The sequence below is a fragment of the Manis javanica genome, chromosome 9 (genome assembly GCF_040802235.1).
Source record: "Manis javanica isolate MJ-LG chromosome 9, MJ_LKY, whole genome shotgun sequence".
NCBI lineage: Eukaryota > Metazoa > Chordata > Mammalia > Pholidota > Manidae > Manis > Manis javanica.
Window position 1 is genome coordinate 7,263,731 of NC_133164.1, and position 144,179 is coordinate 7,407,909.

General features: G+C 37.4%; 1 long non-coding RNA gene and 1 pseudogene across 1 annotated transcript; both read right to left on the minus strand.

Annotated features, from left to right (window-relative positions):
* Positions 1–9,233: 9,233 nt before the first annotated feature.
* On the minus strand, positions 9,234–99,450 carry LOC140843490 (uncharacterized). Its single transcript, XR_012121317.1, has 5 exons — positions 99,375–99,450; positions 95,467–95,676; positions 33,794–33,909; positions 29,555–29,595; positions 9,234–9,469 (listed from the first exon to the last, which is right to left on the minus strand). It is a non-coding gene; the product is annotated as an uncharacterized lncRNA (long non-coding RNA).
* Positions 40,779–43,595, minus strand: LOC108396568 (toll-like receptor 1; annotated as a pseudogene).
* Positions 99,451–144,179: the final 44,729 nt, after the last annotated feature.

Genomic DNA, 144,179 nt, shown 5'->3' on the forward strand with positions numbered 1-144,179 from the left:
AAAGTATTTTACTTACATGTAGCACTTAAAATACCACTTGTCATATAGTAAGCAATCAGTTAAATATTAAGAGCTTGGGAAACATCATCACTAGCTCATCATCTAAACAGTCTGATGAGGTAATATTTTTACAGTTCATTTTAGGAAATATTCTGAGAAATTTAGTATGACTTGAACTTCTCAAGTAAGAATAAAAATTAAAAAATATGATGGACCAGAAATACACCTCTTGGCTGCTCTCAATCTGAGATACTTTAATAGGTTGTCCCTTCATTCCCAATGTGGGTCAGCAGCTGCTACTCATCTGACATTTTGTATTCTTGTAAGAGCCACAACAGAGATCCTGCTCTCATTAGCTTTCGCCTACAGTTCGAAAGAGTGAATGGACAAGTAAATGCAAAGTCATGTAGCAATGTGATTTTCGCCCCATAGGTGTGAGCTCAGGGGCTGCAGGAGCATATGGTTTCATGGCAGGAAAGCCCCAGTCCCGGGGCAGAGGCCAGGACAAGGGTGTCCGAGAGGGGTCCTTGAAGAAGCGGGCCTTCTGTGAGAAGCGGAGGACAGGCAGAAGTGAGCCTGCTGACCGGTGGGACCAGGACTTCCAAGCAAAGTCCCAGGTAAGGAAGAGCAGATGCACTTGACTGCGACAAGAGCAGAGTGTGCAAGATGGGGAAAATAGAAAGGTGGGGATGAAAACCTAGACAGCGCAGGTCACGAAGAGTCCTGCGAGTCCTGCTACTAGGTGTATAGTTTAAATAATTAAAATAATTAGTTATGGCATTTCAACCTGAGAAAGTTCTATAATCTACAAAATATGAAGAGATTATCATACCACCAAAACTAATAAGGAAATGATGGTAAGTGAAGGACACGGGCTTGGAGATCACACATGACTAAGTTTAGTCCAGACTCTGTCGCTTTCAAGTTACGTGATTTTGTTAGTTCATTAGAAACTGTACTGAGTACCTACTGCATGCGAAGCACTGTGCTAGGTGCTGAAGAACACCATTCTAAAGAGCAGGAGGGCAAGGAAGAGGTGCAGGAGGAAGGAGGCTTCAAGAAGAGAAAAAGAAAGAAAAAACAAACTCTGCTCTCATCGAGTTTAGGGCTGAATGGTAAATGTCATCATTACCTCACAAAACTATTACCTAAATGAATTTTTAATCACAATTGATTTGGGTAGTAGGAAGAAGAAAAATGAGTAGCCAAGAAATTAGGAAAATCCTTCAAGATGAAAGCAAAATTGGGCAGAAAGCTGAAGGAGGACTGAAAGTCGACTTCGCTAAAGCGAGCAGGGTATGACATTGAGCTACACAACGAATAATTCACAACAAATGAAAATGCTTTCCAGCTGAATCTGTAAACATTTTTATTACAAAACTAATAGCTGTTCATTGCTTTAGTCTAACACAATACAAAAGAATAAAGAAGGAATTATAAATCACAGAACACTGCAACTCTGCAGAGGTCATATTTTAAAGATAAGTGTACTTTCTTTCATATATTTCTTGACTGAATTACCAATAACCATGAAAGGTCTAGGATTTTACTCTATGTACAAGCCCATAAGTTAACCTGTTACTGTTTCAAGAAAACATGAGGCTCCCGGGTCGGACACAAAGGACTTACTACTCATGGCACAGCACGTAGCATGAGCACGATGCTGGTGGTGCCAGGCCGCAAGCCCAAAGTGCCTTGGGGATAATGCAGTGGGGCCTGCATTGGAGGCCTGTATCTGCAGTGAGGTGCATTGCACAAGGACACTGAGCTTGGGGAATTCACCACTTTCAGGGCAAGCAGAAGGAGGTTCATTGTTTGTTCAGAAAGAAAATATTACTGCATATTTCAATACTATCTCAAGATTGCTCACTGCAAAGATGGCCTTACAAAATAGTCGTTTGCAACAGCATGGGTGGACCTTAAAATCATTATGCTAAGTGAAATAATCAGTCAAGCTGATAGAAACATAGGGTAGAAAAGTGGTTGCCAGGGTCTGGGGCTGGAGGAAATAGGGAGAGGTTGGTAAAAGGATACAAACTTTCAGGTGTAAGATGAATAGGGTCGGAGAAAAAAGAAACAGAAATAGCCTGGTGAAGAACAGGCAAGGCTCTACTTTTCGCATCCCTACTAAAACCACACCAGGTGTCAGGGTCCCAGGGTCCACGGCAGATTGCCTCAGTCAATATGAGTCTCGTGGGGAAAAGGGTAGATGCTTAAGGATCATATACATATTTACTTACTTAGATTCTAGAAGACAAGAATGGCAATAGAAAATCTGCAATGTTTAGTCATTAAATTGTTAATATATAAAGATATTTAGCTAGTAGTAACAGGAAGACACTTCTAACCTTTATTCTGAAGCTAGAACATGGTCTGTATTTTAAGGCTACATAGACTGCAATCAGTCTAAGAGCAGTGGGTTGCTCATCTAATATGATATGGAAAGTAATAAATATTTTAATGATAAAAAATACCTAACATAGTGTTGTAGGTTAAGCTATGCCTTTCAAAAAGCAACATGAAGTCCGAACCCCCATGAAACACTCTATGAATGTACCTTATTTGGAAATACTTGTTTTCCATATGTAATTAGTTATGATGAGGTCAGATAGGATTTGAATGGACTCCTAAATCCAATGACTAGGCTCTTTGCAAAAAGCCATGTAGATATACAGAGACACAGACACAGGGGGGACACGTGTGACAATGGAGACAGACTGGAGTGCTGCATCTGCAGACCAGTGAGGGCCAGTGTCTGCCTGCAGCCACCACAAGCTGGGATGAGGCAGGAAAGAATCCTCCAGGCCTGCAGAAATGCTGGCCCCGGCGATGCCTTCTCAGACTTCTGGCCTCCAGAATGTGAGAGAACAAATTTCTGGTCTTTTAAAGCCACCAGGTTTGCGGTTGTCTGTTATAGCAGCCCTGGGAAATGAATACACACGCAAACATGAACCTTCCTTCCGCTGCAGTCATCAAATATATATAAATGAAATGTATCAGCGCAGATATACATACACAAACGTGTACAATCAACATCTGTCTTCAAATGGGTTCCCCCCGAAGCTGACACTGAGACAAAGATCTTGGTGCAGCGGTTTATCTGGGCGATGACTGGGGAAGCTTGGTGGAGGAAGGGGGAGGTGGGCAGGAGATCACAGGTCTGTGCGGAGGCTGAGGTAAGAGCAGGTGGTTGTTGGCGGTGATCCTTAGAAACCCTAAATAACACAGAATCTCTACAATGGGCCCCCAAAAGGTGAGAAGAGTGGATATTTACCTACCCATTCCTGCCCCTCATTAGTTGATGGTTGATACTGGAGCCATGAACTTATTAGCACTTCAGTTCTAGAACGATGTTCTTGGGCAGAGAAAGGAAGCCAGGACACCTAAGGGAGCTGCATAATGACACTGCAGGTGGCCTCCAGAAAGGGCGGAGAGGATAAGCAGGGCACGAAGAACATCTTCTACACTGTTCATTAAAAAAAAAAATCACTCTTTGTTCTACTGGCAGCCGAAGCAATGGTATGCAGTGAGATCAAACCTACTCATCGTTGGTAACGACCCATTGTACTGAAACTTGCTAATAGAGTGGCTAACTTTCAAATAGTACTTCTTATGACCATTCCATGTTGGAGAGTACATATAGGTCTTCACAACAAACACTATTTTATTTAGAAGAAACATGCTATTAAATTATCATGTGAAGACACTAAATGTTATATATTATAGCACATATTTCTGTGTTGTAAGGAGAGGGACAAAATCAAGTCTATTGATTGGTGATTCCATAAGGAAATCTCACCCTTTCTGTACTTAATAACTAAATATGCAGGGAAATGTGCCATTTTTTCCTTCTGGGAACTTTTTAGTGCAGTTGTCTGTGTAATCTAGTGAGGAGTTGGGCTGTGTTTGTGATGTACTGTTGCCATGGTTACCCTCAGTGCTACAAAGGCTTCAAATGCCAGGGCTCACTGCTTGCATCCAGGAGGGGAGTGGTTTGACTGACAACGCCTTTCAGATTCTGAGGTTTTAAGGCTTCCCTTTGCTCTCGGCCACAGAGCAGCCTCTTTGCAAGCATGTGTCCCTCCCCGGCTCTCTCCCAGCAGCAGTCTCTTACTGGTTGTTTGACAAGTCTTACCCTGAGGATGCGTGTAAGGGTGCGCAGCCTCTGTTCTGATGAAGGCTCTGTTTGGCTCATCCTTGTTCCTGGTCTGGGGGGTGCGGCCTTCTTCATCCTCTTGCTCTTCTCCACGCTGCCTTTATGGGCTCAGGACTTAGTTCTGCCCCTCCTCTTTCCCTTTTCCAGCTACAGAGACTGTTCACCACTGCCCCAGGGTACGCAGCTGTGCCCTGCTACTACCTGCAAACGGAGATTTACAAGATTTACATCTGCAGTGGATTTACAAAAGGGAGAAAAGGGGAGGCTCTGGGAGGATGGGGTGTCCTGGACCTCACAGGTAGCACACTTCCCTGCCCCAGGGCTGCAGCATAACAAACGCTTCAAAACTTCTCTGGTCTTTTCTGTGCCAGCCAGGCAGTTGGTGGAGAGGGGGTCTGCACAAGTGTGTAGGCTCCCCAGCCTCCTCTTTCCTTACGGGTTTTGCCCTCACTGTCCCACCAGCCCATACTCAGCTTTGGCTGCCTGTCACCTCTTGCAGCTGAACTCTTGTGGCGGGCTTCCTCTTTCATCTACAATAGCTTCTGCTCTCTCCATACAGGATCCACACCTCTTAGATTTCCTTCCTGCTGCTTTCTCTGCAGTCTCAGCTCTCTGATAGGTTTGAACAATGAAAACTGTTAGTCTGGGTTGTTTCCATTGTAAGGACAGGGATTTGTTCCTTTCAGCTTTCTGTATCCCAAATGCAGATGCCAGAAATCCTGGACTCTGTCTAATGTATTCTAAATTGCCATTTGTTTCTATTAATTTTAGTCATAACAAAACAGTAATTCATACAATAACAAATAAACTCCAAATAGCAGTATTGATAGATAATATTGTGCATATTTTAAGTAGCAATTTGCTCTCGGAAAAATAAAAATAGACACAAATCAAGAAAAGGATTAGTTCTCCCCACTTGAGAAATAGAAGATCTCCAAGGAAATTCAGCTTTACCCTAAATCATGAGCCACGGTTTAACGTAGGCCCTACAACTCTCTTTGATCCATAATGCTCATGTCAGCTTTATTTGGAAAAGTGGTCAAGGTAGTTAGCTACTGTCCAAATTCCCTTTTATTTGTGACTGTCATTTTATGTAAGAAAACAATCAGGAACCCTCTGTCTCAGACTCAAGTTCAGCCACTACTTTAGAGCACAAATTCCCAGTTCCCTCCCCCTGGCTCCGTTTGCAAGAACTAGCTGCCTACCAGTCCCTCAGGGACTTAATGCTCAACTTTCAAAGAGCAGGAAAGAAAGTATAGAAACTTTTATTGTTTTTAATTTTAGAAAGCTCTCCTTGTGCTTGTATCTATTAAAACGATTGGTATCATGCAGTTCAGATTTCTAGATACTACTAGTTGCCATAATTTCTACATACCATTATTCTAAAGGTCTTTGAAAAAAATATCACGTAGTAAATAATTTGCTTAATTTCCTGATCTGTTATTTCTGTCCATTTAAACGGTAGAGCTTCAAACTGTACGAATTAATTAATTTAATGGTATTAGCAAAGTCCTTACATATGTTATCCCCGTATTATTCGTTTTGGGATAAATGTAAACATACAGTGAAGTATGTGCTGCTCTTCCATAAGTTTAAAAGGGAAAATAAATAGGACGATTCCTAGGTAATCACATATGTCAGAACGCACATGTAGTAAACGAGGTACAAATCGCAACGATGGTCTATAAAAGCGAGCAATCCCCTCCGCTTTGGGGATCAGAGAGAGCACCTGAATTGTGCTTTCACATGTGTGTAGAATTTGACAAGTAGAATGAGTAGGACGTACATTACAGGAAGAAGAAACGAGAGGAGTGGAGCCAGTTTCACTAGACCGAACAAACAGAAGAACAATGTGGCTCAGAGCTCAGCTGGGTTTGGTTGGAGCAAACAAACATTTGGAACAAATTAGTGGGAAATAAAGCTGATTGAGGAAAGAGAGGATTGAGAATCCTGTCACTGCTACTACCCAAATCAGGCCACTAGCATCTTCAATTTGCAGTATGATAAAAAAAAAAGCCCTAATTTCCCTCTTTTCAATGTGATTTCTTTATCCTCTCCTTTGTATTTTCACCCAAAAGGATAATTCTAAATTACAAACATAACCATGTCTTTGGTTATCATTCGGTCTATACGCCTTATGGATGAGTCTAGCGCTATAGCACAGTTTGCAAGACTCTACATAAACCGATAAACTAAAATCTGCTTGCTTATTGTTTCCTAACCAAAAGTCATCCTGACAGTCTACTCTCTAAATTACATACCTCAACGCTACTTATGATTTCCCTCAATTAGATGAGCCACATTTCACAGGCTTGAGAGTGACAGCGGCGCAGTGCTGGTCTAGGAAAGGAGGTGAGGTGTTGTTTCTGTATCTGTGCTGGAAATGTACCAGGTGTAGAAATGTTCAGCTTTTAAAGAAATCAGTTGGCCCCAAATCTTCAATGACTATGTTTAGTTTTGGATGAACATTTTTAAAATATTACATTCTGTGGTTTAACGTACATAGGCAGTATTACTGAGCCCCTAACAGCATGACCTATTTCTGTAAAATATCACTACTTCAGGGATCTTGGCTCAGACAAGGTGGCTGATGACATGTGGACAGAGATCGCTCAATATTTAATCTCCTACCAGCAACTCCTAACACTTCCCTGGGTGCTTATGGAATATTTTTTAGAAGTAGATGGATTTCAAAAGCACTGCTTTCTACCTCAGGAATTCCGTCCTCAGCCGGCCTGACACAGTATGTAATTAGTTTGAAGATCGCCTTATGGGAGAGCATTAAAAGGAATTTAGAACAGCTCAAGGTTTGCAATCCCATTCCTCTTTCACCTGAAGTGTGAAAATACGGAACCTCTCATTGAAAGTGATCCCTGAAATATGCAGCTTTGTCATGGTGCTGGAAGGAAGGGAGTTATGCTCAGACTCATTTGTGTTCAAAATTGCCTCCTCACTGGTTTACTGCTGAAACTAAACTTATTATTCATCACTCGAGAGCCTTCATTCTCTACAAGCCTTCTGAACGCAAGCTTTGCAACAGGATTTCTGGTTTCAGTAACGGGTTTCACCGGCTTTCCTAGGCCAGTTAGAAGAGGTCTTCAAATTCACTAGGTTTAATTATCCCTTTTCTAATCGATGTAAGTAATTTACAAAATGGTAATGTGGCTGTTATGTTGCATTCTTGCATATATAGGAGTTCCACATGCATTTTCTTACTGAACTATAACAACAGACTGACAGGATAGGTGTTATAGCCTCTTTTTACTTCCATGTGGCTCTCCAACATCAGCTGACCACAACAGCTAAATCCGTTTGAATAACAGAGTGTAACTGCAGCCTTCCTAGTACATCTTCGGAAACATAGTCCTCTTGCGAAATACTCCCAGCTGGAGCAACATATCTGAAAAAAATCAGTGAAGAATGAATTTTATTGTTTCTTCCCAAATCAAATGCAGGAAATCAAGCATATGAAAATCACATTCCTCTCTCATGTTCTGAATATAGATTAAGAAATGTTTATAGAAATAATTATGTAGAGAATGAACAAAGAGTTTTAAATTAATTTAATATAATCAGGTTGGCTCTCAGCTACCGTAGGTAGACAGGAAGGAGATAATTTGAACAGATTAATGCATGGTACTTGGAAAACTCTAAAAAGGTTTCTTCAGGATTGATTAGCACCTACGTTGAAAATAGAGAAATATATTCAATGTTGAATCATAAATCCCATCCATGTTTTACACGACTATGTAGGAAAACTATTCTAGAGAATAAGAATCATTAGGTATCAGTTCAATAAAGATAGGAGCTCAAGAACTATGGACTTCAACATATTAGTTGATTGCATAGTTGAGATTATTTCATGTGTGTGAAATCTAATCTGAATGGAATGTATCAACCTTTGAGAAATAAACTACTTCATAAATTCCATCTTATGTAAAAGAGAGTTTTTCAAAAATATGGAAATAAAAAGCTGTGGTTTAATATATAATCAGTGGCTTGATGCCTGAGCAGGTGATCATTTGAACAGCTCATCAGCACATCATCACATTTTCAGGCAAATTGTTTCATTTAGCAAATCTGTCTTATTTTGTGCATACAAAACTGGTATATACGAACATTTTGGTGGAATAAATACTTGATAAATTTTGATAGAAAAATACTTGGAACATTTAGTTCATAAAAGAAGAGAATCCATTTCTCAGAATATGAGAAATGTCATTTTTCCTAAAAGAGACACAGGTCAGATTTCCCTTCTGTTCAGTTAGTTGCCTAATAATGTGGAAACCAGGGAAGTTTCTGAAGCATATTCACCAATTAAGGATAAGGAGAGGTTAGGTTGTATCCTGAAGTATAAAACAGATCTGCGAAAACTACAAAACCAGCCAGAAAGAAAATCACACTATGAAAAATTTGAGACTGAATCATGCAAAGCATATCATGTAAGTCAGTGACAACAGCATTTGACATCCATGATCCAAGCACAAAAGTGTGGTTTGAGAGATTATAAGTGGCTAAATTTCTCAAAAGACTTGATTTTAAACATACATTAGGGTATAAAAATTTACAAATATTCTAAGGAAATTTGCCATTGATAGTTCAAGTGAATTTGAAAAAAATGTGTATAAAAACATTTAAATAAATGCTAGGATCAATAAGTAATTCTATGTTAGAAAAAAAAAAGTACATTACGGCATTAAAAAGAAAAGGACAAATCGACTATAAAGAATTCATAACAATTCTCTCAGCTTATGGCCTGAAGGGAAAATATAATCTATACTGCAAATCAGAACAAATTATTCAATAATACTAGAAAAAGACATTCATATATACTACAGGAAGAGAGGAAAGAAATCATAAACTTTTAAGTACTGGCTTATATTCTAAAATATAGCTATATCTCAAGCCATTTCCACAGGTTCTCTATGAAGAGAGGGCCTGAGGGTCACACCCAGAATCTTCCCAGGTGCGAGTTAGAAGTTGACCCTTTGTTCCATTGTTCCCAAATGACATGGATGGAGTTCTACACATGTCAGGCCCTGGACTAGGTGGTTTCACGCTGTCTCATTTTATTCTGAGAACAATTTTAGGAAGGGTACATCATGTGGCCATTGGATAAACAAGGAAAACTGAGTTCTATAGCACTGGATTGCTTTGTTTAAACCTGTATTTTGGTCAGTAAGGAATCCAGGATGAAATCTGTGATGACTTCATTCTTAACACAGCGCTCTTCTCAACATTCAGGTTTGTCCTCCAGGAACAGTGAAGACTGAAAACAGCATCCCCGCGTGTTTTACTATAGATTTCAAGCTCCTGGAGAAATAGAACACAAGAGCCCATGCTTGATCCGAGGATGGCCAGCAAACATACCCCACCACGGATGTCTGGGAGCTCACGCATCTACACAGTCACTGAGTTTATCTTCGTAGAAAATGTTTGATTCTTGGTAAACAGTTTGAATGCCATTACAATTTTCTTCTCCCTTCTGCCCCAACCCAAATAAAATCTGGTTGTTTATTTTACTTTGTACCCCACCTGAATGTGGAAGGCCTGGGATGGGTCATCCATCTCATCAAGTGAAGAAATTTTAATTTAGGATCTACTGTATATAAGATACTGTGGCAAGTACTAATGGAGAAGAAAATGTGCATATGACACCTTCTTTATCCAGAGATCTTAATAGTCCAAAGGGAGAAAGAGGTATACGAATAAATTATATGTACACATGTGTATGTGCGTGTATATGTGTGTGTGTAGTTTTCTTTTGAGATTAAATTATATTGATATCATATATAAAAGCAATTTGTCAAAATGGTCATTTTTACTAATATATATTCATAGAAATGGAAGAGACCTTAAATATTAATATTCTTTATTAAGAGCACCATGTTATAAAAGAGTAAATAGAATTGAGATGCAGAAAGTTTAAATAATTTACTCAAAGGTTTAGTTTATTAAATCAGAATCAACAGTGGAACTCACATCTCTGAATCTTCAGCTTGTATATTTCATTAGCACATATATGGAGACATTCAGATATAGAAGTAATTCTAAAATGTTTTTTGTGGAGAATAATGCATGTCTTAGAGTCTTGCAGAGAGGCAGAAAATACTTTTAAAGGAATTTTATCTAGTGTAACTTCCTATGCAGGAATTTTTCTATTGCACACTATATTACTGATTGATATTCATATGCCTCTTCATGAAATATTCCTGTCATAATAACTCATAAATGAACCCATTCAATATGGGAGTGGTACTATTGCTAGAAGCTTCATCTTTATGCTTAAATCTGAATCAACATAATTTCCATCCATTGGTTCGCATCTTTTCTTTGGGGCTATAGGAATACATCTAATCAAGCATATGTGCTATTAGTTCATTATCTAAAAATAACTGATTTTTCCCATACACCTTCTGACTTCTGAACACAAAAGTTCTGGCATTTTCTCATCATTACTGCCACTCTTATTTGGACATATCCTGATCAGCTAGCATCGCATTTCACAATGTGATGTTTAGAAACGAGTATGAAATTCTGACATGGTTTTGCTAAGTCAGAGAACTCGGCCGTTCTTACCCAAAGACTTAACCCCTGCTGGTGTAGGCTAATATAGCACTCATTCTTGGCAGCCATCTCGTGTGTTTGAACTTCATGTCAGTTCAAAGATGAAGACTTTTCACAAACTACATTTCCAGGAACCCAGGTGGAGAAGCAGCCACCGAGGAGAAGCTTTGTCCAGATGGCATGAAGTTGAATCTTCCTGGGACTGCGTGAGCATTAGAAGTTCAGTCCAAAGCTTCAGATTACCTAGTCCTCTCAGTCCTAATCATCTTGTCACTGTTATTTGAGGTTCCCATTACACACAGTTACATCTAATCCTGGTACACCTGTTCTGCCCTGAACAATCCTGTCATTCATTTTCTCTCTTTTTAAACTCAAATTATCAGGTGCTTCCCACAACTCAGACACTGGTGAGGGAATGAGATTTTCATCCCCAGCCTCAGGAGACACTATTGTCATCTGGCAATCCTTTCATTTTTCATTTTTTTGTGACATTTCTTTTTTCCTGTGACATTTCCATTTATCCTCAGTGACTGCTTCAGTGTTTTCCTCACAGCCCTTATCTACACAGATGAAAGCACCCCTCCTCTATAGAGAGAACTGAAGTGCCCTGGCACGACCGTCTTGGCAGCCCACCCTCAGCCCAGAAATAATCCTCCCTCCATGTCCATGAGCAAGTCACCCCCACTGAGTCACTCATCAATCCTTTATCAACTTTTCCACATCCACATTTATTTCTCTTCTGTGGAATGAGCTTCTTCTCTACCTATTTTATGTCTTTTTCCTATAGATTATTTCACATCAGTCTATTTAAGTCTTTCCCATGATAGGAGGAAGAAAAGGGGGGAAAAACACCTTGATCCTGCTTCTCCCCATTAATACCACTCTCTCTCTCCTTTCTCAGACACAATTTTTGACAAAATCAGCTGCACTCACTGTAAGAATTTCCTCAGTTTTGAGTCCATGTCCAGACCTTTGCCTCTCGACTTTTACCCACATGAAGCCACTGAAAACCATCATGAGCAACATCACCCACGTCCTCAGGATCTGTGCATTTAAACAGACTTCCGCTTACTCCCTCACTGACATCATTAGGGGGCTTCAGTATCCTTTACACAGTGAGTCTCAAAACCTTTCATTGCCATTACATTCATTTTCTCTGAAATTTGCTACCTCCCTGGTTCTGTTTTCTCCTCACAATAAATGTTGGAATCTTTAGTTGCCTTTCCTTCTCCCGCCCCGTCTCCCACCTTGTCCATATGCATTTTGATTTAGGCAATTGTATCCATTCTCTGATTTCACTTCAAAATTTCCCGTTGTGACTTAGTGCTGTCTCCACAGACATCCAGATGCACGTTTCAATCTGCTCACCAAACACGGCACTTGGATATCCGGTGGGCAGCTAAAATCTTACGTCATAAGATGAATTAATCATATTTCTCTCAGAATATGAATTCATCGTATTACTCATCTTCTCAACTATTTCCGAATTCATTTATGATTTGTTCGCCAGCTACCCAAGCTGCATCGCTGAGAGTTGTCCTATAACCTCGCCTTCCACAGCCAGTTAGTCTCCAGTTTCCACAGTTTTACCTGATTATTCTCAAAGCTGTCCCTCTCCCATGGTGTCACCTCAGTGGCTTTATGGTAGGGCCTCTGCATTCCTTTCTCGCACAATCGCTAAAGCCTTCAGACCAGTTTCCTCAACCCCAGTCATCCCCCTCCAGTTGGAGTGGCCTCTCTAGTATTTAAATCAGACTTCTATTTCCTCCCTCTTAGAAAACCTTTGGTCACTTACATCATCTGTGACGTGGGCTGGACTAACAGGCAAACACCTCTGTCATCATCAGCCTCATTTATTCTGCTCACAGAATAACTGATGCTCAGTGATGACACAGCATATTTTCTTTAGCTACTTAGAGATGTCTCGTGCCTTGGTCCCTTTACCCACACACGGTATGCATCGGTAGCCTGAAGAACCCTTCCTGTCCAGCCACCTGGGACGTGGTGGCTGTCCCTGACCTGGTAACCCCTACACTTACCATATTACATGTAAATGCTAATTGTTAGCAGATACTTGAGGGCAGATGTTCTCCCTAATTTATCTCTGTATCCTCAAGGTCAAACACTAAGAATAATATGGCCACTAAATATTCATTGGATTTGGAGGTTTTTCATATGAACTGCCTCAGCACTGACCCACTTAGGGCTCATTCATTTGCTCTGGATTATTTCCTATTGCTGATGTGACACCTAACACAAACCTACTGTCCCTACAGCAACACAAATTTATTCTGTGATGGTTCTGAAGGTCAGGAATCTAAACTGGGTCTACTGTGCTGAGCTCTTCCTGGAGGCTCCAGGGAGAATCGATCTGCCTCCGTGACTTTTCCTGCTTCTAGAGGCCATATTAGCTCCTTGACTCATGCCCCCTTTTTCCTTCTTAAAAGCCAACAGTGTGGCATCTTCTCTCCACTCTAACCACTCCTTCCATCCTCAAATCTCTCTGTAACTCTGTTCTTCCGAATGCCCTCCTATTAAGGACCCTTGAGATTACATTGTATGCACCCAGGTAATCCAAGATAGTCTCCCCACGTCAGGATCTTCAATTTATCATATCTGCAAAGTTCCTTTCCCAGGTAAACTATTATATTCACAGCTCCAGGCACCTATTGGAGAGGGGTTATTATTCAGCCTATCATGGCAATCTAACCACAATAATTTACATTTTTTTCTTAAATTATATCCTACTAATATTGGCTTATTTCTTTCCCAAATATTTATGACAAAATGTATATTAAGATTCTCTGGTGTTTATAGCATTTGCTAATTTAAAATTGTGTGTTCCTTTTTTTTTTTTTTCATGATTCAAAGACTGATTCTATTTATTTAGTTTTTCAACCAACAGTGACTTTATCTGACTCCACTGTTCTCAGGTCCACATTTGCCCTTCTTTTCAGTAAGAATATCATGAAATTCTTTGTGCAAATCTTATCTAATATAGTACATAATCACTCTATTATCTAACTATATTGAAACTATTTTAGTTTATCCTACTTTTTGCTTAATGAGCTCTGCTATAAAAATGAAATGTTTAATATAGCATAGGTTATAAAGAATCTTTTTATGTAGAAATTATAAAATGAAATAGTCACACCTGTCTCTATTTTCTAAAATATTACTTTCTCCCTTTTTGGAAATCAGGACATTTCTTCATAGCCAATCTTTTGGTATCTCTCTGATTTCTTATTAGGCCAAATATAACAGTAGTTTGGTGATCAAATATAAAAATCCATAATCTCATTAAAGTGTTTTAAGTCTCTTGGATACACCCACTCTTTGCATGTTCAAATTTAAAAATTTCAATAATAAAATATATTTCATATTTATGTATTATATACAGATGTAATATATATAATACTTGATTTATAAATACATATTAAACATATAAATGTATTATATCTACCTGTACACACATTTACATATTTGGTATTACTGGTATCTCTAAGTAAAAACAAAAACAAGTATTTTGTAAGGAGAATTTTGTCACAAGATTGTTAAAATGGGAATCTAAGACATCATGCAAATGTAGGGGAATGTACATATGCCAATGATTTTGCAAGCTATTTTTTAAATAATATTTTAACATGCAGAATAAATCTACTCCAACTTGGAGATTATCCATAGCTGTCTGCTTTATTTCCATATTATACCTCAAATTTCTCCTTAGAGATGCTATAAACTGTTTTTACCCTATAAAGAAACATTATTTTTAAATTTCATTTACTGAAATATATTAGACAACTTAAAATTTCCAAAAAATTCCATCATCTTTACTATAAAAATATTTGGGTTTTCTAGTTCCTTTCTGAGGGCTGGTGTCAGCGCTACCTGTGAAACGTGTGCGGCGCTAAGGACACTGGGGAGGTGAGAGGCTGGCATCACCACCACCCACCGCGGTGGAAATGCACCCTGTGGGGCCTGGACGGCGCTGCACCCGGGAAGGCTTTGAGGTCATCATTAAAACACCATTTTCTCTCCGTTTTAAAGGTTAAATATAAAACAACTGAAGTTTGGGATTCCAAATAATCTTTTTAAGGGTTTTGAAATAACTGCAAGTCATGTTCAGGAGAAATGTATTCAAATCTTCTAAACCTCTCTTAAGACACTGTGAATGACAGAAATTAAGCTGAAATTCAATGTGAAACCCCCTCAAAAGAGGTTTAAAGTGAAAACTCTTCACAAAAGAAAATCATTGTCAATTCCTAATGCCTGCTGCTCTTTATTTTATAGGTGATGTATGATGTAAAACAACCACACAAATAATAATAACAATAAAACTGATAATCTTTCATCGTTACCTAATTGTTTATGTTGAAGAACTTAAAAGGTCTTTCTATAGGTTGGCCAAAATATACTGTCGTCAATGAATTGAGCTAGTAACCAGGAATGTCATCCCTTCCCTTATTTAAAAATTTTTAGACATTTCAAATAAGGCAAAAAGAACTCAGCTTATGTGTCTCTGAATACTGTTTTGATTACGTGACACATGCTCTTCTTCTTATACTATTTATTTACTCTTACTAATATTTTTCAATTTAAAATTTTCACTTTAAAGATAAGACAGTTGTTGGGATACAACAGTTGGGTATATGCAGAAAGTGTACATATACTGAGGGTGATATGTTCCTATAAAATCATAAACAGTGGGAAAGAAAAATCATTTATGGAATAACCTCAATTTACCCATTAAAATCCCATTAAACAGGAGCATAAAGAAACCTGGTTGATCAAAATGAAATTTAGTTAAGTTAGTTAGACACAACACCTCATCACATAAAAAACAAAGCATTTGTGTAGGTAGAATGTCCTTGTGGCACAGATATTGTCAGACATTCAAAGTCTTTGCCCTTGACTGTATGACTAAATGTACTTTTTTTAAGCTTAAAATAAATTTTGGATCATTGTAAACCAATTTATAGAATATACTGCTAGATCATAGGCGTACAACCTAATTTTATAACAAAAAAGAATTTGGAGGTGACTGAGTTCTGTCTTTTTATTTTGTATTTCAAAATTCAAATACTGTATTAAACAAATATCAATGAGCTTTCGGTTCTTCTGCTGGCCCCTATTATGCCCATGACTAAACTAAATTGCAAAACATACAACATTGCAAAACTACTTAAGATACTACTGCTTATAAATTGCACGGAATGAAAAAAATAAAGAAGAAATGTGTTTTTACTTTGGGTCTTTTTAAGAACTGGAGCATTTATTGTAGCATATACTGAATATTACTTAAAAAGACCATTGAGAATGTAATAGAAAATAGGATGGCACCTTGGAATTTGAGTAAAATACCTTAAAGTTCCCAGGCTTATGCCCTGAATTATCACTTCCTGTAGTCACAGTTGCTGATCTGTTCTGAAAGCCAGGACTTTACAGTGTTAAAAACCTCTAGACAGAAAGTAAGGGCCTAACACATGTTTTAATTTACCTTCTGTAAGTGTTCATCTAAACTGCTTCCTTAAAAACATGCTTTAAATATGTGTAAGACATTGCCGCCAAACTCATCAAGTTTTAAGTAGAAATGTTTTGTTAGATGTACTCTCACTCTCAAATATGTATACAGCAATAATTATTTATAGTAATAACATAATAAAAATAAAAGAAGATGTCATAAATCACATTTGATTAGTCATATGTAATTGTGCATGTTTGTGTATATGTTTCAAGAATTGAGTTTAGCAGAAATAGTTTTGGTCTCCTTATCATAAGTTTTCTAAATTAACAGGTGTGCTACAATGGTAATTTCATTCTTAACAAAAATTTTATTAATACTGCTTTTACCTTAGTGAAATTGAAGTGAGAAGACTAGTCTAATTCACCAATTAACTGAAACTAATGATCCTTAACTACCTTATACTAAGATTGCAAGAGTAAATCAATTTAAGGTTTCTGAAAGAGTTCCATAAGCAGGAAGCCACAAGATTTTATTAATCTTAATAAATTCAGGTTGCCTGTGTAAACAGTACAGGCTCCCTTTAAACAGTAATCCTGGTTATCTTCAATGACTGACTTCAATAAGCAAATCAATCAAATACATATTGAAAGCTTATTAAGCTTGAGACTCAGTATAAAGTATTTTGGGTGATATAAAGATGAATAATGGGTATTCTAGCACTTAAGGAGTGTTTAATCTAGTTGAAGACACTTTGGCTGTAATGAACAATTCACAAGTCACTTATGTCTCAATACTTGATTCCAAAACAATCAATACTCCTTGTTGAGAGATATAATAACCCAAATCTGCTTATCTGGAACAGAAGTCACTACAGCCATAAACTACTAGGAGCATTAAATGCTATTTTGACAAATTGTTGGAGGCTGAGTATGGACTAGCCTGAGAGTCAAAGATCTTGCTGCTCAGTCTTAGGAGGCAACTATACTTTCTTTATCTGAAGAACTCCACCAGGTTCTCATGGCGAAGATCAAAGACAGAGCCTTACTTGACTCTGCCAAGGGAAGGGAAGGGTCAATAAAACCAGAGACTTGACCCTATCAAAGGCCTCACGTCCAGGGGAGGGACTTCACTGGAGCACGATCCTGAAATCTTATCTCAGCTAGAGGAAGGGAATTTCCCCCATTCCAGCCCCCGTCAGCCTTCCTGTATCAAGTGAGACATTCTTAAGAAATAAAATCATAGTCAAGAGGGGACAGGGCTTCATAGAAATAAATTGGGAAGACTTCTGCAAGAGAAAGGCTAAAGAGAGAGAAGTACACAAACGGGAAAGAAACAGAAGTACTTGTAAAGGCCAGAGTCCTAAAACACAGGCCCACTAAAGGATTGAGACTTAATCAGAAGATTATAGAATGTTCCTCAGCTCATAACCGCCACCGCCCACAAGATCCAGGTTAGTAACAGTGGATTTCAGCTGAAGGACCTGCAGTGCACACACTCTGCGGAAGGAGCAGAACACAGAAAAGAATCAAAGCCATGAGGCCAGGCAAAATCGGGAACACTAGATGAATTGAAAGCCTCTGGCACTAGGTCATGGCAAAACAGCCCAACTTCAAGCCACATTAACCTAAATTCTCACACCAAGTGCCAATTACTTCCATATCTGTTATCCCAAACAATGTGGCTGGCTTTCAACAAAGAAATCTCAAGACATGCCAACGCAATAAATAAGTAAATATCAACCAGTCTGTAAAAGACAAAGCAACCATCAAAATGAGATTCAGCTGTGATTCAGATATTGGAACCATCAGCCAGAGAATTAAAAATAGTAATCATTTACATGTTAAGTGCTCTAATGAAAAAAGACGACATACAAATGTAAGCAAAGAAATGGAAACTAAGGAAGACTCTAAAAGAAATGTTAAACATGAAAAAACACACAGCAAGAGAAACGAAGGTCGCCTTGAATGAGATGATCAGTAGTTTTAGCATGGCTAAGGAAAGAACTAGTAAACTTGCAAATAAGTTAATAAACTTCCCAAACTGAAATAAATTTATCACATATGTGTAATCGGAAGACCCGAGGGGAAGAAAGGGAGAGTGAAATGGAGGAAGTACTTCAAGTCATAATGACTAAGAACTTTCCTAAATTAAGGGCAGCACCAGATCCAGAAGTTCAGAAAACTCCAAACAAGACAAATTACAAAAAAAAAAATTCTATACTCAGGTATGTTATATTCAAATTGCAGTTAACCAAAGACACAGAGAAACTGTTAATGGAAAGTAGAGAGAAAAAAAAACCTTTCTGTAGAAGAACAAGAGCAATAATTACAGTAGATTTCTCCTTAGAAACCATGTAAACATGAAATGAGTAGAGTGAAATTTTTGAAGAAAAAAGCCCACCAATATAGAATTCTATACCTAGTGAACTTATCCTTCAAAAGTAAAGAAGCATAAAAATTTCTTAAACAAACATTGACAGTAGTTGTTAGCAGACCTGCTATGTGGTCAGGAAACTTAAAGGAAGAAGAAAATATTATAGATCAGAAACCTGGATCTGCATAAAGAACACAAGAAAAGGAAGACATGAAAGTCAAATAAAACCCTTTATTTTCCATACTTTAACTGATTTGAGATAATTCCTATATAAAGCAAAAATACTGATAATGTATGAGGTAATTATACTTGTTGGATAAATGAAATTAATAATAGCAATCTTGGGGGAAGAAATGGGTAGATACTATTATAAGATACAAGCAACATAGGTGAGGCACCATAATGCTATTTAAAAGTAGACTTGTTTTTAAATTTATGTTGCAAACTCTAAAGACACCTCTAAATATGTTTTAAAAGAAGTATAAATGATATGATACAATTACAAAGATGGTAGATATTGATACAACTACTTCAATATTTACTATATCTATAAATGGCCTAAGTACATGAATTAAAAGACAGAGATTGGCAGAGAGGATAAAAACCAAGAGCAGTGTTAAAGACAGTCTTACAGGATCTGCTTTTCCCTCTTGTCCATGTCAGCAACTTGAAGAACATGTGCTCTGTCCTTCCCAGTGTTCTTTTCGAAAAATGATGACACATTCCAAAGTCTTTCCTTTAACAAAATGACCAGCTGTGAACACTGTATTGCCCTTTGCCCTAAGCAATCTATCCACTGATTCATTGAGCTTATGCCATCTGTAAATACGATACATACTCTCTGTAATATTCAAGTAATTTGATAAAAATCTCTGGATTTTTGGAAACCCCAAAGATTGTTTCTCATCAACATTTTTGTGAATGACCATTCTGTATTACAAATCAACCCAAGTGTGCTATAATCTAGTCCACTATAGAATTCTATTGCCAATATGGACTATAACTCTTAGTCCATATTTTTTCCTTTTGCCCACAAAAATATCAGGGAACATTCAATCAAGTAACTTATTGAAATCTAAACAAACTGGCTTACTGATTACCTCCTAATACATCATCCACATAATCATGAGACGCAATGAAAGGGGCATGAATTGGTTTTCCTTAAATAGCGCTGCCTCAAAAATACTCTTTTCTGTTCTAAGCCCTCAAACACAATTACTTTAACCATTACAGTTTTTTAATTGAAGTGTTAACAAACACACCTGGCCATGGTGATGTGATTCTATTTTCCTTTTATGGATATTGCAACACATTCTCTATGATCCCTCAAGAACTAACAACTAAAGCTAGATAATTACATCTGTCCATTTTCTGCAAGAGGTGGGATAGTGTTCGCCTGCCAGGAAATAAACTTACTTAAATTTAGGCAAATCCTTCCGATCTAATCTTCTTCTGCTCCACACATTCAATCTTACACATTTACTCAGCCAATTATTTATCTAGTGCATTTTAAGTGCTAGATACTGACCTAAAAGAAGCAAATGATGGCCTAGGGTTCATTTCATTCTCTTTGTCATCTCTTGACAACTTGCAACCCTGCTCTTCTCTTATTCCCTTTCTACAAATAGTTGTTAATTAGCACACAAACTTAATAGATGGGAGAAAGAAAGAGAGATTGTACAAATAGATAACAGATGAAAGAGACAGAGATAAAGACATCCATTATTTAAATATGTAAACTGTATTTAATAAACAGTGAGCAGAGTTTACTTATTTATTTGAGAACAATTTTGTCATAAAAGATAAGAAAACAAGTGGGATGGACGAAATTCATACAAAGTATTAAGCCTAATGAGTAAATAACTTCCAAGTTTTTCAGATATGGGTAAGGCTGATAGGACTTGTTAAATGTATGCAATGAGTTAGCATGTTCCTTGACATAATTCATAAGTAATACATGTTAACAGTAAGATAGGAACCTGTAAGTCATGCTAAAAATAGAATTAGTGGAAGGCAAGATCTAATAAATAAGAATTACTTAAAGATAGAAAAGAAGGGAAAGAGTAAGTCATTGCTTTGCCACCTGTGGGCCGATTGCTCTGCCCTTTTTAGGTCCAACACTCTTTAGAAACATCACATATGATTTCTTTTAACCTTACATGTACTTCCCCAAGATACACAAATAAAACCTGTAGCCTTTCAGGAGCTAATTAAAAAGGTGCAGCTTTGGTGAGGCACAGCCCCCACCTCGCCACTGCAGAGCACGTGTCTCAGTAGCCCGAGGCACATCGCATCTATGTGGGCCTCTGGGCTCAAGCATCCGGTCTAGTCCTCCTGACAGGACCATAATTAGAGAGGCTGGTGTGTACGTAAAACCTAATCGCGTAACCCAGACTCGCTGGCGTGGATACTCTGCCTACTTGTGCCCTATCCTGAGAGTCTTACTCACTCATCTCTTTTACTTTGCTTTTGACTCCATTTGAAATTTACTTAATAAGTCACGTGACTTCAGCATATTCATTTGGTGCAGGAGATTTTGGTTTCAGTATCTGGGATAATTTAGTTGGCAGAGTAGTGAGAAGAGATCACTACATCGAAGGATGCTCCACACAATAGGAAAACTACATCTTAATGTGTGTCCTGTCCTTTGCAATTTACTCGAATGACTGTGAAGTCCAGAAAAGAGAGAAATGGTTGCTCAAAATGCTAGAAAAGAGGGCAATTACCTTATAGCTTAAGGCCATTTTTCACTCTATAATACATTATTCTATTTATCTATATAAGAAGTCAAAATTAATGAGAGATTAGTAGAGAATGATTACAGTAGAGTATATAATGGAAATTTTAAAAATTAGATTATATTATTATACATAGTTGATACTCATTTTTATTCTTTATAAAATTGTAAGACAGTTTTAAAATATTCAATGAAGAACATTCCAAATATAAAATATTACTCTACTTCCACATGTGCATCTACGTCTGCCATATTTCTGCTTTATATATTTACTTACTTTACCAAAAAATTATTCAAAATGAATTTGCTTCATAGTAGATATCAGCATAGATAAATGGTATGCCCTAATTGCTACATTAACAGCTCTATCATTCAATACAAATATCTTGGATCAGTTTTAACTTTGACGGTCTAATAAAAATGTATTAATTAGCATCTTTCATCATAACAGTAGTATAATTTGAAAGAGTGAACACATAAGCTCAGGAATCTAATATATATATTACAGTGAACGTTCATTTAGGTGGAAACAGTTGAAACAGCCGTATTGGATGAGATCAGCCACTCCTGTAACATTTGCTTACTTAATGAAATCATCTAGATGGAAAAATTTCATAATGTCCTTGAAACATTCAGAAGAGTAAAATAATAAAGCAAGTTTCTTCAAAGCATAAATAACAAAACTATTCATTTTAATGTTAAAAGATTACTCAATTCATATGAGTTCATTTATATGATAGCAGGTAATAGAGAAGCACTGAGCAAATTCCTAATATTTAATATTATAGAATTTTATTGTTTCCTGGAAAGAAAAAAATGCAGGGAATTTCATCTACATTTTTCTGAAGAACTGAAAGAGATGGTTTCTTACTTCCTTAAAACAATGTGAAACATTAAAATAATATTTACTTAATATATTTGCATATTTTAAAATGGAAATTGGGCACATTTTATCTCCTCAATTATTTTAATTATAAAAATAAATAAACGAAAGGATCACTAAGGGCAGAAAAGCAGTTGTCTTGAGAAACTGGGGCCAAGCAGGAGTCAAAAGCAGTTTGTAAACTACAAAAGATTTAATTTGAGAGCACAGTAACTTGGTTGGCTTAATTTTTCTTCCTTGCTAAATTTTTCAGTATCTGAAAAAGTGCGTGTTTTGTTAAATAACTGATTTTGTAAATAAAAATGTGCACCTTCTAAGTGAGAGATATTTTCTCAACACATTTAATACAATAGAAATTTTAAAGGTATGCTCTATGGAAGGAAGAGTAGAATTTGACCTTTTGAATGTATGGTGACATTTAAAATGCCAGCTCCAAAATTCCTAGGTGAAGGATGGGATTTGGGCTTCTGGCGGATCTCTAGAAAAATATGAATGTTGACAACAACGATCAGCAGTTAACAATGATTGTTTTCCCACATAATGTTACTATATTCAAAGTTCATTTTTCTGTAGCCATATGAATTGATTCTGTCTTTGCCATATGAAAACACTTCTTTATAGACACATGGAGTCATAAGGAGAATGACTCTGGGACCCTGTGCTAATTGTATGATTAGGATACCTCTGTGCTTAGCCTAGAAATACTGCACGTGATGCCACTGATGAAATAGAGGGTTTTCATGTGTCCCAGGGGTGGTTCAAATGCTCATTTTTATACTTTTGCTTCTCTAGTAGAGTAGGGCTTCCCAGCAGATAACAGTAGCTACTACAGTAGGGACTCTCCATGCCCATCGCTGAAGATAACAGGCACCATTACTCCAGCAGCACAACTATGATTATATATCTGTTCTTATGTTATAATTCATTTTTTGATAAAATATTGAAAACAATAAATGGATTGTGGAAATCAGTGTCCTCACAAGCTAAGCTGAAGAACCACAGAATAAAGAAACCTGGAAACAACATCTCATGATAATTTTAAACTGACATTTCATGATAAAGCGAAAATATAGGAATAAATGATTTAACTATGTTGCAAGACATTTGCATGATCCAGTAGCAGGTGAATTACACTGACATATTATATCTTAGGGCTTATATAAGAAATTCTGCCAGTCCCAATTCATCTACACACAAATTCTCTCTGAATTCCCGTTTTTGAGGACATTTCTAAGTAAGTTTGGATGCATGCATCTTACATGGGCCACAGTGTTTAGCAAGCTGCCGATCCTGTCGATGTAAAGTTGTGCTGTATAGAACAGTGGTGTACCTAATGATTAGGTTTAAGTATCACGTGAAATGTGTACGCCCCTCACAGGACATCACTGAGACCTCCTACCCCGTGCTTTCGTCTCTGATGGCACACACAGCGTTTCAGGAGAAATACAGACCTAGTGCGAGTCCTTGGACTGGACTGCTGAGCATGTCTGTAAGCAGCCTCCGTCTTAAGAGGTAAGTAATTCCACTTGCTCATTCCAGAGCCCATTTGCAGAGGACCTCATAAGAACTATGATAAAGCCTCCAGACATTATCTCAGAGCAGTAAGACAACCAGGAGATGGCTCCATCAGCAATCGGAAGGGAAAGGGCCTGTTTTTCCATCCAGCTGGGCAAAAGTAAGCCCACTCTCTATGCTCATCCCGTTCATCAGGAATGGAAGCTCTGATTTCCTTGTTCCCCTAATATTCATGCTCTCTTAAGCTTCCCCTTTGGAAGAATGCAATGGAAATAACAAACTCCCTGTTGAATGTATCTGAGAAAATCATTTTGCTTTAGGCTTTATTTAGAGATAAATCCAGAAAATTCTCTCTTTCCCTCTGTGGGTGTTTATATGCATGCATATTTTGTATGCACATATATAAAATATAAACACCTATGCTAGGGAAATGAAAGCAGCACACAGTTCTAGGGGGCCGTCAATCACAGGCTGTGTGAGGAAACGCTAGTGGGAATACGTTTCCAGAAAAGGTTACGCACGTCCAGCCTGAAGTGTTTGGTAACGGAGTAAGGCTCTCATCTCTCAGACACACACATAAAATTACTCAAGGAGGAGAAGGTGGAGAAGGCAATGAATAGTTCAGTGAGAGTTCTAGAGCAGAAGGGGAATTTATGTTTGGCTAAGAAGGAAAAGAGAACATTCTGAGGGGAATGTTTATTGTTCCGGATAAAAACCATTGACCCAAGCATGCACCCTCGTTTACGGACAGCAGCTGAGTCAGTAAGCGACAAACAGCACCCTTGCAAAGGAAGCACCAGATGTCCCTGCTGGCCTTGCTTTTGAGTGCAAAATACTGCCTCTTGTGGCCCATGTAACTTACAGAAGACAGCAGTAAGTATTGCATAAAGATTGTTCACTTCACATGCTATATCCTGCTTGCCCACACTCTTTCAGACCTGGGTCTCTAATCACTGTAAAGAAAATACTCCTGTGTTCAAAGGAAGTATGATTTTCTGTCCATCAGCGATGTTATTCTTACACCTTCACACACTGAAACATTTCAAAAGACAAACAGACAATTGCAGATTGAAAAGGATTAAGCTGATGTTCAGGCTGCACCTTGTCCATTTCTCTTTCTGTAGGCCACAGTACTTTTAAACCATGTAAGGGAATCACTGGTTTTTTGTTTATTTCCTTTATGTTAATCATAATTACAGATCTATTCTGCTGTAGTCACACAACATTCCCTTGTGTATTTATTTATATCCAGCATTGGTTTTGTGTTAGGTTCGGCAATGTAAGAAGCACACTTTAAAGTTTATTTTCTTAGTTAAAGCAAGCATGGGGGAAAAAACTCTGACCAGTTTTAGCCATTTATCACAATTCTCTTTAAAAGGAGTAAGATTAATTTGGGGACTTGTAGGAGTAAAATATGAAGTAAAGAAAAGAAGAATTTCTCTATTTTACCAGAATTTCAGTGGGTACAAACCCCACCACTTCATGTTGTAAGAATAGACTTGCACAGAATAATTTTAGCTTTACTTCTGCCATTTAGAGGCACCTTCAACTATTGGCTAATATGAATGAATAAAGCAAACAAAATGGAATTTTTATCAATAACTTATGAACAAGTTCTTCAATTTAATTATTGTAATATATAACCTAAGAAAAAATGAATTATGCTGACTTATCCTGTATTTAGAATCTTAAAGATAAGGAATTTCTTCTCCAAATATATACATTCTTTGTTTAAAAGTCCACACATCTCTTGAATTTGGGACACTAAAATCTTACGTCTTTTAATCTTTGTTAATTTTTAACATGCATTTAACGAGTACCCACGTATATACTGTCACTCTAAATTATTTTTACTTTATAAGCTCTCCTTGTTTAAAGTGATTGTAAAGCTACAAATAATTGTTTCCTACTTTACCTGCCCCCCTGTTGCCATATTGAATCCACCAAGAATTATCCATAGGAATAAATATCATGTTTGTATATAAATGGTCCAGAAAGCTTTTAAACGTCAAAACATTTTATGTTTTCTTTTGAGTGATATCTTGATTATGTGAGCACTGCGTGACAGAAACATGCCAACCTGAAGAGCAGCCTGTGATAAGCTGGAAGACAGAATATGCATAAGCACAAGGAAATATAGACAAAATTTCTATGGAGTTTTAAAATACAAAGCAACTCTCGTGTCATGTGATAGGCAGCGTGTTTAGTCCAGGTTCATCATCTATTTGCCCGTGACTTACATTCAGTAGAGTTAACCCAAAAGCATTTCTCTATTTAATTGGTTTCTAAGAAGTAGTCAGTTTTATTAGTTTAAGAGCCCTTAATGTTATTTATTTTTACTTCAACTTACTAAACTCCATTATTAATAGCTGTTGTCCAGTTAACGTCCAAGGCCTTCCCAGTATGCTTGGCTTGCTTCCCCTTCATTATCAACCCACCTCATGTACGTAGCTTAAAACTTGGCTATAATCGGACAGGTCTCTTTACTATTTCCTACATACATCGCTATTTTTGTCTTCATTCCTGTACTAAAGTCTATGAATACCTCATGCTGTGAATTACGCTCCGCTTCCTCTTGGCCGAATCACGTCATGCCTCCCCTTGACACATAGTTCTCAGCTCCAAGAAGCCTTCCCTGAGGCTGTACGTGTGTGATTCATGCTTCTACGCGCCCTGCTTTCCCTCCCCATCTCCACTCCGTCATCTACGGAGAGGGTGAAGGGCACGGATGAGATTTAGGAACTTCCTCGGTCCTGTCAGCACATTCGTCTTGTGATGCTGCGCATGTAGGATGCTCTCTCTCAAATTCAACGGTCTCATCTATAAAATAAATACATTGAGGAACATCACCTCAAAGTCTCTGGCCTGTGCCCGAGATTCCACACTGCCAAGCAGTTTGGTGCTTCTCAAAAGTAGTGTCTCATGTTCTGCTTTTTGTTCTTGTTGTTCCCACTTCGCCTGGTACATTAACTAACAGTCTTAGTGACATAAATCCTTGTGGAATAAAACTGACACCATCAAAAATCTTCCTGGGAAAGACCCAGTCTGTCAAAACCAGTATCGAGTGCATTTGTGCACGGAGGTTCTCAGTATCACAGACATGTTGTGGCCTCTTTGGACTCTGAAATGTTCCAGGAAGATCAGAGACCCGTGTTCCGCATGCAGGTCAGAAGCACGGAGCTGGAATGTGAGGCCAGATGTCCGTCTCCACCACCAGCATGGTGTCTGTTGTAAGGTCCTTATTATATTTTTTAATAACTTCATGTTATTAAAAAAAAGACATAAAAACCTTAAGTATCTTCAAGAACAGATGCAGCACTGAGCATCAAATATGAACAAAAAAGTTTCAGCCTATCATTCAATGCTACTGAGACTCACTAGAAAAGGAAACAAAAGAAAGTATAAACTAGGGGAAAAAGATGACTTAAGAAAAATGAATTCCTCTTCAAGTCTAGGTTTTGTTCTTGTAAATGTTTTCTCTCTAAAACACACCAAATTTGAGGGGGCAATGTCAACATGATGCCAGTAAAGATTACTTCATGATCAAACGGAAACACTAAGAGAAGCTCACAAAATCAAATATGGTCCATCATCTTCATGCCTCCCACTCTGTCATCCTCCAGTTTATTTAATTTTTTTCACCATCTTGAATCCAAAAGAGCCCAGGGCTTTGATCAAATGCTGTGTGGATAAGTTCTTCATGGCATGAGTGAGTTGCATCATTTCAAGCGATCTTGCGTCCAGCATGCCTCACGCGTGCAGCCAGTTGGAGATAGATGGGAATGCCAGGCTACAGCAAGTCACACATCAATCCAGGCCCCCCCACTGCAATGACAGCTAACTTCTCCTTGGTGGGCGATTTGAAAGAACAGTGATGTAAGTGTGTATGCTCCCTAGCTTTTTCCATTTTTTACATTCCTGGCTCACTCCTCTTGAAATGATGAGAGAAAGCTTACTAAAAATCCATTTCAGAGTGAAACCGGCTGTGTCCCACAGGCAGTTACCGTTATTTCATTCAGTGACATTTCCTTAGGCTGCAGATATATTTAATTCTACTAAATATTCAGATAGACTCAGTTTTCATCTACCTAGACAGGCTTTTTTTTCTTTCCCCCATGAATCCAATGTGTTTAAACTTGTAAGTCATATAAAAACCTTATAGGCAAATGGACTTATTTTGCTATATTGCTTATTATATAATCTATTGCTCTGTTCTGTCTTTAATTGTATTTATTTGAATTCTAATGTGAAGTTAAATGCCACGGTTTTACTTGAGTTATAATCTACAGATCATTTTACAGTAGTGACATTGATTTAATTTATTTTTCCTTTTTGTTCAAACTGTTTTTCTAAGATTGTTCCTATATTTAAAAACTAAGTGCATTTACTTTAAAACTAAATATCAAAGACTACTGCCTACAGCAAAGAATGATTCATGAATTTTACAACCATGATAACACTCATTTCTGTATAAAAGTCTAGCTATGAATTTCCAATATAGTAATCATAATAAGTAAAAATTGAGCGTGCCTATGTTATAAAACTTGAAAACAAATCATAAAAATTATATATTGGCATGCGAAGCTATTTATTTAAGCCAGCAAAGAGTTTTAGAACTAGGCTTGTAATATATGTAAATATACTTGATTGATTTTTTAAACTTTTCTTTAACCTTTTCAGGCATCAGCTCCTGTAGCTATTTATGACATAGAAATGCAGCCCTAAATATAGGCTGGTTTAAGCCACATGAACCAATCACTGTGGTCAGAAAAATGCAACCAAGTGACCAACTGGTCAGTTCTTGGTTGTATCACTAGCTAGTGTCAGCAGGCCTGGTCAGTGGTTGGAAGGATTGGTCTGTTATACCTCAATACACAGAAAGGCACAGGTATTCTTAAGGGAGGAAACTTACTATCTGTAGTGGGTTGCATGGTGGACCCCCAAAATATAAGAATCTGTGACTATGACCTTATTTGGACATCTTTGCAGATATAATTAAAGATTATGAGATAAGATCATCTTGGATTATCAGGGTGGACCTCAAATCCAATGTCAAGTGGCCTTATAAGAGAAGACATAGACATAGAGAGTCCATTGAGGGTCTATTTTTCTTCTGGGGCTGCAGACATGTGCCTACATTGCTTAAGAAGATAAATGATAAGGTAGATGTGTTCTAGAAAGTCAAGTTGACTTCCAAATTTGTACTCGATTTTACTGCTCATTATTATCAGTAACAAACCATTTTGTGCCTATTTATTTATAAGAATTCTCTTCCATTAACAGTAAAACAAGAAAATTTTGAATGCTTATTAAATAAATTTGAATTATTTTAATTAATTTAATCCCTTGTGGCATTACCATGTAATATTTACAACTTTGTTATCACATTTTATATCTTAATAGGCTTATCTATAGCATCTATACATCAAAAGAAATTGTTTCTTTTTTTCTTTCCCCAATTTGATATTACTGCTGTTAGAGCTAAAAGTAATTTTGCTCAAGTGATGCAAAGTCTTGAAATGTGAAGAAAACTATGCTGAAACATTGAAGAAGATATTTTGCATCACTTCATTATAACAATCATAAGAAAACCTGCTCAATGATTTTTACAAATGCACGCTTGTAAGATCTGAGATTAATAACAAGCACGATGACTTATTTAAAGATAAATAAAGTCTCTCAGCTCTATAATGTCTAGAAGAAGTCACTTAGTATTTCTGTTATTTTCTACTCATGGTTATAAGAAATATCTGTGTTCACTGCTATACCCAAACTTGCAGAAATAAATATGTATTAGGAAATTTAAAACTTTAAAGTCTCTATTGATACAGTTTTATAAATTGATGATTGGCTACTTACTTCTTTGGAAATACAGGTGATTTTCACATATCTCTCAATACCTAATTCAACAGAAAAGACTGTTATTAGTAAATATGAATAAAATTATAATTTTATATCAGAGATGATACTGATAATATTATACTTAAAGGATTCTTGCATTGAGTAGTGCATTGAGTAGTGAAACAGTTTCTGTAGTTGATAAAATATAATTTTTATTAAATTTGTATATTTCTAATTGCATGCTTTGCACATGTGCAATATTTTTTCTCATGGTATGAAAATATTAATAAATAATATGAAATGATAGTATTTCACACACAAAGTTATTTGGGGAAAAATGTGTTCACTATTATACCTATCAAAGAATATACAGTATTTGAACTTTATTTGAAAAAAAAAATATATGTATATAAGAAGATATGTCAAAGAAATAATCAATCTTCCCATGTTTTCTTCCATCTGCTACTTCTATAGCTTTTCTTCTTCCTTCCTAATTACAACCCTTAAGTAGAACTCGTGCCTCATAATGAAATTACTAAGTATCATAATTCTTCCAAGTGGTAAAGATACCTCAAGACAAATGCTGGGCATAAAAGCCACAGGGCATAAATCTGCAAAGAAGTAAAAAGCTAACCTTTTCAAACAATATTGCTTCTTTACCAACTTTACATTTCCCTGTATGGTCCCGGAAGATGGCTGGTTAGCCAGAGACGGGTAAGATTCCTCAAGGGAGGAACAACCTAAGACAGGCACAGTCGCAGGGGGGCCATCAGGTGAGAATTTGGGGATCAACAGTGGTGAGGCTTAGAACCTCTCCCCCCCTGCTTTGAGAGAAATCTTCTGCATCCGTGGATGTTTTGCTGCCCTTGCCTAGCTTGGATTAATACTTAGTCTATAGGCACACACCTGATCATGTACATTTGCCCTCTTACAGCACTAAACTATGTTTTCTACCTTTATCTTGCATCTACCTACCACTTCAGCATTTTATTAAAAATAATAATAATAATAATAATAATAATAATGGAGAAATGTGGGATTCACAAATAAATAAAGTATAAAAATCAAACGAATATCATATTTAACCTGATTGTTTATAGGTCATAATGCGTGATCAAAACCAAAAGTTTCTGTGATGAATGCCCTTGTACTGTTCACCATGTAAGAATTTATTCACTATGTAAGAATTCGTTCACCATGTAAGAACTTGTTCGTTATGCTTCAGAAGATTGGAGACTGACAAAAATTAGGCTTGGGGTGGATTAATGATTGTGCATTGAGCATTTGCTCCCCTATACAGAATTTTATTGTTAACAACCATTTGATCAATAAATATGAGAGATGCCCTCTCAAAAAATATATATATATATGTATATAAAATATATGTAAATATATATTTACATATGTATAAAATACATATATTTTTTTGACCTGGCTTCTAGTTTGCTAATTATCTCTTCAGCCATGTCTATTTTGATCTTAAAACCAATGACTGGCGTTTTCTTTTAATTTAAATGATTAAATTTAAACTATTTAAATTTATGTTTAAAGTAAATTATTTTTAATTACTGCATGAGCTATTCGTTTCTTTTTCCAACCTGCTAAGTATGTTTGTTTTCTTTTTCTAATAATTTATTTTTCCTTGACCAGTTTTAAAACTTTGCCTTTCTTATCATTATACAACATAAGAACATTTTACAATCTTTTTGCAATATTTCCATATCTGAGTGTTTGCAGATCTGATTTTTTTCTTCTAGTTCATACTTATGGGATGCTATTTATTGGGCTTCTTAGTTTTTTTAAATAAATATATACATATATATAACTGTATGATATGCCTTGAATAATTATTTTTGTTAATCTTTGAAATCCATGTCAGGTAAATTCCTCAAGAGAATTGCTGCATTTCTTTTGCTGAATGCCTGGTCTCTTCTAGTCCAGAATCACTTTAAGCAAATTCATGATTTAAGTTATTTTGGAATATTTGGAATATTTGGGGCTCTAAATCCAAGGACTGTGGTATAGTGTTACTCTCAGCTTTTTTTTTTCTTTTAAGTTTTCTCTTGCTTGAGTCAGCCTCGAAACAAAGCTCCTGGCAGTTCGCTCTTCCAGTATTTTCACACTTTCCCTAGAGGTGCTTTTTGCAGTTCTAGATTAATGTCCGGAGGCTCTTCAAACAACCCTCCACCCTGGATAAACTACAAGCTATCACCTCTGTCTCCCATAATTCATGAAACATTGGAAGCTGTTGATCAAGTTCATCAAGGTGTGGCAAAAATACTCCCCGCTTTTATCAGATATTTGGTTAGATTTCATTTCTTTTTTTAAACTGTAACCTCCAGGTGGGCAGAGACCATGACTTTATTTAATCTGTTGCCTCAGGAGAACCAGACCTACAACATAAAAGAAACTCATAGTTAATAGAAATGTGTACTACTGATGTGTTAAGGTGTTTAAAATATTACTATCTTGATTTAAAATATGTATGCTTGGATTTTCACTTTTTAAATAGTACTGAAGGACTGTGGCACATTTTTTCAGAATCTTCAAAAGTGTTTTTTATTCATTCTCTGAAAGTAAATTTTATTTGTTGGAAACACTTGAAAATAATTTAAGACCTATTTTGGTGATGGCAGGAATGAGCAAATAGTTTAAAAAAATTGACCTTTAATTTAAAAATATGTGTAATGGTAAAGTAATAAGAAGGACTTTTTAATGGCATGATTCATAAATTGAGTGAAATTCCAAATCCTATAATCTCACGATAATATTCATTTAGCAAAATTAATTTGGGCAGTTTTATTTAAATGTCTCTTCACTATAAAGCTGCATTTGTGCAGATAGATGTATTCTAGTAAATATTTCTACACTTTCATTTCATTATACTTGATCTAGATAAATGAGTATTCAGAAACATCTGCTTCAAAGTCATGGAAATTTGGAATGATAACACAAGCTAGTGGCTCAGTTTTGAATGCATATGTCCAACACGTTAGCATCTTAACATTTTCTGCCTTCCATACTGGATACATGGAAGACGTGATTCTGTCATTTTGATTTTTTTTTTCTTACACTGTAGTTCAGGTGATCATATGATAGATTGATAACATCAGTTTCTAGTCTTACCTGCCAGCTTATATTTTCCACTGTTATATACAAATTTTACTATGTTCACAGTATTAAAATTTATAAAGATCCATTCATTATTCATTTGTTCAAGCATTCAATATTTAATTTAAAGGTTGATTTAAGTTTGCATTTGAGATTATGTGGTGTGTGGCTATGATGTGTCCATATGTGTAGGGGTAAAATTGTAAATTATATGGGGAATGGGCTGCTAACTAACTGTATCACTAATTTCATTCTCCATTTTGTGGAATTAAGGACATCTCTGAGAATATTTTACCATGGACATTCTGGAACAACGTATCGCATAAGAATGAACATTAACTCACTGTACTCTTAAAATTTATTCAGCAGAGTATGATGATGGCTGCCATACCCAGTTTATCTACCTATAGAGAAAAAGGATTATCTTTTTCAAATTAAATAGGTATACTAGTAAATAAAGATTTATTTTTATTGATCTGTATTTTCTAGTTTTATTTATTTGAATTCAGGCAGAAATGTGAAGGGCAAAATTTAAGAGGAAAAAAAAGAATGAATCCTGCATGTTCAGAAGAGCCATCCGTGCTTTCCCTGCTGGAAGGCCAGGTGACTTCTAAATATTGCTTCAAATTCCATGATGTCATGTACAACAATTAAATCTGCTGTTACATTGTTTGCAAATCCTTATTTCCTCTACAACACTGTGAGCCGGGGAGAATGCCCTCATTCTTTTAGGTTTTTGTCTGGTCTCAAGACACGTTCCCTTTCATCCTAACCTAACTGTTTTTTAAAAAGAGCATGCATTCGTGTTTATTTGTCTCTGCAAACACTGTGAATGATAGAAGCAGCCGAGGAGGCAGGCAGCACTCAGTGCATTGCTGCTGCGTCCCATTACAGCTGGTCTGCTGTGACCGCTAATTGCCTGTCACAGCCACTGGGCCATGGAGCTGGCAGGACTGCCACCTCCTGTTTGGTCAAGTTGTCATCTCCTATTAATCTGAACCCTGACGTTTCTTCCATCGCCTCTACTTTCTCACTCTAGACAGAATGAAAATCTGTTATCTAACTGTGATCTGAGTGTATCAAAATTTTAATTTTGAAGACAAAGAGGTATAGAAAGACCTTCTCATAAAGAAGGGAATCTCTCACCAGGGCTGCATGGTAATTTCTCTGCTGTGTTGATTTTAAGAGCTGATGTCATTTTCTTTTCTGCTGCAACTCAGCTGTATTCATAGCACCAGAGATCATCTGGTGAAATTTCACAACTGCAAGCAAGAACAAAATAAAAACAAATCAAAATACAGAGGAAGTTCTGAGGTCAGTTTTATAATGGTCAGGAATTTTCTGCTGCTTTCGGGTGTCTGCAAAATACCATGGAAAACAGGACTGTGCACTGGAGGGGCTCAAAGTCTCATTTCAAGACCGTGGAAGCACAATCCAGCCAAAGGCCAATGACAGAAGTACTTGACCACCTCTGGATCACAGGAAATTCATCAGAACCACCAAGCAGCCCCCCATAATGAAGAATATACTAGCAAACACTCATAAGAATCTTGAAGGTGGGAATCCCAAAAGCCAGGGCTTCTGTATCATCAGGGAGGAACAAGCTACTAACATTTATTTCACTGCCGACTGGCTGCTTTCAATTCAGAGCACTACAGAACTGTTTTTCCCTTTTTGTCTTTTACTGAGTGGGTGATATTTCAGCCTGCCAATTCGGGAAGCTCCAAGTCACTGAACACAACATTCGGAAGTAAACGTACACGAATTGCGCACCAGTTTGACCAGATTCCCAGCTCTGAGGCAAGGTTCAACTTCAGAGCCCACTGGCCAGTGTCCTTATGGATGGTAAACATGGGGTCCAGTTGTTGGAAAAGTGACCGCTTTGCTTTGACTTGACCAGTTCGGTGACCTCCCAAGTGCCCAGGTGTGTGTGTGACTTAGTGGGTGGCTACGCCTGACGCAGCTGTTGGAATTACTATCTGCAGTTCTTCCTTTTAAATGTTAAAGATTCTGTAGAGGAATAAAAACTGTTTCACCCAATTCCCACATGCTCCTGGGACCAGCAGTGGCCTGTTACCATCTGTTCATAAAACCCTGAAATCAGGACATACTTTACCCAAAGGTTGAAGATTTACTTTTGATTCTATTTCTGTCCCAAATGGCACTCAGCATGTTTGTCCCGTATGTTTCACCAGGTTAGGCGGAATGATAATAAATATAAAGACCAACCAACATGACATGGAAGTCTTAAATTAAAAAGAAAGCTCTACTTTTAGCACATTCTAAAGGAGAAATGATAGCTCCCCAAATTAATTCCTATTGCCCTCATGAGTTAAATTACAAACAAAATGAAAAGGCCCAATTTTAAAGTGGAAAGAAAAAGTCAAACATAACCAGCCTTAAATTTCTTACGTTGCTCAATCCGCGTCAGAACTCTGTAGCTAAGTAGCCTCCATGCCCCTCATGGAGGATGAATTTGGGCCCCACGATCCATCAGCGCCTGCCATTGCCTGTTAGCCCCCAGTCTACCTGTGTCCCCCAGGCTCATATTTGTGCAGCTGGAGAATCACCTGTCTGCAATTCAAGAACTGAAGCTGCTCTCAAGTTCTCTGAGATCTGTAATACGAGGGGCCTGGCGAGGACCGATACCAGCCTGAACTCTCCCAAACACCTGTGTCTGAACCCAACCCTCCCTGGGACATGGGGATCTTCTTCTAGCAGTTTCTGGATTCTTCCAGCCCCTTTAGGAGAGGACCGGCTGTGCTCCTTGTTGTTCATTCGTTCTTTCCCCTCTGTACCTCTTGGAGGGCTAGCACCATTGCTGTATTTGCGTGCCTGATTTTGCTACCATTTTTCTCGGCTTTCTTGCCCAGCCCTTTCTTTTGCTAACACAGTCCTAGGTGTCTACAGTGGTCCAATGAATGACATCTGCAAGTTCTGCATCTGCCAAATGCGTGCACAGTTCACACCCACCTTTCCACCTTCCCTTTCTCAGTGGGACAACAGACCTCTGAAGTCACTCTCCTATCAGACAACCTCTGACCCTGGCATGGACCTCAACCTTCTATTCCCCTTAACACCTTCTTTTTTTATGAAAGAAAAGGACAAGCATTTATTTTTCCAAATCAAGCAATTCATCTTTTCTCACCTTTGGTAGTGACAAACTTGAGACCTACAAAACGTTGCAAAAAGAGTACAATGAATGTCCGTATGTTTTTCTCCCAGAGTCAGTAGCTGCTAGCATTTTGTTACATTCCCTTTTTTCTTTCTATACATCTGTTTGTGCAGTTGGTTTTTGCTGACACAGTTGAGAATTACTTGCAGACATAATGACACTTTACACCTAATTACTTCGATATTTGTCCTTTAGGAAAAAGGAACTTCTATACATCCATAATGGAATGGCCACACTTAAGATATCTAAAATTAATTTTATATTCTCCTCATTGAACATATATCACAGTCAATGTTTTCAAAATGTCCCCATATCGGCCTTCAGGGCTGTCATTTCCTGTTATTTGTTTTGTCCAATCAGGATCCTGTCTGGCAGTTGTCAAGTCTCTTTAGTTTCTTTTTAATAGAGTAGGTCATTCAGACATTTTTGTTCTTTATAAATTTTACTTATTTTTGTCTATTGGTGTCTTCATAGATAGCTACAAATTAAAACCCTTTTGGCAGAAATATTGAATAGGTGACAGCTTTGTTTTTAATGTGTTTTACCCTCCCACGCCTTCCTGGTGTCCTAATTCCGTGAATCTCTGAGGCATGTTCTCTAGGGGAACAGGGGACATTTCCCCGCCCGTGAACTGGGTCCTTGTACAACTCACCCGATAGTTAACTTTAAGTTTTATGCTCAGTCTTCCTGGTAATTCTCTCTGACACTGATTCAGATTCTTACCAGTTCCTCAGGACTACTGCCCAGCTTCAAGAAGACTCCAGCTGTTGGGCGCGGCTTTAAAAATGTGCTGCTTGGTAGTCCAGCCTGCTTCTTGGGGATTCATGCCTGACTCCTTTCTTAGCTGTGCTAAATCGTTCCGGGCCCCGACCACCCTTGCTGCTGTGGTAACAAGCTAAAGTATCTCCTCATGGTTTAAACCCCCTGTTTGAGGGCTTTTAGAATGTAGAGTGTGTTTATTCCTGTGGTCTATTCCTGCGCGTTTGCATAGATCTGGATTTATTTTTGAAATCCCAGATCTCTTGATAACTTGTGCATCTGCTCTCGTATGACTCATTACAAATTTCCTGGTTAGCCCTGTGTTGTTGTGGTGGGTTTTTTTTAATTTAAACTGTTTCCAAAGCAGAAAAGTGAAACATGGAGAATAAATATGTGCTTAATACTTCATATGACCAATGTCAGTGATGACTTCCTGTTCCTCCTACATAGTCTGGACGTAAATGTGTCTCAGGTTGCCCAGAAGAGGAGCCTGAGACAGATCTGGGAACACAAGGTTTAATGAGAATGGGAGGGATGCGCCGTATCCCACGGGGAGCTCAGAGGATACCCACAATGCAGCATTGTCTCTGGAAGAGAAAGGCTTGATCTTTTGAACCCCCTTTTGGTCCATCCACATTCATCTGTAGTCACCCTATGGGCAGAGGCAAATGGGGGTGCAGTAGGCAGCAGGGCTGGCCATAATCTCCCAGGAAGTTGGCACCAATCATCTGAGGGCAATTCTCTGGACAAGGGGCATCTATGAGCCCACAGCCACTAGTTCTCACAACTGGGAGCCGGGTGTGCCTGCATGACCAGCGGACCTGGCAGAACCCCAACAGCAGTGCTGCCTGGTGGTCAGCCTCACTCTCCAGGTAAGCCTTGGGGAAGTGATGTAATTTGGATGTGAACAAACCATCCCTTGATTGTATCTCAGCTGATGAGCTTCTTTTCCAATTCTGGGGCAATTAATGACACCCTTCTCCCTAAGTGCACAGGCAAAATTTCATTTAACCCTCCTCCTAAACTACCCTTTGACTCTCTGAGGTAGTTACTATTATTTAATGGCTTTTTGTTTGTTTCTTTGTTTTCCCCCCCAGCTTCCATTCTCTCTGCCTAACCCCAACCTTGGGAGGTGCAGGAGTGTGCTGCATGGCGCAGGACAGCCCTGGAACCCCTCCCTCAGAGCCTCCCTGCCATCGCCCCAGAATAACCAAAGCATGCTCTCTGACTCCACACAGGCGCAGACTCTCCCTTGGGGTCCTCATCCATTCAGACACAGTTCCTTCCAGGAACCTTCCAAGCAGGTCCAGGTGCCCTCCAAGAACCTTCTGGAGCTGTTTAGGTTATGCTCGCCGCAAGTCCTGCTCATCGGCCTTCTGTTCCTTCCTGAGGGACTCTTGGCATCCAGGTAACAAATCCTCATTTTCCTTAACTTAACTGGACCCAACTTCTCTTGCATTTAACAGTAGGAATTCTCTACTACCTATAAGGGTTTAAAAATTCACATAATCTAATATCCCCCAAGTGGCAGAGCTAGTAAGCATCACAGCTAAAACTAGGACTCAGGTATGGATACTATTCAAGACTGACTCTCTAGTCACTATACCACTTCTATTTTTATTAATATATTTTTTTGGTAGATTACAATGCACAAACTATGAAGTTATTCAGATTATTCAATGTAAATTACTAGGGAAGAAAAGTATGCATGGCTGTGCACAGGGAAGAACTTTAATGAGCATCATTAACATTCAACTTTAAAATATTGGCCTTTAACAAATATCCCAAAATGCCAGTTCAAGATGCCGATGATGAGATTTCCTTTCAGATAAGATCAGCCTGAATGGATCTGGCGTGGCTGAGTTGCCCAGCATTCTACACCGCTGGAGGGGCCTTGGGAAATGAATGTGATGAGAGCATTTCACGGAGTGGTGACTGGGCAGTACTGTCCCAAGGATGCTTAGGAAAGGGGAGTAAGGTAGAATTCTCTGCGGCCCTCAATCCCAGCATGGGGCCTAGGAAGACAGGCACATTTTCTCTCTGCTATGACCCAGGCACAGGTCTGGATTTCCAGGGCCCCCACTGCTTAAAGCCACAGTTATGATTTAGGGACTCTTGCATTTGAATTCTCTCCTGGAACTAAGATATATCTTTGTAGGAGGTAAGAGCCACAGAGTTTGTGACATGAATCATTATGTTTTTGCCCATCCAAATAACTTGACTGAAAAGCCTGTCTGGAGATAGAACCTTTAAAATGTATGTTTCCGAAGCTCTTCCTTTATGTACTACATAAAGTGGGGGACATATTATGCCTGTCCTAACTTGTGGATCAATTTGAAGGTCATCATTTGCATGACTCTCTGCCAGTTCTCATCTCTCACCCCTCTGCTTCCACATAACCGTCTTGTTTCCCCAGGGATTACTAATTAACTCAATATGCTTTCATGTCACTGTTTTTACTTTGGATTTATTCCTTGCAGTATTTTTTTATTTCACCAAAATTCACATTCCATCTATCTGGCTGTGATGCAGGGAATTTAGAGGCTGGGAGACATTCTGTTCTAGGTTTGACATGTGCCATATTTTAGCTAAGAATTTATTTTAAACTAGTATGATACAAAAAAAAAATCTTAAGTGTTTTAAGTGGAAGAATCTGGTCAAAACATTCAGTGATGACTTCAGGCCCTGGAAAAGAGACATCTGAAAGGTATTTTTCCCACAGTTGGGAAATACCTCGCCCTTTCCAATTTTTTTTTTTTTTTTTTTTTTTTTGCTGGCAAAAATAAAATAACAGAAGCAAAAACAGACATAAAAGCAACATTAACAAAACAAGCACTCCTCTGCACGGACGGGCCCCCGTTACTTCCCCACTGCCCACTCCTCCCTCTAGAAGAAAGTATGTTTTCTGATTCTTGGGGTGGCAAGTGATGGGAAACGCATAAAACAGAGGGGCTAGAAGATGAAGAGGCTTGAAGGTTTTCAAGAACAAGGGATATTCATGGAACTGTAAAGAAAAAGGCTAGAGTTTGTTGGGGAAGTTTAGAGAGGTAGATATGGAACAGGTTATAAAATATTCCATATGTCATGCAGAGAAGTTAGATTGTGCAGTAGGCCACTGCATATCTTTAGCATTGGAATAACAACACAGCTATATTTAACTTTCAGACAGATAGCTCTCACACCGGAGGGAGGATGAATTAGAGATACTGAGATAAGACAGAAGTCATGTGAAGCAACGTGTAAGGAAAATGATGAGAGGCCTGGTTCAGAGAGTGGCTATAGAAATGGAGGTGAAGGGCTGTAATTAAGCACGATTTAAAGATAGCGATGACAGACTTGGTGGCCACATTGGTACAAGGAAGAAAGGACAACAACGTGCTAAGACTGCTGCATTCTTCCTAAAGAGATATTAGGGTAATCCCTTCTTTGCCCCTTGTTTATTAGATCTTCTTCTAGTAGCTTTGAAGAGCCTCTAAGGACTGTGAGTCCCAGTCTAGTGTGTCTCCTGCTAATCCAGAGATGCGACTGCCCTTCATTTTATAGGAAGGGACATAGAACAATATAATTACAAACTCAAGTATACAGTTCTTTCCCTCCTAGAACCTTAGTAATGATTGAGGTGATACATTTTAACTAAAGGAACAGATTATAATGAGGAATGTCTCAAAATAAGTCAAAAATATGTAATTTCTTTGAATCTAATCCTCAGTTTTCCTGTAATTTCTACCACAGAGTCTGTATAATATCTATCTATAAACAGCTTCTTAAAACCCAAGATCAACCCTGTTTTTAAGCAGCTCAGAATGGTAGTTCAATGGTTTAGGAACAAATTAGACCTTACCACTAAATGCACATGTGTGCAGGTCTAGTCACTGGGCATTTACTTTGCTATTTTTCTCAAGTCTAATTTTTTCTATTGAATCCCTAGTGACTGGATCTCTGAATTGATTACCTCAGTCCCTTTGAACCAACCTGCACATACCCAGGTTTATTTAGGATTAGAATATGCCTTATTATTTTATTCCCTTTGTGAATGAGAGTTGGTCCCTTGTATTAAATTTTCAATTGCCTGTGTTCCTAGTATTTGCTTCCAGTCCATAGTGAAATTAGTATATTATCTTTTTTTTCATTTCATTAGTTTTTATTACCATATATAAATCATGAACTTGGGTCTGAAAGTACACATTTTTATCTACATTATGAATTCAAAACTGTGTTAGATTCATGTTGATGCAAAACATAGTCATTGCTGGAACTTCCAAAAGCAGCAACATTTTTCCAAAAGGAGCAGAGGAATATTTTTAGATCAATTAAATCTATTTCTTTTGATTTCTCCATCAACTTAATATTAATGGATTCCTTTAGGTTGACCCAAAAGAGCCCATGTTTGCTCTTCTCTTTGGGCCATTCCAAGTAAGTCCGCTGTGCCATGAGAGTTCTGAGCTTGCGATAGCTGCCAGGAATGGAATACTGCGGAATGGTTTCTAGCAAGATCAGGATTAAGCTACTAGATCCTTCATGGAAGAGACTGTGATGGGCAAAGTAGAGTTCCTAAGGACACCACTCGCTCTGGACAAAGTTGGGAGACAAAACACAGATGGACTTGCAGCTTTTCTCAGTGTAGTTTATGATATTTTCCACAATGCTCTTACCAGGAACAAAGATTCTTTCATAGAGACAAATCCATATATCTTCTTTTTCTAGGTTTGGTCTTAATTCACCTTTCATCCAGGCAGAACCTTGTTCACTGTATGAAATAAAAGCATGGGACTGGAGAGTTCTTTGGAGTTCTTCTAAGGGTAGGTTCCTCGCCCTGCACTGGGTCTGGGTCCACTGACTCACCATCCTGAGATACCAGGCAGATCAAAGTAGATACAGAGGACGGTCACTATAATGGCCAACATCAGCCCAGTGATTCCAATGATCACAGTCAGCAGAGCCGTGTTGCAGGTTAACTGAGACACATGAAAGTCCCTCAGTGGGGTTCCCTTATAGCTTCCTGGATAGTCACACTCATAGGAGTCAGGCCAACCCTCCACCACTTCACTTCATACTTGGCCTGTACTTTGAATAAATTCTCTTGGCTCACGAGTGCACTGAAATGGATTATTCCCTGCTCTAAGGAACATAATCTTCTGGCAGCTCTGGAAGAAATCAGCTGAAGGGTCACAAATGGAATCAGAGTCAACGATCAGTACAGAAAGACTGTTAAACATATCACATCCAGGAAGGTGGGCTAGAGAATTGAAAGCAACACTGAGTTATTGCAAAGCTTATAGTTTCATGATTGGTTTAGGAATGCTCCTTATTCTGTTACTGTGAAGATCAAGTACCTTCACTCTGGGAGGATGTTTACCTCCTCCCAGAAAACGGAGTCAGTAAGTATATTTGAAGACATATTTAAACTTAATAAACTTCTAGTCCAAGAACAATTTCCTTCATTTTCACCAAATCTTAGAGAATTCTGGCTAACATCCAGTTGTTTTAGAGACTTCATCTCCTTAGTCATATCAACAACATTTGCAAGTTCCTTTAATTGATTCATTTGTAAACTAAGTATCTCCAAATTAGCCAAGTTTCCACAATTTGTAAAAACTGTGTCTGTTAAGAGATTATTGAAAAAATTCAAATACAAAAATGGACTGATTTGGACTGGGCAAACCATGTGGACCATTCATGTACCAGACACTGTGAAATCTTAGATGTTCATATTTGAAAAGATTTCATAGATATAACTGTGGAAAATTGAACACATTACTGACAACTTGGTATATAGACAAGGTCTTCAGTGAAGTCTGAGAATAATCAAAATCTCTGGAATTAAGTTGACCTCATAGTTTCATATTTGAAGTTGAGAAGTATTCTATGCTTGTATGCCAAACCAACTGGAGGATCACAATGAAAGTTTCAAGTTGTTTCAACATTGTTTAAAGTAAGATTTGATGACCTAGAGTTCTTTTGAAGTTTTGACATAACGTTTTGGAAATAAATACATCCATTATCATCTAGTACACATTTGATATTAGACAGTTGCAGACTTACTGCAGTGCTGACTGACATATCCAAAATGAAATGGAATTCCTTTCCTGTGGGGAAAACAATGTGCAGACTCTGTGTTAAGGTCTAGAAGGCTCTCAGGGTCTTCTCTTTCTCTGTGTCTCCCAAGACCAGTAGAACCTTGCTAATATGCAAATGAGTAATTGGAAGTAGACTAGATTTTTGTAACTGTGTGGCACTCAACCCCAGAAACTCTAGTTGAGACATATTGCCAAACTCTTTGCATATGGGCAGGTCATCAAATGCATTAAATGAGAGGTCTAAGTGCTTGAAGTTCACCGTGGGGTGGCAAGAAATGTTCCCCAACTTGTTGTGGGACAAATCCAAGTGTTCCAATCCCTGGTTGAATTTAAAAGCACTGATATCAAGATACTGGATGCTATTATGAGAAATTATCAAAATCCTCAGCTTTGATAGTTATAGGGCATGAGAAGTCCAAAGCTCAGATATATAGTTTTGTGATATATCTAAGATTGTTGTTTTCAGGGATAAGTCGTTTGGAACATGGAAGAGACCTGTTTTTGATCTGTCAACTAAAAATTCACTTTCATCAGATAATTGGATTCTGATCTCTAGTATTAACATGCCGATACAATGGTAGCAAAATGGAAAATGCTAGAACTAGTTTTGGTCACTTCGTAACTCTAGACATTCCTAAGGGTAGTTGTTATTCTTTAGAGCATCTTGATACACAGATAGTAGATTTTCTTAATTGCAGATTCTTAGTTATAGGTCCAGGTTACAGGGATCTACTTTAGCCATTACTGGACACCTGCATTCCATGGGGCCTTTCTTAGAACACCATGGGGCCTTGCAAGACTGCTTGTCTCTTGCTATGATCTCCACTAATTGTCCAACCCCAGCAGCCACATTTCTACTTGTCAACTCCTATGAGGCTCTTTTCTTCAGTTTGGGCCATCTCCTCATCTCACTTTTTCTTGAGCTGGCCCGTCACACCAGCAGATGTCTGGTGAATTGAGCATTTGTCCCAGTACACATTTCTTCTTTTCCACTTCCTATAGGTTGGCATTCCAACTCTAGCATTTCTGGATGTTTACATAGTTTTGCTACAAAATTATATAGGCACATTAATATGAAAAGGAAATTGTTTAGGATCAAAACTGCACTGTCTCTGTTGTGCAGAAATGAATACTTTTCCTTAGGTCTCAACTACTCTTTTCTCTGATTTTATTGGAAAAGAGGCTAGATAAGTCTATTTTGCACCTTGCTGTATTCTATTCTCTCTACCTGCCACCAAGATAGCTAACAACATAAAAACTCCTCTAAAAATAGAATGAAATGATTATATATTTTAAAACAAAGGTATACACCACCAAAGATAAAGAGAACAGGAGAGAAAACAACCACTAAAACATCTGGGAAGCTGCAAACCGACTGAGACAGAGAAAGCTAAACCCAAGCCTCATATGGGTGTCAGCCAGAAATTCCTGAGGGAAACCCAAAAGAAAGCCCATTCCCACCACGGAGCCCCAGAACTGGGCAAGAATTGGCGACTCCACAGTGAAGGTTATCATAAAGCTGAAACGGGATGAGTCAATTGAAAATGTGGAAAGAAAACAGTTTTTTTCCCCAAACTACTGAGTCAGGCAATTACTCTTCCTGCTCTAAGGCAGAAACCTAGAGCTGTAAAATTAAACCATCCAACAAAGAAACAAATAAACAAGGAAACAGGGATTCTTGACTTGGATATCAGGCATAGCTGATGGCAGGCATATGATACCGACATGAATGAAATTACGTGAATATCTACAGGCTGAATTTTGAGACTGCAAACCACTGCCCTTTAAAATGATGCTGCAAATTTTTATCAGTATCTATTCTCTTTTCCTTCCTTTTAGTAATGAAACCCCTCAGTGCTCCACATTTTAGCTGAGTGACCAGGCAAAATTTACTGTTCAAAGTTTCCATTGCAGCCATGTGATTACATTTTCACTAACAGGAGGCAAATGGAATGATTTGTACACCTTGTACATCACATTTTTAAGAAACAGCTGCTTACTTTGCATCCTTTCTTTCCCTCCTTCTTCTAGTCAGGAATTAGGATGATTTTGTGGAGTAGGATTCTTACCTGCTCACTCACCATGTCTGTTTCATGAGAAAGAACCAATTTCCATTTGCTGCAGATACTGCATTCATGGGCATCTTTGTTATAGAAAGCAATAGTCTTAGAAATGGTCTAATTGTGGCAGCAGATTGAAATCCCCCTTTGGAGCAAATGCAATGACTAAGAAACATAACGTACAGATACCAACAGCTGGAGGCCCCCAAAAGCTGGTTTAATCAAATCACTGAAATGAAGAAGACATTAAACATTATATCCAGGGTCACAATCAGATATTTGGTACTTAACTTTAAATACTAACAAAAGATAATTACTTCTAGACAGTTGAGGACAGCCTCTAACCAGAAAGACAGACAGATATAAACAAAAACAAAGAAACAAACAAAGGAATTAAGAGGAAATTGAGAAAATCAAGAGGGCCAAAGGAAACTTCTCAAATCTATAATCATTATTTCCAATAGGTATGAAAGTAAGTTGCAACCATAAAACAAGAATGGGTTATTATAACAAGTTATTTTTAGACAAAAAAAATTGGGATCTTGAAAATTAAACATTTGATACCTAGTTTAAAATAAATCTGTTACATATTTAAATGATAAAAGTAGATATAATATCCACAAAAGTAGGAATATAAATAGGAGAAAAAAGTTAAGAAAGTATCAATGGTATCCCAGGAAGCCCAATACCCAGGTAATAAGGTTCCAAACAATGAGAATGGAGAAAATAAAGAGGAATAAAAAATAAAGAGGAAGAAGATACAAAAAAAAATTAAATTCTCCCACTGAAAATGTAGCTTGCCAGATGGTCTTCAACAAAGTGAGCAAAAAGTGACCAAAACAAGACTTCATCCTCCTGTAATTTCAGAATCTAGAAGACAAAGAATATTTTTAAGTTACCAAGGAAACAAATGAGTTACATACAAAGGGTCAAAATTAAGAATATCTTTGGATTTATCAATAATTATGGAAAATAGGTAAAGGTGTGTTTAAATTATGAGTAAAAATGATTTCCTGTGAAAGAGGAGAAATTACAACTTATACCCCAGAAAAAAGAATCAAAAGAAACAATTATGAACAATTATATACCAACAAACCGGATAATATATAAGGTATGGATACATTCCTAGAAACATACATCCAAACAAGATTAAATCATGAAGAAATAGAAAGTCTTAACAGATAGACAACTAGTATAGAGATTGAATTAGTAATCAAAAACTTCTCAACAAAGAAAAAGCCAATACCACATGGTTTCACTAGTAAACTCTACCAAGCAATTAAAGAATTAACACCAATCCTTCTCAAACTCTTCCAAATACATTAAAGAGGACAAAACACTTCAAAACTCATTTTCTGAAGCTAGCAATAATACTAAAGCCAAAGACACCACAAGAAAATAAAATGATAGGGTAATATCTCTAATGACTATAGATGCAAAAATCTTCAATAAGATACTTGTAAATGAAATTCAACAGCACATTAAAAGTATCATATACCATGACAAAGTGTAATTTCTCACTGGGATTCAAGAGTGAGTCAACATACAAAAATAAGTTAATGCAATAAATCACATTAAGAAAATGAAACAAAAATCACATGATCTAAATAGACTCAGAAAAAGCATTTGATAAAATTCAACACCATTTCATGCTAAAATCTCTCAACAATCTAGGTATAAAAGAAATTATCTCAACAATAAAGATATATATAGGAGAAACCCATAGCTAACATCATAATCAATGATGAGAGGCTGAAAGCCTTCCCACTAAGATCAGGAACAAGACAAGGGTGCCCATTCTCACCACTTTCTATTTAACATAGTAGTACAAGTTCTTGCTAGAGCAATTAGGCATGAAAAACAAATAAAAGCCACATAAATTAGAAAGGAAGGAATTAAATTTTCCCTATTTTTATATATAAAAAATCCTAAGGACTTCATAAAAATTGTTAGAGTTAATAAACAAATTCTATAAAGTTGCAGGATACAAAATTCAGTTGTCTTTCTATACACTAAACAAACTAGCTGAAGAGAAAATTAGGAATACAATTTGATTTATCATAGCACCAAAAAGATTAAAATACTTAGGAATAAACTCAAGAGGTAAAAAACTTATATAGTGTAAACAATAAAACATTGATGAGAGAAATTAAATAAGATACAAAAAAAAATGGAAAGATATCTTGTGCTCACTGATTGGGAAGCTTAATAATTATTAAAATATACACACTTACCAAGTGATCTACAGATTTAATGCAATCCCTACAAAAATCCCAATGGCATTTTTTACATAAATAGAAAAAATATCCTAAAATTGACTTGGAATCACAGAGACTATGAATAGCCAAATCAATTTTAAGAAAGAACAGAGCTAGAAGTATCACTTCCTGGTTTCAATTACATTACAAATTACAGTAATCAAAACAGCATGGTGCTGTCATAAAGATAGACAAATAGACCAATCAAATAGAATAGAGAGCCCCCAAAAAAGTCCACACAAATATGGTCAACTGATCTTCAGCAAGAGTACACAATAGGGGAAGGATAGTCTCTTTAACAACTTGTATTGGGAAAAGTGACACAACTACCTACAAAAGAACAACATTGGAATTTTCTTTCTTAGCTAGTTTTCTTATTGGAGTTTCTTATAGGGCTTCAGATCTTATATTAAGTCTTTAACCTATTTTCAGTCTGAACATATTTTCAGAGGGTAGATCTCATGTTGAATTATAAAATAAAGTATTTCCAAAGAAGGTTTTATACCCAATCAAATGATCAAATTAATGAGTGTGTTGAATAATAGACATGCCCAGACATTAAAAGTCTCAAAAATTTACCCTCCATGCACCTTCTTCTCAAGAAACTGCTATTAGATATTTAGTCTGCAAAAATGAAGGCTCAAAATAGAGATGATAGAATATAGAGTTCAGAAACATAAAACCCAAACTAGGAAAAAGTTAAAGGGACTTATCAGAATAGAGAAGGAATATCAATAGATATCAGCTGGGTGGAAGGCCTAGAGAATGAGTAGACAGGGTTAAATCCAGAGGAACAACCCCAAGAAAAAAGAAGAAAGAAAGATAATAATACATAAGTATTAAGAGCTGATATGCATTTTGGTAAGATATTTGAAAATGAGTTTTTGATATGTACTAGATGAGCAAATGGCAGGTTTATTATTAACACCAGAGAAAGTAAACATTTTAAAGCAGGATTACATAATCATAGAATAGTAGTATAATATAATGAAAAATATTCACATAGCCATGGTAATATAAACACATAGGTTGACTTTACTGAAAATTATGATATAACAATTTCAAAAAGATCAAGGAAAGAGAGAAATGTGTGTGTGTGTCTGTGTCTGCAGTGTTTGATTCCAGTGTGAAGCAATGAAAGTAAAGTCACAGCTTTTGGGTTTGTAATTTATTAGTTAATATGCAAACAAAAAAAATCAAAAGGTGTTTTACATATAAATATGAAGACACATGGCAGGTGAAATAGTTAAAATGGTATAAAAGTTGCCTTTTAAGAAGTGAGATTCCAGGGTTTTTTTTTTTATCATTGTTATTGTTAATAAGACATATGTAAGTGTTCCACCATTTTAACTCTCTTCTTGTATAACTTTGATTTTAAAAATCAAAATAGATAAATGCCTTTAAGCATAAATATTATACCCACTGTATTAATCTGCTATGCTTCCCACAATAGAATACTAAGGACTGGGGGCTACAAGAAAAGGACTTTGTTTTCTCATAGCTCTAGAGGCTGGATGTCCAAGATCAAGGTGCCAGCAAGTCCTTAGCTCTTATAGAGGCTACTTTCTCTCTGTGTCTTTACATGGTCTGTATATACACTCCTGGAGTCTCCTTTTCTTTCTACAAGGGCCCAAGTCCTATTGGATAAGGACTGTACCTTCTGGACCTCATTTAACCTTCATTACTCCCTTAAAGGCCCTATGTTTGAGGGCAGTCACATCAGGAGTTAGGGCTTCAACATGGATTAGAGGGGCAAAATTCTGTCTGTAATACCCACATATTCCTCATTGTTTAAAAATATATCCAATTCATACATTCAAACTTGTTTATATATATACATATATATATAGCCAACTCTATTCTGATTGACCAGACCCCAAAATGTACTACATGTTAAATACTTCTATTACTTCTATAAACACCACTTTCTTGGAGATATTTCCAGCCTTAGTAGTGCACTGAATTGATTTCCAAAGTCTTTCTCAAATGTTTAAACAGGGAAATATTTCTTTTTATGGACATATTAAAGAGCTTTTCAGTTGCTAACGCTTCATAATGTGAACTACAGAATCATGCTTTTGAGCATGCGTCAAGGAGACAGAGGAATGAACAGTATGTCACCATATATACACTCTTAATTTTCAAATTGAAACTGCTAATTTTAATTTTTATTGTGTGCACCTGATGATAAAGACCAAATAGGCTGCTCACTTCCTTTTGGAGGTTGCAGATACATGCCTTTTGATTTGTGTCTGCAGCTGCTCTCTAAAGAACATGAAATTGGTTTCAAGTCTGCCTCTTAGATTAGAGGTCACCTGCCAATATTTGCTCCAAAAAAGCAAGTCTGTTTGCTATATTCACTTACCATATTTGATATACAGTTAAAAGCATAAGCTTTAGAGTTGAGAAGCAATTCCTAGGTCTTTTTCCTTCCTGTAACTTGGGAGTATCAGTAAAGACTACCATAAGTTTTCTAAAGATTCAATAAGATAATTTATATAACACCCTCAGTGTTAGTACCTAGCAAGTATCAATAAATATTAGTACTTTATGACCCCTCTTTGCCATATATATCACTTGACTCATGCCTTATATCTTGGGATTCTATCAAAGAGAATCTTTTCTAAAGAGTCTGAGAGGAGGAAGCCAACATGGCGGCATGAGTAGAGCAGCGGAAATCTCTTCCCAACACCACATATATTTTTGAAAATACAACATATACAACTATCCCTAAAAGAGAGACCAGAAGACACAGGACAACAGCCAGACTACATCCACACCTGGGAGAACCCAGCGACTCGCGAAGGGGGTAAGATACAAGCCACAGCCCGGCGGGACCCGAGCGCCCCTTCCCCCAGCTCCTGGTGGGAGGAGAGGAGTCGGACCGGGGAGGGAGAGGGAGCCCAGGACTGCTGAACACCCAGCCCCAGCCATCCGGACCAGAGCGCAGACACAGTGCATGCATGGGGTTCTAGATACTAGGGAAACAGGGCAGCAGGACTGGTGAGCGGGTGACCACAGCCGGCGCCCCAGGGATAAAGAAAAGCAAGTGATTTTTGAAAGACTTAAAGGGACAGGGACCCCACAGCTGGATGGAAGCATCCAGGGACACTTAGCCCAGCAGCTGGGAATCCCGGGGAACTCTGGGCACTCTAACCCCTGGGCAGCAGGGAGCACGGAGGCCCCTCACAGAGATAAACAGCCTCCCAGCCATTTCCCCTCCAGCGCGGCTCCTCCATATCGCAGCAGCAGCCTGAGGCAGGCCACACCCACAGCAAACGTGGAGCTAAACTCCATTGCAGCCCAGCAGGAATCAGAGGCCCCATCTGCACGCAGCTGCCCAGCACAAGCCACTAGAGGTCACTGTTCTCCCAGGAGAGGAAGGCCACAAACCAACAAGAAGGGACATTCTCCCAGCCGTCACTCGTCCAGCTACGCAAACTACCTCTATCACCATGAAAAGGCAACACCAAGACAAAACCTGAGGAGACAGACCTAACCAGTCTTCCTGAAAAAGAATTCAAAATAAAAATCATAAACATGCTGACGGAGATGCAGAGAAATATGCAAGAGCTAAGGGATGACGCCCGTAGGGAAACTACAGAGGTGAAACAATCTCTGGAAGGATTTATAAGTATAATGGATAAGATGCAAGAGGCCATCGATGGAATAGAAACCAGAGAATAGGAATGCATAGAAGCTGATGCAGAGAGAGATAAAAGGATCTCCAGGAATGAAACAATATTAAGAGAACTGCGTGACCAATCCAAAAGGATAAATATCTGCATTATAGGGGTACCAGAAGAAGAAGAGAGAGAAAAAGGGATAGACACTGTCTTTGAAGAAATAATTGCTGAGAACTTCCCCAAACTGGGGGAGGAAATAGTTGCTCAGAATATGAGTACACAGAACTCCCAACAGGAAGGACCCAAAGAGGACAACACCAAGACACATAATAATTAAAATGGCAAAGATCAAGGACAAGGACAGAGTATGATGTGCAGCCAGAGAGAAAAAAAAGGTCACCTACAAAGGAAAAACCATCAGGCTATCATCAGACTTCTCAACAGAAACCCTACAGGCCAGAAGAGAATAGCATGATATATTCAATGCAATGAAACAGAAGGGCCTCGAACCAAGGATACTACATCCAGCACGATTATCATTTAAATATGAAGGAGGGATTAAACAATTTCCAGACAAGCAAAAGTTGAGGGAATTTGCCTCCCACAAACCACCTCTACAGGGCATCCTACAGGGACTGCTCTAGATGGGAGCACTCCTAAAAAGAGCACAGAACAAAACACACAACATATGAAGAATGGAGGAGGAAGAATAAGAAGGGAGAGAAATAAGCATCAGACTGTGTTTATAACAGCTCAATAAGCGAGTTAAGTTAGACAGTAAGGTAGTAAAGAAGCTAACCTTGAACTTTTGGTAACCACAAATCTAAAGCCTGCAATGGCAATAAGTACATATCTTTCAATAATCACACTAAATGCAAATGGACTGAATGCACCAATCAAAAGACACAGAGTAATAGAATGGTTAAAAAAGCAAGACCCATCTACATGCTGCTTACAAGAGACTCACCTCAAACCCAAAGACATGCACAGATTAAAAGTCAAGGGATGGAGAAAGATATTTCATGCAAACAACAGAGAAAAGAAAGCAGGTGTTGCAGTACTAGTATTAGACAAAATAGACTTCAAAACAAAGGAAGTAACAAGAGATAAAGAAGGACATTACATAATGATAAAGGGCTCAGTTCAACAAGAGGATATAACCATTATAAACATATATGTACCCAATACAGGAGCGCCAATATATGTGAAACAAACACTAACAGAATTAAAGGAGAAAATAGACTGCAATGCAATCATTTTGGGAGACTTTAACACACCACTCACTCCAAAGGACAAATCCACCAGACAGAAAATAAATAAGGACACAGAAGCACTGAACAGCACACTAGAACAGATGGACCTAACAGACATCTATAGAACTCTACATCCAAAAGCAACAGGATACACATTCTTCTCAAGTGCACATGGAACATTCTCCAAAATAGACCACATACTAGGCCACAAAAAGAGCCTCAGTAAATTCCAAAAGATTGAAATCCTACCAACCAACTGTTCAGACCACAAAGGCATAAAACTAGAAATAAATTGTACAAAGAAAGTAAAAAGGCTCACAAACATATGGAGGCTTAACAACATGCTCCTAAATAATCAAAGGATCAACGACCAAATTAAAATGGAGATCCAGCAATATATGGAAACAAAAGACAACAACAACACAAAGCCCCAACTTCCGTGGGCCGCAGCAAAAGCAGTCTTAAGAGGAAAGTATATAGCAAGCCAGGCATATTTAAAGAAGGAAGAACAATCCCAAATGAATAGTCTAATGTCACAATTATCAAAATTGGAAAAAGAAGAACAAATGAGGCCGAAGGTCAGCAGACGGAGGGACATAATAAAGATCAGAGAAGAAATATATAAAATTGAGAAGAATAAAACAATAGAAAAAAATTAATGAAACCAAGAGCTGGTTCTTTGAGAAAATAAACAAAATAGATAAAAGCCTCTAGCCAGACTTATTAAAAGGAAAAGAGAGTGAACACATATCAACAGAATCAGAAATGAGAAAGGAAAAATCACGACAGACCCCACAGAAATACAAAGAATTATTAGAGACCACTATGAAAACCTGTATGCTAACAAGCTGGGAAACCTAGGAGAAATGGACAACTTCCTAGAAAAATACAACCTTCCAAGACTGACCCAGAAAGAAACAAAAAATCTAAACAGACCAATTCCCAGCAACAAAATTGAAGTGGTAATCGAAAAACTACCCAAGAACAAAACCCCGGGGCCAGATGGATTTACCTCAGAATTGTATCAGACATACAGAGAAGACATAATACCCATTCTCCTTAAAGTTTTCCAAAAAATAGAAGAGGAGGGAATACTCCCAAACTCATTCTATGAAGCCAACATCACCCTAATACCAAAATCAGGCAAAGACCCCACCAAAAAAGAAAATTACAGACCAATATCCCTGATGAACGTAGATGCAAAAATACTCAACAAAATATTAGCAAACCGAATTCAAAAATACATCAAAAGGATCATACACCATGACCAAGTGGGATTCATCCCAGGGATGCAAGGATGGTACAACATTCGAAAATCCATGAACATCATCCACCACATCAACAAAAAGGACAAAAACCACATGATCATCTCCATAGATGCTGAAAAAGCATGCGACAAAATTCAACATCCATTCATGATAAAAACTCTCAACAAAATGGGAATAGAGGGCAAGTACCTCAACATAATAGAGGCCATATATCATAAACCCACAGCCAACATCATACTGAACAGCGTGAGGCTGAAAGCTTTTCCTCTGAGATCGGGAACAAGACAGGGATGCCCACTCTCCCCACTGTTATTCAACATAGTACTGGAGGTCCTAGCCACAGCAATCAGACAAAACAAAGAAATACAAGGAATCCAGATTGGAAAAGAAGAAGTCAAACTGTCACTATTTGCAGATGACATGATATTGTACATAAAAAAACCCCAAAGACTCTACTCCAAAACTAATAGAACTAATATTGGAATTCAGCAAAGTTGCAGGATACAAAATTAACACACAGAAATCTGTGGCTTTCCTATACACTAAAAATGAACTAATAGAAAGAGAAATCAGGGAAACAACTCCATTCACAATAGCATCAAAAAGAATAAAATACTTAGGAATAAACCTAACCAAGGAAGTGAAAGACCTATATCTTGAAAACAAAAGACACTCTTAAGAGAAATTAAAGAGGTCACTAATAAATGGAAACTCATCCCATGCTCCTGGCTAGGAAGAATTAATATCCTCAAAATGGCCATCCTGCCCAAAGCAATATACAGATTTGATGCAATCCCTATCAAACTACCAACAGCATTCTTCAATGAACTGGAACAAATAGTTCAAAAATTCATATGGAAACACCAAAGACCCCGAATAGCTAAAGCAATCCTGAGAAGGAAGAATAAAGTGGGGGGATCTCACTCCCCAACTTCAAGCTCTACTACAAAGCCACAGTAATCAAGACAGTTTGGTACTGGCACAAGAACAGAGCCACAGCCCAATAGAACAGAATAGAGACTCCAAACATTAACCCAAACATATATGGCCAATTAATATATGATAAAGGAGCCATGGACATACAAAGGGGAAATGAGTCTCTTCAACAGATGGTGCTGGCAAAACTGGACAGATATATGTAAGAGAATGAAATTGGAGCATTGTCTAACCCCATACACAAAAGTAAATTGAAAATGGATCAAAGACCTGAATGTAAGTCATGAAACCATAAAATTCTTAGAAAAAAACAGGCAAAAATCTCATGGACATAAACATGAGCGACTTCTTCATGAACATATCTCCCTGGGCAAGGGAAACAAAAGCAAATATGAACAAGTGGGACTATATCAAGCTAAAAAGCTTCTGTACAGCAAAGGACAGCATCAATAGAACAAAAAGGTACCCTACAGTATGGGAGAATATATTCATAAATGACAGATCTGACAAAGGATTGACATCCAAAATATATAAAGAGCTCACACACCTCAACAAACAAAAAGCAAATAATCCAATTAAAAAATGGGCAGAGGACCTGAATAAACAGTTCTCTAAAGAAGAAATTCAGATGGCCAACAGACACATGAAAAGATGCTCCACATCACTTGTCATCAGAAAAATGCAAATTAAAACCACAATGAGATATCACCTCACATCAGTAAGGATCGCCATCATCGAAAAGACAAACAACAACAAATGTTGGCGAGGTTGTGGAGAAAGGGGAACCCTCCTACACTGCTGGTAGGAATGTAAATTAGTTCAACCATTGTGGAAAGCAGTATGGAGGTTCCTCAAAATGCTCAAAATAGAAATACCATTTGACCCAGGGATTCCACCCCTAGGAATTTACCCTAAGAATGCTGCACTCCAGTTTGAAAAAGACAGATGCACCCCTATGTTTATCACTGCACTATTTACAATAGCTAAGATATGGAAGCAACCTAAATGTCCATCAGTAGATGAATGGATAAAGAAGATGTGGTACATATACACAATGGAATATTACTCAGCCATAAGAAAGAAACAGATCCTACCATTTGCAACAACATGGATGGAGCTAGAGGGTATTATGCTCAGTGAAATAAGCCAGGCGGCGAAAGACAAGTACCAAATGATTTCACTCATATGTGGAGTATAAGAACAAAGGAAAACTGAAGGAACAAAACAGCAGCAGAATCACAGAACCCACGAATGGACTTATAGTTACCAAAGGTAAAGGGACTGGGGAGGATTGGTGGGAAGGGAGGGACAAGGGTGGGGAAAAAGAAAGGGGGCATTACGATTAGCATGTATAGTGTGGGGTCACAGGGAGGGCTGTGTAACACAAAGCAGACAAATAGTGATTTTACAGTATCTTGCTATGCTGATGGACAGTGACTGTGAAGAGGTGTATGGGGGGGACTTGGTGAAGGGGGGAGCCTAGTAAACATAATGTTCTTCATGTAATTGTAGATTAATGATACCAAAATTTTAAAAAATTTTTAAAAAAAGAGTCTATGAGCCCCCTTGCAAATTGGTTCCCCACCCAGTTAGCAGGGTCAGTGTCACTGGCTCCTTCCTTAGGCTGGTACTGTGACCCACAGATTAATGTGGCATTTCCCAAAGGAATCAGGCCATTCAAGTCAAAAATTTCCATTAAAAAAAAATTACGTTGTTCCTCCAAAAGGTACTTTCAAGGTTTAAAAGAAACTTAAAGAAAAAAAACCCACTTTGCTTCCATATTTTAAAAAATCATTTTGTAGTAAGTTTTTGGTTAAATCATAGCTAAATATGCACATGCATGCATCCATACACACACATGTCCATACACATTACTAATCTGCTCTGATTCATAAGCAATGCTTGACATGTATTAAGTGGTTGGTTGATGTTTATTATATGATGGCCTGATTCTGTATATAAGCTCTCTTCTGTGAGCTCTAAGATGTGGGTTATTTTAAATCATGTGTGATTTCTCAGGCACCCAGTAACTGTCATGTACACTTTTAATTTTTATAAAGAGTGATATGTATGCACTTGTTCTGTTGATGAGACTTTACAGAGGGTACACAATATTAAATTTATTTTAGAGAAGAAATTAATTCCTTGTATGACTAAATAGAGCTTTCACTAAAAAAATAGTTCCATCTTTTTGATGGTTGTTGGCAATAGTACATTTTACAAGGTGGATGCCATATTGTGTGACTTTTTCTTTTACTATCTATTCTAAAAAAAACTATAAAATAGATACAGGTTACATTAAAAAGAAGAAGAAGGAAAGGAAGTGATGTAAGAGGCCTCCGTCACTGATTTTTTATCTTACATAAGAATTCTCTGGTGAAGCTCTGGGCTTCATAGTAGAAGTTATTTTATCAGGAGCTATGAGGGGATAGATAAATAGATAAACCACAGTTCTTTTCCTTAACTAGTAAATGCTCCTTTGAAATGGCCACATTTGCTGGTTTCTTATGTTATTGCTGTTTTTTGTTTGTTGAATTTGCTTATCACTTCTCTGGAGATTGCTTTGAGGTATGTCTAGTCCTGTGTTAAGTAAGGTTCTGAGCCATTGTCTCACTTGGGGATGTTTCCACATTTGTCTTCTTCAGTGATAACTGCCTAATGAAAACATTTAGAAAATACTGCTCTGCTGAATGACTTTCACCTGTGGCATTGCCAGAACATAAATGAAAATCCTTCTCCTTAAGTGGGGATCTTTGCAAAGACAGGGTACTAATCCGGAGTGACCCTTCCCCGGCATTCTTTAATTGTTGATGACAGCAAGTGAAATGGGACTGGACGCAGAGCAAATTGCTTCAGCAGTAGCATAACCTGGAATACCTTTGAAATTATAACCCACATTTCCGAATACATGAGCCGTGAAATGCGATCATTTAATTCTCACAATTTAAACTCATATTGTCTAATCAAGCCAGATTTTTTTAGGTTTTAATAAATTGTTAAAATGCAAAATTATTATATTTTCCTCATGTCCATGTTCAACTATAGTATATGGCATTGGTATAAACAAGATTATTAACAAAATACTTCAAAACTAAAATAATTGACTATAGTGTTGAAATGTCACAGTGCATACCCGGAGGGGGCTTGTATGAAGCAACGAATCTGTACTTTTTCATTTTTGTGAGTGATGCATGAAATGTACTATCCCAATCATCACTGAATGGATATAATCATTTTAAGCCATCATTTTGTTGGTTTTTAGCAATATTTCACAACTGCAAAATGGGGTGACCTAATACCGTAACTATAAAATGTTTTTCAATATATGCTCTTAATCCCCAATAACTAAAAGCCAGCAATGGAAACTCATCCTGATGCTAACACAGAGAGAGATACTTAACCACTGACAGCAAGTACAAAGAAATGCCTTATAGTATCCAACTGGGAGAAAAATTGTACAGTACAGCCTCTCAGTGATGAAGTGAGGCATTTTCTTAAATGGGTTTTTTTCAAGATGAGTTCTATTTGAAAAGTAGAAAAGGAACAATACCTTTTCCATAAGTTAACAAATTATAGATTATATCATATGAATGGATAATAACATAATCAAATATTCTTCTTGCAGCAAGAGGGGAAGAAAGAGTAAAAAAATAAATGTTGAACACTTTAATAATATATCTTCTTGTTAATTTTAATAGTAGAGCAAGGGCAGTAGGCAAACTCTTAGTGTAAAGGGCCAGGTACTCAATATATTAGGCTCAATACTCAGCTGTTTCAGCACAAAAGCAGCCAAAGAAATATATAAACAAGGGGCATAACTATATTTCAATATAATGAATATAATTTCATGTTCAAAATCAGGCAGATTTAAGCCTGTGGGCCATAATTTACTAAACATTTATCCTAGAATAACTTATAGAAACTGTTATTTTTAAAAGAAACTCCACCACCCAAATAAACTCTTGAATGAAATAAAATTAATTAAGGATGGATCAGAAAACAAATAAGGGATATTTCTTCCATCAAATGTCTAAGTATTATTTTGAAGGCATTTAGAGTTGCCTTCCTGTTTCATCGCAACTAATGTAGGCACTTTAAAAACAGTGACACTGATACATTTAAAAAGCATTTTACAGGTACAGTATCTCCTGTTTGAAAAGTACCCACCCATGCTTAATGAAGGTACAGAGAAGGGGTGATGAGCAAGCAGCACTTCCAGTCACCCAACTTCAAGTTCTTAAAAAAGAATAGATATTTTTTCTGTTATTAATGTATTTCAATGGGTCCATGCAGACTGAGCTGGTTTTACAAACCATTGTGTCCCTAAATAGAAATAGATATAGTCCCATCGTAAACCATCACAAGTTTTCAGGAGTTTGGTGTCAAGTGCATGTTTAACTAACAAAAATAATATAAAATAAAACAACAGCAATACTAGCTGCAATTTGTCATGTGCAGAGTCTCATTTATCCTTATCACAGCAGTAAGAGTAATAACTCTTATTTTAGAAATAAAAAACATTTGATTTGGGAATTTAGGTAATTAACAATTGGATATATCCAATCAGGAATGTTATCAAGATTTAAAATTAAGTCCCCTTTGTGATTTTAAACTTTTCTCACTACAAAATATTAAGCAGGGGCATACTATGAATCTGGTGCTTTGCATATAGAATTTTAATCTCCAACAACCCTGAGAAGTAAGTGTTAGTGTTTTTTCTTGTACAAATGAGAAACTATATGCAAGTAACTTGCTCATAGTCAGAGAGCTTTCAGGGCCTGAATGGAACTTGCCTTCCCTGCTAAGCCCAGATGTTGAAATGTGAAAACAAATGTGAGACTAAATCTCAACCAGACTAATGTAATGGTTTCATTTGCAAAAGCAAAGCCTAGTTGTGATCAATAAAAAAGAATACAGGAGAAGATTCTGAGTATGTGAGAACAGAAGTGAGGAGAAAAGAGATGTTTAACGTAAAGGATAAGATACAGAAAACCAAGAGGTTAAATCTTCTCCAGTGTTAAACATTGTATTAATTTGGGAGAATCGCTTCACACTGAGCAGCTTCTGTTGATTGATGAAGAAACGATATAGATTCTAAAGGTGTTTATATGAATGTTAGAAGATAAACCACCTATGTAAATTCCAGTAATATCTTTCAATTTATAATAAATGTGTACATCTAAACATGAATATATAAAGATAAATAAGGACATATTCTATGTTTTTACCTCTTATATGTTTATTTTAACAGGTTTTGTTAAGTTTCGTCTTCTTTCTAACCTCTACATATTTTGGGTTTTAAACTTGACCCTCAGCAACTGATTTCTAGTTCATTGGGCCAATGAATTGTATGAAAATGACTGATAGTTACTAAAATCTAGTCAATTTTCATGATATTTAATGTGTACTATGAAAAAAATGAGAACTTTAAAAGAGAGCAGTTCACTGTATTGTTTAAATCCATTACAGCCTGTTTATTCATCTGATTTAAAAATTACTGAGGAAAGGATGTTAAAATCTCCTATAATGATGCCAGATTTAGCTAATTTCTCCTTGTAGTGCTGTTTTTTTTCATCACATATTTTGAAGTTGTTATTAGTTTAAATCAAGTTTAGAACTGTACCTCTCCTGGTGATTAGAAACTTTAATCATTGAGTACTTGACATCTTTATATCTTCTAGTACTTTTTGCCTTAAAGTAAGTTTATGTGATATTATCCAGCTATAAAAGGTCTGTAAAATTAAGTAGGAATTCTTTCACATTTTTCTGTTAAATATTCTGTATAAACAATCTTTAGTGATTTTCCTCCAGTCTGACAAACTGTGCCTTTAACAGAAGAATTTAGTCCACTTACACGTATTGTGATAATGGTTTCATTTACATTTGTTTTTAACATCTTCAAAATACTTATTCTCCATGAGCTTATATAATTTTTCTCATTTATTAATTTATTTATACTGATTAAGGTGATTTTCCCCCAAATTCAATTGTTCTATCGTCTTAGAAGATATATACTATTTCTTGTAGGTTTTTTTCCTTAACGTTTTATCAAGGACATTTAATTTCACAAAGTAGGAAGTTAATTTGTATGTTCAGCTCCTCCTAAACACATGAAGGCATTAAAGTATTTTAATTCTGATTCTTTTTCTGTTGTGCTTTTATGGCATAAAGACAAACAGGTACCCTTATTATTTTGAATTATAAACTTTCACGAAGTGTGAAGCCATTTCAGCTTTCTGAATCTCAGTTAGACTTGGAAAACCAGACTGGTCCTCTGTGCCCTGAATAAAGCTCATTAGTACAGGAATTCTGATAATCAGTGATTAGTCTTTGCCTCATGCCATCCACCAGCCTTAACTCTAGTTTACTTCTGTGAATCAGTACTTTCTCTCTCTTTTTTTTTGCTTTTGAAGACTTCCTGTATTTTCTTACATTTTTATATTTTATCTAGCATATTTTGGTATCCTATACTCAATGAACTTTCTGGATATTGAATTCATCATATTATGAGAAACTGAATGTTCTGAATCTATTTCATATTCTGATCATTCATGACATCTCAAAATCAAAATAATGAGAGTGCACTAGGCTGTACTGAATTCGGTAAGCAAACTTATTTCATCTCAGTACTGAGTATGGTTCTGTTTCAATGTCTCTTCTGTAGAGCCACTCAGATGCTCTGTCTTCAAAGTGAAACATGTGTCTACTTATCAATGGCAGGGAAGTTTAAAAGTGTTAATTCAATCTAGTTAACTTGTCCTTTTAGAAAAGGCTGTTTAGCCATACCTAGAAGAAATTCTCAGTGGTCTCTGGGTAACCTGACCTGATACTTTCCATTTTAACAAGAAGCATTAATATTAAGTTCCAATTTGGTCTATTCATTACCTTGTCTGGCTCAGAGATTTCCCATAGGAAGTCAAAGGTAAACAGCGTTTTGTATAAATGACCTTTTTCCCTCCTCATGACTGAGCCTCAGAGTAATGTTGAAATCTAAATTTCCTTTTTTTATTTTTTTAATCTCCAAATGAGCCTAAACAATGTCAACACACAAAATGAAAGCCAATTACAACTTTGTTTCCTTAAACATCACCAAGTTCGGAATGAAAATATAAAAGAAACCACCTAGGGTTGAATATAAACTCATAACATGTCTTGTGTTTCTGTTAGTTTCAGAAGTCCATGCTGAAATGGGTAAAGCTATAAAGGAACTCTTCCTGAATATAAAGGACAGGGTTTATTCTGCAGCTCTAATGGCTGCTGGTGGAATCTGTAGTTTGTTTTTGTTTTGTTTTTTTCTCTCCAGCTCATTACTTCACAGAGCACATGGCACTTAAGTGGCTGAAAGAGTTGGTGGTCCACCATGTAACAGGGAGTGGTTGTGCCCCTCTACCAAGTGTCTTCAAAGACAGATTTGCTTCTTTCCTTTGGCTGCTCTAATTCTGCTGGCTGGAATGTGATTCTATGGCTAGAGCCAGCAGCCATGCTAGACCATGAAACGACCTTGAGAAGGAGAATCACAGAGAAGTAGGATAGATGGAGTGGAAGTCTCTGACCCCCATGTCGAAACACACCAGCCTTGACCCAGATTACCTCTAAATATCTTGACCATGAGAGCAAGGAGTTCTGGGTCTTGTTTAAGCCTCTCTTTATTTGTTGAGCCTCTCCTTATTTGTTGTGTGCTATAGCCATTACTAGTACTCACAGGCACACCTAATCCCAACTAATACAGATTTTGGTACCTGGAAATGGGGGCAAGAAGGAACAGGATCTACACTCACAGCATTTACTTAGTGGAACTGAGAGAGTCGGCTATTCTGTGATCCGAGCTACTGTCGCCTGGAAGCTTATTATCCCTGGACTAAACACAGGTGCAAGTACTCCCTGCTGTTTCTGAAAAGACAGACCACATGCCAACTGGTAAAGTAGCATTAGGGAAAATAGAACTACTTAGAAAACTCAGATTACTGATTTTTGCTGGCTGCTTCTTGCCACTTTAGTAAGACCCCAAGGAGAGGTAAGCATTGTCTATGCTGGCCTGTCTGCACACCTCTATGGGAAAGCATGAGGGATGCACTCTGTCCATAGGCAGCACTGCAATCAGACTGAGCATCTAGACAGCTGGGGCCTTATAGATATGAAAAAATAAACATTTCCCTTGCTCAAACTAGGGCATTTATCCTCCCTGGCTCTTAAACAGCAGCTTATTGGAGACTGAGGACCAGAGCTTAATTTTGAGTACCTTTCATTAAGAATTCTCTGCCATCAGAGAATGAACTAGTGGTTACCAAAGGGGAGGGGTGTGGGAGGGTGAGTGGGGAGGGAGGGAAAAGGGGACTGAGGAGTATTATGCTTAGTACACATGGTGTGGGGGATCATGGGGAGAACAGTGTAGCACAGAGAAGGGACACAGTGGATCTCTGGCATCTTGCTGCACTGATGGACCATGACTGCATTGGGGTATGGGTGGGGACTTGATAATATGGGTAAATGTGGTGACCACATTGTTTTTTCATGTGAAACCTTCATAAGAGTGTATATCGAGATCATACCTTAATAAAAACTTTAAAAAAAAAAGAATTCTCTGCCAGACAACGGGGTCAACCCACCAGCAAACTCAGATTAAAGGTGTTGCCTTCTCATTCAAGCCCCTTGTTTGAGAAGTCCTCCAAAGTGTCTCAACCATATGTATAATCTACTTATTTATTTGTTACAAGAAATTATGCAATTGTGAGGCTGGCTGAGCAAGCTCAAAGCCCACAGGAGAAGCATGCAGGAAGGAAAAGTCATCAGGCTGAAACTCGAGGAGCTTCTGTTAAAGCTTGAAGTCCACAGCTCAGGCAGGAGAGCAATCACAGGCCCAGCGCCTGCTTCACTCTGAGTAGGCAAATCAGCAGAACAGCAACAATGAGGTGGCTGGCAGGTCCTAACAGCAAGATGATTGTGTGGGTCTCAGGACATAGACAACCTTGCAGCCTTCCTTCCATCTCTTCTCGGTGGGGCAGGAAGCAGGGTAAGAAGAATGGGAAGTGTACAAAATAGAGAAACCAGTTGGTAAACTATGTGACTTAAAAACTAAGTGTTGTGATGACCTGTTTAGGCAACAGAGTGGGAGCAAATAGCTGAGAGATCTACTAAGTCTGTGAAGCAATTATATTTGTGAAGAATCTTCAAGCCTGTCATGCAAATACCTGTCTTTCTTTACATCTGAAACACCTCTGGGTCTCCAAATCCTGAGAAAGCTGGTCAGCTCCAAAAAGAGCAAGTTGCCACATCCTTGTTAGATGTGGTTGGCCATGGAATACCATAGAGAAGAATCTTCCAGAAGGCAGAACCAGGTGCTTACAGAGGTCAAATGTGGAAGATCCTTCCAAAACAAAAACATAAGCAGCCATTCTACTACAAAGCCACAGTAATCAAAACAACTTGGTACTGGCACAAGAACAGACCCATAGATCAGTGGAACAGAATAAGAGTCCAGATATTAACGCAAGCATATATGGCCAATTAATATATGACAAAGGAGCCATGGATATACAATGGGGAAATGACAGCCTCTTCAACATCTGGTGTTGGGAAAACTGGACAGCTACATGTAAGAGAATGAAACTGGATCACTGTCCAACTCCATACACAAAAGTAAAATTGAAATGGATCAAAGACCTGAATGTAAGTCATGAAACCATAAACTCTTAGAAGAAAACATAGGCAAAACTCTCTTGAATATAAACATGAACAACTCCTTAATGAACATATCTCCATGGGCAAGGGAAAAAAAGCAAACATGAACAAGTGGGACTACATCAAACCAAAAAGCTTCTGTACAGCAAAGGACACGATCAGTAGAACAAAAAGTCATCCTACAGTATGGGAGAATATATTCATAAATGACATATCTGATAAGGGTTTGACATCCAAAATATAGAAAGAGCTCACACACCTCAACAAACAAAAAAGAAATAATCCAATTAAAAAATAGAGGATCTTAACAGACGCTTCTCCAAAGAAGAAATTCAGATGGCCAACAGGCACATGAAAAGATGCTTCACATCGCTAATCATCAGAGAAATGCAAATTAAAACCACTATGAAATATCACCTCACACCAGTTCAGATGGCCAATATCCAAAAGACAAACAATAACAAATGTTGACGAGGTTGTGGAGAAAGGGGAACCCTCCTATACTGCTGGTGGGAATGTAAACTAGTTCAACCATTGTGGAAAGCAGTATGGAGGTTCCTCAAAAATCTCAAAATAGAAATACTTTTTCACCCAGGAATTCCACCCCTAGGAATTTACCCTAAGAATGCAGGAGCCCAGTTTCAAAAAGACATATGCACCCCTATGTTTATCACAGCACTATTTACAATAGCCAAGAAATGGAAGTAACCTAAGTGTCCATCAGTAGAAAAATGGAAAAAGAAGATGTGGTACATATACACAATGGGATATTATTCAGCCATAAGAAGAAAAAAAATCCTACCATTTGCAACAACATGGATGGAGCTAAAGGGTATTATGCTCAGTGAAATAAGCCAGGTGGAGAAAGACAAGTACCAAATGATTTCACTCATCTGTGGAGTATAAGAACAAAGCAAAAACTGAAGGAATAAAACAGCAGCAGAATCACAGAACCCAAGAATGGACTAACAGTTACCAAAGGGAAAGGGACTGGGGAGGATGGGAGGGAAGGGAGGGATAAGGGGGAAAAGGGGCATTACAATTAGCACACATAATGTAGGGGTGGGCACGGGGAAGGCAGTGTAGCACAGAGAAGACAAGTAGTGATTCTGTAGCATCTTACTAAGTTGATGGACAGTGATAGTAATGGGGTATGTGGTAGGAACTTGATAATGGGGGGAATCTAGTAATCACAATGTTGCTCACGTAATTGTACATTAATGATACCAAAATAAAAAAACAAAAACAAAAACAAAAAACATAAGCAGCCAAAAGGTTACTAATAACTTATGCCACTGACAAAAATGAATAATCACTAATTCGACTGGGAGGTGGAGCCAAGATGGCGGCGTGAGTAGGACAGTGGGAATCTCCTCCCAAAAACATATATATTTTTGAAAATACAACAAATACAACTATCCTTATAAAAGAGAGACCAGAAGACACAAGACAACAGCCAGACTACATCCACACCTGCAAGAACCCAGTGCCTGGTGAAAGGGGTAAGATACAAGCCACAGCCCAGCGGGACCCAAGGCCCCTCCCCCCAGCTCCCGGCAGGAGGAGAGGAGTCAGAGCGGGGAGGGAGAGGGAGCCCAGGACTGCTGAACACCCAGCCCCAGCCACCCGCACTAGAGCACACACACAGTGTATGCATGGGGTCCTGGATACTAGGGAAACAGGACAGTTAGACCTTTGAGCGGGTCTTGAAGCCAGCACCCCTGTGACAAAGAAAAGCGAGCGCTTTTTGAAAGTCTTAAAGGGACAGGGATCCCACTGCTGGACGGAAGCATCCTGGGTCACAGTCTAGCAGCTGGGAATTCCAGGGAACTCCGGGCACACTAACCCTCTGGGCAACAGCTCTGAGACCTCTCACAGAGGTAAACAGCCAAACAGCCCCCCGCCCATTACCCCTACAGGGCCCTGCCATAGCAGAGGAGCAGCCTGAGGCTGGCCACACCGACAGCAAGGGAGCTTCCTCCATACTGGCTGGGCAAGATACAGAGACCTAGTCTACATGCAATTGCCCAACACAAGCCACTAGGGGTCGCAGTTGTCCCAGTAAAGAAAGGCCAGGAGCAAGTGGAAAGAGTCTTGGCTCTCCCAGCTGACAGATGAGTCAATAGCTCATCATTGCACCTGTCAACATGAAAAGGCAAAAAAATTTGATCCAGACAAGACTAACCCAGACATTTTCAACATCTTCTACATCTTCCCCTGAGAAGGAACCTGGGGAGAGAGATTTAACCAGTCTCCCTGAAAAAGAATTCAAAACAAAAGTCATAACCATGCTGATGGACTTGCAGAGAAATATGCAAGAACTAAGGAAGGAGAATGCAGAAATAAAACAAGCTCTGGAGGGACTTCAAAGCAGAATGGACGAGATGCAAGAGACCATTAATGGACTAGAAAACAGAGAACAGGAACGCAGAGAAGCTGATGCGGAGAGAGATAAAAGGATCTCCAGGAATGAAAGAATTCTAAGAGAGCTGAGTGAGCAATCATAATGGAACAATATCTGCATTATACGGGTACCAGAAGAAGAAGAGAGAGAGAAAGGGATAGAAAGTGTCTTCGAACAAATAACTGCTGAAAACTTCCCCAAACTAGGGGAGGAAATGGCCTCTCAGACAACAGAGGTACACAGAACTCCCATGACAAGGGATCCAAGGAGGGCAACACCAAGACACACAATAATTAAAATGGCAAAGATCAAAGACAAGGACAAAGTATTAAAGGCAGCCAGAGAGAAAAAAAAGGTCACCTACAAAGGAAAACCCATCAGGCTTTCATCAGACTTCTCAACAGAAACCCTACAGGCCAGAAGAGAATGGCATGTTGTACTTAATGCAATAAAACAGAAGGGCCTCAACCCAAGAATACTGTATCCAGCACGATTATCATTTAAATATGAAGGAGGGATTAAACAATTCCCAGACAAGCAAAAGTTGAGGGAATTTGCCTCCCACAAACCACCTCTACAGGGCATCCAACAGGGACTGCTAATGGACTGAATGCACCAATCAAAAGACACAGAGTAATAGAATGGATAAAAAAGCAAGACCCATCCATATGCTGCTTACAAGAGACTCACCACAAACCCAAAGGTATGCACAGACTTAAAGTCAAGGGATGGAAGAAGATATTTCATGCAAACAACAGAGAGAAAAAAGCAGGTGTTGCAATACTAGTATCAGACAAAATAGACTTCAAAATAAAGAAAGCAACAAAAGATAAAGAAGGACATTACATAATGATAAAGGGCTCAGTCCAACAAGAGGATATAACCATCATAAATATATATGCACCCAATACAGGAGCACCAACATATCTGAAACAAATACTAACAGAATTAAAGGAGGAAATAGAATGCAATGCATTCATTTTGGGAAACTTCAACACACCACTCACTCCAAAGGACAGATCCACCAGACAGAAAATCAGTAAGGACACAGAGGCACTGAACAACACACTAGAACAGATGGACCTAATAGACATCTACAGAACTCTACATCCAAAAGCAACAGGATACACATTCTTCTCAAGTGCACATGGAATATTCTCCAGAATAGACCACATACTAGGCCACAAAAAGAGCCTCAGTAAATTCCAAAAGATTGAAATCCTACCAACCAACTTTTCAGACCACAAAGGCATAAAACTAGAAATAAACTGTACAAAGAAAGCAAAAAGGCTCACAAAAACATGGAGGCTTAACAACACGCTCCTAAATTATCAATGGATCAATGACCAAATCAAAATGGAGATCCAGCAATATATAGAAACAAACAACAACAAAAACACAAAGCCCCAACTACTGTGGGATGCAGCAAAAGCAGTCTTAAGAGGAAAGTATATAGCAATCCAGGGATATTTAAAGAAGGAAGAACAATCCCAAATGAATAGTCTAATGTCACAATTATCAAAATTGGAAAAAGAAGAACAAATGTGGCCTAAGGTCAGCAGAAAGAGCGACATAATAAAGATCAGAGAAGAAATAAATAAAATTGAGAATAAAACAATAGCAAAAATCAATGAAACCAAGAGCTGATTCTTCGAGAAAATAAACAAAATAGATAAGCATCTAGCCAGACTTATTAAGAGGAAAAGAGAGTCAACACACATCAACAGAATCAGAAACGAGAAAGGAAAAATCATGACAGACCCCACAGAAATACAAAGAATTATTAGAGAGTACTGAAATGGACAACTTCCTAGAAAAATACAACCTTCCAAGACTGACCCAGAAAGAAACAGAAAATCTAAACAGACCAATTACCAGCAATGAAATTGAAGTGGTAATCAAAAAACTACTCAAGAACAAAACTCCCGGGCCAGATGGATTTACCTCAGAATTTTATCAGACACACAGAGAAGACATAATACCCATTCTCCTTAAAGTTTTTCAAAAAATAGAAGAGGAGGGAATACTCCCAAACTCATTCTATGAAGCCAACATCACCCTAATACCAAAATCAGGCAAAGACCCCACCAAAAAAGAAAACTACAGACCAATATCCCTGATGAACGTAGATGCAAAAATACTCAACAAAATATTAGCAAACCGAATTCAAGAATACATTGAAAGGATCATACACCATGACCAAGTGGGATTCATCCCAGGGATGCAAGGATGGTACAACATTCGAAAATCCATCAACATCATCCACATCAACAAAAAGAAATACAAAAAACCACATGATCATCTCCATAGATGCTAAAAAAGCATCGATAAAATTCAGTATCCATTCATTGTAAAAACTGTCAGCAAAATGGGAATAGAGGGGAAGTACCTCAACATAATAAAGGCCATATATGATAAACCCACAGCCAACATCATACTGAACAGTGAGAAGATGAAAGCTTTTCCTCTGCAATCGGGAACAAGACAGGGATGCCCACTCTCCCCACTGTTATTCAACATAGTACTGGAGGTCCTAGCCACAGCAATCAGACAAAACAAAGAAATACAAGGAATCCAGATTGGAAAAGAAGAAGTTAAATTGTCACTATTTGCAGATGACATGATATTGTACATAAAAAACCCTAAAGACTCCACCCCAAAGCTACTAGAGCTAATATTGGAATTCAGCAAAGTTGCAGGATACAAAATTAACACACAGAAATCTGTGGCTTTCCTGTACACTACCAATAAACTAATAGAAAGAGAAATCAGGAAAACAATTTCATTCACAATAGCATCAAAAAGAATAAAATACCTAGGAATAAACCTAACCAAGGAAGTGAAAGACCTATACCCTGAAAACTATAAGACACTCTTAAGAGAAATTAAAGAGGTCACTAACAAATGGAAACTCCTCCCATGCTCTTGGCTAGGAAGAATTAATATTGTCAAAATGGCCATCCTGCCCAAAGCAATATACAGATTTGATGCAATCCCTATCAAACTACCAACAGCATTCTTCAATAACTGGAACAAATAGTTCAAAAATTCATATGGAAACACCAAAGACCCCAAATAGCTAAAGCAATCCTGAGAAGGAAGAATAAAGTGGGGGGGATCTCACTCCCCAACTTCAAGCTCTACTACAAAGCCACAGTAATCAAGACAGTTTGTTACTGGCACAAGAACAGAGCCACAGACCAGTGGAACAGATTAGAGACTCCAAACATTAACCCAAACATATATGGTCAACTAATATTCGATAAAGGGGCCATGGACATACAATGGGGAAATGACAGTGTCTTCAACAGATGGTGCTGGCAAAACTGGACAGCTACTGTAAGAGAATGAAATTGGATCACTGTCTAAACCCATACACAAACGTAAATTTGAAATGGATCAAAGACTTGAATGTAAGTTATGAAACCATAAAACTCTTAGAAAAAAACATAGGCAAAAATTTCTTACACATAAACATGAGTGACTCTTCTTGAACATATCTCCCTGGGCAAGGGAAACAAAAGCAAAAACGAACAAATGGGACTATATCAAGCTGAAAAGCTTCTGTATAGCAAAGGACACCATCAGTAGAACAAAAAGGAATCCTACAGTACGGGAGAATATATTCGTAAATGACAGATCCTATAAGGGTTGACATCGAAAATATATAAAGAGCTCACACACCTCAACAAACAAAAAGCAAATAATCCAATTAAAAAATGGGCAGAGGAGCTGAATAGACAGTTCTCTAAAGAAGAAATTCAGATGGCCAACAGACACATGAAAAGATGCTCCACATCACTTGTCATCAGAGAAATGCAAATTAAAACCACAATGAGATATCACCTCACATCAGTAAGGATCACCACCATCCAAAAGACAAACAACAACAAATGTTGGCGAGGTTGTGGAGAAAGGGGAACCCTCCTACACTGCTGGTGGGAATATAAATTAGTTCAAACATTGTGGAAAGCAGTATGGAGGTTCCTCAAAATGCTCAAAATAGAAATACCATTTGACCCAGGAATTCCACTTCTAGGAATTTACCCCAAGAATGCAGCACTCCAGTTTGAAAAAGACAGATGCACCCCTATGTTTATCGCTGCACTGTTTACAATAGCCAAGATATGGAAGCAACCTAAGTGTCCATCAGTAGATGAATGGATAAAGAAGATGTGGTACATATACACAGTGGAATATTACTCAGCCATAAGAAAAAAACAAATCCTACCATTCACAACAACATGGATGGAGCTAGAGGGTATTATGCTCAGTGAAATAAGCCAGGCATAGAAAGACATGTACGAAATGATTTCACTCATATGTGGAGTATAAGAACAAAGGAAAAACTGAAGGAACAAAACAGCAGCAGAATCACAGAACCCAAGAATGGACTAATAGTTACCAAAGGGAGAGGGACTGGGGAGGATGGGTGGGAAGGGAGGGAAAAGGGTGGGAAAAAAAAGAAAGCGGGCCTTACGATTTGCATATATAGTGTGGGGGGGCACGGGGAGGGCTGTGCAACACAGAGAAGACAAGTAGTGATTTTACAGCATCTTACTATGTTGATGGACAGTGACTGTGAACAGGGATGTGGGGGGGGACTTGGTGAAGGGGGAGCCTAGTAAACATAATGTCCTTCATGTAATTGTAGATTAATGATACCAAAATAAAAATTAAAAATAAATAAATAAATAAATAAATAAATAAATAAATATAAATAATCACTAAATCATCCCTGTAAGATCTGATCATTGCTAAGTAGCAGTGGCTGCTTTTCCAAGTGAGAGTTTTTAATATGATTATCCTGTTCCTCTCCCATAGCTGTATACTAGAAGTAATGATAGCAGATGACTTGTCTTTGTAATTTAAAGTCATTGAACAAGATGAGGTCCCATATACCATCCTAACCAAGAACTTCACCTTACCCAGGTCTCCTGGCATTTGAGTTGGATGCAGTAACTGGTTGGGAGGGTGAGTAACCAAATGCACTGCCAAGCAGCCAAGACAGCTCCCCATCTTCCAAGTGGTAAAATTTTACCCAGATCATGACTTCCCAGAATAAAGGTTCCAATTTGTCATCTTATTTGCAATTCAATGTAGTCATATAACTAAGTTGTGCCCAATAGGATGGAAGAAAAAGCATTGTGAGTCTGCTCCTTGAAAACTTCCTTAAAATATAACTGGCATGCACCTTTTACTTGTATGTTCATTAGCTGTTCCTTCGTTTTACTACCAGAAATGTGACCTGCTAGTGGTTTGATTGTGAGCTGGAGGGGCAGTGATGGCTGTGTGGTGACCTGGTGGTAGCCTGAATCCCTAAGAGTTTCTGGAACAACACTGCCTTAACAGCACTGGCAGGCCTGGCTCAGACATCTATGGTTATCAGAAACGACAGAATTCCAATCCTTACCAATAAACCATTTTATCACAATATCCCAAAGCGGCAACATTTGCCTTATATGTGTATATTGTTTCTCATCATCCCCCAACCTGCTTCCTTCTAGAAGTTTTGCCTACAATTTTTCTGGATTGTGCCTTTAGTCATCTTTCTTTTGTTCATCTTGTGGACAGCCACTTAACAGCCACTCTGCTGGGTTTCTAGAAAGAACTTTGCTATCCATTAACAACAGAACTGTGTTGAAGCAAGCAGATTCAATCTTCTCATCTGGGCTACATTCTCACATCTGATTTTTGTAGACACTGTCTTGCCATTAAGTTTAAGCATGACTCACAAGTTATACTAATTAAATTGTTATATTAGTATACTATATACTATATTATACTATATTAGTATACTATATACTATATACTATATTATACTAATGGAGCAAAATATGGCTCGGGTGGCTGGTACAGTGATTACAGCAGTGTTAAAACCAAATGCAGCTTTATAGATTTTGTTATTTCTCTAGCCGGATGGCAAACTATCATTGTATTCTGCCTTTCCAGCCTCCAAACCTATCTAGTTGTCTTAATTCAGTTTTCCATTTTGACTATCACCGAATAGTACCTTATGGGATCCCACACAATGCTACACCAACTTCACCAATACAGGTGATCTTTCACATTACAGAACAATTGCAGGAAACAAAATTGTGAGCCTGCACATCAAATATATCAAACTTTAAAATGCCTTTATCAGCATTTCCAAAATTCTGTCCAAGTGGTAAGAGTTTGGCCAGATACAAACAGATCATATGTATTTTAAAAAGGCATTTTGCACCCTAAAAAGTTGAAACAGGCAGGTGTCAAAATTGTAACGGGTTTTTCAGTGCCCTGTCACACTGGTTACGGGTAAGGGCTTCTGAGCAGTGGAGGCACACGATGCCCATTTCTCGAACCTCCTGGACTAAGTATTCTTTTTTCCTCAACAGCCCATGTTCTGTGGCCCACTACTGGAACTCAGCCATGGTGTAGTACCGATGGAACTGGGCCAGGACAACCACGACACACACGGAGCTGCGTGGGAGCCTGTAACTCAGAGCGGAGCTTTGCTCATGGCTTGGTTAGGAGCAAAGTAGTTTCTTCTATTCACTTAAGCCATGGAGTCAGGTTGAGTAAATCAGATTTAGCAGAGTTACATTTATCGAGAAATGGAGAAATGTCTACATCACAAAAAGTCTGGGAGCTAGTATTAAATCTGACCATCCAGAAAATGCTAGGGCTCAGCAGAGCTTCTAGTGTCTCTGGGGTGGATGACTGTGACCAGCAAGCACAGCCCTGGAGTGTTTAATAAACCATTAGACAAAGATGCCAAAGGAGGCATGTGGTCCTAATAAAACAGAAGAAGTATGAGTTCAAAAGCCTTATGCACCGGGGACGGGAGACAGAGAAAGATATTCACCGGCAGAGCATATCTCATGTGTGGTACTAGGTATAAAAGACCGATAAAATCTCTTGCACTAAGATAGTGATAAAATGGATAGCCTCTAAGCCTCTAGAAGGATTTTCTGTAGTTTTTTGTTCTCATGGAAAATTATAGGTTTTCCAATGGCATTATTTGACCTTTTAATGAAAATCAAATTCATTATGAAGTTTATATAACAGAATAAAATTCCTTGTATGAAAAATTATCTAACCTCACAATAAACTGGACCCTAAAACACCCCCTCACCACCACCATTCAAATATTTGGAAGTCAGCACTGATGTCAGGAGTGTTTTCTCATTAATGGAGAGATATAGAAATCAAAACTCACACTTGTGTGTATGTGTGTGTTGGGGGTAGAATCCAACTACTTTGGTTCAAAATCAAATTTGAGATTTTTCTATATTTACTTATTTGTAAAATAGAGCCTATAGAATTTTAGTGACAGGAAATTACAATTTTCCCAAGCTGTTCATTTTTCCTTGGCATAAAGACTGATTTCTGTGTTATCTTTCAGCAATAAGAAGTTATGTTTAAAATATATATGTAATTAGTGAAGGGCCCCCGCCAGTAAGATGGCGAACTTCTGGCTTCTCTTCGGGGTCCTCAGTTCCCGCCAGTGCCACCTGAAGAAACTACTTTGAATAGTAGAAACTACTTTGCTCCTAACCAAGCCATGAGCAAAGCTCCGCTCTGAGTTACAGGCTCCCACGCAGCTCCGTGTGTGTCGTGGTTGTCCTGGCCCAGTTCCATCGGTACTACACCATGGCTGAGTTCCAGTAGTGGACCACAGAACATGGGCTGTCATGCCCCCCCTCCCAATTCCAGCACCTAGCCAACAGCCACCAGCCCCATAGAAGTAACACCACAATCACCCCATGCCCCTTCCTATATTACCCAGCACCTTTCCCTAATAAAGCGGAATTCTCCGGTGAATTGCTGCTGTGTGTCGCTCCTTTCCTTTCAATTAGATTGGGCCTGATTGCCATTAGCAAAGGGCAGTGGCTCTACATTGGTAAATTTTGTTACTTGCTGGGCAGCTCAGAGAAGGATGGACTGTAAATCTCCTTGGCTGTAAAGTATATAAAGTGTACATATTAAAGCAGAAGGCTATTTCTCCTCATTGAAAAAAAAAAAAAGGTCTAAATGTAGTTAATTTTGTTGAGAAATGCTTAAAAGTCTTTGGAAAGGATCCTTACCTTGGTCTTACTGGCTACAAACTTGTATCACAATTCTGATCTTTTTTTCTCTCTCCCACAGTCACAAATCCAGACTGGCAAGAAAGAAAAAGACCAGAGAGAGACCTCAGGGCAGGTTCACTCCACATAAAATATAAAACAACTCCCTTCACTCCCTGGGGCCTCCAGGGCCACCACTGGGTCAGTTAAAATGACTCATATAATGAAAACAAAGCAATCGTCACAAAACTTGTGATGAAGAAGTTTCATATTTTTCGGTGATCGGTGACTAACATCAGCCATATTGTGTCTAGATTATTGTTTCTCCGAGTTTTGCCATTAAACCAAGAACTGCCTGTTTTGGGGTGGGTGGGCAGTGGTAGACAGGTGGTGCCAACACTGCCAATCCCTGGCCCAGCCTCCCGAGCCACTGAGGCGGAAGCTCTAGGTGTGCACCTCAGACAAGTCCTTCTTGCTATTTTTCCTTTAATGAAAAGAGGCTCCAATTCCGTTGTACTCCGGAACCATGTGGGGTGCTCGTTCAAATTACCCCTGCCTCCGCCACGGAGACGGGCCCTCAGCTAACTGCCTGGGTTATGGGCACTAACAATTTCAATGAGCTTGCAGTGCATCCTGACACCCCCCCCCCCCCCCCCAGTTTCCGGATCATGCTCTGAATCTACATCATGTAGGCTGGATGGCTCTCAGTAGGCAGGGAAACGTTTTCAGTTAGGGGCTCAGGGGCTCAGGATTTTCTCCAAGCCAATACAAAGGATTTGGAGTACATTTTCACTCAGTATGTTTCAACACAAAGTAAACTTTTAAACAAACACAGGTATTTAAAAAAATATCTTGTATAAGATATATGTAGCAATAAACATAAATTTTACAACAAAATGAAAAGAAAGCCTTATTTTAATTCTCAGGGGATTTGTTGATCATAAAATGATTGATGTATCTCTTTTCCTGGGTTTAGAATCTTGACCTAGAATAGGCAGCAGGGCTTCTCTGGCAGTGTATAGGGGCTCTCAGCCCCTCTCTAGGTACAGGAAGCCCTGCCTATGACTACAGAAGGTCCCTAACAGCTCAGCCGCTGGGTGCTTGGTCCCTTCCTCCCTCCATGCACTCTCTCTCGGTCTCTCTGTCTCTCGGTCTCTCTGTCTCTCTGTCTCTCTCTTTCTCTCTCTCTCTCGACAAGCAGCACAGGGCCAGTCTCTGCCCAAGAAGACTTCCCTCCCCTGACTGACTCTGCAGCAGAGAGTTACAGAAGCTCCGGACTCTCCCCTCCTTAGACAAAACACCAGGGACTCACTACATGCTCTGCCCAAGGCCCACAGGGCTTCAATCTCTTCTTTTATTCTTTTTGGATTACGTTGGTCCCTCCTCTTTCTTTTCAGATGCATGAAGTTGTTCCCTCCTTTGGGCCATGTGCATTGATACCCCCGCCAGACGGGCCCGCCGCAGTGACCACGGTGGCTTCTCCAGCTCTGGAAGTACCTGCTGTGTTGGCTTCTTTTTCTCTTTCCTAACCAGGTATTTACCCCACCGCATGACTTTCTTCCTTCCTGGCTGGTGTCTCCTTAATAATTTCAGTCTAAACTCATGTTAAATTAGCTAAATAAGGAAGCCATTGACACGTGGCTGCTGTGCCCTGGTGGCCTATGTGAGCGAACCAAAATCTCAGCCTGGAGGGCCTCAGGGTCGTGAAACACAGATGACGGAGGCAATGCGGCCCCAAGTGCCAAGGCGGCTTTGGCTGTAGCCAGTCAGGAACTTGCATCCTTTCTGCTGAACTTCCTCTGGATCTGTCTTTGTTCCGGCAAATCCACAAGCCACTTCCATTCACTGACCCCTGATTCCAGTTGACTTTTGCTCACATAAGCTCTTAAAATATTTAATATGTCTCAGTTTGCCTTTTAGCAGTAGCTACATAGGACTTAATAGATCTTAAGTCCTTATCAATAATAATATAAACAAGAAAACTAAATGTGTACATATTAGTGATATAAAGTTAGGATGATTCCTGTGCCTTGTTTAAATTCTCCACAGTATACAAGTACAAAAATCAAATTGCTGTGTATATTAATGTATGTATTGCAACATTTTTCAACATTTTGTAGATCTGTATTCTTTGCTGAAGGATTAGAATGGCATCCCTAATTCACTGTTAACTGTGAGTTACCCACATAGCATCTACAATTCAAAATGTTGGTAGAGACCAAAGTAATCGAAAAGGAAAATGCTCAAAGAACTTAAACCTTTGCACAACCCCAAAGGACTTCTAATAGCTGAGATCTCATTAAAAGATAAGGCTTGCATGGGAAGGCAGACAAAGACAGAGGGGGGGCCCAGGCTGGTTCCCAGCACTCCTGTGCCCTCCGTGCATGGGAGATCTCCGACATGAGGTCAGAGGCCAAGGGCATGCAGCACCTCAGTTCAATTCAGGACAACAAAGAGCTTTGCTCCCTTTTTCCTGCCCTGGGCTCGCAGTGCAGGAGCTCTTCTACACAGATCACTTCATCTAATTGTTTAAAGAACTATAAAAACCCAGTTGTGTATTCAAAGAGGAGACTTCAGAGCTCAACTCTCAGCAACTGCTTTTAAAACAATCAAGAACCCTTGTAGACAAGTACTGCTAAAACCAAGGTTTGGGAACAAGTTCAATAAACAACTACACACACACACACACACACACAATATCCCATTCTGATTGGGTTGTGTTTCTATGTTCTATGGCTTACTTCTAATTTCTCTGCCTCTTTGATCAAGAAAAAAAGGATTTTAATAAAATATGGATGATATGATAACTTGATTTTCCAAAACATGACTGTACATTGGCATCACCATCCTCAAATTCACAGTCCAAAGCTCCTGCTTTAGCATCCAGTGTCTGCATGTATCAGCCCTCAGAAGATTGTGGTCCCAATTCTAGGTCTTCTAACGACCAGGGAAACCATTTAACCTCTTTAGGATTTAGTGGAATGAAGGAGTTGTGCTAAATTCTTTACTACACTATTTTTTGAGCACGTATTGAGTATCTTCTATGTGAGAAGCTCTGCCAAATGCATGGAGAAGAAAATGACAAGGGTGATCCATCCCTGCCCATACAGAGCTTAGTTTAATTTGAGAGTCAAAGAGAAGAACTGGCTGACACAGTCTAGTGTGTCCAGCCCTGTGGTTCTCTCTTGCTTGACATTATTCTATTCTATTCTATTCTATTCTATCTATTCTATTCTATTCTATTCTATTCTATTCTATTCTATTCTATTCTATTCTATTCTATTCTATTCTATACTATTCTATTCTATTCTATTCTATTCTATTCTATTCTATTCTATTCTACTCTATTCTATTCTATTCTATTCTACTCTATTCTACTCTATTCTATTCTACTCTATTCTACTCTATTCTATTCTACTCTATTCTACTCTATTCTACTCTATTCTATTCTATTCTATTCTACTCTACTCTATTCTATTCTATTCTACTCTATTCTACTCTATTCTATTCTATTCTACTCTATTCTACTCTATTCTATTCTATTCTATTCTATTCTATCCTATTCTATTCTATTCTATTCTATTCTATTCTTTCTATTCTATTCTGTGCTAATCCTCTCTATTCTACTCTCATTCACAGTCATGTAACCACACCAAGTACCTTGCCATCTCTACAACTTTGCTACATCTGTAACAAAATTCTGAACCAAACTTAACTTCTCAACTTAACCATTTATATGTAACATGTTATCATTTGACTATGAAGAACATACTGATCCACTCGTCGCTTTGAGCTTTCCCAATGCCGCAATGAAAGTAAGAATGGAAATACTTGATTCCATTGAATCAAGTATTGATGGAAAATTATCAAAAGACAAATTATTGTTCTGTTAAAAAACAGTATTGGCAAAACCATAGCAAGATTATTTGAGAAAAAAGGAAAAAAATAAATTCCTACAACACAAATGAAAAAGAGAAAGTCATTATACTTACAATACTAACTATATAAAAATAATATGATCAACAACTTTGTCAATACATTTCCTAATTTAGACAAAATAAGAAAATTTCTTCATGAAATTTATAAAAGCTAAACCAATTAGAAATAGAATTATATAATCCTACATCTGTTTAAAATTTGGATTTTTAATTAAAACTTCCATGTAAAAATATTTCTAGCCCAGACAGCTTTCCTGAGGAATTAATCTTAGCATGTAAGAAAGAAAGAATTGAATTTTACATAAACTTTTCCAAAGAATAATACAAAAAAATGAATGAATTACCAATGCATTTCATGAAGCCAGCATAAACTTGATAACCAAAATTTGTCAGGGTCATTACAAACAGAAAATTGCATGACAATCTTTCTCATTAGTCAGAGATAAAAAATCTAAATATAATATCTGCCAAAAAAAATCAAGTGATCTATTAAAAGGAAAAGCCATCATGATGAAATAATTTTATCTAGATTAACAGAACAAAGGAAAATCATACTTACCTCAAATTCAGTAAAAATATTTAATGAAGAGGAATACATATTTATAATTAAAAACTTCTCAGCAAATTCAGAATAAGAGAAAATTAAATTCCCTCCTGTCCTTCAATGTGCAGCACAAACAGACCTCCTAAATAAAAAGGACTTTGAACGTTTCATCCAGAGCTATCTCTGCTTTTTGTCAGCTCCTGTTTTCTACCATAAACAAATTATTTCATTTGCTACTTTTTTCACACTAGTTTATATAATACAGGTAATGAAATTTAATTTTCTTATTGTATGTGCATGGTCTCTCAACTAAATTATCACCTCCTTGAGGTGGTAGACAGTGAATGAGATATACATTTAGAAGAAAAACACAGAGCATTTATTCTTCCAGTAAATAGATACATATTTTGGACTATGTTTAAGGCACCAATAGATTAGATTCTAGACATAATAAGAGAAGTAACTTGCCCCCAACAAATTTAGTCTAGCAGAGGACACCAACATATGAATAAAAATAAATAATAAACATAATGGGCAAAGACAAAGAACAATGAAATAGTAGGAAAAAAACTATATTCAAATGAGTAGCAATATCAGCCTATAAATGTTATATTTTACTAGTACTTTTGAAGATTTTTCTGATGCAATCAATTTACATTTATTAACTGAATGCATTTAATAGATATCATTAAGTACTTACTATATTCTTGAATATACCAAGATCAGGAAATGATCTCTGTCCTCATCAAAACCACAGTCTTATGGAGAAGGATTGGATAATAATGAAAGTGGCTGGCACATTATACAAATAAGAACAAACTGATTTGGGGACAAAAAGAACAAAAAGACACCAGCTCGCTCTGAGGTATCAAGGAAGGTTGTACTGCAGTGAGCACTAATTACTTGTTCAATCAATATGTACCAATTCCCTTTGATGAGACTGATACCATGTTAAAAGCCAAAAGTTAGAGCAGTAAACAAAATAAACCTGGAATGTTGTGACATTTAATCTGGGTTTTTTAAAATAGTCAATTACAAGCATCTCAGTCTGGAGGAAAATAATACACCTGAGAAAAAGCTTGAGGCTGTATGATCACTGAGAGGTCAGGTTCTGAAGTCTGGATACCCCAGGCACAAACTGACGAGCTTATTTATAATGTTAGGTAACTTTGGGCAGGCAGATATTCCAATCTCTCATTGCCTAATCTTTAAAATGTGAATATGATATTAATAGCATATACTTCTTATGTTTTTTGGAACTTTTAAATGATCATGATTCACATTGTAAAGATTAGTCCCTTCTGGAGACTGAGGGAGAATCTGTCCATGCCTCCCCCTAACCCCTAGTGGTGGCTGGCTGTTCCTGAAGTGCTTTTGGGCATGGCTGCAGGTCCCCATCTCTGCCTCTGTCTTCACAGGGCATCCTGCCTGTGTTCTTGCACATGGCCTTCTGATGGGGACACGAGTCATTGGATTTAGGTCCCATCCTAACCCAGTACAACTCATCCTAACTAATTGCATCTGAATGACTCTGTTCCCAAATATGGTCACATCTGAAGCCCTGGGTAGACCTGAATTTGGTGGGAGGTGTGGGACATGATTCAGCTCACAGCAGGAGGTGACATCCTTAGCCGAACACAGGCAAATGAGAAAGCTCAAGCTGGAGACTTGGAGAACGACTTCTATTTTCAACAAGCTAAGCTTCAGGTACCTACAGAAAATGCCAGTGAATATGCCCCATTGGCAACTGGAATTAGGGTCTAGAGTTCAAATGAGACTGTGAGTTTGGAAAGAGAGATGCAGAAAAAACCAACATTCAGGTGATAGTTAAGGCTATTTTGGTGAAGGAGGTCTTCTTCAAAGAAAACCAGAATATCATAAGAAGGAGAATAAGGAAAGCTTTTCAGGGTAAAATCCTTGAAATTGCTTATGTTTCTTAAAATAGTAAGGTTTTCTTACACTTTTCTTTGTAATGTGTGAGTCACTGACGATAATTGTATTATATATTTAAATCCCTTTATAAACTCCTGATGTGGTAACTCCGCCAATTTTATTAGCCAAAAAATAAGAGAATTCACAAAACATGCTTGATGGAAATGGACACAAAGATCTTATATTTAAGATGTTGTTTCTATTCTGATCAAATTAGTTGTTCATTTTTTGAAATAGGTTCAAATAAGCATTATTCCATTAATTTAAGAAGTTGATATTCAGACTTTAAGCCTTAGCTTTTGCCTTAGTGTGTTCGATACTATAGCAAAGATTTACCATTTTCTATCATATGTTCCCTAATAAAGTGCTATGCAAATAATATCATTTGCATGTTTTATTTATTATTCCTTTCAGAGGTTGCTCTAGTGCAGTTTTCTATCAACAAATACTTTATGTCCTATGTAAGACCACCAGCATATTTTAAGAAATACTAAATTAAAAATTAAGGGAAAAAATGCCTGACTTTCATGAAAACTGCAGGATTAACTCACAGCAGCATTGAGCAAGTCACTTGACCTTTCTGTATCTAGTTTTACCTACTAGAAAATGAGGAAAATAGTAACTACCACTGAGCTTTCAGGAGGCTGGAAGTCTTCAATATGATAAAATATGTAAAACAATTGTCAACTATAAAAAGACATAAAAATGAAAGTTACTGTCAAATTAAGATGAAGGCAAAGTTACATAGGATGACCACTATTCAAGAAGGTCCTTTAATTAGCATAGTGCTTATCTCTTGAATATAAACATGAGCAACTTTTTCCTGAATGCATCTAGGAATGCTCCTAGGAATTTACACTAAGAATGCAGGAGCCCAGTTTCAAAAAGACATATGCACCCCTATGTTTATTACAGCACTATTTATAATAGACAAGAAATGGAAACAACCTAAGTGTCCATCAGTAGATGAATGGATAAAGAAGATGTGGTACATATACACAATGGAATATTATTCAGCCATAAGTAAGAAACAAATCCTACCATTTGCAACAACATGGATGGAGCTGGAGGATATTATGCTCAGTGAAATAAGCCAGGTGGAGAAAGACAAGTACCGAATGATTTCCCTCATTTGTGGAGTATAACAATGAAGCAAAACTGAAGGAACAAAACAGCAACAGACTCCCAGGCTCCCAGAAGGGACTAGTGGTTACCAAAGGGGAGGGATGGGAAAAGGTGGGTGGGGAGGGAGGGAGAAGGGGATTGAGGGGTATTATGACTGGCACACATGGTGTGGGGGAGATATGGGGAAGACAGAGTAGCACAGAGAAGATAAGTAGTGACTCTGTGGCATCGTACTACACTGATGGGCAGTGACTGCAATGGGGCATGGAGGCGGACAGGATATTATGGGTGAATGCAGTAACCACATTGTTTTTCATGTGAAACCTTCATAAGCATGTATATCAATAATACCTTAATTAAAAAATAATTGTTCAACTACAGAATAGTTGCACATTGGATAAAAGAGGACAGAAGCCAGGAGCAAGGTGCCTTCTCCCTCTGGTCGAGGCAATGCAGAATGAGTATTTTGTGTGTGTGCAGGACCTTGAAGCAGTGTGAGGTTCTCAAAAACAGTGAACACTAAACATCAAGCAGGCCAGGTTGACATATGCGCAAACACAGTGTGGTGGGATTAAAATAAGAACAACAAAAGATAAAGGAAATGATAAAGCACTTCGTAGTCTCTCTTGAGTCAGTGCACGGGCCACATTCACTGCTTCTGTTTTTGTGAAGTTTTACCAGACGTGGACACACTCACTCATTGTGCATTGCATGTAGCGACTTATGCACACAGCAGCACTGAGTTTTAGGGACATAGACCATATGGTCTTCAAAGCACAAACATTTAAAAACTTCTCTTTACAGAGCAAGTCCTTCACCTCTATGTTAGAAGAACAGAAGAAAGAAGATTTACAGGAAATAGAAAATCCCAGCCACAACACAGAGCCCAGAGCTGGGATTCAATGTCAGGGATGAGGGTGACTATAGGAAACAAACACACCCAAAGCACAAAACCCAACACAACTGTGACATACGCTCATCATACTATGTAAAAATAATTGAGAACAAATGAGTAAAATTACACCTATTTGATGTCCAGGCTTCTGGATTTTCTCACAGATACCATCATCTAGAAAATAAATATGCGGGCTAGATGAACTCTACAGTACCATGCGGGCCCGAACATGTCTATGATCATAAACATTTCCTACTGTCTGATGGAGCGAATGTGTTGCTCCTCTGCAGAAAAGACTACTTATTCATTTATTTTATTATAAACCAAGTGGGGAGAGGCACTGGTGTAGATTATTAAATCTTTCATCTTGATTACAAAAGTTAATTCTTGTGGAAAAGGTATTTTAAAAAATATTAAATCATCCCGGAAGATGACTGGTTAGCCAGAGACGGGTAAGATTCCTCAAGGGAGGAACGACCTAAGACAGGCACAGTCGCAGGGGGGCCATCAGGTGAGAAATTGGGGATCAACAGAGGTGAGGCTTAGAACCTCACCCCCCCCTGTTTTGAGAGAAATCTTCTGCATCCGTGGATGTTTTGTTGCCCTTGTCTAGCTTGGATTAATACTTAGTCTACAGGCACAGACCTGATCATCTACATTTGCCCTCTTACAGCACTAAACGATGTTTTCTACCTTTATCTTGCATCTACCTACCACTTCAGCATTTTATTTAAATAAATAAATAAATAATAATAATAATAATAATAATAATAATAATAATAATAATAAGGGAGAAATGTGGGATCCACATATAAATCAAGTATAAAAATCAAACAAATAATCATAATTGACCTGATTGTTTTTAGTTTATGATGCGTGATCAAAACTGAAAGTTTCTGTGATGACTGCCCTTGCACTGTTCACCATGTAAGAACTTATTCACTATGTAAGAATTGGTTCACCATTTAAGAACTTGTTCGTTATGCTTCAGAAGTTTGAAGACTGTTGAGAATTAGGCTTGGGGTGGATTAATGATTGTGCATTGAGTCCCCTATACAGAATTTTATTGTTGTTAACAACCATATGATCAATAAATATGAGAGATGCCCTCTCAAAAAATATATATATATATATATATATAAAATCATAGGGGAAATTGAATTGTGAAAAAGGAAGAGGTTATGTGTATGAAGTGGGTAACTATGTTACAAGAGGAAAATGACTATTTTCAACTGTGAACTCAACAATCCAAACACTTCATTCCCAACCCCCTCTGCCCCAGTTTCAGTAGATGGCAACAGTATCCACTCGGTGATCTAGGAACCCAGGACCCCTCCTAATGCTGGCTTCTCGCCCTCTGCAGCAACTCCCGCAGCTACCTAGCCAGCCTCTGAGTCCTTCTCGTGTCACCACTGTCGCTGTCACTCTCCATCAGCTCCGCTACTTCACTGACTGGGTCAAACCCCATCCTCTCTTCCCTTCCTATCATGACTCCCTTCCTGGTTCACTTACTCAACACTGGCCTCTTCAGTTGACCAATCCTTAAAAATAATTGCTATCAGCACAAAGTGCAAACACCCTTAAGTGGTTCTCCAGGTCCCTTGCCCTCTGCAGTCACGTCCCTTCTCATCCCTTCGGTCAGCCACCAGCTGTCTATGCTCCGCCCATGCGGCCCTGTGTCCTCTCACCTCTGTGTCTCTGTACAGAAGCTTTCTGACCTGGGAATGACCTACACCTGCCCAACCCTGCTGACAATTATTTAGAAATTAATTTAGATGTCACTTTTCAAGCAAGCTTTCTATAACCCCATAAGAAAAGGCTAAGTACCCATACTGAATAGCCAGCAAAACCCTGTACCAATTTACATATTAACAAAAGCAATACTATGTTGTAATCCCATATCGACTTTGTCTGTTTCTCTTCCAGGCAAGATACTGTGCTTTCAAAGTACAAGATCTGTGTCTTATTTCTCATTTTACGCCCAGCACCTAATAGAGTGCCTGGAGTATAGTGTGTGATAAAGAACTATTTGTTGAAGAAAGTAAATGAATAAACACACCATTGAAATATTTAAAAATAGAATGTGAGAATTTCACTAGAAAGTAAAAGGATGAAAAAAAACAGCCTATTTGAAAAGTGATATTCTGTGCTCATGATAAGAAAGTTATAAACAGTATATATGCTTAAAAAACAGTGTAATTATGCAATTCATCACAATGATTTTACCACATTTTGTCATATTTGAAGTGCTTTCAGGATGGGAAAAATAAGAAGCAATCCAACATTACTCCTTGAGCAAGTAGTCAAAACACAAACACACACACACAAATCAAAGAATTGGACCTTAATTAGGAAATTGAAAAAAATAAAATAAGAAATGCCATCTGTTGAGAAGGCTAGGAGTGAATCAACCCCTGACATGTAATCGTCAAATCAAACAGCGGTGTGTCCTACGGACCCCTCCCTCTCGGTGGCATTGGTGGCAGGAAGGAGGTGGCAAGGAGACGAGGCAGGTACGTGCAGAGGAGGAGCCGGGGCTGACGTCAGAAAACGATAGGGAGGATACTATTTGTATCTCGTATTGGTTTCATCAATAAAATGTGGCAGAAATATTTTCAAATAATCTATATCTACCAAGTTTATTATCATTTCTGCACCATGGATTCCTTTGGCAGTCTAGAATTTTATGAACCTCATCTCAGAGTATTTTTTTAAATACATAAAATGACATACCCAGGAACATAAGCCGACTAGATTGCAAAATGCTCTTAACCCAAATTAGGTACCTTTGATACAAGGTGGAAATTATTTAAATGAAGAATGACCTTATTCTTTGAGTCAAAGATTTCATTTTATTAGTAATGAATATGAAATACACAAATGAGGTGTTTTGCGTATCTACGTCATTAAATCTGCCTGGGGAGTGTTCACTGAAATAGTGACTGAGGGCAGTGTCCGAAACATCTTGCTAGTGTGCATCTATGCCTCACTGAATCCCCCTGTCTTTATCCAATTGAATCGTAGACTTTCACCCTGCTAACTAAACGTATCTCTTGATGCCCGCAGGCATCTGATTATAGTTACAGAGATGACATTGGTCCAAGGCATAGCAAAGGCAATAATCCTAAGAGATTGGAAGGAAAACAGTCGCATGCTATTTCCAGTTATGAACAGCGATAAAAAGTTCTTGAATGCCTGGCATACATCTATGTGTTAGTGTAACATGTAAATACAGGAATGCCTCTACATGAATTGGGGAAAAGTCTGTAGGCTTTTCTCTACGTGGGCTAGACACTACTATTATTTTGTCTATTTAGAACTTATTCTTTAATATCAATACCATATGTAACTAGAGTAAATTGTAAATATGCACGCCTAGTTACTCAAGTTAGACACTCAATAAATAAAACTGAGCATATTAAAATGTAGAGGAACAATAGATTATTCACACAGAAAAAATAAAATTAGGTCTTCACCCTATACTGTTTACCAAGAAACAAATTTCAATAAATTACAGAAGTATAAAAATGTATTTAAATACAAATAAAAATACCAAAAAAACTAAGCACATATCCATTTATCTGATGGAAAATATTCAATGGCCTTCTGAGCAAAGGCCTTAAGAAAAAGTTGATTGAGCTAACATAAAAAAAGAAATATTTGTTTAAAATATAAAATTAAAAACTGGTCAATTAAATTGGTAAAAAATAAAATTGAGTACATCATTTTAACAAATATTATGGAGTATTACGTTTAAAATAGAAAAGTATTTGCAATACTTCAAGAAAAGGATGATACAACTAGCAGACAGTGAGGAAATGACAATTCACAAAGAACAATACAACATATTTCTATCAAATTCCATCTCAGTAACATTTTTAAAAAATTCTAATTAAACTGAAGTTAACTTTTGTCTCAAAAAATACATTTGTTTTTAAACCCATAATTCTCACAATTGTCATAAAGAAGCAGAGACATATATTTGTTGGTGGGGCTAATTTGACCACATGTACCAGTTTCACTAAATATACTAACTCAGCCATAATTGACCCTAAGGGAATCATCAGAGATGTACCCACAAAAAGGTTATGAAAAAGATATTCATCTCCAAAGACAGGATAATATGAAGGAAGTATAAAATGGGATCTTTATGTTTTATGTGTAAAGAGGGGTCTGAAAAACAAAAATGTGTATGTGTAAAAATGTAGAGAAAAGAGTGAAAAAATGGACCCAGAACATTGAGGGGGACTACCGCTTCTAGCCAAGATGCACTAACAGAAAGTATTTATCCTCCCACTTGAAAAAAACTAAATATTAAAACAAAATACATGAGACAACAACCCTCAAGTCATTAGGTACTCGTCAAGGAAAGGGTGATTTTCTAAGAGATGGGACATTGGGAAGTGAACGAGGTGAACAAAGCCTGCCTACTGCTCAGAGGCGGTCCCCAGGTCATGGTGCAGGGAGGGGGACCGGGTTAGAGCCAGGAGCTGAGGGGTCCCCACTGGGAAGCCACCGGGGCCTAGGCTGACGGCGTTCCCACCAGCATCCAAGAGAAGGAGGCTGCGGAGGGACGCCATGCCCCAGGTCTCCCCCCTCAAGGACTCGGGGACAATCATCGTGAGTGCATACAAGGGAACCACCTGAGACCAGGTGGAGAAACAGCTGAAAGGGTTACAGGGACGGGTTCTGGGCCCTCAAGCACAAGGGACAGTTCCTGCACCAGCAGTCGGCCTCCCGGATGCCCATGGCAGAGAGCCAGGGGCAGCACCACAGGAGAGGGGACGGTCAGCCTGGGGTAAAGGAAGACCAGGTCCCGTCTAACAAAGCCTGAAGAGAGATGCGAGGGGACCAAACTGCTCCTGGGTGACGTCACCGTATCTCAGCCCAAACGCCAGAGCATTGGGAATATAAACTGTGCGGGGCCACAACACATTCACTGCTCTCGGCAGCCAGTCAAAATTTACAAGGTGTATTTAAAAAGTAGGAAAGTGTCACCTATAATAAGGATAAAAATCAATCAACTGAAACAGACACAGGAACAACAGAGACCACAGAATTAGTAGACAAGAACTGTAAATGATGTTTACTACTGCATGGCTCCCTGTATGTTCAAGAAAGTAGAGGAAAGACTAAACATTTCAGGAGGGTACTGGAGACACAGAGAGACCCAAACTGGACTTCTGACCCGAACATTTCAGTGTCGGGAGGGAAGCCACACTGGGCGGGACTGACGGCCAAGGAAAACATGGGTGACCTTGACGGCCGGCTTTGCTTAGCTTTCTGCTGATGCTGTGACAGGTTGCCACGGGCTTAGTGGCTTATAAGACATGCATTTATTATCTTGCAGTTCTCCCGGTCAGAGGTCCAGACCAGGCCTCCTGGGTTAAAACCAGGGGTTGAGAGACTCGCTCTCCTTCCACGGGTTTCTGGGGAGACGGTGTCCTTGCCTTCCCTGGGCTCTGAACGCTACTCTCATGTCCTGCTCATGGCCCCTTCCTCCAGTGTGTCGAATTCAGCTAATGTTCCATATCTAGGATCTATTCTTCTGCCTCCTCCTTCCATGTTTAAGAGCTCATGGGATCAGGGCACACCCTCCCGGACAGACCAGGATGACCGCCCTATTTTAAGGTCATCTGAATGGCCATATTACTTCTGTCAATCATAAACAACAATATAGGAAAGAAGCAATGTCTCAAATAAATGACCTCAGCTTCCTCCCTAATAAATGAAAAAAAAAAGAGGACTAAATTAAACCCAAAGTAAGTGCAGGAAAGAAAATAAGACAGATCACAGTAGAAACCAATAAAAATTAAAATATGCAAATGTGTATTATCTGTGTTATATTCACGTAATTTCTCCACTAGTAATTTTAATAGAAAGAAATACTACATCCTTATTTTCAAAATTTAAGAAGTATATTTTAAGTCTCCAGGCTAATAGACTTAATAATAAAGGGTGAACTACCCTCAGTATTGAAATGCAATTAGAATTAAAATCTTAAATAAAGAAATCAAAGCCAATACTGAAGGAGGAGAGGAATATTCTCTATCAAGGCCATGTTTCAGAGGTGTGCACAATATAACAAGTTCCAAGCATCCGGTCATTAATTCCATAACCATGTATTTTGCATCTACTTACTGTGAACTAAACGTTGTGAACGACCAGTGGAATCGTGCTCCTGTCCACAGCACAGGAGTACACTGTCCATGTTGCTGTCAACAGCGTCCAGACTGCACTCCTCTGTCACTCTCCATCTCTACCTAGCAGCTCACTGTGCTGCTCATGACAGGAGTTTTTCAGAGTTATTTCCCCCACACAGGTGGTTGCTCTCTGACAATGCAGCTCTTACCTACCCCCACATCCTCCTTCCAAGGGCAGGGAGGCATGCATCGGGGCGAGGTGCAAAAGGGCCTGTGCGTGAGTGTGCTGGGGACAGAACAAGACAGGGCCTTGCCAGAAACGTCTTCTTCCTATATTCAGACGTGCCCTGGGGTCTGAATCACATGTGGTGACCTCCTTGGTACCTCATACATCATATGATTTCTCCCTCCAGTTGGCCACGTTTCGGATCCTAGAAAAAATGTTCAAAAATTTGACTGTATCTCCATTTCAATTGCTCTGAGTTTAATTTCCATCTCGGGGCTCCTGGCTGTATTTAAATCAAAGGACAGTCTGGACATATGCTGTCTCTGAACCTAACTCCAGTGTTAGGAAGTCCCCTGCATATGCTCTGTAGTGACTGAAACGGAGGAGCGAACATCCAGAGAAAGGCATGGCCTAAAGCCACCAGCGGGGAATTGGTGTCCGTGCTATCGCTCCCAAATCACAATTCAATATAACTTTTTATATTTTTTTGAGATGTTCTCTCACTGAATTGTGCATGTTTTTAGGGACTACGTCTCACCCATTTTTATGTCTTTAGTTAATCTTGCATAATACTTGAATGTAAGAAGTCAACAATAATTATTAACTAAATAACAATGGCCATCAGTTTCATCTGAAGGTTTTGAACTTTATACCAAGCCCACCTCAGATAAAATGCTCATTTTCTGACTTCAGAAATTGTTAACGGACTGTGGCAAATCACCTAAGCTTACTAAGCGAGATTGTGAATCCCTTTTCCATAGTTCAGTCTAGAAAAGTGTGGTACCCTTCATTTTCTTTTCTGAATCCCTTAGGTAATTTATCATTTACTTCATGTGAGTTTGATCCAGACACCTTGGAGTTTTTCTGACAATGTTAACATGTAAAATCAGATCATTTTGGTAATGAACTGTAGAGGTCACCACTTATTTTAACTTGAATCCTTTTAAGCAACCATTTTTTAATAGCGTATGAAGATAAAAATAACTCAATTAGACAATAACTTAGTGATAATTATTATCTCTAATTTTCTACAGCAAGAAACACTTTTTCTTCTCTTGTTTTAAGCAGTCGTATTTATTTACAGCAACATGCTTGCCAACCCTTGTTTATGTTATATATTCAGTTCTCGCACCTGCTTCTTTGAAACATAAGCTGAAGAGACACTTTAATGGTTCCCTGAGCTGGTTTTTTTTACTATTTGTGGACACTTGTAAACATCCAAACCTCGTTTTCCCTCAGAATTGCCTAATTAGAGTAACCTCATGAATGAGGCCACTTACAGCACCTGTGTCCTTCAAAACTTCTCCAACAAGATCTTCTCAAGAACTCCAAATAACGGGACCCTCCCTGATGCTTTGTGAGTTGCTTTTAAGAAGAATTGTTTTTACTAGCAGCCCCTGGAGTGATGCTGGGGTTGTGTCCAGCCTTGCTCTGTGAAGGAGCTTGTGCTTGAAAACATACAGGAACTGTCTAGATGCACTTCCAGAGCTAATTGGCATGAGCATCCACACCTCCAGAAACCTATGAAATTACTCTACACATATATGATGATATTTTCTTAGTGCTACCATTAGATTGGATTGTATGGTTCTCACTACCTCATATGTCTCAGGGAGACAAGTTGGAAATGAGATAAAGGCTCAACTGCCCAGTGAGGACAGAGGGAAGCTGGATGTGATGACTCTCCATGCAGTTAGTGTATTTCCGACTTGGTCCCTAATATACACATACCCACACATCCTAGCAACCTACTAATTACCTTTTCCTTATTCAAAGAGCAGATCAGCATTACAACTCTTATCTTGCTGATTTATGTCAGTTTCATCACTCCTTAACTTTGTATCTTCATAGGACTGTGGAATTCAATTTCAATACTAGTGTGGTATTTTAAGGGTTTGATTTGTGAAACTTTTATTTATAAACAGGCATGCTATTATGATAAAAAATTGTCCTGATAATTAAAAAACAAGATACTAAAATTATCTCCAATTACACAATAGGCATAAAACATAATAGAAATGTTAAAGATAATTGAGACAAATTCAATTTTTACCTCAAAGACTGACTGGAAATTTGGCTCATATAGAATCACAGGCAGAAGTGCATGAAATAAAATGCCACAGATTTCTTTAGGGACCAAGGATCAGAGAGCCCCCTGGTTACAGCCATCATTCATTAACTTTACTTTCAGTCTCTTTGATCAGATTGCGTAAGAAATTTTAAGACTTAGTGAGATGTTTAACTCATCTAAAAAATAAATACTTTGGGGTATGGAATTTTAAGCAGAAAATAATTAATGTGTTATTATTTGGAGAACCAGTACATTTTCAGCAAAATTAGGTAAGTTTTAAATAGACAACTTCTAAAATGTTTAGATTTAGGAAATGAGAGGTATCTATTTAAGAATTCCTAGTTTTCAAAAACCTTTTTATTTTTAGTTGTTAACATCAACAGAAAATATAAGCCCTATTGGTAGCTGCTTTTTTAAGAAGAAAACTTTGGTAAAGTAAATGCTTCAAAATAGTTTCAAAGGCAAACACTTCTCCATATATCTAATGTGGAGATCTAAATATTTACATGGACGTATAAACTGTCCTACAAATGTACTATTATAAATCATAATGATGTTAAAATGATCCCAAAATACCTTGTAAATATAAAGAAAGATCACAATAGAGGATCAGAAATAGCTAGCATAATAAAATAGGAAGACCTTTAGAGGATTATTCCTACATGTTTGTATTTTGCTTGTGAACTGTGCAGCTGTAAAATGCAAAATATAAATCAGTAGAAAGTCTAACTATATTCTTAAGGAACTAAACTAGTTTGCATTTAAGATGGCATTTGAATTCTGTTTATTTATAGGATTATACATTCTGTGGAAGTTTGTGGTATACAAGCATATCCACACACACAAACATTTATTTAATGATATCTTAAATCCTGGGAGAAATAATGAAGGAAATAGTGGTGGTCAGGGCTAAAACTGACCCGGGGGAGCACGGCTAGGAATTTGTAAAGATATGACTGTTCTCAAGACCTCCAACTTTGCAAAGAGGAATGAATCGCTATAAAGGATGTGTGACAGCAGAATTTATCAAACTTCTGGCACATTATTTGTCCCAAGCCACAAAATGATGTGTAAGCACTTCAGGAAAATCTCAGGAGTGAAAGAAAATGGTCCCTACTTGCTAAAAAAGGATCTCACAATTTGTCACCTTGGAAAGATTCCATTTCATTTTTTGTGAGATTTGTTTTTAAGTGTGAAGCACAGAAATTTCCTTCACACTCCTCCTTGTGTACATTGCCCTCATATTCCCAGAAGAACTCACAGGAGGCTATATGCAATATATTAAACAACCAATATGTAGGTAAAAGGGTTTAAAACATTTTCTTGCTACAGTTTTATTTATTTTAGGTTTGCTTAAAAGTAGAGTTCCTTTTCAAATATAATGGAAGGATGACAGTCCTACTAATGCTGATGACATGATTTTTCTTGTCACCGTGCAACAGCAGCCTCTTACACAGCTGGCCCTACTGTTTAACAACTGCTACTTTCCAGATGTAATAATCGTGTGGAACCATACAGTGTGAATTTTCTGTGTGTTAATTTTTCGGGCTCTATCAAGTCTATTCTAGACTATTTACTTTAATGTGACTTGTAAAGATGCATTCTTTATCTTTACCTTATCATGTCAGATTTATTCCCATAAGACAAATCATATTTTAAATTACACGGATTATTGAAAAAATAAATGAAGAGCTTATACATAGACACATACACAAGTTCTTAAATTGAGACTGTGCCACTATGATGCTAGTTTCCCCAAATTTGAAAATGTTTAGGACATGGGTCCCTTTTGCTTCTCAACTCTTAGTAGACTGAGTTTTTATTTACTTGTCAACTCTTAGTTCACCAAGAGTTATTATTTATTCCACAGGTTTAGCACTTTTTTGGGGTACACTCTCATCCTCTTGTTTCTTGATTTTAATATAAATAAATTATCTGGTTAAAAGCTTCTTGCAGAGGGGAATTCATCTCCCACTTCACTTTGTACTGCTCAGTGTCTAGAAGACTAGGAGACACAAAGCAGTTGTTCGATGATCGTCTGTTGGCCTGATCTGATGAGGGTGAATCTACTCAGTGGACGTCCTTAGGAATGTCACTCCTTTTCAAAGGTTAGCTTCCATTTAGACATTTCTGTTTCCCTTTCCTTTAGCAGCTATCACAATAAAAACAAAGCAATCCCTAAATTCTACCCTTCTTTGTTGATTCATCCCCAACATTAGCTTCACAGACATAGCTCCACACATATACCTACATGAAAAAGCACAAAAGAACCCTTCCAAGTGTTCACTTTGGTTTATTGTTTCTTTAGGGGATAAATGTTTCGCTCTATGAATAACAAGTTTTTAAAAGGAGAGTATGAAAAGGGTTGTTTTGAATTAATGAATAATTTTGACAAAATCAATATGTGACAATCATACCTTAACTTCAAAGAGCATTTAAGGTTTGAGTGAATTAGTTACCAGAGGAAAACTCTCCTTAGTTTGCATTTTAAAAGATCATCGGTTTGGAGGCAAAGCAAAAATCAAACAACAAATACGATTTTCATATTGAGTTTGACCCTGTCCTGGGACTTCAGTAAATTTCAGTAATCAGTCTCACAGCTCTTCTAGAACAATCCATTTTTGAGGCGCCATACAAGTGCCATTTGTTTGTAGATATGCTTATGTTTAGGCCTTTAAAATTATACGTAAGACATTTTTCTAAGCATTTTTCCAAAGAATCTGTTGCACTAGATTTTGCCAAATTTGCAATTGAAGCTAAGAGCATTTCTATACAACATATAAAATGTGTGCCATGCTACAATCCCATAGTGGTGGTCATCATAACTAACAGTTGTGGAAGTACTTAATTCTCTAATGGTTCAACCAATAGACAACGAGGGATTTCAGCCAGATAGAATCTAGCAAAACCTTCATCTCTTTCCGGCTGCACACGGAGTTGTATCAGGTATTAAACTTTGTTATCTAACAGTCATATTACAGAATCCAAGATAAAAGGATTAATTATTCTTAGTAAGAACCCCAAAATAAAATAACTAGGTGACGTCCCTAATAAAACATTCATAAGTACAAAAATACTAAAGATATAAAATATGAATCAGGTTGTTCAAAACACACATAAATACATGTTTGTGCATAGATATACAGTAGAATTGGAAACTACAATTTTCCTCATTTGTTACTATTGCTTAGACTCTAACTAGCTCCAGATCTGCATCTGGTAACAAAAGGAATATACTTATTTTTAGGATCAAAACATACTTGACTTTTCAAGGAAAGTAAATATAGGAAGAAAGACATGAATAGCATATTCATTTATCATCTAATCGTGTCACACACGAAAGCCTCTGAGATTTCAAACAAAACAGGAAGAATGTGTCTCTGCTAAGCAATCTCAAAATATATATCATGAAACATATCGCCGCAGTCAAACCAAGACAGAGAAATCACCGGGTACCCCAAATCTAAACTGTGCTCACAGGAGACAGCTTAAAGCCACAATAATCTGGGTCACACAACTCAAGCATATTAACAAAGGCCTTGGAGCACCCACTTTTCCAGTAGATATTTTCACTTTCACTCTGTTCCTGGATGTGTTAGACCTGAGAGGAGAGAAAAATTAAAATGTCCTGTTCTCTTCTTCACAGATATATGTATACCTACAGCACCTCGCACACCATAAATGTGTGCTTTTCCCATGAATAAGTTAGAATTCTGGAATAATTTATCCCAAATCTACTCTACCCAGTCAAAATGATATACATTATCTGGCATTCATATAGCCCAACAGAGTTCAGTGGATATCAACAATAGTTCCTAATTTAGATTATTTTTAAGTTTTACATTTTGCTTGAGGATCCCTATAAAATTTTATAACTGCTGTCAGAGCATACCAACATTCAAAAACCAGAAAATTCATTATTTTAGAAGACTTAAAAGTAAGAACCAAAATACTTCTTAATTTTTTTTTTTTTTTTTATCCAGGGCATTTTCAAATGTTAAATGCCACACAAGAGCTAGTTACCAAACTAGTCACCAAAAACATTAGTGAATGGAAAAACAGAAAAATGTTGTAATTGTATACAGTACATACTGTAATTGTAATTTTACATAACTCAGTATTTAGACATTCAAGAAGAAGGAAATAGAGTGGTCAAAGCTAGCCCGAGAGCCCAACCCCAGCATGAATATACTCTACCCCACCAAGTCCAGCATGGTTCACGGATGGGAAGGACAACAGGTGAAGATAAGGCTCTAAATCTGAATAGCTAAAGATAATGAGCAATTTTGAAGGCTAGGCTGAAAATTCTGGTTTTGTTAGGTAATATGTGGGTAGCTATTTTATGCACTGTTAAAAATAGTCAATCCTTTCAAGATTTGATTCTTTTTACTGTGCCCCCTTACCTGTGGTTTCCCTTTCCAAGCTTTCAGTTAGCTGCGCTCAACTGCCATGGGGAAGCAGACGATTCTCCTTCAGGGAAGCATCAAAAGGTCAGCAGCAGCCTCACGGTGCATTCCCTTGCCTGTGCCAATAGCGTCACTTCATCTCATCACACAGGTATTTCATCATCTCCCATCACACAAGAAGGGTGAATGGGGTACCATTAAGATATTCTGAGAGTGAGAGAGAGAACATACAATTTTTATTACAGTATATTGTTATAACTGTTCTATTTTTTTTAGTTATGGTTGTTAATCTTTCTGTGCCTAATGTATAGATTAAACTCTATCATAGTTAGATATGTATAGGAGAAAACAAAGGATATGTAGGGTTTAGTACTACCCGTGATTTTAGGCATCCACTGGGGGTCGTGGAACATATCTCCCATGGATAAGGGGATGCAGCATATTGCGGTTTTCACAAGTTACAGAAATACATATGATCCAATTATAGCAAAGGGCACAGAAATTCATCTATATTATTTTACTCTTGTGTAAGTGTATCTTAACTGTGAATCCAAACTACATTTTCCCTCTGTATCCTATTACATAACTTAATTATTCATGTTTCTTCAATTCCCAATTAGTATCAGTTGACATGAAGTAAAAGAATGAGGAATGGAAGAGAGAAAATGGAAATATTTGGTCTTTGCAAATAATTTTTCCACACTTGCTGCAAAAAAATGAGACTGAGTTCTTCATAAGGTTGATAAATTATCCCTGAAGGCAATTTCAATAGAAGACTACAATAGGGTTAGACACAAAATTGGTGACCCAAATACCATTCCCAAATCTTCTTCTTATGGTGCACCTCACTAAATTAGGGGCTTAAAGACAAACTTATTTTCTTAGGCTCCCTTTTTGCTTAGGTGTACATTTAACTGATTCTGATCCGTGAGAGGTAAGAGGAAGTCCTCTAGGAGTGCCTCTGGGAAAGCAAATTAAAAAGGGATAATCACAGATAACATTAAAAGTAAAGAACATACACACCTTGCTCAAGATGTGATGCCTGGAGCTGCAGCAGCCACATTGTGCCCATGAGATGATTGCCAATAATATTTCAGTGTCATTGGCCTTAGCAGTGTTAAGCCACTGCAACAGTGAGGAAAATGATTACAATTATTTCAACCATGGTAAATTAGGTGTTTATTTTGTTTTGTTTTGGGTGCTGCTGCTATTGTATTGTTACTAGGACCTGAACTCTTTCCTAATCAACAGCTTTTTATCTGCAAAGGTGGTATTATTAAATTAAAGCCAAATCAAATATTAAGGATGACTCAATGACTAACACTCCCTCAGATCTCTGAGTTCTATGTGTTTCTTATACTCATGTTTTCAACATATTTATTAAAAATCCTTAGGCTCAAACAAATAAAATATGTAAGTAATCCAGTGAAGGTTTTAGTCCACTATAATAACACAAAAATTCAGTTTACTAATGACATGAAAAGTCATTGATTTGGAAGATTTATGGCCCAATTTGTTGAAATGAGCCTGAATTGTCAACACATTTGAGACAAGGCCAAGTCTCTGGGACATTTTTGTTGTGAAACAAAAATAAATGTTTTAAACAGTGAAATTTTCCAGTTAAATATGCATTCTTCATACACTTTTAAACTTAAACCACTAGTATTGATGGCATCTCCAAGATATGTAAGGAATTTTGCTTTGAAGGCATCAGAATGTCCAGTGACATAATCTATACTTCAGATCAGAGGGGTACCTTCCAATGAGAAGCAGGTGGCAAACCTGTCTCTAGAACTTGTCAAAAGTACTCTAACTACTATTTAAAAATTAATAAAGGAGTCAAAAATCATTAAAAAGTAAAACATTTTTAACGTACATGCCTATATTTTCTCACATTCTATAAAATTTTAGTAATTAGTTACCATACTCTAGGATGTATTTGCCATAGCACACCATTTTTACTTAATTTAAAATAATATTTATTTTAAACTACAGCTTCTCCATGTTTGCAGTCTTGCCCCCCCCAGAGCCTGGACATTTGTGATGAAATGATAGATTCTGACCATCTAACTGCATCTTCAGGCATTAAATAGAATGTTCATTATCCAAAAATTCTCCAATATAATTAGCTAAACTTCTGGAAAATATTAGAGAAGTGTAGCTAAATGTGAATGCAATGCTCTCGGTATACAGAGGAAGAAATCATATGTGACCTTCATCAAATGTATGACAGTTACTGAAGAGTAAAAAGTTCAAAACCTAAAGAGTAGTTTGTTCTGTCAGATTACAGTTCTCGTTGGTGTTTTAAGGAAAAAGACCATCACTCAGTAATGTCAAAACCGATTAAACAACCTTCAAGAAGCATGTATATTAAAAAAGAGGTTGGTCTTGCTGTGTACTTTGTATAAGTAATTCAACTACTTAAAAGTGTTTTCTTAAGTGAAGAATGCAGTGAGTAGAATGTTGTGTATCTCTGCTTTGAGTCTATTCTCTGTTAACCTTTCTCTGAAAAAGACATGCCAGACATTATTTTCAGACAATTGTTCTGTTCAGAGAAACACTAAGAACAAATAAGCATTTGCACTTGAAGTGTGAAGAACCTTTTAATGGTGTTAGAAGTAATTTTTCTTTCCTAGCTGCAGGGCTAACAAAAATAACTAAAGAAAAACAGTCCAAAAATGTGGTGAAAAGATATTTAGATTTATCACTGAACTTCATCTGCTGTGTCTCAGACCTTTTCTTTCACCAGCTGATAATAAATGTCATGTATCCTTCGTAGTCATGCCACAAAAGAAGAAATATCTCCTCACTGAGGTGTAAGGGGCTTCATCTTTTCAAGAATGACAGACACTCCAAATAAAAGATTAAAGGTCTAAGATGTTAATCCTTCAAAATTTAAAAAAAAAAAGTTTCTAAAACTTGGATGTTTTCTTATAACTAAAATACATTATATTTTAGCTTCTTAATAGGTGAAATTAAAAATAGCCTTAATTAGGTAATATTCATTCATCCTGGTAAATACATATTGACATCTACTAAATTGCTCAGTGTCCTTTTGTTATTTAAAGATACCTGCTGTTGTGACACTTAAATTTTATAATTGGTAAGACAAACATACAAGCATAAAACAATGACCCAATGTCTACAGCAGAACATGATTGGATTCCTTACCTGGGGACACATTTCAGATAGAGAGGCAGGTAAAATGCAATAACACAGAATATGTATTCATTCCCAGACGTTCTGGATTCAGACACTTCCTCTCTTACCTGATTCTGACTTTTGGAAATTGACCTTGCCTGTATGAGTCTCAGTGTCCTAATCTGTAAAATCCATTTTCTTGACAATTTTTCATAGGTATTTCCTAAAATGCATTATAATCTAGGTCTGTGACAAAGTACCTTCTTTCTTCTTCTCTCCTTCCTTCCCTCCCTCCCTCAGTGCTATCCTCTATTCTTCTTATTTCCCTCCGTATAGCTTCTTTAGGAAAAAAAATACAAATGTCTGGAGTCATATATCTGCAATCCTTTCTCCTTAGACTAAACAGCTTAAAAGGAACCTCTTCAATTCTTGTTTTGTGGCTGTTTTTAAATAAATGTCAACACTGTGTGCCTTCTACCTGCATCTGCAAATCCCTCCCTGCCCCAGCTGTAACAGTGTCCAAAGTGTATTATTGTCCTTCTGACAATCCGGAAGCAGCGTAAAGTCCAAAGTGAGTTTTCCTTCTGACAGTCCGGAAGCACACCCAAGGAAATGCTCTCGAGAGAGAGTGCAGCCTTTCTAATAAACAAGGCTGACTCGGAAGATGTGCAGTTATGGTCACTGGGTGGCAACTCATTGCCCTGTGCACTCATGACAGAGCACATCGAATTTTAAAATATTTAAAATCAAACCCAATCTCTTACCCTCCCAAACATCTTCCCAGGTGTCCAGGTCAGAAACTTAACCACTTCTTTGCCGTCTTCATGGGCATCCGTACCAATTATGGAAGGTCCCCCTATGCCTCTGAAATGTGTCTTGACTCTTACAGATGAGCCAACTCCACCCCCACTCTCAGGAGTCAAGCCTGCCAAACCCCAGAGCATCTCATTCTAAGTTCCTCCCACCAACCCAGTCCTCTGTCGCTCTCTCTTCTGATTCATCCTGCACATGACCGCTCGGATTATCACCCCCCGGCCCCAGTATGACCTTTCATGCCTCAGTGTTCCCATTTGCCAAACATCCAAAATTAGCCAGAGGTGCTTTGTAATCAGATTCCAGCTCAGTCTGCAGTCTTTCCTTCTACAATTCTCTCCATTCCAGTTTCCCAAACATTTCAGTGCCCACCCCATGTTACCTAAACTCTAGTGAGACCACTTCTCAGTTCTGTGCGTCACATCTCAGCGTCGTTGCTGTGACCGAAATCCACCGAGGTTGCACGGGTTCCCACGGGGCTCGCAATCCTTGCAAAGTCACTGGTCACGCCCAGTGTGCAGGAGCACACCACGCCAGGGCTACTTTAGGCCATAAACAAGTTTAACCGTTTATGTGTCAGTCTCCCCACCAAGCTATGTAAGTTCTCGGAAAACAAGTCTGTGTCAAATCCACCGTAAGATCTAGCACATGCCACAGATTTGAGTTTCATTTGAAACATCTACTCCTATTGCCCCAAAAAAGAGCTATCCATCCACCTCAAAGGAACATTTCCCACGTCTGTCTCCCTGTCTATCCCAGACAGTCTTCATCTCCCTGTCCTGGAATTTTCTTTTCTATATTGAAACCCACTGGAGTTTTCCCTCCACAGCCCTGCCCACTCTGAGCCACGACTCGAATGTCTTACCTGGCCGAAGTGGCTCAGGAAGTGTGCCAGTCTGCCGCCCTCCCCGTTTGCCCCTCGATGTCATAGGCCTTTCTGCTTGTTAAGGTAATTTTGTTTTTATCATATGCTCACTGGGCTTCATTACAGAAGCGTGAAGCACTCCCCAGATACCAGCAGGGTCAGAGCAAGAGGCTGGTCCTTGGCCCTTGCTCAGAAAACGTGGCCTTGCCAGTGCACACACCGGTCCCCCAGCCCTCCCCACGACCAAGCACTGTCCTCACTGTGGGGACTATTAATTACTCCTCTGCATTTCTTCAAACCTTTACAACTTATGTTTGTATTTGTAATTCCTAAGTATAACATTATGAATGTTATCACATAGCAGGTCACCTGCAAACTCTCTCTTGCTGAATATTATTAGTGAGATTCATTCATACTCTTAAGTGGAGCGTGACTCAGTTTACTGTCAATGTCATGTACAACTTCACTGATAGACCATACTTTGTTCTCATTTTGATGAACCCATTTGCAGTTTCCTTTATATATTTATTTATTTATTTATTTAAATAAATATTCTGCCAAGAGTACTCTTGTATGTATTTCCTTGGGCATGTTTGTAAAAGTTTCTCTGGGCTACAATATGTTCACTGAATGAGTATTTGGGGAGCTAGATATTCTTACAATTTCTTACAGTACAAAAAATACCTCCCAATTTTTTATTGGAATTCTATTGCTTACATACTAAATTCAAGAGAATTGACAACTTGTCAAAGTTAAGATTGGGTCTTTCATAGTATATTTCAATAGAATATTATAATTTTCTTTACACTGTGCATAGCACATAGTTTGGTTAAATCAAGTGAGTCCTAAGAACTGTATTTTTTTTATTTTTTAAATAACATCTTTGTATAAAACTATACTTGGTTAATTCTTATTTCTGAGATATAGCACTAAGTTGATGTTTTATACAGATTATGTATCTAGGGAAATGATTAATTTATTATGTTAATAACATTATTCATTCTGAGTGTTTTATTAGACTTGCTAACTCAAAGTGACATCATCTGTGAATATGGATCTTTTTTTCCCTTCCTTTTCACATCTTACAAATTTTACTTCATTTACTGTTTCTCTTGTGCTGGCTAACATCTGTAGGTCAATGTTAAAGAGGACTGGCCATACCAGGAGTTCTGGTCTTAATGCCAGTTTAACCAGGATACTTCCAATGTTTCAGCTTCAAGTATCATATGAGTTGCAGGTTCTGGGTAAGTAATGGTTATCAGGTTAAGAAATGTTCCTTCAGTTCCTAGTTGGTTGAGATTTCTTTTAATTGTTTTGAAATTGTAAATATGTGCCGGATTTTATGGAATCTATTGACCTGACCAAATGTTTTTATCCTTTACTTTATAAATATGGTAAAATACATTATTGACTTTCTAATGTTACTCCATCCTTGGACCTGTGGAGAAAACTTGAGCTATTATGAAGGACTATTTACTTCGCAGACTGCCAGATTTTGATAGTTAATACCGTTGACCACGAACAACATGAATTTGAACTGTGAGAGTCCACTTACACAGATTTTTTTCAATTAATCTATTAGGAAATTTTCAGAAAAATGCAACGATTTGAAAATAATTTTCTGTTCTTTAGCTTACTTTATTGTAAGAATATACTATATAGTATATATACCATACAAAATAGATGTTAATTGACTGTTTATGTTATCAGGAATGCTTCTAGTCAACTGTAGGCCCATAGTAGTTAAGTTTTGGGGGAAGTCAAAAGCTATACATGGATTTTCTACTGTGTGGCATGACACTCCTAACCCCTGCATTGTTCAAGGGTCAATTTTACCTGCTTCAGCTTATTACATCTATGTTCGTAAATGGAATGTCTTCTAATTTTTTTTTAAGACTTAAGCTGATTTGGGCACGAGGTACCTAGTAGCTTCATGAATGAGGTTAGAATCATTTCCCCATTTTTACATAATCTGTCAAAGACTTATTTGATAGGAAGTCTGTATATCTTTACTATATCTAACAATTTACTGTGAAAACAATAAATCCTTTTCTATTTTGAAGATTATATTTTAAAAAAGGGCAGTGAAATGTATGTAACATAAAATTTATTATTGTAGCCATGTTTAAATGTGTGTTCCTACAGCATTAAGTACATCCATTGTTGTGCAACCATCACCACCATCCACTTCCAGAACTGCTTTGTCTTCCCCAGCTGAGACACTGTACTCGTTAAACACTAACTGGAAGGTCTGATTTTAAGTACAGACTTGCCATTGGCTTTTTAGAGTATTGGTTTTCAGCAGGAGAAGTTTGTTGGATATGAAGTGGCTTTACAGGAAAAGAACAGAGGACATTATAATTGTTGTAATTTTATATGCAACAAAGGACAGTGCTAGTAGTGTTACAGGGTACAGTGTAAGTAAGATCAGCAGAGTCCAGGTTTCCTCTACAAGGAACCATTTTTTTGACCTAAGATACAGAAACCATTGTAAAGCCCTGGAGAACAGAGGACTCCCCCAAAAGGAGAAGCCCCCCAGAAAGCCTTCTGTAAGATACTCTACCAGAGAGGTCAGTGGATAGCATCTATGAATTGGAAGTTAACTTGAGTTAGGAAAAAAATTCAGTGATATTTCTAGTGGACCTCAGGATATGAAGATTCATACCCACTTTGTATGAATTCTAAATATGGATTTCTTCTGATAAGCTAATCTGAAAATCTGATGCAGAACTCTCTTCCTATATAGGAATTGCTACTAGAAATTCTACCAGGAATCTTGGGCCAGGAAAGGAACTTTTAGTCTTTTGTCAGCTGCAGAGGGAGCATTTCCTAAAGCCAGCTCACAACCTGACTACTGCCACACCCTAGGCAGCTGCTAGACACTGGGAAACTTTAGTATTATAAGCATGTGTACAGTCACACCGAGTCTCCAAAATTAGTGTTCCCGTCCATTTACTGATGTCTTTCAAAGTAGTTTAATCTTTTCTGGGTGCAATCTTGCCTTTACATATCTACTCTATCTGAAATTCTAGACAGGTTGTAAGTTGGTCAAAAGTTTGAACCAAAAGTTTGCTCCGTTTATTCTGTCACTGAAGCCAAAATTCAGTCCTGTCTATTCCCAGCTTCAGGGAAAGAGATGTGTGGTGAGAATACGGACCTGCCACAGAACTGAAGGTCTTTTTTATCTCTTCCTAATCTATCTTCACTGTAGGGCTTTAGTTTGAAGCCCCATCTTCTTTGGAGTTAATTTTATGGAGAATTGGACATACCTGTACCTGAATGTACAGGATACATTCTAAAGACAGAATCATGTTTATATCACTCACTGTACCGTCATTACTGCAGATCTTTGAGGAGCACACGCTTTAGTGCACTGTCAGGAAAGTTTTTCTGTAAGGATCCAGATAGTAAATATTTGGGGTTTTGAAGGCCATCTAGTTCTGTGGCTGCTACTCAGATCTGCTGTTGAGCCCCAAAACTGCCATAGAAAATATGTACATGAGTGAGCAGGTGTGAATTCCAATAAAGCTTTATTTATAAAGTGGACAGAGGATTGGATTTGGCCCAAGAGCCGGCTTGCCTCCCTCTGCTTTTAGTATGAGCTTTGCTTTCTTGTCCTCACCTACCTACCTACCTAAGGAAGCAAATTAGGAACCTGTATTTGTTAACCTCCAAACATCCTAAACCTTTCACAGGTTTACAATTTAGTTTGACTTAGTTATCAGTGAACAAAATGGTTTGAGAGCTGCCTTATCCAAGTGACTTGTTTTAAAGGGTGGTTTTTATGTCTAAGTGGTTAGGCTTTTGGGGGCCGATTCTGTTCTGGTATCTTTTCTTAAACTACCTTTGTATTTATTTGACTTTGCCTCAAATACATCCACTAGGAGAAAGGTATTGCTGTGGAAGGCTCGGCTCATCCTGGCGTGTTTATTACATCTAGACCTTGAAGATATAAAGTGCATGTGTGGAAACTGGATGTTATTGCATAGTTGCAATGTCTTTGTATTGGGTGATATCAGGCATTCTTACATAACTTGTCCATAGTCGTTTACTGGCACTGATAGTATTTTTTAAAAATACATTCACAACCTGGACATTAAATCCAGATGACTTGGCCCCAAATCATAAAGAGTCATGGTTCCCAAGCAGTGTGGTCAAGGACACTAACATGCTGCAGTAAACTCACAGGGGTGTCACGGGATATTTTAAATCTTCAAAAAAAACAGTGATGCTCAATATCAACTTATTCATCTATTTATAACTCCATATTTCTGACTTATCCTTTTGAACTCTTTTACACCAGTCTTTACCAAACTCAGTAAAATTTTCTTTATATTATTATAGGTTTTCTGTTCTATATTTCTTCTCTAATTCTAGAATTTCTATTATTCAGGCACTAACTATTCTAAAGCCATCCATAATATCTCTGAATTTTTTTCTCCTTTTTCCATCTCTTTGTCTTTCTGCTCTTTCTGAAATATATCACTGTACTACTCCTCTAAATAATTTAAATTGTTTTTCATATCGCCTAGCTATTATTAGATTTATTCCAACAGCATCTTTGTCTTTGGGAATTTAAGAACAGCCTTTCTGAGGGCCAGAACTTCATATGAGGTAAGCAGTCCTTGCCAAGGTGGAAAATAATCCTTTGGAAGTAACAGTCTAAAATTACGTGATCCAATTCATCTCTCCTACATAAAACTGCCAGAATAGTTTTCATAAACCACTGTTTTAATTCTACCATTATCCTACTCAGTAGGTGGACAGCAACTCATTGTTCAGACTGACTCTTACCCATGTCCCTGACTGTGATCCTTTTAACACAGTCTAACTAAATTTCATTTTGTTCTTTCAAAGCCATTGCCAAATATGTTTGGAAAACTAAACACTATTCTGTCAACAAAAAAGGCTCTACAGACAAAAAGCACTCATGAAAGCCGAATAAAAACGTGTCCTTCCTATACAGAATCTATTTTGTAGAAAACAACATAAATTGCCAACTTGGTTTTCAAACTATACTGCTACAAATCCATCTAGATCTATAAAGCTATCAGAGCAACAGAAAAGAAAAGGGTACATTCAAATTTTGTTAATTATAAGAAAAATGGTATCACTTGTGGAAATAATTTATGTTAATATTCTGGGATCTGCCTAATTTGTAAATCATTTTACTCCTGTAGTGAGTAAACTTTAAGAAAATTTTGTTAATATTCATTAACAAAAGTGTACATCTTAGAGAAAGTATCCTTTCCAAACAGTATTGAGAGAAACAGGATGTTATAAATTCCCCAAAAAATAAATGAACTGGTTTAGGTTTTGGCCAGTTTTATTTGAGGACTAAAGTATGCAGCGGGAGGGAATGATTCTGTTAAACTTCCCAGCTCCATATCAAACTAAATGCTGTCTTGAATGCCTTCACTGTGTAGTACGCTATAGATCTGCTTCAGGATTCAAGAAGCATAAATCCTCCATCTGGATTATATTGTAGGTGTGAAAGTTTGTAGTTGAAAGACATGTACTTGGCAAAAACTTAAAATTACAGGAAGCTTTTTGAGTAAGTGAAAGGTGAGAAATTACTACAGTCAGATCTGAATATCTGATTTCTTCATTTTGAATTTTACAGTTTTCTTTACAGTACTTTGAAACTCAAATGAGTCTAAAATCACTATCATTTTATATTTATTTTTCAAAAAAAGTCTTTAGAAACATTTTACTCACCGATGTAGAAGAGTATTTCTTTATAAAAGTGCTATAAAATATACAGGAAAACTTGTATTTTACAACGTGTAGCATACTGAGGGTCAAATGCAAAAAAAAAGATAAAAACAGGAAAACATAAGAAAAGCCTCTTTAACAGGAATATATGTCCCCAAAGCTACAGTTTTTAAAAATTTAAAAACTTTAAAGCAAAATGTCTGCACTAACACGACAATCTTATACTACACTAACACTATACTAACATTAACACCAGGCTGGATGTATTTACCTGAAGACAAGCTTCTTTCAGATCCTTGCACTCCTTCAGAAAGAGGGGTGCAGGTTCTTGCACACATGATTGAGCCAGTTTTTCTAGGCTTCACACTTCACAAATGTGATTGTCCACCTCTGCCTGAATGGTCTCCTCTCTGCCACTCTTGTCCACACAGCTCCTCCAACTGCACCAACAGGTCCCTGTTGCATGTCTCCCTCTGAATGTCTCAGTCCCCTCAAATACAAGAACAGAGACCAAATACCATTTGTAAGATTCACATCTAATCTCTATACTAACTCTTGTGCAGGTAAATCACTGCAACTTGGAAATCATCCTCAATTATTTTCTTATCACTTAATGCAACACCTCCCCTAAAAATCTTTTGGAGACCATTATAATTCCCATGCACCTTTACTTTTATCCCATCCTGTTTAAACCTATCACCACACCATTAGGTTATTAGGCTAGAATCTTATTTCTTCCCTAGTTTCCAGTATTAGCCTGTAAATGACTCTTTTCTGCCTTCAGGTCTCCTTTTTTTAAAAAAATTAAGATATCATTGATAGAACATCATATTAAATAAAGTGAATATAAAATAATAACACTGGTTTGTAATTTGAGAAAAATAACTGAAATTAAAAACAAAATAAGATCCCTTTATTACTTTAACAGAGGGAAGAGTTATTAATTACCTTCAGATTACATTGAATTGTGCATACACATATTTGGAGACCTATTAAAATTAGAGATTGCTAATAAAAATTCCAAACTAACAGAGGAAAGAAAAATAACTAGACTTCATTAAACAAAGGAAATCCTCTAAAATATCAAACTGTGACAAAAATTTGAAGAGAAAGATTTAAAAAAATCTACCAGGGTATGTTAAACATCAACCATGCTCCTGATGTATCAGGATTAGTATCAGATGAATTAGATTTTGGAGTAAAATTATAGTAGAGATTAGGTAGGTCTATACAATGTTTATAAATCCATGAATCATAAAAATAGAAATTATTTAAATTTATGCATTCCTAATATTATTGCTTAAAAATATATGTAGAAAGAAGAATTATGAATCATGATTTATGAATTATGAAGATGGCTCAAATCTGCCCCCCAAGTGGGAAATTATAATTTACCTCTCCATCTAGATATAAGAAGTAGATCATTAAGAAATAGTATGAATTAGAACAGCACAATTATATTAGTCAGGGTCCACTCAAGAACCAGAACACATGACCGTTTGAACAAGGACATTTTAATATGATTAATCATTAACTATAACTGAAGGCTTACTATAGGTAAGTTAAATCTAAAGAAGATAAGAATAGCAGGTGTAAGAGCATCCTCTACCTCTAGGGCTGAGACAGTACCTAAAGAAGGAACATTCTGCAAGATCCCCACCCCTCACGCCAAGCTGAGATCTATATCTGGAAGGAGTGGGTCCAGCTGAAGCTGTAAGACCACAGCATGGCTCTGGAGTGTGGATTTGGAGCCAAGAGGACATAGTTTATAACTGGTACAACAATCAACAAGCTTGTCTAATGACTACCTGACGAAAACTACACTCAAAGAGGATACGCTTAGTTTTCATTCTCATATGGAACATTTCCTTACATACACAGAATATACATATACAAAAAATTGTTACAAAAGGTATGCAGAATTGGAAAGAACAACAAAAAATTACTATGATGCTCATGGGTCAAAGACAACATTAAAATGGATGTTTAAAAATATTTAGAGTGAACAGTAATGGAAATATTAAACAGAAAATTTTAAATGCAATTAAAATAGTTCTTATGGAGAGATTAATAGTTTAGTTTTAAAAAGAAGAAAGCCTCATAGTTAATGAGCTATGAATTTATAAAGTTGGAAAAAGATTAAAGAAATAAATCTGAAGAAAGGGGGAAATATAGAAAATACTAAAAATAAAGGCAGAAATGAATGAAAATTTTAAAATGAAATAGTGAAGACAATAGGTATAAGGTTCAATAAAGCTAAATGTTGGTTATTTAAAATACAGCCTTTGGCAGGCTATTAAAATATATATTTTAAAGAGAGAGAAATAAGTAATATTTGCAATGACATGAAGAGTAAGAGGAAAGGAGAAAAGAGAAAAAAACAATCATTTTTTGATGGGATTTACCCTCAAACATCAAGACTTACTAGAAAGCAGAATACATAATTTTGAAATGGCACTGGATATGCACAAATAACTTAATGGAATGGAATAAAAAAATCCAGAGATTAGTCAAATATACGTAGAAACTTGATTTATTGCAGATTGTCAGAGGTACATTTGTGGGGAAAAATGATAGATTATTTAATAAATATTGATGTGGCAATTGTTCACCTTTATGGTAAAAGATAAAATGCAATTCATCTCTGACATAATAAAAATATGAATCCCAAGTGGATTAAATATTTAAATGTGAAAGACATAATTATGATTTTGAGGGAGAGAATGATCTTTTAAATGCTATTTGCAAAATGCATGAAAACTATGCTTTTTTTAATGGAAAGGAGACCATAAAACAATGTAAAAGACAAACCATTAATTAGAAAATATTTGCATCCCAAGCAGTAACAACCAAAAAATTCCAACAAATGAGTGAAAATAATTTGAAAATAAATACAGGGGGACAACTTCAGGAATTGTGGGATGAAACTCCATGAAAGCCTCTCCCTAATAAAACAACCATAACTTATTGCAATTATTTAAAAAATTAACTAAAGTTTCTGGAAATTTTCCTAAGGCTATAAAACAATTTTTTTAATTATTCAAGAATATCTATTAAATCTTGATAAGAACAGTGAGCATCTCTGGCACTTGAGCCAGGATCCCTTTCCCCATCACCCTCAAGCTAAGCATAGAGGAAGCTCCATTATGAGCATTTTGAGCCAAAAATATAATAGGCAGCTTGCTCTCACTCCAACTCTGAGCCAAAAGTTGCGGCGTCTCCCCAGAGGAATAGAGGAGCAGCGTTTCTCACTCCCTTGAACTGCACATCACAGACACCTTGCGGATACCTCCCAGGAGAGTGCGGCCCACCGGGCAGTTCCCTTGCCCCGTGCACCCCACCCCGAGCGCAGTCACGACCACCAGCCACTGCAGCCCCCTTCCTCCCAGGATTGAGGCTCCACAGCAGAGGCGGAAAGCCAAGAAAACCAGAGGTGACTGATCCCATCCATGAGAAAAAGCAAAAGAACCTCAATCCTACTCACATATCACATAGAAAAATTAACTTTGAATAGGTAATAGACTTAAATGCTACAACCTTCAAAAAAATTTAGAAGTCTTTCTGAACCTGGAGAAGGTAAAGATTTCTCATATGTAACACCAAAAGCAGAAAACATACAGAAAAGCCGATCAATTGGACTTCATCAGGATTAAAAACTTCTGCCTTCAAAAGACAACATTAACAGTGAAAAGGCTAGCTATGGGCTGGAGAAAATCTTGTGCAATTCACATATTTAAGAAAGGACTTGTGTCCAGAACATATTAAAATAAACCCATATATCTCAGAAAGAAAGCAAGCACTAAGGACAAGGCTGGGGAATGACACTCCTTAACTTCAAACTTTACTACAAACCCACAATAATCAAAATCAAAGTTCTACCATTTATGTCTAAGTCTATGATTTGTTCCAAGTTAATTTTTCTATGTGGTATGTAAGTAGGATTGAGGTTTGTTTGGTACTGGCACAAGAAGAGACCCATAAATCAATGGAACAGAACAGAGAGCCCAGATATAACCGACACATATATGGTCAATTAATATATGATAAAGGAGCCATGAATAAACAATGGAGAAAAGACAGCCTCTTAAACAATCAGTGCTGAGAAAACTGGACAACTGTTATATGTAACAGAATGAAACTGGATTACTGTCTAACTCTGTACACAAAAGTAAACTTGAGATGGATCAAAGACCTGAATGTAAGTCATGAAACCATAAAAATCTTAGAAGAAAACATAGGCAAAAATCTCTTGAATATAAACATGAGCAACTTTTTGCTAAATATACCTCCTCAGGCAAGGGAAACAAAATAAAAAATCAACAAGTAGAACTACATCAAACCAAAAAGCTTTAGTACAGCAAAGGACATCATCAGTAGAACAAAAAAGGTGTCCTACACTATGGGAGAATATATTCGTAAAAGATTTATCTGATACAGGGTTAACATCCAAAATATATAAAGAATTCACATGCCTCAATACCCAAAAAACAAATAACATAATTTAAAAAAATGGGCAGAGGATCTGAACAGACACTTACCCAAAGAAGAAATATGGATGGCCAACAGGCACATGAAAAGATGCTCCACATCTCTAATCATCAGCAAAATGCAAATTAAAACAACAATGAGATATCACCCCACACTAGTTAGGATGGCCACTATTCAAAAGACAAGAAACAACAAATGCTGACAAGGATGTGGAGAACAGAGAACCGTACTACACTGTTGGTGGGAATGTAAATTGGTTCAACCATTGTGGAAAGCAATATGAAGGTTCCTCAAAAAACTAAAAATAGAAATACCATTTGACTCAGTAATTTCCAGTCCTAGGAATTTACCCAAAAGAAATAAGATCCCTGATTCAAAAACACATATAGTCTTATGTTTATTGCAGCACTATTTACAATAGCCAAGATATTGGAAGCAACCTTAGTGTCCATCAGTAAATGAATAGAATAGCCATAAAAAGAAAACAAATCCTACCATTTGCAACAACATGGATGGAGATAGAGGGTATTATGCTCAGTGAAATAAGCCAGGTGGAGAAAGACAAATACCAACTGATTTCACTTATTTGTGGAGTATAAACGCAAAGCAAAACGGAAGGAACAGAACAGCAGGAGAGACAGACTCCAAGAAGGGACTGGCGGTTACCAAAGGGAAAGGGTTAGGAACGGAGGGAGAAGGGAAATAAGGGGCACTAAAATTCGCAATTACAATATAGGTAGTCACAGGGAAGGCAGTACAGCATGGAGAAGACAGTAATGATTCCACAACACCTTAGTACACTGATGGACAGTGACTGCAATAGAGGGGGTAAGGACTTGGTAATGTGGGTGAATGTTGAAACCACTGTGTTATGTGAACCCATCATAAGACTGTATATGAATGATATTTTAATTAAAAAAGCACTCAGATTTAATTAAAAGATTTGAATGGATATTATATAAAAGAAGATATAAATAGCCAAAGACAGCATGTGAAAAATGCTGATTATCAGTCATCATATAAATATGTTTAAACCTTTCTATATAAATTAGATAGCCTAAAATTATAAATACCGGTAACATCCAGTTTTGGAGACTGTGTCACCCAGTCGAAACTCTCATACACTGCCTATGAGAGTGTAAACTCATACAAGTCCTTCAGACAACTGTTTCTTTAAAGTTAAGCCTTCACTTACCATCCAACCAAGAAATTCTAGCTTAAATTATTTTCCAAGCAATATGAAAATGTATATCTACACACAGCCTGGTACATGAATATCCATAGCATTTCTATTCATAGAAGCCAATACTGGATACAATTTAAATGCCCATTAATGTGTCTATGTATAAACAACTTGGGGTCTATACCTACAATGAAATCTTACTCACCAAAAAAAAAAGTGGAATAACCAATGATACTCTTAACAACATAAATATGAGAATATTACACTGCAAATACATGTGTATGGTAACGTTCACATGAATTCTAGAAAAGGCAAATTACTCTTTGGTGACAAAAAGCAGAAGAGGGGTTGCCAGTGGTAGGGGTAAGACTAACTGCCAACTGGCAGAAGGAAACACCCTGGATCAAAGGAAATATTCCATAACTTGATTTTAGTCTTGGTTACCTGAGTACATTCATTTGTCAAAATTCTTCAATTCTTTTAAAGTGGATATATTTTGTTGTATGGAAATTACAGCTCAATAAGATTATTTTCTGAAAAAGAATAAATAAACCCACAAAATGCAAAGAAAACAAAGTTCATAGAAGTTTCTTGGCATTCCTTGTAATAACACAAAATATGAACTTCCTGAATCTATTAAAATAAAATAAAAAGGAATTGCATGAAAAGCATACCACATGCCAAATATCTGGTATTGGGCAAAAAGGCGAAACACTTCAAAAATCCTTTTAAACTGTTGCAAATAAATAAAATTATTTCTTTTTCTGGAATAGAAATCTTGATTAATTCAAAAATGTGACTTGCTTATTATAACTAATAATGTAAATGTTGGATGAAAATTATGTTCAAAGGTTTTAACATTAAAAGATGAAAGTGTAAAAAATATTACTTCTTTAAAAATGGCAGTCATATTTTGTTCATCTCATAGTTCAACCAAGAGTAATAATCAATGTGAAAATAATGAAGAAATGCTAGAAATCAATTGTTTTATAAAAACAAAGCATTTGGAATATTAAAATTAAGTCCCCAAATCATGACAAAAACAAGACAGGATAATTTGTAGGCTTTCACATTCAAAATGTTGGCACAAGTTGGGGGTAAAATAATATTGATGACAATGAATTATATTACACTGAATTAAAAAGAAATCCGTGCTTATATAGTAGGTCCAAAAAAGAGGGAAAACAGAATTCCAACTAATAAACACAAAGGGAAAATGACAATTAGAATGTCAGTATGCCATATTTTAAACCAAGAGAAGGTTCATCCATTGCGCGGAAAGTAGTTGCATAATCTAGAATATTCACATACCCTCAAACTATCAACTCAGAAAACTCACTGATCACAAAGTGTAAAGGAGCAAATGCAGCCTTACAGTGGATGATTCCAACACATACTTGTAGAAATTGTGGAATGGTAATTAACACTTAGAAAAAATTATAGGTCAGCTTCCATGAATGATCTCTAACAGAGGTTTTGATACTTTCTTTGCTCTTACAAGAAAGACATACTTCTGTTCTTAAAACTGATAGATAAAAATAGAAATACCATTTGACCCAGTAATTCCAGTCCTAGGAATTTACCCAAAAGAAACAGGATCCCTGATTCAAAAACACATATACAGTCTTATGTTTAAGTATGGACTTAAAGCATTAAGTAAGTATGGACTTAAAGCATTAAGAGAGTTTGTATATATCAATTTATATATATATATATATTTATAAAAAAATATGTAAAATTAAAAGGAGACTTTAAGTAATGAATACACTAGAAACAAAGAAGTGAATTCATAATTTTATTGAGCTGGGGCATTTATTTGTCCCCTCTTTTTTGGGGGGTGTAACAGTATAATGTTACCTTAATCTTCTATATGTGAAGATGTATTAATTCAGCCAACGGTAGTAGGCTTCATTTCAAATAAACAAAAATAATATACAACTGATTTCCCTTTAAACTTTAACCTACAGCAACTCAGATTTATACAGAAAAGACACCAAATTGGTATGCAAAAGGTTTTGAAGTGAATTTAATATATCAAGCTCCAGGAACCTCAGGTATTAAAGTTGGAAAAAAGGGTTTTTTTAATCTCATTAAATATTTCTCACTGTGGATCAGAATTTGTTTCTTTTTGATTCTACCTTGAGGTCTTGAAAGAGTGAGCAAGCCAATATGTGAATGATAGGATAATAACATTTTCATATCTCCCATCTCGAAGGAACTCAAATTCTTTATAGGAATGGTCTCATTAATCCTCACAGCATCCCTACAAGGTAGGTAGGTGAAAAGAACTATAATAACCACTTTATAAATGAAAATAGTGGGAAATCTTCCAGTTTCATACTATTGAAAAAGAAAAGTGGTACCTTCTGACATTGAGGACAGTAGCTATACATGTTGGATAGCTTATTAACTGAGATCAGTTTTTTTTTTAAATCATTTCACTTGTTAGGCAATGTCTTACTAAAAAAAATCTATCTACATTCCACTGCATATCATTGTTATTTTTATTAACAAGAATTTTTGAATTTCATTGTGAGATTTATCACTAGGTAAAGCTCAATCAGCAAGACCTAAATGGAATCAGCATTACACCACGTACACAAGGGACTGTCAAAAATGAATGTGAGTGAAAGACTTACATCATTACCTCAAGACACATACAATATTTCACCTCAAAATAAATGGATAAAGAAGATGTGGTACATATACACAATAGAATATTATTCAGCCATAAGAAGAAAACAAATCCTACCATTTGTAACAACATGGATGGAGCTAGAGGGTATTATGCTCAGTGAAATAAGCCAAGTGGATAAAGATAAGTATCAAATGATTTCACTCATCTGCGGAGCATAAGAACAAAGCAAAAACTGAAGGAACAAAACAGCAGCAGATTCACAGAACCCAAGAATGGACTAACAGTTACCAAAGGGAAAGGGACTGGGGAGGATGGGTGGGAAGGGAGGGATAAGGGGGAAATAGGGACATTACGAATAGCACACATAATGTAGGGGACACGGGAAAGGCAGTATATACAGAGAAGACAAGTAATGATTCTATAGCATCTTACTACGCTGATGGACAATGACTGTAATGGGGTATGTGGGGGGGACTTGATAATAGGGGGAATCTAGTAATCATAATGTTGTTTAAGTAATTGTACATTAATGGTACCAAAATAAAAAATAATAATAAATTAATAAATAAATGGCATTAGCATTCATATGGCACATAAACTTATTAGCATATATTGGGTATTTTCTAGTTGTACTTTTATATTGTTGGTTATTAAAATAATAAAGTTCATGGTGAAAATTTTGGAAAACACCAGAAAAGGTAGAAATTGATACTTATAAAAAGTATAAAAGTCACTTTTTTATAATCCCATAATCCAGAATAAAGCATTATAAAATATTGGCACATTGAATTCCAGGTCCACAACCACATGTATACTATTAGCACATATAAAGTGTATGTTTTGTGATTATAGAGAATAATGCAATTTTGAAAACAAACGTATCCTAACATTGCAAGTGTAACTGCTTAAAACTTTTTGAAAACATTAACTCTAACATCTGTATATTAGCATAACATAAATGCAAAATATTCATATTAAAAGTTTCCTGTGGCAGGTAACTGGTTACACCTACTTTTTGTATTATAAGCAATGCAAGGAAGAATTTCTACAAGCATCAATTCTTTGTCCACGTTTCATGTTATTTCTGTTGATTGTTTCCTAAAGTGAATTGCAGAAATAAAAGATATAAACTAACGCCTCATTTTGTAATTCAAATCTGCAGACTGTTCTTAGAAATTTGTGTATTTACATTCCACTAGCTATCTGATTGTGTCTGCACAGACCTTTATTACTGTTTTTCATTAAAGATTTTTTGAAATGGAAAATTATCTCCCTCTATGTTTTAAATTGTTATGTATTTTGTTAGTCAGTTGGTTATCAGTGAAGTTAAACCTCCCATACACCATTCCCTTATTTTCATTAAGTATTTACAATTTCACATTTCTCTATTATTTGTTTCTTTTCCTCACTCAGCTACATTCAGCTCTGCTTTTTAATACATTTTGTTTCATTCCTTTTGAATTTTTTTTAAATTGAAGTATAGTTGATATACTATATTATATTGGTTTGAGGTGTACAACATAGTGATTCAACTATTCAGTTAATGTACATTATGAAATGCTCACCATAGTGTAGTTACCAGCTAAAGATACCATACGAAGATATCACAATATTATTGACTATATTTCCTATGCCTTACTTCAATACATACAATTTAACATACTTTTGAAACACAGTGTGTTGATTTATTTAACTAATAAATACTCTAAAAATACCAGGATGATAAAAAGTAAGAAAGAAAAGAGAGCAATAAAACTTCGCCACCTAGAAATAGGCTGCCTAATGATCTGGTTTCCTTGCTCCCATAAACAGGCACAGATGTGGGCAGGGACATATTGTTATTGAATGAGGGTGCTGAGAGCTGGAGCAAGAAGTATTTCACAATAATAAAACTACATTAAACAGGCCTTAAAACATATTAATTCAATTGTAATTAAATTTAAGAAAAGAAATACAAACAATTGATACTGAAGGGATTCTGGAATTTCATATAAATGTTTCTTCCCTCAGAAGATATTATTTCTTCAAAAATCTCCAAGATTGAGAAAAGAGATTCCAATATCTATATTGAGTTTGAAGTCACTGTGGTTTTAGTTAACCCACATGATTATATTTTAAATACTATAAGATTGATTCCATGAAATATAAATGAGAATTTTTACTAGTCATATATTTCCTTCTACCTACCCCATCCCCCCTGGCCTATTTTTATTGCTTGGATTATTTTTGTCCTTGTCAGGTTTTATAGCATTTACATCTTATTCACATATATAATTTGGTTTCTTTATTTAGATGAGTTTAATTCCCAGCCTCTGTCATTTTGCCACATCCTCTCCTTTCATACTGTGACTCCTTTCTGGATTGGTTGTATGTATTTCATTGGTTGCTTATTTAATTAGCATACAAATAACCCTATGTTTGAAAACATCCTTATACGTGATGCTCCAACAGCTTGCTTGTGTGTAAGATTTTGTAGCCACACTTCCTTTTCGTCAGAATAATGTAGGCTTCTCCGATAGTCCCTCAGCTCTAGAGACACGTGGGGACAGCCTCATGGCCTCTACGTCCAGTGCACCATGCTGAAAACTCATGCTCCATCCCTGTAGTTGGAGACGTTAATCTGGATGCATCTCAGCGTTGCTCTCCCTGCATTTGTTTTCCCTTGCAGTGATCCTTTCAGTTCTTTCTGCACTTTATCTTTTGTCATTTCTTCCGAATTCCATCTTGTTCAGTCATTAATTCACATTTCAACTGTTTCTATTCTACTTCTGCTGATTCAAGTGCATGCATTAGATCTGTGATGAGACAGTTTAGGTTTTGTATTTATTGTCTGTATCTGTTGTTTTATCTCTTCCTCCTCATCCACGTTTTCATCTTTATGTCTCTGCAGGTTAATTTCTATTGAATTCATACGCTGATATAATGCACAGCACAAATGAGCAGTCTTCTGTGTCTCGGGCTGTTTGCTTTCAGACTTAGTTTTTCCAGCTACCTTCCTTTCTTTCTGAACCTGGTTTTTTCCTGCTGTCGTACCTTGTATCGTTTTGGCCCCATTTCTTCTTCTCTTTCTCATGTTGAATGTCAACGGCTCTGTACAGACCTTTCCATGTGATAGCTGGATCTCCCTCCTCCAACTACAGTTTGGAGTCAGGTGTTCGGCCTTCTGTCCCAGGAGGGCTGATGTGACGGGTCAGGGGTCTCAGTGGGCTGGGCCCTGTCCTGCATGCTGGGAACTTGGGTGGCTCTCTTCTAGATCTCCGACGTCTCCTGCAGGCAGACCTCCTCACAGCAGCTGTGTGTCCCATTCGCCTGGAGAACTGTTGTTCAGCCAGTTTAGCTAGGGCTTCGGCAGAGGAAATGCCTCTGCTCCTATGACCAGATCTCAGAGGGGGGTGAGGAAGCTTTTACACCTCTGGGCTTTTCCATGCCTCTGCCCAGAAGCCACTTACCTCTCAGACAGCTGCTTCCTAATTAGAAAGTGGCAGAGCAGATTCGCAGCTTAATTCGCAGGTTAAGCAAACTCTTTTTCTCAGGATAATTTCAGGGATGGAGAGCAGCGGGTTGGGGAAGGGTCAGTTAGAAATAAGCTCTTACACCTCTCCAGAATCTTCTTTGTGTGTCTATTTCTAGAAATTCGTGTGATAAGCCTATTCCCCTTCCTGTTTACGGTGATTCTTGGTGAGATTTTGTTGGGAAGTTCTCTGATAGAGTGGAGAGCAATCTTTGGAAATCTTGTTTCTTTGAAAATTTCATTTCTTATGTAGTTCGCTCAGAAAGTGTCTGCTAATGTTTCCCTTCTCATTTTACATTTTCCCCACTATTTACGCACAAGACTCAAATGCTTCATTTTTCATTCTTTTGTGTTGCTTTCACTACGCTCACAGGAGGCCAGGAACTGAATAAACCTCACCTATTTTGCAATAGAAATCTTAGGGTTTTCTTTTCTTTGGTTGAATATTATCCAGGCTTTATTTTCTCATTGTCCTACATTGAATGTTTCATTCAACTGGAATCGTGTTTATGTGAAAAGCATTTTTAAATTACCCAGCAACTCTGCAAGAATATTGTATTCCATAGATTTTCCATAAAAGTTGAGGAATCCAACATATGAAAACAACACATTTCTAATACAGTCTCCAAAAATGATTTTAGCATTTAATTCCCTTCCATCTTTACTTTCTTCCCTGTAGCATCTACCACATTTTATCTGAAATATCTTTGTATTAAAAAAATCTTACTGACATTTTATTATAAGTATTCTAAACCAAAAAAGAACTGATAACTGATATACAAAGATCCTTACTATAAAAACAGAATGTGATACAGTGGCATTTAAATTCAGTAGTGAAAATAAACTAGATCGGTGTGGATGAACTGACTCCTCAGGAAAGATTCTATAAGGAGTACTGTTTTTTGGTTAGCATTTTGGATTTATCACCATAACAAACTGCCAGAAAAGATAAGCTCTTTATTAAAAATAAAAACACTCAGCACATAGACAATGTAACTATCATGTATTTTTTATAATGAAAATACTATTGCTAAGAAAAAAAACTTTGATACATTCTTTTCATTTTTTTAAAGTTTTTTGTTGCAATGATGTATCTCAGATAGTTTTTCCTGGTAACTGCTTTATTTAATTTTTTTTCTGTCTCACTGAATTTGATTTTTGAAATCTGAAATTAATTTTCTTGAGCTTCCTTTCAGCAATATTTTCTTAAGACTTTAAAATATCCTCAAATTTTTTAATTTTTAAATAAAAGAATATAAAAAATCATGTCTAAATTTAAATGATTGGGGTTTTTATTGGCTTTCTAGAGATCTGGAGGGAAGACAACAATTATAGCAGTCCTCCTTTAACTCAGGAGTATTTTGGGCAACCAAGAGCTAAGTTTCAGAAGAAAAAGGTGATGTGTTCCACCCGGGGGATTTTGGTGCTCCACGGGACAGTGAAAGAATATGTCTTTGCGTTAATTCTGGCTTTGACATTGCTCCAGATGTACATAATACATGATGTGTGAGCCAGATGCCCTGTGTGTTCATACCTCACCTGGACGCCGATGCTCAAGGAAATCAGAGCTGCGACCGCTGCAGGTGGGACATGGCAGACGTCCAATCTCCATCCCAGGGTACGGTGCTGCCCTCTCGGGAGGCCTGCAGGATCGCTCTACAGAAACATTTATGATTTCATTAAAGAATGAATCCCCAAGAGTCAGTGGGGGCCTGCTAATTGGCATTTAGAGATATAAATTTATTTTAACTGTAAATGAAGCTATTTCTATCTCTTCCCTAACCATCTGCAGAAGTCATATATCCTAACAAAACTTTTTTATTATGCTTGCCACTTTGAAGGCTTCAAAATGCTTTTTCAACTTCAGAGAGATATATTTCTATGGAGGAATTTCTGAAAACATTTAAGAAATATAAATATCCCTTCAATTCCTTAATTTTACATAACTTCTACCAAAATTTCATTCACTGGCTCTATACCTTTTTCATTGTTACACAGTAAAGAATTCTGGAATTCCAACATTTTGTAGAGTTTGCTCTCTAACATGATGATTAGAGCAATGCTTTGCCTTTAATCTAAGTTTTTCTATAAGGGAAAAATAACCTTTTGGCCTAAAATTTATTGTATGTGATGATTACTTCCAAAAGATCTATCACCACAATACATAATTATTTACATGTGAAATGTTTGAAATTATCATCTTACATATGGTTTTAGTTCAGGCAGAATGAATGTTTATCTACCAGTCTCCATAAATAAATTAATTTTCTGTTTTGAGAAAACTCGAGAAAATACATAGTTTCAACTAGTCTTCCCTTATTGCTTTATAAAATTCTATAGCTTAAAACATAAAACCTTTTTTCCTAGTCAAGAGTCTATAATCTGGTGATTTTTTTCATTACAATGGAAAATGTAATGAATAAACCAGTCTATAAATCCTGAAATAAAATGTCTTCTTGAAAACAAAAATATGTTGGTAAGGACTTTTTTTCATGAAAAATAAATATGAGAAAAATAGACATTTCCCATTGTCTTTTTATTAACAAACCTATTTTTACTGAACTTGATAATTTATGATATAGGGTTGACCATTGAACAACTCAGGCATCCAGGGGTGCCAAACCCCTGTGCAGTTGAAAATCAGCATATAACTTTCGACTTCTCCAAATCAACTACTAATGGCCTACTATTGACTGGAAGCTTTAATGGTAACATAAATAGTCAAATAACATGTATTTTTATGTTATATGCATTATCTCCTGCATTCTTACAATAAGATAAAGAGAAGCTATTTTTGATATTTCACAAATCTCCAAAAAATTTCCAACATATTCATTGAAAAACATCCATGTGTAAGTGGACCTGTGCAGCTAACCTGTGTTGTTCAAGGATTACTGTAGTGTTATTTTTGCCTCATTTAATTGTATTAAGCAAACAGTAAGAAAGTCAAAATTGTATACTGTCAGTGCCTCTAATTATCCTATGCATGTATGACTACATAATAAGCCTTTCACCCTATGAAATTGATACAAGTCATCTTTTTGATTTTTAGCTTGGGGAAGAACTTTTCATTTCCTGTTGTTAAAATTGCAGCCTCTATTCACATACCACCATAAATGTATATGCTTAGAAAAATTAATAAGAGAAAAATAAAATTTTTAAGCAAAAATAAATTTAGATATAGTTTTCAAAGAATAAAGCTATTTTTATATCAGACATAATTTGGGAAGCAAACGTCTAGTTTACCATCACAGCTAAAACAGAAACACTGGCATAATTATGAAGTTACAGAATGAACTTGAGCAAGCCTTTGAATGTCTTATTAATAACTTAGTTTCTTTATAAAATTTGCTTTTAAAATGTGGGTTCTCAGCAGTAAGAGTACAATTCATTATTCTTAATATCTTCCTAAAAGGTCTGACTCTACTTTATTAAGAGCAATGAATAATTTTTATCATTTCTCTCTCATTATTCTTCTGAAAGAAACTTAAATCAAGGACACATTAAGTCCAATGTCTAAAATTCATCATTTTTATTTATTCTGGTGAATTGAATATACTGATTATCTGAAAATTAATAGATAAGCCAAGCACAAGAATGTTAGATAATTAGAAAATTAACAGATTATAGAATTACAATACAATTACCACCAAAATCCATAAAATTGAGAAGTCACTTCAGAACTCTGAAGTGTTCTAAAGTTATCAATATGAGCACCAATTATAATTCTATAGCTATGATAACATTATAAGCTATTGGACTAAATTTATACTGGCTGGCTTGGTATCTTATTTTGAATTATTTTTTAAAATACACCTATATATGTATACACATTTGCTTTTTTCTATTTTGTAAAATTTACAGTTTAGGAAAAAAATCTATTTTTTAATATTTCAATTACTATGCATGAGTTCACCAAAAATATCTTCCTTTCACTTCTATCTCATTAATTGGCTATACCTTTTTGAGAAGAGAAGATTATTAATTATGTCTTCTAGTGAAGAGTTTATATAATAGAAGTGACTTTATTTAGAAGAACCCAACCTTCATGAATTATGACTATTGAATAATAGGGGAAATAAACAAATTATAGTATTTTTTATCACATTATACAATAATTCATGCTGGTATTCCTTTATTAGAAATTTTTCTTAGTATATAGAAAATCTGGCCTTGTATATCAAAGTTCAATGTATACATCTCAAAGCCACAAATACAAATCGCTTAACAGTATGACGTTGCTAATGAAATAAACCTTTATTTGAACCCAATTTCCATAAACTATTTCAAAGAACTTAACTTCATAAAAGTAGGGCAATTTTCTATAATCTTTAAAATAACACACATCAGTTCTATTGCTATTTCTATGTTTATGCTTCTGAGTTCCTTTCCTAAAAAAAAATTTTTAACACTAAGCCTAAAATCATTTTTTCTCCTTGAATTCTTAATTAATAGCATCTCAAAATGTTCTAAATTTTACAATTACTTCATTTCCCAAGGAAGAGTCTTATTTTGCTTCAAAGTGTTTTGATTTCTTTCAACAGTCATGTCAGCTCTAGACAATTCAAAGAAGGATAATTTTAATTATCAATAATACTGATTAAATCAGGATTTAAATAATGTACAGAATTAGCTTTCACTAGAAGAACATGGTGTATACAGGTATGCCCTGCTTTCCAAAAGTTCTTTTACACCACCTCGCTTTTCCAAAAGATACATTAGTACTGTCTTGGCTCTTTTCATAAAAGCAAAAATCCACTTCAGATTTTTTTCAGTTACCAAAAACAGGTAATAATGTAGGTCCATCCTCGAAGTGAAATGGGGTAATGCAAACTTTTTCAGAAAGCAAGGATACTCCTTGCTTTCCACCATTTCAGCTTATAAAGGTTTCATAGGCATGCTCTACTTTTGAATAGTGGTGGGAAACCTGTAATTGCTTATTTGTAGGTATAGCTTATTTTTAAACTGTAATTCATTGGTTTATGTATGTGCATGATGTTTCTTGACCATCTGTTTTGTGCTTGACCCTCTGCTGTATTCCAGAATGTATAGACATCTTCAAGGACCTGACCTTGAGGGTTTCTCTCAATCTGCCAAGGCTATACTCAAATGCTATGAGACAGAAGACGCTATCTAACTCTTCACAGTGGACCTGTAGACGTCTTCAAAGAGAAGATACCCTTTGATTGGTATTCTCAAGAGTAAGCTGCAATTTGATATGTAAAGAAGATGGCAAAGGAAGTCTGAGTAGAGAAAAAGCAAGTGTAAACAGGCAGAAATATGAAGACCTTGGTCCATTCTACAAACAGCAAGAGATATGGACTGTCTGACTTGCAAGAAGATGGGTCGACATGGTAGCAGAAATAGTCACGTAGTTTCATGTCAGATGCCATCCAAAGAGTCTGCAATAGCTTATATAAGCAACATGGTAAAACTTGACAGGTTTTCCCAAGAAGAGAAATTAACAGATTTTTGTTTGGGGAAAAATCAATCTGGATATGAGGGCAAGATGACTTAAAAGTAGTAAAAGAAACTAAAAGTAAGTTACACAGATAATTACAGGAATCCAGATGAAAGAGAATGACTTGAAATAGCAGGTGGTAATGAGAACAGAGAGCTCCTGATAGAGGCTGAGTCATTTTGGAAACAACAGCTATCAAGAGGCTTATAGCCCTGATGTTATCATATAAACTGTGGAAGTTAAATTTAGTTCCTGATCCAGCTGACACAGACACATTTAGGAACATGTTTTATGGATATTAAAATACCTTCCCAAATTTCTTCTCAGAAGCAGCCGTAATATTATAAGATGAATAAAGGATAAGGGTAAAGATAGATGCCCATGTGGATCTCATCTAGGAAGACAGTTTTCTCTGCAACTTTGTCTTATATTTTTCATATACATATTAGCTCTTGCTATTTTAAGTTCTTCAGTATCCATCTTTCATCCCATAGATAACCTTTCATCCCATGCAGACCTACAAACATTTATACTTTCATTTGATATAGAACTTTTTTCACAAGGGGTGCTGATTCAGATATTGGTCCAACAGATATATTAAATCAATTAGTCTGGAAGGTCAGGAGCAATAGTTAGCCATTCCAAGCGACCTGTGAAAAGTCCCCTGTAATTCAATCACCTTTCATAAGTGTCATCAAATTAAAGACGGTAAAATCTGCCCTGGTCTTCTACCTTCTGATAGTATTACTACAACACAAGAGAGACACCAAATCGTCTGAGCCCACCAAGTGATTGGTATTCTCAAGAGTAAGCTGCAATTTGATATGTAAAGAAGATGGCAAAGGAAGTAGAGCCCACCAAGTGTGGACTCACTGGAGGTAATGGGAACCTGCTCACAGCTGACATTTCTTCTGTGGGGCAGTGACTAGATAACGGCAGCGTTCACGCTCATCAAGATTAAAGGGAGGGTAATAGCTCTGAGGATAAACACATCCATTTTAGAGGTTTATTTTAATATTTTTGAGTAGCATGAAAAACGTATTTAAGTTCTTTAGTAGGTAATTGCGTAGGTAGAGGGTCAGATCTTGTAGTTAAAGATGTCTATTTAAAGAGAATTTTATATTTGTGTCTGTGACTCATCAACTTGGATGTAACTGACACCTTGGCCAAAGGGAACAGGCAGTCAAGGAACAAGAACATTGAGTGTGAAACCACGCACACAAAAGAGACATTTAAATAGTCATACATAATAGTCAGTTAAAAGGGCCAAGAAGAAACTGTTTAGAGAAGCCAGAGTAGAAGAAAAAAGAAAGACGTCTTCAAACCAAGGAGAGAAATAGTTTCACTAAATGCCTATTGATCTGAGTAAAATGAAAATCACAGATTCAACATTCAGTATGGCAAATGCTGACGCTCCCGTGGATGAAAAGTAGACGTCAGTGTTTTCTGATATCATAATTGACACACATATTTGCTTAATAAGATTTATATGCAAAATTCTTTAATGGCAATAAATTGAAAGCTATGTGAATCTATAATATACTTAAGTAATATAATAACATTTTAACCAATGATAACTAATAGCCTGTTTAAAATGAAAACGTATGTAACTAAAAATGAGTTTGTTACTTTCGCCAGTAATCAAATCTGAAAGATTGCACAGAAATAATTTTTTATAAATCAAAAAATAAATGGAATAAGCAGGATAACTGGAACCAAGATGAGGATCTCTGTAGCATTTGATTAACTGCCAGGAAATGACTGATTTTCCAGTAATCAAAACGAAAAAGGTAATCAGGTGGGCTTATAATATATACCACCACAGTTTCTGTAATATGTGTTATTCATCACTTACCCTTCTCCTGGATAATTAGCATTGTGAATACTCAGCATACATTAATGGTTTACAACTAAGAATTTACAAATATGCCACAGGTTCAAAGATCTCAAAGCAGCCCAACGGATGAGCAGAAAACATGGCGACCTATTACAACAGCACACCTGTTAATTAGATGCTATCAAAAGCAGCGATTAAAACAGAAAGCCTTACAGTCTGGAGGTCATCACCTTTAGGAGAAGTTAGGGAAAGAGCTTTTGAACTCTTCCTGTGTTTTTGTCTAGACAGAAAGAAAGAAAAATAAATAAATGCTTGAAACAAGTGAAGATGCAGAAGAAAAACCCTCCCCAGTCCTGAGGAAAGTACAAGCCCCTTAGGATGAATGACAGACAAAAACAAGCTGGCCTAGGAGGCCCACTTCCAGCAATTGTCTTCTTGTAGGGGTCTGATACCCTAAAATTCATGATTTGGAACCTAATCAGAGCCCATTTACAACAGTCCACTGTTGCTGTGGACTGAAACTTTTTCAAGGAGAAAAGTACCTTAAAGTCACATTAAAAGTTCAAGTTCCAGTAATTTTAAATATCTTGTGCATGCACACCTTGAATATGGCATATAATTTATCTATTCCTAAACAGATAGTTTTTCCTTTGTTTATTAATTTTAAAGACAAAGTAGAATTTTTAAATATTTTAATGCCATCAGTTATTTCTATTAAAAATATCAGAAAACTATGGCTTCATTTAAAAATCCAGGTTTCTAAAATAAATTTTTAACACAGAACCTCTATTTTACTGATTACAATGCAAAAGTGGGGGAAGCACGGCTTCCCTAATTGGTTCCTCTCACTATCCTTAGAGACGGAAGAGTGATCAATAAGCTTGCTGCTTAAACAGGATGATTTCTGGAGTTACTGGCAAAGATGGTCCATGTACCCATTACAGAATTTTGTGAATGTTTTTATCTGTTCCTTACCCCCCTCTCATCAAGGGCAATACTTGCAAACAGTAATTCTAAGAAAGCTTCCTGCCACATCATGTTTTCTGTCCCCATGTCACTTGCTGGGTCACCAGGAGGCCACTCTGGATTCAATTTGGTCTTTAGGACATTCATATTGATCAATAAAAAAATTAATTAAGAAAATCCTGATATTGAGGTTTTTCTCATGAGTTAGCACATGAATAAGCAGAATGTGCCCTCTGACTCACAGCTCAAGAGTGTGCTTTGGCACCAACACAAGTGACTCTCAAGGCAGGGTTTTTAGGGTGACAGAAGCTGTAGCAGCAGGAGCTTATGTACCAGGCAGCGTTTGATGAGCTGCCCTTACACAGCCCTTTTCTGTTGGGAATAGAACTTCTGTAAGAGGAGGCTGCTCCACGTGAGGGCTTCCGAAGGTAGAACAGAACCAAACATCATTTGGTGCAAAAACGTTGCCTGCATAAGTATCTTCACTAGTATTTTTCATGTTGCTTAGAAACTGAGTCTAATGACACATTGTCTCTTTCTTATATGTGTGTGTACATATATGTGTATATGTAAGCATGTGTATTGTGTATATGAGTGTGTATATATATATGTTGGTACCTGTATCTGTTAGTATGAACACACACATAAGTACACACACATTCCAGGCAAACCCTAATCAGCTTTTGTTCTAGCATCCCATATTTTGTCATTTACTTATGGAAAATAGTTTATCTATCTGGCCATCAGGAGAACTCCCATAAACATAAGCATTTGACTGTAGCATTACTGGGATTGCATTCATGTTCAAAAAATGCCTCACAAACTCTCTTCTCTTATTATTTCATGCTGTATTTTTTTTAAAAAAAGCATTCTATAATTATCTTCTGCATATCTAAAAGATCCATTATTTAAGTTGCTAGGTGATTATAGATTCTGAGACAATTTTTAAATAAAGAGTATTTTTGAACTTCAATAGAGAATTTAGGTTTAATTTTCCTTATAAAACAGCTATGATCAACTCTTTGAAAGTAGCATATATTCCTGGGCCAGCCTTCATCACTTCAGTGGCTTGATTCAGCGAACTGTAACCATAAACTTCAAAAGTGTGAGGAAAGCTTGGAGACAGTTCAGCCCTGATGGAATCAGAGTTCTAAAGCTGGAAAGGCACATGTGAGATCAATGCGATCCTCTAACTGCACAGGAGAGAAATAGATGAAAGATTGGCAAGATAGGTAAAGCTAATATTCTTAAAGAGAGAATTATTTATTGTGTTGAAATGAGAGCAAAAGAATACCTTGCAATTACAAATATGTAAATAAAAACAGAATACAAGGATGCCTTTGCCCCCGCACACATGCGTGCACATGTGATCATACATAATGGCAACATAATCACATATATCAGCAATATATACTCCTTCTGTAATTAAGATAAACAGAGGATGTATTCTGTGCTGTAAACTGAGACATGTGCAAGTAGATAAGTAAACGCCCAATGGTGCAACCTGTTGTTCAGACTATCTGAAGAAACTCCTAGCGCTGAAATCTTTGAATTTTAGTGGCGAAAATATTAGTCAATACTTGCATAGCAGTTTTTAGATCTCAAAGCACTTTTTTCTGTATCCCATTAAATTGACAGAACAATCTTGTATGATGGGTATTAATATCCACACTTGCCATATGTGGAAAATGAAGATCATAGAAAATTTAATTTAACAAGAATCCCACAGTTAGTAAACACCTTTGATAATAGCACTGCTGGTGTAATCCCACAAGAGATACACGTCACAGTAACCCCCTTAAAGAAAGGCTGGGCTTTAGACAGATGTCCTTACCAATTAATCATTAAAACCTTAGGTTTTCAGACGGTAAGCTTCAGTTGTTCGGGGAATGCACTCCAGCGTACACAGATAATCCCGGGTAAATTAGTGTTGCCTGATGGAAGGAGCATGGGTTCGGGCAGTCAGCCTGTAACCAAATCCAGGCTTAGTGGTTTAGTCTTGGATCGCATTGCCCGTATTTATTTACCTTCACTGAACTTCAGCTATGTTGTCTGTAACTAGTGGTAAATGCCTCTTGTAAAGGGCTAGTGTGACGCTCAAATGAGATTACATGTGTAAAACGCTTTCTGCCATCCCTTCCTTCTGCTGCCACTCCGTTGTTTCTTGCAGTTATGCTCAGGTCTTCAGTCCCTTACAGAAAGGCCTAGGATTTGATTTCGAGTACTAGAAATGGAGTTCGTGCTAGCATTATAGCTGAAGATTAGGAAATCTTTATTTTCTCCTCTTAATAACAGAAAGTGCAATTACTGTATGTCTTTTGTGAGTGACATATAAGATAATATTTACTTCTCCAAACAAGTTGTTCAAAAAACATTGTTTTGAGGGTTGCTGAATTTGCTATGGTATAGACATTGTCTAGTGTCCAAACTGTAATGTCATGGCTTTTCACAGAACTCACTTGCTAAAAGGTCAGCTACAAAATATTACTTCTGCACAATAACAAAATATTATTGTTGGACAAACCATATCTGTTGGATGAGGGTTTCTTTTAAAGAACACAGTGATGAGTGGGCAATGATCCTCCCACATCCTTAAAGGGGCTGTGGAGAACATTCCAGTTCCTTGGTTCCTGTGCTGCTGTTTATAGGAAGCAATATGCTATAAAATAATAAATCAGTAATAATTTGATTACAATTTGTATACTTATTAAAAATAGCACAGATTTAGTTCATTTAAGTTTTATTTTTATTGTTTTCATACTACATTTTCAAGTACCATATGGTCATGGCATAGGTAAGGGCAGGAATTACTATTTATTGAGCCTCTACCTGAATTTAACATGATCTATGCATTAACATTGGAACTCACTTTATCATGTATCAGTGTTCTAATTAATAAATATATTTAATTGAACAGCTAAAACATAGGGCATGCCTATGTCCTGCTTATGTAAAAGGCCCTGAGTGGGTATTCATAGTACTCGGGCGGATGTCCTATGAGCTGTTATTCAGGCATCTGCCATCTCCTACTGTTTCATCATTGTTTAAATCCAATTAGAAGGGAGCATCTCATATTGAAGCTTTTCATCACCAGGCCTGGAAGCGGCACATACCACTTCCACTCACATTCTTCCAGAAAGAAGTTAATTACATGATCACACCTAATGCAAAGGATGCCGGGAAATGTTTTCTACCTTTGTGTTCAAAGGAGTACCTCAGCTCTGAGGGTTAAATAATTGGTGTTAAGGACCAGGGTTTGGACCCAGGAACATCTGACTCCAAAGGTCATGCAGTTTCTGCTGCTCAGCTTTTAAAAGATTTGTGTTTCTTCTACTACTCCAACTCAAACGTTTTTGTACTTTTTTTCTCCTTTTCTATTATTACTGAAGAAGCCAGAATGAATAAATCTCCTGAATTTCATGTCTATAGAAGTTGCTAATACAAGCATGTATTTCAAATTCAGTCCTTTCAAGTGTGCATGAAGGGGAGAGGAACACATCCAGCAACTTCTCCGTCAAACACGAACGTGAGGGCTGCCTAGGACCTGAAAGGCTACAGTGCTCCCCTCGCTCAGGAAAACCCCAACCTGCCCTGCGGGCAGAAATGCAAGTATTCCATAGAGGAGAATTGACAGAATCCAGTAGCTAACTGGACGTACAATACTGTGGAAGCTGTACCTCTCAGCTCTTCTTCCAAAGAGTCTGCCGGATGCACGCTGACTGGTAGACCAGCCTGCACGCTCCGTATAGACCCCCAGGTGCGCCATGGGGGCTGCGCTCCCCTCAGGTTTCTCCCAGTCGGCGAGTGTGATGGGAAGGGCGCTAGCCGTGGGCAGGGCCACACAGCAGTCCTCCACCCGGACACCTGGGCCCGGGAACTCCCCATAATCACGGCCAGACTCCCTTAGAACTGCACCGGCAGCTGAGACGCACACCAAATCTCCCTCCCCTCCTCCCCTCTCTCATCTCGCAGCTGCCAGGCCTGCTTAACGGGGCGAAGCCTCTCCCACCTGCTCCGACTCTCTGCCCTTTATTCTTCTCAAGTGTTTCCCCCCAAAAGTCTCTTGCCTGTCTAATCCTTTAGAACTGTTTAGTTCTTAGAGAACTCAAATTGGCCAAGTATTATATTGAACTACACAGATGCTGAAGAAGCATTTTTATATATTTATATACATATATACATATATGCATGTATGTATGTATATGTAGGTCTGCAAATAAACACATATATAGATATAGATACATAAAGACATTGATAGGTAGATACAGACAGATGATCCCAAAAGCCAGCAAAATGCTTGAATCAGAAAACACTGAAACAATGCCACTGAAGTCTGGAGCAAAACAAGCATAGCTATATAACTGCCATCATTTAATGTTGCAAGTGAGAAAATTAAATAAAATGAAATGAAAAGAATTATAGTCATAAAAATCCAAAGGAAAGAAGTAAAACGATCAATTTTAGCCAATATGATGAATGCCTAAGCAACCGAAATCATAAAAATTTACTGCAAACAGAAAGTTCAGAGGATTGAATAAAACAAAATTAACATAAAGAAATCAGTTGCTTTATATACATATAAAAATAACTAGTTAGAAGATACAATTGAAGGAAATGTCTATATGAAAAACAATAAAAAAAGATAAAACACCCATATATTTAATAAGACCTGTGAAAGATTTAAACAAAAATACCTTTAAATACCACTGGAAAACAAAAAATAAAATTTGAACAAAAGGAAAGACACCCATGTTCTAGGAGAGGAACACTCAACACTGCACAAATGTTAATTTCCTGTAAGTTCATTTGCATATTTGACATTAGATGCCAAAATTGCACTCTTTAGAACCAGATCAGTTGGTTATAAAGTTAAATGGAGAAATAAGCATAGTGCAGAAATATCTGAATGAGGAGAGCAGTGAAAAGCAGTGGTCCTACTAGATATTAAAACATAAGGCATCAGTAATAATAATGTGGTGCTGGTATGTAAATACATCACACAGCAATCTTAAAAATCTTTAAAACCTAATAAGGAAAGGAATATAGTATAGTATAAAGGTTGCTCCTAACTTACAAAATCAGTAGGGAAAAAGAGACTATATTTAACAAGTAGTCAAAATAACTAGACAGACATTTGGGTTGGATGAAGTGCCACACTGTACACCAGGATAAATCACCAATGATCCAAGATTAATCTCTGAAATAAGTAAGCCATGAAACTACTAGAAAAGAAACATGGTTGAATCTCATTAGAATATTGAAATAGGAAAAGCCTTTTTAACTACGACTCAAAACTCAAAAGCCAAAAATGAACAATATGATAAATTTAATTACATACAAATTAAAATTTCCTTAATGTAGAAAGTTTACCCAAAACAAGGTAAGAAGGGAGGGGGAAGGGAGAGCAGTGCTCCAACTTGTCACAGAGATCAAACCTGGATTCTTTCATAAAAAATGGACCCAAGCCCAGTAAGAGGGATATGAACAGAAAGTTCGCAAAACAGAAAATACAAATGATTCTTAAACACATAAAAAGATGCTCAGCCTCACATATAATGAATGAAATGCTTACTAAAATTTTATTGACATACATTTTTTCTCTAGACGTTAAAAAAAATTACTTACCCTGCGATGAAGCTTTAGGGAGGCAGACACTTTCATTCATTGCTGGGGTAAGTTGTCCCCATCCTCCAGAAAGCAATTTCATAATGTCATCACTTTGACCTGGACCCAGCAACCCAGTAATTACATTCTTGGAATTTACCTATACAAACAGGAAATGATGCGAGGTTATTCACTGAAGCATCCTTTATATGAGCATAAGATTGGAAATGACTCAAATGCCATCAATAGGAAATAATCCAAATGGTTAACACCTTATAGTGGAATGGAAACAGCATAAAGAAAAAGAATGATAAAACTATATCAATGTGGAAATATTTCCAAGACACTTCAAGTAAAAAGCAAGATAGAGAGAAGTGGGTGTGGTGGGCTGCACAGACTCCAAGTACATATACAAAAGAAAATCAGCATTTATAGGTGTGTGTGTGTTTATATGTGCAAAATGAAACTGGAAGGAAGCATAAGAAAATGAACGACTGTGGTTACCTGTGTGTGTGTGTGTGTGTGTGTGTGTGCGTGTGGTTGGGGATGGCTGTGCAAATGGAGGATGAGAATAAAAGAGACTTTTCCTTCTATACATTTTACAACTTTTGATTTTGCATTCAAATTCTTTGATGATCTATTCAATTTCTGTAATCATAGGAAGAGTACCAGAGTGAGCAAAGGTTAAGAAATATATATGGATATTCATTTATTCCCAAAATGTTTATTCAACAACTACAGTGTGGCAAGAACACGCCAGGCAGTAGAGAATAAAGGATGACAACTCCGGTACTTAAGGAGCATACAGTCAAGTGAAAGAAGCTGACAAGCAATCATGACCTAGATTTAAAACGTGAGTGACTGAGGAAAGGGAGCTGCACCAGTGGAAACAAAAGTCAAAAGGGAAAGCCACTTTAAGAAATAATATCGTTGATAGGAGATGCTCTGCAATTTGATAAAATGAAGGATTTATGCAAATTGAAAATTCCACCAGGGAGCAGATAAAATAGTGGCATTTAGAAAAGTTTCCAGAACTGGATTTTGAGTGTTCTTTTGAGGCAGACAAGGAGATGGGAACCCAAAAGGGATACTGGACAATGTCCACAGTTATTGGGTTTCAGACATTTTTTTTCCTTTTATCAAGTTTCAACTGAGGATTCTGTTTTTTAAAAGTAGTCTGAATAAAGGAAAGATTGAAGTATTTTTCAAATATAGCTAAAAAGGGCTTAAAACACTGTGACAGTCTCTGGTAAAACGTCTAGCTTTTTTTATAATAGTAATAATTAAAAAGAAAACTGCATAGTAAAGGAAGTACAGTCCATGAAATGCTACCTCTGAAATTGTATATCTGACATCTGTGAGATGCCTGGTGCCATTTTATGATTTATGATGCGGGAAATGTGAAGGTTCTCTGGATACCATATATACTTAGGTAAAAAAGACACTTTGATTCAAATCCATTTCCTTTTATTTTTGATCATTCAGAGAAATCATTTCATGTTGAATATTAATTCTTCCCAGAGCCAGCTGGTAGAGCATGATGCTAATGAGGCCAAAGTTGCTGGTTCAAACCCTGTACTGCCGACAGGCCCCACACAGGGAGAGCTTTTTTATATGCACCTACAATCGAGTCCAGCTGTCTTCCAAGTTTGGCATTGGGCACAAAGGGACCCAGGTGAGAGAAGGTGAATTCCTGATGAGGAATCATCATCCACAAAAAAAGAGCAGAAGTTTCTAGCCTAGTTAATCTTACATCTCACAAAATGACAGACTGCGGGCTCCAGTCACCTACATTTGTCCTTGAGGGTGTTTTTCACATGTAAGACAGATTATTCAAATGAGTATATCACAAGTGATTCACTCAACTAGGATAAAGGGAAAATCCAAGGTGATGCCTGCAAGTCCAATTGAATTTCTCCGATCTCTCCCAGGCACCGTCATTGTCAACCAGACCACGTTGTACTGCTCTTGTTTTAAATCTGAACATAACTTCCCATGCAGGAAAAGAAACCCACAAACAGCATTTTCAGACTCCATCACAAGTTCTGCCAAGCATAGAATTTACAAGTGTAACAATGGCAGCTGTTCCCACTAGTAAGAACAGCTGGGAAAGACAGAACCGGCGTCATTATCTCTCAGATTATGATCTGTTGGAACAATGCCCAAAATATCAACACTCACACTGAGTGACAGCGTTTAGCCTCTGACAACCCCTTTCAAGTTTGTGTTTCATTTCACTGAAAGAAATTAACAGTATCACATATTCAAAAACAAACAAAATATCTCAGAATTATTCCAACAACTGAAGTGTAAATCTATTTTCTTTTAGATATTTCAAGCTGCTTGTGTTCAAGACCAGAATAAATATTAGTCACTCTATTCCCCTGAAGGATTGCAGTCTAAGGCAGATACACTTTGGGAGAGAGAAGTAACAGAATTGCTATATTGTTCAAGTTACCCATGAAATAAAACCCAGGTATGATAGTTATATACTTCCACAGTTAGAAGTGTGCACCCAATGTTCAGATGACCAAGGATGGAGAAACACCTTGTCAACCTTACGCTCTATGGGCATGATTAGGATTCCAAATTCAGAAAGTGAGTTTGATTTAAGGGAAATTTAGAAAAGAGAACAAGGAATTGGGTAAAAGAAAAGATGTAATTCAAACAGACTCAAGGAGAAAAGAGTTGTAAATTCAGTTAGGTAAAAGCTGGAGCATATAATATTGTCATCGTGGTCTTAGCTGCAGAAAAAATAAATAAAAGCTAATTTTTTATTATTCCTATGAACATCATAGAACAAAGAACAATCAACCTGGTATCAGGTAGCTGCAGAGGTTAAGTTTAATATCTGGACAACTGGTATAAAAGTCTTTAGATTCTGCATTAATTTTATATTAAGAGAAATAAAGTCTATCTGGAAAACAGGGTCTGGCATCCATAAAAAAGAAAATGGCACCTATAACCACTATGCATGCCTTTATGCCCTTAGAATTTTATGTTTAAGACAAAAATTTAACTCCAGATAACTGATGAAGTTACAACAACATAAATGACATCATAACTTAGTGAAAAAAGCATGAGTTTTAGAATCAGGAAGAACACAGAGTTAGCCAGCAAATCATACTTGCTGGAGTTTACCAAGCACTTCCTATATTCCCAAAAGTCTTCTGCAAGATGTACATGGATTATTCCCTCATCAAATTCTGCAAACCAGCCTAGGGTTCTGCACTATTTTTGTTATCCCTGCTTCACTAGCTGAATGACTAGGAAAGTGTCTACACTTCCTGTCATCTCACTTTGCTCTTCTATACAATATGAGTGACAGCAATTTATGAGGTTATTGTGTGTATGCATCAAAACCATTGATTTCTGCACAGGTAGAGGCTCAGTACTAGTTGCCACCTTTATGACCATAAGTTGTGATTTTTTGTGTAGGACTTAAGAAATGAGAAAGGACAAATACCATTCCCAAATGTCTCAAATGAAAAAACTTTCTTAATTGTTCTTAATTGGTAGGTGAGAGATTCTTGTAAAGTAACCTATTGGACATAGTTTTGGAGAGTGGTAATTTGCTCTGGGCTTCTAGGCGTAAGCTTCATGCTGTCACTTCTCCCTCCTCCACATTAATAACTTGAGAACTTCCACACATCAAAGGTGCTAATGAGATGAGGCAGTAAGTCCAGAGATGGAGAAGGGCCTAAAAGGTTGCATATGTCACCATTGATTGACTTTTATTGCTTTTGCAGAGACCAAGAGGACCTTAATATTGCCCTCAGCTTCACTAAATTTCAGACAGGTGTCTTTCAGACTGAGGGCCCCTGCCCTCTCTTTTCTTAGAGCATTTACTTTAATTATCAGGAAAGATAGTGCCTCTATCTCCCAGTCACTGTGGGAGGGTAGGAGCACCAAAGAGCAAACACAGACGCCTAATCACAGTGACCAACATCCCCCACAATGTCTTCTAGCACTTCTACACTTTTGTTTCAGCAGAGTTGAGTTCAGTCTCTCTCTTATTGCAACGGTCCTCAATAAAGTCTTCCTTTCTGTTTAACTCCACTTGATGCCATTTTCCTTTGACAGCAATGGGTTTAACAATCAGTGAGGGGCAAACGCTAGAAAGGAAAAGGGAAGGAAAGTGTGTAAGTGGATTTTCTGATGAGGAAAAAGAACCAAGGATGGTAAGCTCCTTATGTAAAAGCACCAACATCTCCATTACATTGTGACTGGGCCATGAAAGGCGGCATCCCTGAAAACATGGAAATCTTCAGAAGTACTGAAAAGGAGGGGGGAAGTGTGAAAAATAAATGACAGCTTTAAAAAAGAACAATTATAAAGCTTATGCTCTAAAAGCATAATAATAGAGTTTTATGCAAATTAAAATACATTTAAATGCAAATTCAAGGCATATTTTTATGCAAATTCATATGTGGTCCTCCTGCCTATTTCACGTATTTGGCTGTGACCTTGTAAAGACCTTAGCAACAATTCCTACCTAATGTCTCAGAACAGTTAGGTGAAGGGGAGAGGTCTATTGCTGGCTGATCTCCAAGTGACTTCAATTTGAGGTCTGGGGAGGAAGAAGGGTAACTTTCTAATGTTCTTAAATACTTAGCAGAGCCAGAGTAAGAAAACCGTCTCAGGGTAGCTCCAGCCTTGATGCGCTAGGGCGGATTTCAGAGCTCTTGATAACCATTAAAACCCAGCATCTACCCAGCAACACTAACAGGGAGCAGACCTGACCTTTCCTGGGGCTGGGACTCTTTGAAAGCACCCACTGCACCATGAAAGAATGCCACGTGACAAGGCCTTCCCTTTAGCCACGAGAGCATTAGGTTAGGACTCAGGTAAATGTGTCAAAATTCTAGCTGTGAGATCTTTAATGAATAAAAGACCCAACTTTTCTGAGCCTCAGACCCTCAACTATAACAAAAGAAAAAGCCTCTAAGAAAGAGAGGTGTTTTGATGCTTAATATCACATCTGTCACAGAGAAGTCACTAAATATAGGCAGCTGCTATTGTCATTATTATCATGACAATTATTGTGATTTTTCCCACTTTTTATTCCCAACTGCCAACCTTAAAAGCCATTCCCCACTTGACTGTAGGTTCATATGTGTGTGTACATGTGCACATGTGCTTGTGTGTGTGTGTTGTTAAGATAACTAATGTGTAATTGTATTTGTCTGAGAAATGAATTTTAATCAGCTAAAGGCCTAGATAAATTGATGTCTACTACACAACCTTTACCATAATGACACACGCACAGTGTTTACTCAATACTTCTGATGACTTTGCACGTCTCATGCTGTGTTAGTTTTCTAGGCCTGGTGTAACAAAGTATGACAGACTGTGTAGCTTAAACCACGAAACTGATTTTCTCACAGATCTGGAGGCTGGAAGTCCAAGAAGAAGGTGTTAGCAGGGACGGTGCCTCCTGAGTACTCTCTGTGGCAGATAGGCGGCTGCCTTCACAGTATCTCCTTTTCGTGCGTACCAGAATCCATCCCCCTTTTCATAAGGACACCAGTCATATTAGACCAGATCCCACCCCAGTGACCTCATTACTTCTATGAAGTATCCTGTTTCCAAATATGGTCACATTCCAAGGTACTGGGTGTTGAAACTTCAGTATGTGAATTTTTTAAGGGATATGATTCAGCCCATAACATACGCTTTGACCTCATAAACGTCTATTTTATACAATTTTCTCACCTCATCCATTATAGCTCCATTATTTATAATTTGTTAGCTGCATTTAACTATTCAGACACATTTTAAACTTGATCTAATCTCATAAAAAAATACCTGAGTTCAGGTACTTGACTTGTAGTCACACAACCTCTCAGGATAGAAGAGGCTGGGATCTTACACAAGAACACATCAGGGGAAGAACGAGATGATAAATCTCTAGAAAGTAAAGTCCAAGTATTATATTTCTTTGTAAATCACAGGGCTCAGGCAGTACAGTAAACTCAGAGTAAATGCCAAAGCAACAGGTAATATGATCCTGCCTCTTCTAATCATGTTGGCTTACTGAAGACTCTTTAGAGCTGCCTAATGGTGATCTTCAATTTTATAAACAGCCTTGGGGCCCATATTCATCTGTGCAGTAGCCTGAACTGCATCTTGAGATTTTCCAGTGTTTCTGGAACTCTACGAGTGCACTTCCAGAGGAGTAAAGGTATGTCAGAGAAGTAATCTTCCAAAGTCTTGATTAGACTCTGGGGAGAAGAAAGACAAGAATACCACACAGGTGAAACGATTGAAAGCAAGAAATTGAATAATGAAAATTGGCAGTTCATGGCATGTCTCCTTTAGGAAGCCCAATGTTGTTCACTTTGACCAAATTTAACAGGCTTCATCCACAAACAGGGAAGTGATCCATTTAATCCCAGAATAACTGCATCTTCAAGTAATGACATAACTTAGCCCATCTGATAAAAGTAATCTACCAACAGTGTACTTCATTTGTGAAAAACTGTGTATATGTGCGTAACTGCCCATTCTGAAGAGAAAGCTGTCAAATATTTCTTCTAAGAAATATGTTGCATCAGCAGCTCCACAACTTTTCTCATCCATAATTTTCAAATCCTTATCCATTCATTGTCTGCTCTTTTCTACTTTAAAACTGAATAATTCAAAAAAATTAGATAAGATATATAAGAAATATACAGATAAAATCATTGAAATCTAAATTCCATCTAGAAAAAGATTATTGTTACCAAGAACACACATTTATTTATATGCTTGTTATTTTGTTTTTGTTTTTAACAAAGACAAAAGAGAAAGAAGGAAAGAAGAGGATACAATTGCTCATTTCTAAGTGTTTTATCAGAGCATGAGTTTGGAGACGTGTCCCATACAGTCCCTAGTGGAAATTTGTTTTCATCACATGCCACCTCACAGTATGACACAATTTATCATGATTGTCATCCTAGACTCAAGAGAGAACAGAAATAGAATCCTAGAGGCGCTGTGGGGGAGAACATGCGTCCCCAAGTGCATGGTTAAACCTCAGAAAATCGTTGGTCGTTGCTGGATGCTAGCTGCTGGCTACTTCTCACAAATCAGTAAATGGCCCTAATTTCCCAACCTGAATTCCTAAGTTGGCTGGAATGTATATCAGTCAACAAATATTTAGGGGAAAAATCATTCAAGTGCATAAACATGCTTCCCAAAACTCCACAACCACATATTGTATGTGCTTCTAATTCTTTATATAGACAAGACATTTTACATTTAGTGCGTTTCTTGTTCTTTTTTTTCCCTTTTAACTGAATTTTAAATGCCCCATGAGAGTATAAACTTCTGTCAGAAATGTTGACTTGAACCGAGATTTTATCTCTAATTTGAGGAAGGGGGAAGGCAATAATGTCTGAAAAAGAAGAAGGAAATGCAGTGAGTTTTCTGCAATTAGCAATATTGAAGTCAGTTAGGATGCCTCCTGGAAATCTCCAGTAGATAGGGCTAAGTCAGAATGACAGCAGGCAGCAGATGAGAACCGCATTTGGCAATTTGGGAATCCTATTTTGTGACACACTATCCAGTAGGCAACAATTTTGCCTTTCTTTAAACTTATATGACTCGCTTTTATTTTGTCCCATTTTGATCATTAACACAACCGCACATACAATTGTCAGTTAAAGTAACTTCAGGCTGAATTCATGCTTACATTCCCTCCTCATTCTACTTGAGTACTTTCAGAAATGTCATCTCTTCTTGGAGAAACACTGAAACAAAAAGAGTTCGCAAGAAAGGTTCCCAACTTCAAAATGTCTCCTCTTCTCTCCTCTCCACCACGACACATCATGCAGGTAAAGTTACATCTGGTCTCTGCACTTCGTATGTTTGGAACTTCTATCTATCTCTCCAACCCATCTTTTCCTGTAGATCAGATTCTTATATTCAAGTTTCTCCAGGACAATCCATCAGGCTAAAACACAGGTACACAGCCACACCACTACACAGAAAGACAATGGTCTTTCCTCAAAATTTGCTCTTCTTTCCTTAACAAAACGGTATCACTCTGTATACAGTTGTTCAGTTCATATCCTGCGTGTTACCCTTTTCTTCCTTCTCTTTTTCTACTGTAACACTTAACCAATCACCAAGTTTTCTGAAATCTCCCTTCATGACATCTTTTGAATATGTCCATTTTTTCTCCCCCCTTTCAATTCAGACCTCGTCATCTTTCACCCAAATTATCGCAACAGCTCCGACACTTTCCTCTGCAGACCCCTCTTACACATTAATTCCACCATGCAACTAGTTAGAGCTCCAAGGTGCAAATTTCTTCGTTTCACTTCTTTAGTTAAAGCCCTATGCGGACTCCACACCACTCAAGGATTAAAGTCCAAATGACAGGAGATGGTGAACAAGCTCTTCTTGGTCTGTCCCTGGCAAACCTCTCTAGTCTCATTTCCTCTTAAAAAGTCCTTATTGCAAGAGGAACTTGCTTTTATATCCTGTCTCCTTCTAGCTGAGCAGCTCCTTAAGGGTAGGCATTCTGTTTTATGAATCCTTCTTTATCATTGAATTCTGAAGACATAAGGCCAGGACAAAGTTGGTGCTCAATAAACATGGCTCACAGGAAGACATCTTAGAGTCACTCTCTCAGCCCAGCTCTTCAAATCTGTGCTGTTGCTTCGGGGATGGCCTGGGGACATCACTTCCCCTGTCTGGACAGAGCTTAGTTCTTTCCCTTTGGGGTGCATATTTGGTGAGGACAACCCCACTTTCTCTCAGAAACTTTTTAGTTCTTAGGCATTTGCTTTACTGCTGTTAAGGTGTAGTTCATGCGACTTTGATACTTTCTAATTTCCTTCCTGTGCTTATGGCGGACTAACATCTGCCTCTTTTTGTAAAGATATTCCACATGAAAAATTAACATAGGGTAGGCTGTACCCACGGTATCGAACACGCTGGGGTATTTCACTGACTATGGAGAGAGAACTTATCAATGCCAGGGTCCAAAGGGCAGCTTTGAAATATCACGTATCTACAAATGTCTTCTTCTGACTTAGGACAAGGGAGGAGAGGGTAGAAAATGACTAAATGTATGGGTATTTTGTAGCCATTAAAAAGTGAAGAGTCATAAAATATAAGTTGAATTTTTTAGTGGAAAGAATAAAATTGTACTAGTCATTGGAGGGCTTCCTTCTCAGATTTCTAAGTTCTTAAGTTCTTGGGATGGAAAATGCATTAATAACCAGATAGAAGAAATCCAGAAATCATTCGATTTGGACTTTAGAAACTATTGGTTTTCATATCTGTAAAAAAGAATTCTGACATGTCCCAAGTTGTACTTACATTCTTACTGAATCAAACATGTTTTTAAAGATACACAAACATCATAACTACATCAAACTAAAATGCCTCTGCACAGTGGAGGAAACCAGCTACAGAATGAAATGGCAGGCTCCTGAATGAGAGAAAACATTTGCAAAGCATGTATCTGACAAAGGACTAATATCCAAAATACACAAAGAACTCAGACAATTCAATAGCACAAAAACCAAAACAATCTGATTTAAAAATGGGCAGAGGTACTGAACAGACATTTTTCCAAAGAAGACATACAGACGCCCAACAGACACATAAAAAGATGCTCCACACCAACTGAGGGACAGGCCAGTCAAAACCACAGTGTGACATCACCTCACATCTGTTAGAATGGCTGTTGTCAGAAAGACAACGAAAGCTAACAGAGGTGGTTGTGGCATTCGTGTGGGTGCACAGGTGCTCCAGGGACACTGCTGGTGGGACTGGACACTAGCACCACCTTCGGGACGGTGACCAGGTTGGTTCTCTACAATTTAAAAAACAGTGCGGAGACTAGGGGAACATGGGGAGGTTAGATACTTAAACACACATACACCAAGATGGCTATGGGGTATTTAGGTAAACGGATCCCTACTAACCAATATTTAGTTCTAATTCATGATTTCGTTATTAGCTTTCTTATAATGTAATCGATAAAAGTCATTTACACATACAAAAAGCCATTGACTGAAAAGCTTTATAGGGCAAAGATTAAATACATATTATTCTCCCAGCCCTCCAAAAATCTTCTAGTAACCAAAATGTACTTACTCATCTATTGTTTGGCAAATCAGTCATATTTATTACGTTGAAAATGTTGTATTAGGAAACTTAAAAGATGTTATTTTTCCAGGGCAGGATTTCTCCACTTTGATGGTAAAGATGTTCAGGTGTTCAGGGCCCTCTGCCTCTTCGATGGGGGGTGGGGGGGGTCCCCGTGCACTGCCCACGTCTGGCAGCCTCCCTGCCGTCCACCTCTAGAGGCCAGTAGCATTCCCTCTCCCAGTTTGGAAAACCAAAGATGTGCCCAGACATTGCCAACTGCCCCCTAGTGGGCAAAACCATCCCCATGGGAGACCTCTGCCCTGATCTTTCAGTTTTCTAAGTAACAAATAAGCCAATTAGTAGGGATTTTTTTAAGCATTCAATGATATTACAGCACTTAGGAAAAGGAGAAAGAAATGTAAATGTCATACTTGGTGGTCCAATAGAAATATTTCTGAAAAGATGGGTGTGTTAAACAATCTATGATGGGAAACCCAATTGTGTGGAAAAGTGGGCCTGGGTTAATCCCAGCTGTCCCACCCACTACTCATAAACTCTGGGGTCAGATCTTTAACTTTCTTCATCCCTCAGTTCCACTCATAAAAGATGAATGACAGTAATTCTCTCATAGGCTTGATACGCAGCTCAAGGGAGCTAAAATGTGAAATGGATCAGTGAAGAAAATAACATACAGCGAGCATTCGATAAATGGTGACTTTTATGATTCATCAAACACAGCATTAATCCAAAAACAGTTCAAAATTACTATTTTGCTATGTTGTTTATAGGGAAAATTTGCCTTTTTCATGGATCATATGACATTAGATAAAGGAAGTCAAATTCTCCCCTGTGCCCAGGCTGTGATACAGCCCTTACAATGTCAGATATTTAGAATTAGAACAATAATTCTTCTTTGCCACAATTATTAAAAGGTGGTGTAAGCTAATGGCTAAAACATGAACTTTAGAATCAGATGTACCAAGGTAAATAACCCTTCCTCCTGTGAGATCTTCTATGCCTCAGTTAGGAATTTAACTAAGCACATTGTAAAGTTATAGCCTTATTTTTTAATGTACTTTCTACTGACATGGATTTGGAGGCAATTCCATGACAAGATAAAATGAAACTGATGCTTTAGAAATATTTAATTTATGAAGTTGCTCGGGACTTTAGAGATAATAAAAAAGGAAGATGAGATGAGAGAGTTAACTTTATGTCAACTTGACTGACTGGCCATGGGGTGCCCGGATTAAACATTATTTCTGGGTATGTCTGTGAGGATGTTTCTGGATAAGAGTAACAGCAGTATCTGTAGATTGAGTTGATGGTCCTCCCCAGTAGGAGTGGGCACCATCCAATCTTTTAGGCCTCAATAGAACAAATGGCCAAGTAAGGAGGAATTGATCCTCTTTTCTACCTCACTGCTGAAGCTGACATCTCGTCTTCCACCTTTGGACAGGGACTTACTGCCCTTGAACGCAGACTAAACTAACCACAAGCTTTGCTGGGTCTCCAGCTTGCAAACAGCAAACTCATAGAAATCTTAAGCCTTCATAATCATGTGAACCAATTCCTTATAATGAGTACATTTTATATGTGTGTGTCTATGGGTGTGTGTGTATGTATACATATACATACATTATTGGTTCTATTTATCTGGAGAGCCCTGATTAATAAAGAGAAAAATAAATGCACATTTGTCCAATACCAACCAGGTGCTATGCCAGCCACTTCTGCAAGGACTTTCTCAATTAATCCTCATCTAATATATTGTTAGCTTCATTTTACAGAAGAGCATCAGTGGGGTGTCTTAACTTGCTTAACAGCACACAGTTAGTTGGTAAATAATGGAGTATGGATTAGAATAGAAATCAGTAATTCTAGACCTCCATCTTTACCCACCACCATGGGCTGCTTAGGTACATTCCAGCACCAAGAGCTACAGAGCTGTCATGTATGTCCAACTATAGCTAACTTGGCACAAACAGGACACTGAATTTTAGCAAGTAAGGTCATTGTAAGAAAATAATAGATTAGGGTTCTATTTTCAAATATCATCTCAGGCAAGCAGCCATATTGTTGTATTGCTTCATCAGGTGACTTGGGATATTAGCTATTTATGAAGATTGCATGTTTTAATACTGTAAGAAAGATTTAAGAAGAAGAAATATGGCAAGAATTTTTTTGAGAAAAGAAGAAGAATTTCTAAAATGTAAGACATCTAAAGACCAGAGGAAATGCTAGCTCTATCAAGAGTCAGGGTGTCAAATGAACAAAGTGATGAATTTCTTGTGTGGGGAGTTTGACCTCATAATGTAAATTGGTTTCATTATATTGTAGAAAAATTTATGACACGATTATCTTGTACAAAGATCTACCCATTCTGTAGATACCTGAAT